Source organism: Hetaerina americana, unplaced genomic scaffold (assembly GCF_022747635.1).
Source record: "Hetaerina americana unplaced genomic scaffold, ioHetAmer1.1.p SCAF_11, whole genome shotgun sequence".
In the NCBI taxonomy this organism is placed as follows: domain Eukaryota; kingdom Metazoa; phylum Arthropoda; class Insecta; order Odonata; family Calopterygidae; genus Hetaerina; species Hetaerina americana.
In genome coordinates this window covers 30,626,127-30,770,305 of record NW_027286181.1, presented here as the reverse complement: position 1 = coordinate 30,770,305, position 144,179 = coordinate 30,626,127, and the positions used below count along the sequence as shown (strand labels likewise).

General features: G+C 37.5%; 5 protein-coding genes across 6 annotated transcripts; 4 read left to right on the top strand and 1 right to left on the bottom strand.

The window, feature by feature from the left end:
• The first annotated feature begins 52,557 nt into the window (after positions 1–52,557).
• LOC139701114 (phosphatidylcholine:ceramide cholinephosphotransferase 2-like) lies at positions 52,558–70,666 on the top strand. Its single transcript, XM_071599690.1, has 6 exons — positions 52,558–52,924; positions 56,639–57,231; positions 61,731–61,941; positions 62,842–63,116; positions 65,887–66,062; positions 68,615–70,666. The coding sequence occupies exons 1-6, from the start codon at positions 52,869–52,871 to the stop codon at positions 68,768–68,770; spliced, it is 1,467 nt and encodes a 488-aa protein (XP_071455791.1). The 5' UTR covers positions 52,558–52,868; the 3' UTR covers positions 68,771–70,666.
• Positions 70,667–80,901: 10,235 nt separating this feature from the next.
• Sec24CD (Secretory 24CD) lies at positions 80,902–107,895 on the top strand. Of its 2 annotated transcripts, none has more exons than XM_071599551.1 (17): positions 80,902–81,001; positions 81,348–81,753; positions 85,106–85,290; positions 88,702–89,814; positions 92,437–92,616; positions 93,931–94,126; positions 96,185–96,300; positions 97,166–97,369; positions 98,320–98,526; positions 100,322–100,448; positions 100,663–100,823; positions 100,999–101,178; positions 102,597–102,798; positions 102,907–103,101; positions 103,964–104,161; positions 104,672–104,865; positions 105,620–107,895. In XM_071599551.1, exons 2-17 carry the CDS (start codon positions 81,363–81,365, stop codon positions 105,758–105,760), a joined length of 3,990 nt encoding a protein of 1,329 aa, XP_071455652.1. In that variant the 5' UTR covers positions 80,902–81,001; positions 81,348–81,362; the 3' UTR covers positions 105,761–107,895. The 2 variants fall into 2 exon arrangements, with proteins under 2 accessions (XP_071455652.1, XP_071455653.1); XM_071599552.1 differs by having other exon boundaries at positions 80,926–80,988.
• A 6,739-nt stretch (positions 107,896–114,634) lies between these two features.
• Positions 114,635–117,589, top strand: akirin. The gene is made up of 4 exons (XM_071599549.1): positions 114,635–115,030; positions 115,178–115,413; positions 115,772–115,934; positions 116,044–117,589. Exons 1-4 carry the CDS (start codon positions 114,859–114,861, stop codon positions 116,052–116,054), a joined length of 582 nt encoding a protein of 193 aa, XP_071455650.1. The 5' UTR covers positions 114,635–114,858; the 3' UTR covers positions 116,055–117,589.
• Positions 117,590–121,874: 4,285 nt separating this feature from the next.
• On the top strand, positions 121,875–130,885 carry LOC139700995 (transcription activator GAGA-like). The gene is made up of 4 exons (XM_071599548.1): positions 121,875–122,117; positions 122,202–122,387; positions 122,675–123,218; positions 129,306–130,885. Exons 1-4 carry the CDS (start codon positions 121,935–121,937, stop codon positions 129,494–129,496), a joined length of 1,104 nt encoding a protein of 367 aa, XP_071455649.1. The 5' UTR covers positions 121,875–121,934; the 3' UTR covers positions 129,497–130,885.
• Positions 130,886–133,691: 2,806 nt separating this feature from the next.
• On the bottom strand, positions 133,692–142,689 carry LOC139701113 (dnaJ homolog subfamily B member 13-like). Its single transcript, XM_071599689.1, has 8 exons — positions 142,622–142,689; positions 142,281–142,521; positions 139,591–139,769; positions 136,602–136,753; positions 136,276–136,344; positions 136,017–136,116; positions 135,756–135,796; positions 133,692–134,017 (listed from the first exon to the last, which is right to left on the bottom strand). Exons 1-8 carry the CDS (start codon positions 142,687–142,689, stop codon positions 133,692–133,694), a joined length of 1,176 nt encoding a protein of 391 aa, XP_071455790.1.
• Between the last annotated feature and the right edge of the window lie 1,490 nt (positions 142,690–144,179).

The following is a 144,179-nucleotide window of genomic DNA, read 5'->3' as shown; positions in this document are numbered from 1 at the left end:
TATATATATATATATATATATATATATGCGTATATATGTAAATGTATATATATATATATGTATATATATGTGTGTGTATGTATATATATATAAATATGTGTATATATATATATATATATATATATATATATATATATATATATATATGCATATATATATATATGTATATATATCCCTAACATGAAATACTTATTATGTATATTGCCCTTTTCCTATTAAATTTTGTTTTCATTTTGTGTCACCTTTTTCCAGCTTTTTCCCGAGGGTGTACATACACATCTCTCTTTACAAAAGTATATATATTAAGTGGAGAGGACCAGAAAAAGAATAATGGAACTTTCTTAGGGTGTTGGGGAGACTCTTATACCATAAATCAAACTCGCCTCCAAATCTTCAACCCCCTCCCCTCCGTGTCAAATCAACCCCAGCTCTCATCCACGGCCGGATCATGCCCACTTGCCTCCACCCTGCGACGTACGATCTCTCGATTTTCTTGGCGTGGCAACATGATAAAATACATTTTTCAGGGGGGTTGGAGAGGAATGGGGGGGGGGTGGAGCAATGTCTTCCCTGCCTTCCGGTCGTTTTCCCAAACCCCCTCCCACCTCTTCCTCGTGCGGAAATTTCTGCGAGAGCGCGGGTCGCGAATTTTCTTCGGCGTCGTCGGGAGTAATTGGTCCATTTCCCATCTTTTGCCCCCGTTCGCCGGATGGTCTTGGGGGTCGGTGGGGAGATGGGAGGGACGGAGAGAAGGTAGGGGATTCGGCGGCGCCTGAATGGTACATGATATTTTTCTCTCGCCTCTGCCGAAGCGAGAAAGGAGCGCTTTCTCACCGTCATTCCGCTTTCCAAGAAGATTTCCTCCTCCCCGACTCGGAAAATTCTTCTCCTGCTCCTTTCCAGCCTCGTGATAAATTGGAGGAAGCATATATTCCGAATGTACTCGGTAGCGAATCTTTACCTTCCCCCCCCCCCCACTCTCCTCCTTATTTCGTGGTCCATATCTCTTCGGACGTGAGGCATTGCTTGGAAACTCATATATTCTTCAAGTAATTCTCAAATATGTAGGACATTGGCATGGATTCTTTCCGCATTCCATGCTTCGCGTTTTTCTCTTTTTTTTCTTTTCCACGTAAATCCTTTTACGATAAGCGGTCAAGATTAAGAATGTTTGGTACCTAGCGCTCGCATAGCCACTGTAGTCTTATCTAAACTTCCCTTCGGCCTTGGCCGGCAAAGAATTAATCATTCTTTCCATGGTATTGTAGCCGAAAGATGTAACTTTGACCTGGGGGATGGGATTTTTATTCCAATCCTGTGGTAATCATGACCTTCGAGGAAAGCTACTCTTCAGGGAGACGATCGAAAAGGTCGTTTTTCAACACTCCTTTGATGTAAAAACTGACGTGAAAAGATTTGCTCCACTAATATCCTTCCCACTTCGTGTCCATTTATCTTTGCTGCCGACACACAGTAGTACCGAGTAAGCTTAGTCATTGCCCACATCTAAATCTAAAAGCACCCCTGCAGACCACCGCTAGGGTTTCTCCGTGTCCCACACCTGGTATTCGTGATTCGTTTTGAATATTACCTAGATAGGAAACAGTAACAAGAGCTAATCGGTGAAAATCTTACTTCTCGGAAATTTGAAAGTGAAAATAGAACAGCAATTTCCACGGTAATATTTTTTACTTCACAACCAAGAATTCATTAGGAATCATGGATATATCGTACAATCACCTGGAGTGTGTTTCCTCAAAGGGAGTAATGACAGTCATGTGGAATGAAATATAATTTTGGAAATGACCGTTGTTTATCTCTTTTAGCCTTTCATAATTGATAAGAAATGTCGAATGAGTTTAGAGGGTACGGAATAAAAATGATGGAAGTAAGCATGGCAAAAATTTTTTTCATGCTCTATATTTTTAAGGCTCGAACAGTACGTCAAAATTAGCAATTTATGGCCACAATGAAATAATAGTTATACTTAATGAAAACTACAAACATGACCACTTAGCCTAAAACACTATCTCCTCCAGTGCGTATTCCATGGCAACTATTTCGGTGCCTTATCGTTGGCGCTAAAAAAAAGGGATTCAATGTTAATTCTGGAAAACAAAATGAACCATTCTGCGAGTGCTTTCTGATATCTGAAGGAAAACAAATGAAACGAACTTAGCGAGTTCGTTTCCGGAATGTCTTCCTCTCCATTTTCTGCCGAACGAGACTGACTGGAATGGGGGTATTCTTTTGTTCTCTTCGCCGATCAACATACAAGGTTTGACGAATCCGGCATTTAAGTGTGAGGGATATGAACGACAGAGTTGCAGCAGAATGTTTGAAATGAGAAACAAGTCTTAATTATCTCTCGAGTTCCCCACTGATTTAAATTCCGGCGACCTTGATTCACACGGCAAGACTTGACTCGTCATGCATGATGAATGGAATTGCTAATTTGTTTTTGCGCACTCAAACATGGGGGGGGGGGGGTGATGTATAATTCATTCCTCAAAATCATGTTACATCTCGCGAAAGGAAGGTCGCGCACTTAAATACTATTACTGGGGTTAAAAAAGATATTATTTCATCGCAAAACCCGTTCCTTACAATGCTGATTCGGTTTTTCAGGAACGATAAATGTGCGCAGCCGTTACGTCCGTCAAATATTATCGTGTGCAACAGCTTAAGACCCTCACTTCGTAACGAATAACTTCATCCTAACGGAGGAAGTAGGAGGGGTAGTTTTTCTGTTGGTTAGTTTCTTAATTGGACCATGACATTCCCTATTTGCTCGAATAATACCCACAGTTCAATTAATCTTTCGAATAGAGGCCAGTCCCGTATTCAAATATAGAGGATAATGGGCACAACCTTCCGCTCAATCGGAGGAGAAGACAGCTTGGCATACCTCGTATAAAAATATGCCGAAAATATTCCATCTACTTCTTACAAGTATCCCCCAAAGGCTCCTCTCTTCGAAGAACTTCATTTTCTACTCGATTTAACCATACTAATATCATCATTTTTCCGGAGCACCACACTCCCATCGCTTCTATGCTTCTCTCCCCCACTATTCTAATCATCTATATCTCGCAGCCGTATAATATTGAATTCCTTGTAGGAGAGTTAAGATAAATATCTATATAACATAAATAAAAAGAAAGATAAATAGAAGAAAGATACCCTGCATTATGCTTGCAGATGATATTGTGATCTTGGCAGAATCAGTCAAAGATAATTAATGGCATACTACAAACCCTGTCCAAAACTTTTGAAAAAATGGAAACTGAAAATAAATGTCAAGAAAAGTAAAGCTATGATAGTTTCTAGACACAGAACAGAACACCCTGTAAATTTGTCGATGGGTGAATCGATGATAAACCAAGTAGAAGAGTTCTGCTACCTTGGGAGTGTAATTACTACGACCGATGAACTGCTGCAGTGAAAAAGGTAGCCTTGGCGAAGAAGGCATATGAAAATAAAAATAATCTTTTGGGTAACAAACAAATGAAATTATAAAATCCTTTTCAAAATCGTTTATTTGGATTGAATTATTTTATGGTTGTGAAACTTGGACATTGGAAAAGAGGGAAAATGGTTGATTGGAAGCAATGGAAATGTGGATTTGGAGAAGAATAATAAGAACAAGATGGACGGGCAAGAAAAGCAGCATTGAGAGAAATTAAAGAGGAAAGGATTCTAATTAAAAAAGATAAAGAAAAGGAAAATTAAATTGGTGGGGCATGTTCTCAGATATAACAAATTCCTGAAAAATGTAATACAGGGGAAAATAATAGGAAAAAAAGGAAGAGGTAAGCCAAGAAAGAAATTTATAGATGATGTAAAAAGTCCTATGGGAGTAACAACCTAAAATGAACTGAAAAGAACACAATGGAGAGAGGTCAATGGTGGCAACGACAAGGCCCTGCCTTTAGGAGATGATGATTAGAGTAAAAATGAAACAAAGATGATGAGGTTTCATATAGAGGAAGGTTAACTTAAACGTTAACATAGTAGGGCAAAAACTACAGCAGGTGAATCAGTTTACCTAATATGGCAGTGTTTTGAACCAAGATAGTCAAAGTAGTGGAGACATAAGAAGAAGAATTCCGTTGGGCGAAGAATACAGGTATTTCGTAAGGAAAATAGGGTTGATGACGGAAACGTTGTGTGAGGATGTTGCGAAGAGATTTTTCTTAAAAAAATGATACAGAGCATGGTTTTCTATGGCGTGGAAGAATGGTCATTGAAGCAAGGTGACAGACGTAAATTATAGACTTAAAATGTGAGTATGGAGAATGATGAAAGAGAAAATTGACGGAAAGAAAAGCAACGAGGAAGCACAAGGCATCGTGAGATAGGAGAGGGGATTTTTGGGAGAAATCCAAAGTAGGCAGGAAAGATGGAAGGGAGCAGGTGAATAGACGTTTATTATGCTAATGTTAGTACTATTGGCTGTCATTTAATTTTTTGTAATAAAAATATTCTCGCTTTTTTTCTGCTGGCTGTCTTTCGAAAATTATAAATTCACATAAAAATGCTGATAACATTCTGATTGGCGAGGGAATTTTGAAGGCGTCATCGTGTGAACGTTAGGCACGTGAAGAAGTGGTATGAAAAGGGTTGGCATGTTGGACGGAATGAAGGGAGGAAAGAAGAATGCAGCATTGAAAAGAGGCTTGTTGTAGTGTCGGATGTCAGGTTGTGTTTGTCGTCATCATTTGATTTTTTTCTAAGAAAAACATTCTCCCCACCTTCCAATCTTCTGGCTTTCTTCCGAAAATTATAAATTCACATAAAAATATTTCTAGTCATAATATTTACTTCAACTGACGGGAGGCTTGTAAGGGACCTGATAAGCGAATGAGGTTTGTGCGAATATCTGATTTAGGGAAGAATAGAAGAAAAAAGGAAAAGAAGGAGGTCTGGAATAAAATTTATGAATGGAACAAAGCAATTACGTCTCTACGTGAATGTAAAGACACAACAGAGAACCCTTTACGGTGAGAATATACGTACTAACATCAACCATACGTACTGAGGAGATAAAAGAAGAAGGTACCGAGGTAAGAGACATGGGAATCATTCGGATAAAGCGACTACTGAACAGTGTACCCGAGATCCCGAGTTGTAATCCTTTTGAGAACAAAGCTTTCCCAGCTTCACCCGAGCCATGTGATCTTCTGGGAGCAGAACTAGGCTCGTTATTAAAATACTAGGAGACTTAGTATTCCAATGGGTAGAACACTCTCACTGAGCATGGGACCCGGATTAAATTCTTGATGATGGAGCTGGGTAGCTTCAGCTATGCCTGGGCTGTGCGAAGTGTCCTTGGGAAACTGCAAGTGACACTGCGAAAGGAACTGACCCTCATGCTCTGACCTTCATATGCATTAGGACTAAGTTCGGGACGGTTCTACCCTTATCGAACAAGTCAAATTTTGGGTGATTACTGAGTTTGGTGGGTAGGTACACCATTATAGTTTATCAAATACGGCTCTCCAATAAGCTGGAACTTAAACTGACCATATATTTTTTCAAACAATAATCATGGGGTATGCGTTTTCTGCATGAAATTCCCACAGCCTAGTGATCTAGTAAGTGCCTAGTTCAATGAGCAGAGTGCTGGATTACTTTGTTCGATTCCGGGTGATGTCTCTGGGCAATCTCAGCTTAACCCAAGCTGTGAGATTTATCGACTACCAGGTTTTCCTCGAAAACACAGAAAGGAATTGCCCCCTTCACCCTGATGTGTGAATTTCACACGCCGTATTCACGCGCCTCATGGGCTAAGAATTAGGTAAGATCTACCCTGACCTATCAAATCAAGCGTGCTGTGATCGGTTCTTTAAGTAATTAATGTTTACCACAGGTATTTTTGAAAATAAACGCAGAGTTTGCACATTTATAATTTAACAGCTATGACTGTGGTTTTGTCATGGTGTAGCATTAACAACCACTACTAACATGAGCCTCTCTAAGACGCTTTTAGTGTGGAAACGCTTTAATTGAACTGCTAATGGATTTGGTTTACATGGAAATAATTATCTTTATGCAACTGCACACCATAGCATGCACTTGTGACATATGGAAACCGTTTCGTTTACTAATGTCTACTTTGGAAGAGTGATAATAAATAACGGGATCATAAATATTTTCTCAACTTAATTTCAGTGTAAATTCAGAGTGTTGAATCCATGAAATTGTACGCTTATTAATATTCAAGGGTGAATACGCGATCCGGAACGTTAAGTAGGGGACTATAATGTGATTTCAGGTCTCCCTAATTTATGTAAATAATTTAACGGTCACCTCATCAGTTGAAGGTGACTTTTACTTGCTAGGCGATGCGTTAATGGTATTTTAATTAATCTTTTTAAAGAAGAAGACATGCATGAAAGATTGATTATGTGTATACAGTTCATTAGGTGAGGCTACAGTGAATCACAACTTCTAAAATATGCTTGGATTACATAAAAGGCACTATTCACTTCCCAAAGACACACATATTCACAATAAGCGCCACCTACCACACACTCTTGCGGTGCTTTGCAGGATACCATGTATTATTCTCATGCAAGTGCTGATTTTTTTCCGAAAAATCAACCAGAATTCTGAACATTTTTTAAACTCTGAAATTTAATTCTTAATTTTGTTCATTTATCTCTCATACAACTTAATGATAGATATTTTTGTAGTTTTAATGCACAAATCTAATCGAAGATGCATATACTATGCATGATATAAATGTGAACTTGGAAGAAACTGATGAAAAACAGCTAGAGAGAAAGACAAAGGGATGACAAATTTTTACAAGAAGTGAAAGAAAATAGATCATTGTTAAGAACAATACGACAAAGAAGGGAAAAACTGATTGCACATGTACTCAGGCATATTCGATACCTAAAAAACATATTTGAAGGAAATTTTGAAAGATATTAATCGTGAGGACGTCCCAGAGCTGCTTTCTTCAAGAACATGGAGCATAAGACGGACTTGGCAACATATGCTAGCCCGAAAGAAACATTAATGAATAGAGAGGCGTGGTTATGCGAAAAGATACTACCACAAGGGTTTGATGATGGTGATATTTCAAAATAAATAGAGAACATGGATGAAGGAAATATTGCGAGGTAGTGGTGTACCGAAGGACGTGATAGGCGGAAGAGCATTGGATTATTGAAGTAGAAGAAGGGAGAGTGAGTGGACTTTTGGACAGCAGGGAGGCAGGCAGATGTTACTCAGATATGAAGGAATGAATATATGGCAAACAAGAGGAAGTTCTCGCGTTACGAAGAAGATAATAATCGTCAGGGACTGGCGGAAAACCTACATTTAAATGGGTTGAATGAATGACTGCCACAAGAATCTAAATGGGGGGAAAAAAGAGACCCAATGTCTTGGCTTCTCGCGGAGGGTAACTTCCTCACGAGATACGGTGGTCACGATATTTCGGGGTGCCGCTGCGTCACCAAGTTCGAAGCCACATCCGTCTAAGAAACACTTAGAATCTCGCCTCGAAATGAACTTTGTCAGCATTCTCGAGTAATCTTTGTCGAGTCATCTTCGTCTCCATCACGATCGCCTATGGATGCATGCTTTTTGACATGAGAAGTCCTTGAAGTATTGTATACCACTCCACCGATCCCGCACAACAGCGACGCCTAAAGCCTCGGAGGAAAGGTGGGAGAGGTCTGGCGCGAGCTCATGTTCTTTTTCAACGGGAGGAAGGGCTATTAATTACCACACCACCCTCCCCATTCCCGCTTTAAATTAATCGAATCAGACACCGTGTCGCGGGGAATGGCCACGCGGCGAACAGGTGTACTTACGTCGAGCCATCGATTTACTCGGGGATACCTTCCGTCGAAATGCCGCTTAGAAGAGGAACCGCAGGCACTGAAATTAATGGCAAATTAAGCGACTGCGGAGATGACACATACGTGAGGAAAAAAATGTTTAACACATGCGCTATTAGTGGTAGGACCGTTGAAGCAGTGGCGGGAACGGAAGTGTCCACTTCTTTTCTTCTCGAAAGGGGGCAGATGCATCGTCCTGCCTTCTTGAATTAATACCCTTGATGTGTCCCCTCGTCTTCCAAAGAGCATTTCCGCCGCACCAGAGTCTTTTAGAGCTGCAAGGATATTTATTCCATGTATTATAATACGAGATACTGCGAGTCAGTGTGAAGCTATAGACGGGAATAGAAGGGAAAATGTTGGGAGAGCGAGGTAGGAATTTCGGCATTTTGGATGGAATTAAGGGAGTCGAAAAGTGTACACAGCTAAATAATGAGTTATATTTAAATTTAGAATGGGGTTAAAGGATATTTTAGGTCATTTTAGTAAGGTATTTGAAGTATCGCAGGATATAGACTGAGGGTTCATCAAAAAACTTCATGTCCCCCAACCCTGACGTGTGAATTTCACACGCACTTGGGCTTAGTATTGCGTGAGCTATACCCTCACCTATTGGATCAACCTTCGGGTTGATTACTGTAGTTTTAGACGTAATCCTGGATACATAGGTGACTGTTGAGAAAGAGAGGTACTTCATGATGCCGTAACGCGGTGAAATGACTCGTACTTAAAGTTTCTATGGAAATGTAGGTACTATTTAATATGTGTTTTACCACTCATGGATATTCAAAACATTCACGAAGTTAGTTTCGAAGCATTTGAGTTTAATGATATTCCACATTTAAAATAAGTCTTGCCTGTTTGAGTATTTCTTCTTATTTGTTCATTTTCCGGGAAGCAGTCATAAATTCATTCGGGGTATCCATAATATTATTACCAGTTCAATACCACACTAATCAGCGCGACGCGCCAACTTGATCCCTGTGGTTTAATCGTCATCGTTGCTAGAGATGTGGCGGAGTCTTAATCAAGAGTACTTTAAAAGTTAGAGCAGATACCGTCGGAGGAAAGTTAGTCCCATTAACGTGTATGGGGGAACGAAGTTGGAAATATCACGGACTAGCGTAGGCGCTTCTGACGACTCCAAACTATCTATGTTCTTATCTGCACGCTATGCATATTTCCTTAGTATCATTACGCTTCAACCTAACGTGAATTCTTTTTTGAATGTACTCTGCACACAATGCCTCTCACCCTGGAGACAAGAGAGTGGGTCTCTCGGGTCGCGCTGACTGCGAGAATTCAAACGTAAATTCGTAGTAGTTGTGTGGCAGAGGGCGATATGAAATCGTGCACGTTAACTCGAAACCTGAACGATAACGCGGAGGTAGCGATAGTGCGTGACGGTTGGAGTTAATTTTTTGATGAAAAATGAATGCGGGTGCTCTTACCTTAGATTAGTCAAGTCGAAAACTTACGCAACGTACCCATTTATGGACAAAATTAAAAGGTGTCTCAAAAAACCTAGAAATGAAAATGAAACTCCTATCTTTTCCGTCGCTAATGCAATCCGGCTCTCTAGTTTGTGCCTATGAGAACTATTCATTCTAATGAGAAGTAACCCTGGGTCATGTACGATCGTATTCTCATCTTTTTCCATGGTTATTCCTCCATCTATGGATACCTTAAGACGGTCTCTGAAAGTATTGCACATACTATATTCATGAATATGTAAAATTTTAAATGAAAAATAAGAATACCATGTACGCTGCATCATTTCGTTCTTTAGTTCATCTTAGTTTCTGCCCCTGTCATGCCGTATATATTTTCCATATTCCTAGTCTCACTCTTCCACGATTATCTAGTGTTCTTCCTTCAACGTCAGTATTCAATATCCTCTTGTTTAACTAATGACCGATCTTCACCCACTTTTCCTGTCTTCGAATAAATTTATTTAATATTTTCCTCTTCTTCCCCCAAATACCATCAAACATTTCATCCTTTTTTCTTCATCTCTATCCTAACCCATTTATGTCGGGTAATTTTTAGAAGCCAACATCAACAAGTTTTGGTAAAATCGAGTCATAGAAAGGTCTCTTTAAATCCATTATATTTCAGCTTGAAAGATAGTTGTCGCCGAGGTTTTAATGAATGCCATTACTGTGATACGAAATTAATAAAATATAGACTGCGTTTCACAGAAAATACATTTGTTACACAAATATTTTCGCTACGCTGTATGATGCTGTTTGCATGCTAAATTATAGTGAGAACAGTTGAATGACAAATATATTTCCCGTGGATCTCAAGGTCTATATTGTGTTATTTTCCTATTATTATATTTAAGCCTTTATCTCTCCCCCATATCACCCAAGTCTCTCTCTCTCTCTCGTCTTCCGTCTGGAGCATTATTTAATATGGTCGGTTTTAAAATAATAGTTAATAATGTGTTGTGGTTATAAGTTATTTGTAAGCTCTGAGCTTTAAGCTAGCGTGATAAAATGAAATGGTTAATGTTGTTTTTTTGCTGTTGGTCCGCTCATAAATTGTAGGTTTTGGGTGGTTTTTTAGTGCACTTGCATATATCATTGTGACACCTAATCGTTGCAACTCCGTATTTTAGAATAAAAAGCAGCTTTAGCAGATGACCTAAACGTAAAAAAACGCCGGTGCGACACTTGGTAATTACAATTAAACTTAAAAAAAGTATGCAGTGATGAATTTTCGGAAAAAGAACAATTCTCTTTCGAACGCCTGTTGTATCAGGATCATCGAAGTGGAATGTGTAGATTCGATTAAATACAAGGCGCTTAATCTAAGTTTGTACCAAGGCGTTACTCTCACTCATGACCTCTCCTGGGTGAAACACAAACGGGGAATTTGTGGACAAGCTAATAAGAATTAGGATTTATCAGAAGAGTGTTGGGTAAACGTGATGAAAAGGTCAAAGAATCTTTCGCAGGCTAGGCCTCATTTAGAATATGCTGCTGAATATGCATGCTTAGAATATGCATGGGGTTCTCATGAAGTTGGATTGATTGCGGAATTGGACCGCGCGCAGCGTAGAGGGAGGGGATGGATTTGTAAAACGTTGTTATGATAAACTGAGTAGCGTATCCAAAATATGAGAGAAGCTAGGGTGGGAATCCCTCAGCCCCATCGTACTACGGTAGGCGAGATAATGTCAAAATTATAGAGATTAAGGGTAAGACATAGATTTAAAATGTTATTTTTTCCACGAACGATAAGGAATCAGAATAACGTAATCGTATCGCGGTAGGGGTAAAAATATACGGATAAAAATCAGTCGCGTGTATTCACCCCCTGCCACACACCTTAGCGATGGCTTGTAGGGTGCTATAAATACTGATACTAAAAAAATATTAACATTTTTCGGCGCAGAATAAAAATCTGTTGTATCATACCAATTCCTTTTACATCCCCTCATAACTTTGTACAGCATTATTCCGTCTAAAACTACTGTTTTCTTTTCCCCCATTATTCGACTTTGGCGTAATCCATCGTATGTTGGTGGATTATTTGGAAGATCCCCGAAAGCAATAACGCATGTCTGTGGAACTGCTTTGCGCATCATAAACACCTCTCGTAATTTAAAAACAATCCCAGAAATCAGCTCGAAGATTGGTGTGAAAGGCAAGCGTAGAACTTTCGTAATAGGTACTATGATCGAGGGCGTGTGAAATTCACACATCAGGGTTGGAGGGGGGGGGGGCAGTTACTTTCCCTGTGCCGGCTATGGTTTCCCAGGAAGATCTGGAACTCAATAAATCACGCAGCTTGGGTGGAGCTGAGGGTGCCCAGAGGCGTCCCCGAGAATCGTACCTCGGCTCACCGGTCAGTAGCTCTGCGCACTACTCACTGGACTGCCACATCCCTCTTCGTCATATATCACTTCATTATTCATTTCCTAAAGCTTTATTTTTCGCTTTCTGCGCTCAAATATGCCAGTTGTTTTCCTCTATCTTTCCCGCTTGTCTAACATTATCCCACTGTCACTACTTTGATGTAGTAGTGCGGTGCCAGTGTTGCGTGAGAATACTCCTCCGATTTTACTCCCCAATCACAATTGCAACAGTAGACTCAATTCCAATGAATTTATTTATTATTGATTGCTTAGTAACTTGCAAATCACTTGTAGGGTGTTTAGCAGGGGGTGATTACACACCATACTACTCTTGACACAAAATACTTTTCCCCTGTTAGCGCGGTCGGATACAGTTATTCTGATCCCTTATCGTTCGTAGGCTAAATGACATCTTAAATCTATCAGTTCTATACTTAATTTCTCTACTGTTATTGACATGATCTCGTTTACCGTGGTACGATGGGGCTACTAATGCATTTTCAACATCACCGCTAAAAAGACATCCTTTCCAAATAATGCAAGACTCTGTGGATTAACTTTCGCTCCGTGAGTTATTCCCTGCCTAGCTCGTCTAACAATTTTGATAGGCTGCTTAGTTTAAAATTAGAACGTTTTATAAATATAGCTCATCTACAATCATCATAACACTTCTTTAATAATACAATGATACGTGATAATTCCAGCAATCGCAGTTACAATGGGTTTTCGTGGCGCAGTTTCAATCATCCCGTCACGTTAACAACAAGCTTTAACTTTTTAGTGTAATTTTGGTGTACTTCTAGTGAAATTTCGACGAATCGAGTGTAAGTCGAAGGTTCTTGGTGTCCTCTCCTGCCGAATGTTGTTCTCTCACTCTCTCTTGTACCCATTGTGTTTGCTTTCGTACCTTATTCATATTTTCAGGTCCCAAAATAGCTTCATGATTAAACTACTGCCCTCGAATTAACCTAATTATTCTTTTAAGATATTCTACCTATTTTAAGGTAGGTTCTTAACGACTATTTTCTTAAGATTAAGTATCACGAGATTTTAATTATCTTTTCCGTTTTTTTGACTTGTTCTTAATTTCTTCGTAAATGATGCCTGCTTTCAAGTTGTCTAGAAAGTCTACTCTCTTCCATTCTTTACCCCATTCACCCAACGTTCTTCCGTTTGTAATGGTCTCCGAAATGTCACTAATTTTCAGGATTTCCTCCATCCACTTCCTCTGCCTTTTTTGGAAGTCCCCGAGCAATTTCCTCTCTTCCCCCACCCAATTTAAAACCTCAGTCTTTGTCTTCCTCTCTATCCAACTTATCAAAAAATAGCGAAAACTGAAGTCAACGCTAATTGACTGATGAATTGCTATGGATGGATTGGTCAAATTTTTCCGAATCAGGTGACTTTTGCGAGTTTACTTCGACCACGTTAGATGATTTACCATTTCGTCTCTTGTAATTTTCGCATCGGAGACATAATTAGCGACATATATACCATCTGAATACAATTTAATCGTTATTCATCATGGAACCCCTGACCCGGTGGAAGACCCGAGAAAACTTCATTGAATTGAATACCAATTTAGGGGTATTTGATGTCGTGCTTTTAAACTTTTGGCCACAACGACGTGCTCCAATTACTATAAATTTCTATAGAACAACATTTTGTGAAGTTTCTTATCCGTGGATGAATTGTTAAACACGAATTAGACATTTCGTGTAATCTGATGATTTCATAGGGTTATTTCCTTCACATTACATCGACCATATGTTTTGTAATTTTCCCATTCGGATACCTAATTAGCGACACAGGTAACAAGCAGGTACGAAATTATTTGCTTATGTAACTTCGTTTTTACAATTTTGCCCAACTTTTTGTGAGAACATTTTCCTACTATACGCCGTAACGCGTGGCGCGCGCGCACTCTCTCACCGTTCTCCCGCCCCCTCAGGTCTAGGGAAATGGGTTAGAATCCAGGGGTAGTAGGGACACGGGATGCCGTCTGCTGCTTCTGGGTTGGTTGTGCATATGGCGGAATCGAGCGAGATAAAAAGGAGAAAATGAAAGTGCGAGCCGTGTGAAGCAGAGGGATAAGGACAGATTATAAAAGAAGCGAAGACAATGGGAATCGCGAATGCATTGTCTTTTGGGTAGGAAGAATGCGAGAAAATGAGGATGACGTTTTTGGTATCCCATTCCCTGGCTTTTGGAGCGGGGAGAAACATTCTCGGCCGAGTGAGCCAAACTGCTTGGAGCGCCTATCAACAGACGAGGCCTGGAAATGGAAGAGGGAAAGAAAATAATAGGACGCATCCATTGTAGCAGCAACCTGACTTGTCATGCAGTCATCTGTCGGATTTCTTATCCCACTTCGGGCCGAATCGGAAATTCCCATTGCCCTGCGAGTTTTTCCTCATTTTGAGTGATGCATTTTGGAGGAAACCGTTGCGCGAGCATTGGTTTGCCGTTGTATTGCCTTATTCTTTTTCCTTTAGCCCTGCAGGAATGGAAACATGTGCAATGAGTTGTTAGGCTTCGATTGGAAAAAATACTGGAACTCTCACGAAGTGTTTAATGATCCCGAAGTTGTCGCATTTCTTTGAGGTCATTGGGAGTGGACAGAAGCCAAAAAAAGAAAATTTGCGATTCTATAAAAATGTAGTCAGTGTGAATAGAGAATACTAGCTAAATGCAGGAAAAACGTGCAAAGTTCGATGGATTCGTGCTTTTTGAAATGTGTACATATAGGAAAAAGTATTTCCTAATCTCTTCAATTAAAACTGTGTATATACGTAACTTTATGTGACGAAACTCATTCTTTACAAATGGATTGCCTTCTGCATTAATCCATAAAAATAATTATTATTATTGTCCTCAGGCAAACAATATATATTTTTGAGAAGCCAAAAAAGGAGAAAAACACATCTGTACAATGGATTTTAAAAGATAAGCTTTTACCGATTCCGCTGAAAAACTTGATTTTTCACCAAATCCAACTCAATTATAATTGCCATTTACGATGCTTCTATACCCAAAGAGTAAATTGACGAATCGCGATGATGCATTAATTATTTTTTTGTTTTTAAAAGTTCCCTTTACCTAGACTCTTATGTGTTACAAATCTCTGATGCATGTCCATTGCGGCTATTATGTTGGCCCGATTATTATTATTGATAATGATATACTGGTTAAGGTAGAATTTGGATTAACAAACAAATTAACCTCTGCTTAATTTCCAAAGCCTTACATAATACACGACACAACGTGACGACCCACACTACGATAAACCCTTCTTCGATTCTTCATACTTCCTTCCTTCATTCATTCTCGTATCCAGCTTGACTATGCTTCTTCTGCCTCTGACTCGCTTTCCTCACATTCTCCCCTCTATTACATTCTTCAACGTTTAATTGCCAATCGAAATTCTCCTATCTATTTTTCTTGACACCTTTGGATATCCTATATCTTTCCCCACCATGCCTATTGCTTCTTCGTTTGTTTTCCTTTATGTTCATTTTACCTTTTACATCCTCCACACCCACGCCGCAAAAGCTAGCTACCTTTATCTTCTATCTTACCTTATCACATTTCCCAAACGACTGTGTTTCCGAGCCGTTCAAAACCACGCTCCATATCGATTTTTTCGCTAATATTTTTTTGCATTTGTACCCATGGTGTTTGTCATCAATTCGCTTCTCTGGAGTTGATCCAAAAATCATTTTTTTACATGCGTGCTTAAGAGCATGGTCCTTGCAGTATTTTGTACCATCCTGCTTTGCTTAAGCGCACGTGTATCAAATACGCGACCAAAATTTCCTTCGTCCAGAGCTTTTTTTTTGGCGAAACGCCACCGTATCTACGACAGTAGGGCGCTCCGCGTTGCTCCACTTCCTCGCGGGAGGTCTCTAAAGGAGCTAATTATTTTTATTACGATGACAGAATCGTTTGCCTTGATCCAGTTAGTACGATTTTCTTAAGTAAATCGCCACATAAAGTGCTTCTAAATTCCCCTGCATTTTCAGAACATGGCCAGTATCACGTTCATCACACGACATGCTCTCGTCGTGTTCATTTTCCATTTCTCGCCCAAGTTCTTCAACCCGGTAAATGACTTCACAACTGCTCAAAACCTTGCTAATGTTGTCCTCGTCCACTTGAATGTTGAATGAGGGCCCTGATAAGGGTCGTATTCATTACAAACTTGTGTCATCATTTCCTTTCCCCCCTAATGAACTCCCTGTGATAAACGCAGATAAAATTGCTGGGCGTCGAAGTTAATTGGGACTTTGTACCAGCATCCTTCATTTTTTTTACTGACTCCTGATTGATGTCATCGCTTTTTCGCTTGACATGAATTATGTAATCGTGACTCAAGACTTTTCGTGGAAAAAGATATTTATCGAGCGAAGTCCAGTTTGCATTGAATACATGACGGGCATCAAAACATCTATGACATCAACATGCACCAATGACATTTGTTTTCGTCGACAGCTATTCATATCTTTTGTACTCATACGTGAATAGTACTTTTAGGGCCGAAAATTGCGTCCCGAAACATCGCGGTCCGAAGGTAATGGAGTCCATGATTTCTCCCCCCTCTCATCTGGATTTTCGTACGTCCCACAAGTATCAGATATTCTCTTATTTTATTTTTATGAATCAGCGATTTAATCCCACCAAGAATACGTGCTAAACGGAAATGATATCCCTTTAAAATAAGGGGGGTTAAGATAGGAAGTAATGATTAATTAGGAAGCCTCATTTAACTTCATTCCCCTCCTAGATATCAAAATGACGGAGCTGAAATCGCAGGAGTACGTTCTGCTATGAATTGTTATCAGTTCGATTAAAATTTTACATTGATAAATATGTTAATATAAATTAGGAATTATATGTAAATTCACTGCGATATCCCAATCATAACCGTGAATTATTGCGAGCATTATAAGTATTAAAAACCCGAAAATATTTCGTAAAATTCGACGAAACTTTTTCCAAGTCATGGAGTGGTCTCTTCAAGACAATGCACCAGTAATGTGGTTACAGTATAGTTGATTGAATTAGCTCTCAATCAATAGAAACAGTATGCGTGAGACTCAACGTACGATAGTCACTCGAGATGTTCACCGAGGCAAATGCTTTTGATACAATAATCAAGTATAAAGACCTGTGAAGTCGATTTGGACCTTAGCATGATACTTCAAACTATATATTACTATACATTTTACAGCGCACCTCTTCAATTTCCTCATTGTGACTGGGCTACATCCTGATCATCCCAAGCATCATAATAACCAAGGATTAAGTGTTATAAATCCAGGATTTAGAGCCTAGGCTGGTTCATTTCTACTCATAAAACTCCCAGTAACGGATTCAAGTTTTCATCTATCAAAAAAAAAGATAATGTTGGTTGCAAGACACTTGAGGAAAACATACAATTCATAATTATAGCAACCAGTTTATGGTTATGGTCACTGACAGTACTGTATCTCAGTCTGTGTATCTTAATCTGAATTCAAGCATATAGTTTAGATGCCGAAATGAAGCATGATAATTTAAAAAGCTTCTTATGTACGAAATCGACGTCGATTTTTACTCTATATGTATCTATATAACCTATATAATTGCTTAATTACTTATACGTATTATCATACTTAAACGTGAGAAAAAATAAGTTTTCAATGTCCTTCCTGTCTCTCTCATGTAAGTTATTGTATATGAGACAATATATATGAGACGTAAAACGTAATCGAAGGGTACTAAATGACCGTTACTTTCTCAGCAATACCTCTAATATATATATAAATATATATATATATATATATGTATATATATACATATACATATATATATACATATACATATATATATATATATATATATATGTATATATATACATATATATATATAAATAATATCTTCATGAGAAAGACATGTGTCCGTTAAAAATGGTTTGGTGGGTTAGACTCCCATATCAGAGCTAAATACAACGAAATATTAGAAAATTTGGCTAAATTCCAAGTCCTTAACATGGTTTGCACGAATTTCAACCTTTTACGGGGTGATATTCTTTGTAAAGGGTATTAAAATGTCAATGAATCCGGTGGATGTCGCTCACTGCGCGCTGAGCACAAAATTCACCAATTAACCCGATAGCCCACCTCGGGATGGATATGAAAATTTTGCAATGAATAAATGAATTTTGCATGAAGAGTCACCTGATGAAGTCAATAACTTTCATTCATAATGGAATTTGTTGACTCCATTAGGTGACTCTTCATGCAAGCTGGTACCTTATGAGGAGCCATGGATTCAAATTGCGCAGCGGGAGCGCGATCTAAATCACCCATTCCGCAGTTTCGTTCATATCTCAAGGGACTTCGGTATCTGGGTTCTAGAGCACTAGTTCCCCCGGGGAGAACAGCGCCATCGCCCTAAGCCCTAGGGAAGTTTCCGTATCTGCATGGCGCATCCAAATGACACCATCATCGCGCATCCTCTGAGATAATACGAACTAAATTCCAACCCGCTCGCTCATAAGAAACAATCGTCAGATTTCTCGTTAATATTCCTTTCATTCATTCAAGACGTTCTGCTTATTATAGGTAGGTCTTGGATGTTCCCTGAGGGCTATTATATTCTACATATGGCTTGTACTTTCTTTTTCTTTGCCCTAGATAAAATATTTCTTCATTTATCCGTGTCTTTTACCTACCTTCATGCTGTCTAAAAAAACATACCCAATCACCCAACATTCTCCCATCTATAGTATAACGCTCCTTTAACATCCCTCTACCTTACCCACCCACACTTTCTGCCTCTTGGGGATTTCCCTCGGTAGTATCCTCTCTTCGCCCACCCCATTTAAAACTTCGTCATTGGCCTTTCTCCCTCTTCAGGCTATATTCTCTTTTCTCCGCCACACGCACCTCGTAAAGTGTACGTTGTCATTCTCCAACCCTTGCGTAATTGTTATTTATTTTATTAGAAGCTCATTTTTCCATGCATATTGAAGTATTTCTCACTTAAATATCTAAGTTCATGCAGGGTAATTTAATTTTTGTTTAATTTAGTTAGTTCGTGAAGTTATTTCCATTATTTGAATAATTTTGCTTGAGCAGAATAATTAAATTTTTAATACGATTTGCTTTCAAGTTTCAAGGTATCGGAATGTTCCCTGGCAGAATACTTTGAACCAGGAATTTAAACATTTTATTTGTTCTTAATAAAATATCCCTATAGACGAAATGTTTTCAAAATGTCGACGCTATGACTCCATTACTGTCGAGGACGCGACTGTATGGGTCCCTTTTACCCACTGGAAATACCGGCTTGTCTGTGACCGAGGTTATTGGGTTCGGTGTCCTTTGAACTGCCACGCACACAAACGAACGCACATTTTTCGCATCCATAAAACCATCACCGTATGCGTCACTCAATTGAGGATGAATTTTGATGGGTACTATCCCACGCAAGTGGAGAAATCGGATAATTGCACGCTCTTCTTGTACACTAAACGACTCCATTTTAAGGGTTGAAAGCATTCCTCACTCTAGCGACAGCTATACGAACCACGGGCGAAATACGGTGCAGCCGTCAATTTATTGTTTTTTGAAGAATGTCTGCGTATTTTAAGCATAGCCATCTTTATATCTACTACCATGCCCGAGTAAAAAAATTGAAATACCTTTGAACTTGAAGGCACCATTTATATGCTCATGAGGAAAAATAATTGTATGACAAAGGGACTTCAACTCGGCCGATATCCTTTATCAACTCTCATTCCCAGCGTAGAGTTTCCGGGAAAATTATTTTTACATCCGGAAGTTGTAATCTGAGCAGATTTACTTCACTTCCTCTGCACACTACGTCTCAGTTTCGCGAGCGAACTTAGGCAGTGGGAGATGTGGCGGGGGGGGGCCCTTCCGGAAACCGCTAAGCATTTTATCTTTTTTCATTAATTGCGTTAATACGTCGGTGCAAGTGTCCCAGACGCGAAGCCTGGTCGGTTACTAGGATACGACGTCGAGTGAAACTACTTCCTCGCGTTGTCTTTTGACTCCCTGGTGTCATTTCTTCCGCATTATTCTATAACGTCTCAGCTGGGGGTTATGGTGATGCCATCATTTGCATAATTTTGATGAGGAACCATAAAAATTATCTTGCAGCAAAGTGATTGCGCACTCGTTTCACACGAACATTCAATGAAAACCACTGAAAAATGTCTAATTAAAACGCCAACCCATATAGTTAGTGGCATTTACTTGCAAAGTAATTTTATGTGGAATAGCAAAGTTTTTTTCTCTACCCTCATCAAGTAAAAGCCTGGTTTATTTCATTCAGTTTATTCTAACTTGTTAAATGTATGTTTTTCAACGATACCTAACGACTATTTGCTCCTACATATCATGAGGACCGAATTTTGTTTACCCAGCATAATTCCTTTCGTCATTCCTTCGAAATTCTGCCTGCATTTGTGCCGGTTAAAAATACCTTGTAAGCTCAAACAGAAATAAACAGCTAAAAACGAAATTAGTCAGTCGGGCAACATGAAATACACGGATATGTTCGGATGAACCGCAAAGACAAATTGATACTATTAGATCCAATTAGTGTCCTTTTGCGGGGACTACAGTTTTATAGTTTTTTGCAAATATAGAGAACAATGTATGTGTGTGTGTGTGAGTCAATGAAGGGGCAAGCCACCATATCTATGATTCTCTGGCCATTATCTCAGAAAATACGTTGATGTGTGGCTCGCTGAAAATCTTACAAAGATTGAGTCAGACAAAAATTCTGGACAATTCTGTCGTGTCTGCCTCTCCACTGTCATTTATTTGTGTGATGGCCTAAAAATCATATTATGTTCAGTTAAAGGGTGTATGGTGGCTACAAAGCTTGTTAAGATCGAATAATTAACAGAGCTACTCTCCGTTAAAAAAATATGAAAATTCGTTCCCAAGTTTTTCAAATTTCCAAGAAAAAAGTATTTCCAATACACGACTGTTAATCCATCGGATTATTTTTTCCGTGCGCTATATTTTCCCCTGCTTTGAGGAGACCGAAAAAATAAATTTAATTGAAAACTATGTTCATTTGTACCATTTCCACCACCAGGTCATGCTATTTCCTATTTGCGGAACTCCATTGCAAGGGGGTCGAAGTAATTTCTCCTTACAATCTCGCTTATTAAAAAAATATGGTACATAATTAATGTTAAAAAAGTGAAAACTTCCTGCTCATCGTTTGGTATAATTTTTTTGTCTTCAAATGAAATAATTTTTCGTAAAGTTTATTTGATTTATTAATTATTTCACGCGATATATTTCAGCGCGATGTTTTCATCACCCTTGTGGAAATGTAGGGTGTTCAGTCGCGGACTAAATATTGTCGCTCCTGATAATAGCTTCGGAACTGCTCGTCGAAGAGCATTTAGACCTACATCAACGCAGGTCCTTGTTTGGTCACCGCCCATCCTATTGAAAAATCTAATTCAGGCAAGAGATTACATCCCTGTGAAAGATCTCAATAAATTTCTCCGTAAAACTCCCTTGGATTCAAAACATGTAGTTTCGTGTCACCATACGCTCGTTGCGAATCACCTCTCGATTCATGCAGATGAAGTGACACGCATAAAGATCTCCTTGAAGAATCCGCGCTCTAGTCCAAAGTGGCACTGTTTTATGCACCTTAACCTGGAACTTGGGGTATTTCGAGGAGTTAGCATTGAATGCATGCACGTACATGTTGCGTTGGGAACTGTATACATACTGGGAAGCCTGTAGATGAGTTTTCCTTAGGGTCACAATTCCCTCTCTTGGTATTCCAATTATCAATGTGCATTTGTTACCGTTTGAATTGAGTGTAATATTTCGATACAATTTCGAATTGGTAATTATCAACAGATTTTTCGAACCCATTACACTTCAATTAACTATTTTATTTGATCGGATATGAGCATTTCAAAGGGAAAAAACTTGATATAATTAATCATTCCAGGAAAGTTTTATTTTAACGTCATTCATTGGATAAAATCGAGGTTGGAGATGTTTGAAATGTGTGTTGTAGGAAAAGTAACTGATTTTCCGGGTACAAATTACCTCTGGAGTGTTTTTTATTTCATTAATCTTGAATTTCATGAAAATAAAATTGATATTTTAGTTCCCTTCGCCGAAGATTTAATGTGACTTTTGTCATTCGATGTTTCATCATTTTTACTCTCATTCGCATTTACTTTCGGCTCTTTCAGAGCGCCTAGTTTGATTTAGCCTCCACCATCAATAGCAACGTTTGTCTTGTTATCTACTCGTACTTCCACTGTAATTAGTATTATTTATCTACTCAATTGAATACACATAAGTTTTTCACCAAATGTCGTCCTGATTCTTCTCAAGAGGATGAAAATACAATTTACGAATAGCTTTTATCATATTATGCTTTATTTTGATGTCTGGTGGCATATACTATTGATGCGTGATGATAAATTAATAGGTATGACTAAATTTATTTTTATTTTCCTGGTCAATTAAAAAAATAAAATCTGGTATTTGTTAAAATCGCTGCATTCATAGTGAGATCACCAATTTATTCCTATCCAAATCTTTATCTTCCTTCTCCAATAGGAATAACTTTTGAATTCTGATTATCTATTAAGATAATCGGAATTAAAGAATCTCAGGCCCAAAATATATGCGTATGGTAACTTCTCATTTTTGATAGCTTGCTATTATTATGGGTTGAGAATTACTGAAATACCATCAATTTGTATTCACGTCAAATTTAAGTTCGTAAAATCACCATCCCAACGTCGATGGCTCATCCATCTGCGTGACATTACTCAAAAGCAAAGGGAAGAAACTCAATTCTTTGACAAATTATCCTCAATAATTCGATTCATTATCAATGTTTGAAATAATTTCAATGTTTCATCACGTATGAGCCAGGATGTATCAATTCTAACATCAGTTTTGATCGCGAATGACGCTTTTGACTTTCACATCACGCTCTTTCATCTCATAGTTTACGTTCCCTTGTAAATACATTTTGGTCTTGACCCTCGCCTTCCCCGTTCGCCCTTTTTCGTGAGGAAACGCGATATTGTTGACATTGCCTTCTGTTATAACTCTCACCCTCTTCCAAATCGTGCTCAAACTTCCGAATTCCTCATCGTCTCTGCACGTTTTTTTCCTCATTTTAGCCTTGCAATATTAGGCTGGTGGGTTTCTTTACCCTTCCCAGACAATAGAAGTTCCTTTTTTCTGCCATTACGATGACGACCATGTGTTGCGTGAATAGGAAACCGCCCTTCGCAATATCCTCCCCAAAGCGGTTCTTCAAACTACGCAAGGTACATAAAGCTAAAAGGGAATGAAGCTTTATTTTTGGTTGAGCTGAGCTCTTCTTTATTCATTTTAATTTCAACTCTCTCCTTGCCAAAAACAAAGATCATGACATTCGTTTACAATGTGATTTTCAAGGCACCAAATGGGTTCAATATGTTCCATTTCGGATTATGTAATACTTTCAACACCATCGCCACGTAGCATATTATTTTTGTTAGTTCAAAAAAAGTCTGTTTTAGCGTAAATTTCCGTATATTGGTAAAACACATGGCTCAGTGAATTCGTTTACAATTGCAGTTTCAAGGCTTTCAATGGGTCGAATTTTTTTTTCGAATTACGCATTATGTAATTTATTTCAAAACCGCCACGACGCTATATATTATTTTGTAACTCAAACAAGAACAATAAATATAAACTGATTTTCATGATCGAATCACGCAAAAGTTCGAGAGCTGCGACTTTTTCAAATGCATGTCCGTGGAATTTTTTGATAAGTGGGGACAAGAGTTTTTTTATGGATCTCAGACGGAGGATATCATGGCGCATCTTAACGACCCTCAGGTTGGTTGTATAAGTGAAGACAGAGGTCACCTCGAGGTGAACCCTTCGGCACATCGTGTGCGTGAAATTCCATTCACAAAACACTGGGCAGGGAGGTCATTTCCTTTCCACGCGCCGACGTTTCATAGAAAGATCTTTCTCGTGAAAAATATCACATAAATTCTGGATTACACTGGGAGTCTACAGAGGCTTCACTCGTCTCTGAACCCGTGTTCCCACGGTTGACAGGCGTAATCTCCACCCGCTTGGCCACCACTAAGGTCGAACGGTAAATTCTCCCGAGGAAAACCCATCACATGACAGCACAGCATCCCCACCCGGCCAAGGGTGGAATTCGAGCCGGCGACCTTCAGGGTAGCCGTCGGATGTGCCACCCACAGTACATACGAGTGCTAACCGACTCGGCAATGCTTGATGTCAGGCTCGGGAAATGTTACGGGCAGTTAATCCATATGCGATATCGTGAATTGCCTATGCCAATCTAATCCATCGTGGGATGATTAGAAGTACGAAGTAAGAGCTTACGATATTTTTTTGCATTATCAGCGTAACGAATGGAGTCACAAGCAAGCAAAAGTAACCAAATTCTCGAGAAATAGGATAGGTGAGTTTAATATTAAAGTAGGAGGGAATAAACTTGAGCAGGTACAGGCGTTTACGTATTTGGGGAGTATATTAGAGGATAGCAGGTATTTTAATTGAGAAGAATTGCGTTACCGAGAGGGGCGTCCGCAAGTGAAAGAGGATTGCAGTGAGTAAAGACGTAAAGAAAAGATTATTAAGACTTGAATATGGAGCGTAGTGCTTTATGAATATGAGACGAGGCTTTAGTGCAAGAGAATGAGCGTAGGTTGAAGGTTTTCGAGATGCGAGTGTGGAGAAGAATGGAGAAAATAAGTTGAGCAGAGACAAAAACAAACGCTAATGTTTTTAATAGGGTGGGCGTAGAGAGTAGTTACTCGGGGAAATACGGAGTAGGCTGAGAAATTAGATAGAAGAAATATTAAAAGGTATTGTAATGCTGAGGACAGTGATGGTGAAGGAAGGAAGAACGTTGGGTAAGCGGGGTCGAGGAAGGACGAAGTTCAGCTTTTTAGACGGAGTTAGACGTCACGACGAAATGGAGTAAGAAGAAGGAAATTCCAACGGTATTTAGAAATAAATGGTCTCTAGGGACTGTCGAAAACCTACCTTCGAAAAAAGTATAAAACCATGATTGATTGAACTCAATGAATGTGACGGATTTAAATGAATTATGCTAGCAAAGGTGGCGGATGGAAGAAAATATTGAAAGATTAACTTTCCCTTCGTAAACTAAATTCATGTATGTATGTTCAAAATGTATTCGTGACATCTAGATGGGCTTACTTGCACTCAGTTTGGCACCGACAACCACGTTAAAAAATAACCAATAAAAATATATTATTTTATTTAGTATTTTAATAGGTATTTCCACTCAGTCTCATATAAGTCATCCTTTGAAAGAGCATCGGTTTTTATTTTTCAGGTAAACGGTAATTTTATCTCCCCTTGGTCATGAATCGCCTGATAGGGCATTCATTTCTCTCTAAAATGTTGATCAAATGTATTTGTACATTGCCAGTAGAATCAAAGATCCAATCAGTTTTATGCTCAATGTCGACAAAGATTTTATTTTACGAATAAAATTATTCTTATGGCCATTTCCCTATCTATTTCTTAACTGTCCTAAATCTTCGATTCTGTTATTCTAGGAAAATTGAACTAATAAGATAGAATACTCTGTCAACACCCTGCTTAAGCACATTTAAATCTAAGTGGGATCACAAAATTGGAAATATACTAAAGCGAATTCGATGTAAATCAGTATTTGAGCCCCTCTTTTCGCACGAAGTTTGTTAATTGCATGTATTCTTATTAATTTACATTAGTCATGTTTTGTCACGCTTTATGATCGTGGTTTTCCACGCCTAACACGACTTGTTATTGCCTATCCTGCTCGATATATCCTGACTTGACTGTCTTTTGTGATAAGTTTATCATGTTCTTTTCGCAGTTTTCTTCTGATTGCGCCATTTCCCCGAGAGAAGCGTTTCTTTTCATAATTTCTTTCGTTCATTTCAGAATTCTTCGATGATCACACGTTTTCAATTCATACACTTTTTTCTTTACGTGTTACTCGCCACTTCTTGCACCCATAGGAAAGTCAACCGCAAATGCGCATTTTGATGGATTGTTTGTTCTCTAAGGCCGGCTTCTGTTGAGCCCTGCTTTAGAGGGAAGCCTGTGTGCGATCCCGCTCTTTGTTACCTCTCCACCATCAAAGATCGTCGTGTTTTTCACGTGACAAAATTCTTCCGCTTGACTAGATATATACGATCCTTATAAAATACTGTTCCTCTACTTAATTATCTTTTTTTCTTCTGTAAATATCAATTTCATTCCTTATTTGAATAATCGTGAAAGTACTTTAAATGTCACAAGCCATTAAATGTCTTCAGTTTTGAATCAATATATTCTTGTAAAACAAGTATGCGGATAGTTAGGATTTCATTTTTCTCGGCTGTTTACTGCTTCAATGATCAAGATTCCGTGACGTACAAAACCACGTTCCATATCAAAGTTTTGACGAGCCTTTTCTAAACAACCTTACTCAACGTCCCTGTCATCAATGTCCTTAGCTACTAACGGATGTGAGCAAAACAATGAAAGTGATTCATTTAAAATGACCGTAGTAATTTGTTCTATATGTGTAAATTCAACGTAATTTATCCAACGTGTATTTTAATTTAACTAGTATGCACTACCAACGGCAATAAGACATGCATGCGACGTAGTACAGGGTTCGTCCGGAAAATAAGTGTACTGAGCTCAGGAAAAAAAAATTATTACACTTTTACATATCTTAAGCTAATATTCCTCAAAATAGGACCCTTGTGAGTCGATACACTTGTTCCAGCGGCGTTCCCATTCCTGGAACGCTCCCGCGAAGGCATCATCGGGAACCTCTCGAAGACTCGTCGTCGACCTCTTCTCTGCCCTCCACGAACATCTTGTGCCACCGAAAGATCATGTTTCTGGACATGGCTGACTCCCCGTAAGCCTGGTTAATCATACCGACAGTTTCGGTAGACGATTTACCAAGCTTTACCGCAAATTTGATGGAATAACGCTGCTCCAAAAACTTCGGCATCGCGTTCCGTGACGTGGGTCGAAGCGTGGAGGTTCGCGTTAACAGAGCTCCTCACTACACCACAGCTCAGAGCCGACTGCCTTTTTCAGCGTCGCTTGCCAACATACCCCCCTCCAATCGCAGCCCGTCAGAGCGGTGCTGGGCGCGCCTGGAGCGGCGCGCCCAGCCCAGGAGTCAGTACACTTATTTTCCGGACGAACCCTGTAGATACGTACACCAAATACATAAGTTGAAAAGGAAATTATTATCCCTTTTTGCCGCTTCAATTGCTGGTGACAACATTTTCCAAGCTAACAAAATGTTTTGTTTAAGTTTTAATCTTTCCTTTCCTTGTTTTTTATTTGTTTTTACCTTCATTTTTCTTTCCTTCGATTGTGAACCATATTTTATTTTAACTAGTTTGATTAGAGGAAATGATTTTTCAATTCAAATCGATATTTGTTTCCAGCCGTGAAAATGATGGATGTAATATTGAACCATGTATTTAGTCTTAAGCAAAATTCTTGCACTTACACAAGTGAGTCCTTCCTTAGTTTTATATTGATAACCTCTCTTACTGTTTTATAAAATTTTTCTTATTCCATGGAATGACCTTCTCAGCTATCAAAATAAGACAGTTCAGTTGCTCTTGTATGACCTTTTTTCCTCTAAATCTCCCAAAAAAGAGTTCAAAGGCGACCAATTTTTTTCTCGAGTCAAAAATAAAACATCTTCGTCATCGCTCTAAGTTGGTTACGGAATGGGTTTGAATTTCTATGAACGCCATACGCAAGAGTTTATTTCCATCTAGCGTCGAGATTTCTAGAAACGTAACAGGAAAGAGGCTATCGCCTGTGCAAAAAAAAGGATGGAGGAAAAAACTGATGCCTAGTGGGTTTTCACTTGCGTCCTTATAAATGCGTGGGACTTTATGTTTAGGCTAGCTCTCCTAAGAGGAAATATGCACGGTTATATTTCAAAGTTGGCACGTATGAATGAAATCTTTCGCCACCTCTGGCTTGTTGTATCCTATTCTAAGTGCATGGTACCCAGCAAGCCTCCAACAGGGGCATGGGGGTGATAACACGACATACATCCAACGTTAAAAAATTAGTATTTATTTACGATATACTTCTGCATATTCATTCAAATAAGGAAGATTAAGATAACTGCATGTACATGCACTATGGTATTCAAGTGAAATACACTTCCCCACGCATACGAAAGGAGTTTTAAGTAAAAAGAAGGGCAATAACTGAAGCTATTAGATAAAGGCAACACACAAGGCTACCTTTTTACAGATCCAGCTGCTGTACGTTACACGCGAGTAGGTTCTAATTCGACAATCAACTCAATTTCATGGCGACTTCATATACTAGCAGAACATTCTAAATGAGACCCTACTAGCGAAACCTTAAAAATAAATGTCTCTCGTGACGAAAATATGTCGTTTCCTTCAAGGAAATTTAACCAAACCAAACTGCTGACAACTGGGCTGTAAAATTATTATAGGTGATTATTAACTTTAAATGGAGTGAATTTTTCAGTAAACTTCTCTTCTATTTGTATCAGGACAATCTTATCCATTGATTAGGTCCTTCATTGCACAATTTTTTAGCAATATAATTGTTTTTATCCCTTGTTTATATAACCATGTTCGTGCTTGATATTTGGGTAATAGTTTTTCCAAGTACGACATGGTTTAGTAGTAAAACTAATGGAGAAGGATAATTTGTAGAGTTATATTTATCTCTGCTCGCTAGCATAATAAGCTCAAATTATAGCTAAACAATAATCAATTGTAATAATAACTTATATTTATATCATTTGTATGCCCCTCTATTACGGCAATTAAAATAATTTATTCACCTCCGCAAATCTTGCTATTACTTTCACAAAGTTCAAACCGAGTAGACTTCGTTCAATCTTTTAATGATTTTAATACTTTATTTATGACTTTAATACTTAAATATTTGTTCGAGAACAAATGGTCTCAACTATTTAACCAACATTTCGATTTAGCTAGTTGTATTTATTTCATCGGTGATTCAATTTTTTAGGAAATTGGTTCAGGCGTGACTTGGTCGAACTGTTTCATGATTTAAAATAACTCAAAACACGTTACTAAATACACATTAAAAATTATTACTTGACCATCGCCATACTTTCCCCAAAAATAAAATTGCAAGCAACCACCTTCTCTCACCTCACATCTCGCTACACACCTCCCAGGGATTGCGATAATAGGATGTACGTAAATATGGGATGTTAATACGCAAGAAAAAGACTATGAGTATGATAATGGGTGATAAAGGTGAAAGGATCTGCATCACATTGGACGTTGAAGCGATGAAACAAGTAGGGAGCTTCAGATATTTGGGAAGTATCATCGCTGAAGACAAGTCCTGTTCCGATGAAATCAAATAAAGAAAAGTTACGGCAAAAGAGGGGTTCCATAATTAGAAGAAACTACTGTGTGGACCTTTGAAAGAGGAGCTGATAAAGAAATTGACGAAATGCAACATCTGGAGTGTGATGTTGCACGGAGCAGATACGTGGATTTTGAGGAAAGATAAAGCCAGAAGAACAGAGGCTTTCAAAATGTGGCTTCGGGGGAGAATGGAAAGAATTAGATGGGAATATAGAGTGAAGAATGAGGAGGTGCTAGAAAGAATTGGAAAAGAGAGACCACTAGTAGAGAAAATCAAGAAGAAAAATATGAATTGGTTAAGATATTGTTTGAGGAATGAGTGTTTGCCGGAGACTCTGCTAGATGATAGAAGGGGAAAGAGGACGAGAGGGGAAAGGAAATATGGTGTTGGGCATAGTTAAGATCAGAAGAGAGTATGAAGAAACCAAGGGACTGGCTCAGGACAAACAGACACGGAGGTCAAATAGTATGGCAAAACCTGCCACGCGCGCAGAGCAACCCAAGGTGATGATGGCACAATTCATTGTAATTGCAGATAATCTGCGGTAAAATCAGTTTTATTAAACTTGGTTGTTTTCTTAAGTACAAGTTGGAACAAAGTAAACATATACGCCCGAGACAGGATTCGAACCAGCGACCAGTTGGGTTGCCGGGTCGTCGACATTTCCTCCGTGAAAACCGCAAGGTTCGACCATTAGCAAAGACGGCGTAGTGAATCACTCATCTATTTTTCACTCGATTCCGTACGCCCTTCCCCCCCCCCTCCCTTCCCCGTCCGTCCGTCGAAAGTTAACCGAGGTCAGAGTATTCAAAGAGGCAGTGCGACTGGAAATCGAAGCGGAGAAGCGTGACTTTCTTCCCTCTGGATGCGCTTTTTTTTTAGTCTTACAGTCTCGTCTTCTCATCGCCGTCTCACCGGAGCGCCCACATCTACCACCTATCCCTAGTCTCTTACGATGATGCAACGTGAGATTCTCTCTTGTGAAAACTTTCCCGCCGAGTTCCCTTCCACTCCCGACTCCAAGTCGCGGTGATAGCGTCTTTCTTATCGTGGCGTTTTTGCTCATGAGCTCATTAAATTGAAGGTGTCCGACTTCTCTTAATTACCCCGGATGGATCCCTTTTGCGAAGGAAACCAAGTGCATGTACACATGAAGTTCACTAATTGGTAAGCCCTTCAAACACTTGTTAATTGCCTTTCGCGAGCCGATGGCATTCGCCCCACACCTCGACAATTCATAATGTCGAGCTAAATTGAAATGAGAAGAACCGGAATGACAGACTGGGTGAGATAGGATAATCAAAAAGTAAACACCCCACCATTTTTATCCAGCCTAATGAAGGGCACGTGCGAAACTCTTTTATTGTGGAATTACGCTCAATTGTCTTCGAGGAAGGAAGCGTCCAGACATCACCCAATCATGTTTTCCACATGTTTCACTGGAATAATAATCATAGTGCCTTCTCGTAGAGTTACCAGAGAAAACTGTTTGGAAAAGTGCCATGCCATTCGCTCTCTTATTACATTTCCACGAACTAATCCCATCGACATTTGGTTTTGCAGTCCACCTCATTCTTTACCGGAATCTATTATGGCAGAACTAATAAATGGTTCAGCAGAAATCGCGGTTAAAAATTGTGTTGTGAGAGAAATATCTAGCTAAGGAGTTGTTTAAACTTTTTAGTGGAATTCAACAAAATTATTCTTCAAGTATTCTGTTATTATATATTATTTTTACGCAAATTTTACGCTGAAATGTTTGTCAAAGTGCTACGTTTGTCTCAGATTCTGATGTAGCCAAATGTGAACATACTCATATCTCTCCGTCTGCATTGCTAAACATTGTTTTAAAAAAGGTCGCAGTTAAAACAATAGTTTTCATGGTTTACAACTTAGGAATAAAACTTGACTCGACTCAATATGAGATACTAGAAAAATACTCGTATTTCCTCGGAGAATAATTTTTTGTGCATTTGAAAACCTACATGTGCTCTACAAAGAGACAATGGGTTGCTATTATTGACCCAGAAAATAATTCTCCCAGCGTTTGTCTGAAATAATATCGCTAAATAAATACGAATAACAGTTGAAAAATATAAAAAGGACTGCAACAGCTACCAGTGGTTCATTCCGTAGCCAAATTTTAGACAATACGTAGTTGACAAATTGTCATACGATTATTATGCTATTTCCCTCACTTAATGGTGTTTTTTATGGCTCCAGAAAGGGCCATAAATACGAGATAAGAAGAGTCTTTAGCAGGAAATGAATTAAAGATAAAAAAGGATATTCTTTATTTGATAAGGGGTATTAGAGTGTAGGCGACCTGTCATGTAATGCCATTGAATATTATTATGCGTTATCACTTGTCTTTCGCTTAAGTTATAGAGTTTGCATCATAGTTGAGTGACATCAAAATGAATTCTTGCCGCATTGTCGAATTTCCTGTATTAGTAATGGAAAGCTCTGACGTCGAGGTTCCTTTCTGATTTTCTCTCGTCACAGAAAAGCCATAATGTTGTAATAAAAGTCTTTGGCATCAATTTAATGCCTTAGCTATGATGTATACTATCTGCAGATAATCTGTCACGGCGCATTTAAACACATTGTGTTAATATGGGAATGCTCAGGCCCTTAACACACAAAGACCAGATGTAATAATGTCTCGTTAAACTGAAGGTTAACTTCCAAACTCCGATTATCAGGATCAAAACTCAGTTTTATAACCTTTATCTAAGTTCAAAACCAACCATTAAACAGCTTAAGCTGAAAGAAGATGTTACTACGGTTACAATGTTTATATTCACCAATGAGTAATTTTATTTGTTTCAAAAATCGCATTTGTTGGTAATATCTAAGTAAAATTAACATTCACAATGACTAATAATATGAAAAATCACAGAAGTAATGTAACTCCCTTGAAGAAACTTTTAGGGAAGTTCTTATTAATTTAATTTATGTATATGCTTTGTACGGTGCCGAAACTCAGTCTACGAATCAAGAGGATATGCGTAGATTGGAGGTTTTTGAGATGCGGGTGTGAAGAAGGATGGAAACGGTGAAATGGACAAAACGTAATACAAAGGAGGAAGTGCTAGGTATGGTGGGAAATAAGAAATTATTACAATGAAGGCAGTAGAGATGGATGCAAAGCATTCTGATTGGCGATGTGATTTTGAATACTGTTATATAGAAGGGAGAACGTAAGGCAAACGAGGAAGGGGGAGGATTAGAATAGGCATGCTCTACGGAATGAAGGAAGGAAGGAAGTGCACGGGATCTAAGAAGGGGTAGTTGTAGTGTGGGGTCAGGTTGTGTCTTGAGCGAGGCTAAAAAAGTAGTGGTGTTAATTTTGTCTCCATCCGAAATCTACCTAAATTGGTTCACTACCAAATAATAATATGTGTTCACTTGCACCATTTTCGAGTATTGTTTCACATATTCAATGTCTGCTCAGTGATTTCATAAAACTTAAATAGAAGTCATTAGAAGTCATGTCAGATTATATGAATTAAGTTTCTACACGAAAGCAAGTCTACAGCTTTTGATTGAAATAATAAATGAAAACCTATTACCTATGCGTTCCTCTGCATAGGGTTTATTGGCCTTAGGGATATGGCTGATCAAAGAAAACAATGGTCACGTTTGCGTCACCAGGCCGCGTAAGAGTTGTTACTCAAACCTTGCGTCACGCAGTCATCGATCACGCACAATCTGCCCTCATCACTTCGGCGGCGTTATACTGGTAATAGAATTAATGGCTTCCCATCATTAACCCCTTCACCCATTCTTTTATTAGTCTGATATCACAGTGACTACCATTTGTAATAATTACTCAACTTCCTGTTGTTATTAATACTATTCAGCTGATTGATACGATTAGCTGTGAGTATAAGATTTCTTTTCGTGAGCAGGGACGAGTTAATTTGTCGGAGAAGGACATTGTCTATCGCAACCGTCGCTGAAATGTTTCGCGATAAAAGGGTAAGTGTAAAAACACTTCGATGAGTGCTATCTTTGCCGGTATAACTTGGCTCGTGAATCATCAATTGGAATGCTCAATTTGGAAGAAATCTGAATCTTCATTGGGGCCATACCTTAAATCGGAGAAATAATGGCAATAGATTTCCCGCACCACTCATGATAACTAATAGTACCCGCTTTTATATATTTCAGACATCCGAGGTTATGTATGCATTTATTCGCGGCTGCGAATAATTTATTTTTATTTTTTTAGTCTTCTTTTCTTGCTAATATCTTCTTTTCAATAATGAGCAAAGAATAGCCTTTTTTCACTGGATATTTATTTAATCAACGACCGGTTAAAACCAATACCTGGCGGAAAAGTGCTATTATTTGTTGATTATTATGTTCGAATTCCACCACATCACTCCCAAAACTGCGCAATTTGCTCTCCTTTGTAAGTTGCAGCTGAAATTTACGGGCTGCCATGCTCATTTGTGCCTACACCATGCTCAGTTATTGCTTCAAAAACTGCGGGAAACGGAATCATTCGCTGATGAGAATCGAAATGCAGAAATTTTACAGCGTAAAAAAAATAAGTCACCTTGTCCGGGAATCGAACCCGGATCATCTTCATGTTCCAGCCGAGTGCTTTAAACAATTAAGTTACTCAACCATCCTTTTACGCTGCAATTTTCTATTGGCGTTATTTAAAGTTTCAAGATGTCATGACGAATTACCATGTATTGAATGCCACAAGTAATAGTAGACATATGCACATTGCTCCACAGTCCATACGAGGTTGAAGCCAACGTTCAAACATGAAGGTGTTCTCGTCAGAATAATTCAAAGAACTGCGGTCTTCTTTATCCTTTGAAATCCCGTATAAATTCGTAGTTCATTACGACACGGTAGATTAATAGATTAAAGCATTCTTCTGAAAATCGATGGGATCTGGTCCGATTCCCTGTCGAAGTAAATGATTTTTACGCCGTGTAATTCATGCATTTCATTTGTTAATGGTCAATGAAGACTCACGTTTAAAACATTAATTTTTGAAGTTTTGAAAATTAACTTTCCAATCTGGTTTATGCATCAATGACTTTTGATTGCTTTCATAGTGATTCTGACATCATGCAGCCTTCATAATGGTCGAGGGTTATCAATCATGGGATCTTTAGAAAGCCCCCCCTTAAGATATTCTATTCTTTGTCAGTCTCTCAGTATCTTACCTTTCATGTTTCCTTCCTTTAATTTCTTCTACATCTAGTTACTCTTAATTCATTCTTTACATGTCTTCGAGGCATTCCCTTCCATCATTTCTCCCACAGAGGATTCATTAAAGCCTTGTTCCTCAGAATATGTCCACTCAAGAGTTAATATTCTCCTTGCTGTACCCTTCCATAGAATTACATCTTCACCGTCTCGTAAGAGGACTTTTAATTCATCACTTGCGTCTCATAATTTTAATTTTCTCCATTCTCCTCCCACCCCTTTCATTTTCATCGATTTTATGTAATTGCGGGAGCATTATTATTATAAGCAGTGGTCTACCTGCTTTAGGTAGGTTCTTGATGGACCTCTGGTCTTACACATTTTACTTTACTCGTAAGCCGAAACGAAAATGACGCATAAAATCCTTAAACACCACACTATATACAGCTCATCCTTTAGCTCTGCATATTTCCTACTGCTTCCCTTAATTTCATCCAAAAATCCCTATTCTCTATCAGCGTTTTTCCTTCTATAACCGTCTTCGGCATTTCAGTGCCTCTTAGTATCTGCTGCATTCACTTGTCCTGCTTTCTTCAAATTCCTCCCAATAACCATCTCTCTTCACCCATTATGTCTATAACTTAATCGTTCGTTTTCCTTTCCGTCCATTTTATTGTTTCCATTATTCCCCCCGCCCACATATCAAACACCTCCATTTTGCTTTTATCCTCCTGTTAAAAAGACCGCGGGTAGAATTATTTCCAACGGTACACATTTCCTCAGAATTAATCGATCCCGCCTCATATACATAACGCGTCGATGGATATGGATGACTCACGCGAAAGGCATTCTCGCATTTCTATATACGGTCGCTCGTGTGTTCCCTTAGCAGCCAAGGACCCCGCGATGTCACGACGGCCTCCGCTAAGGCCTGTTACTCAATTATCCACCTAAATTCTCTTAATATTCCATGGGTGATGCCACGGAGGGAGAAAATGTTCCGTGGTGGTGAGAACGTGCACCGTGGATCCCAACGGGTTGACGTCATGGGCAGTTATTGTCGGCGGCCGTCACAACATTTTGTTTTCTCTGGACCTGTCCCAAGCGATTTCACGTGCATCGGTTGTTACACCCCGCGGCAAAGGCATCCGTACATCTCAACCCGTAATTAGCTCTTGAATAAAAGAGGGAGGGCTCGCCCAGACTGATCGCTTCATCTCGCGCGCTACAATATCCTGCTCCTAAAGATAATCAGCGTTGGAGATTTAACACGTGTTGTTTGTTACTCGGGGCGAATATGCAAGTATTGTTGTTCCGTTCGTCCTATATTCAACTCTATCTCGGTCTTGTATCTCCTCCGAAAGTTTTAATGGACGTTTTTGGTCATTTGGATCTTAAATTTTGATTTTTTTTTAAATTTCGATCGGACCTCGCTGTGACAAGAAAACGTATATGTTTCGTGTACGTCTTTGCTTGTTTCTTCATAGTTTCAAAAGAGTATCATTGTTCACAAGGTTACCATCGCGATGTTGGCCATGAGAACAATGAATGTTTCAATTGATGAGTCAGGTTAATGGTTTAATGCTGTTTGTTTCGAGTATCTCCTGGCGCAATAATCTACATTACGACTAAACGGGTAAAGGTAATAGCATTGTCTTTTCCTGAGATGAATTTTATTTCTTTAATTTTTAAAATAATTGACGCGCCCAGGCAAACGAACGCCAAAGACCTCCTCCGTGTCCTCTCCGCGGTGTACCCAAGAGTTGGCATGAGGTGTTCTGTCCATTTAATTCGTCAGAGCATTCTTCATGTGTCAAGTATGGCCGTCAGTTGGTACTCGATGGTAATCCGATTCAAACAAAAGCATAAGGTTGCACCCTTATATTCTTTCTCAGAGAAATTAATAATAATAACTTTTCCACTATTGGCAATACATGAATTCCATAGTTTCCACAAAAAAAGATCAAGCACATACAAATATGGGCAAATAAATAATGCAAGTTTACATTAAAGGTGTAACACACATAAACATAGTTTAACATCAGTAAAAATACCATGGTTAATCACCTTGCTGACAAATACTTATCAAGAGTGTAATAAGGATTTTTTAAGAGATGGAATTTATTATCGATAATATGTGTTTGACTCGTTTTAGGATGAGGGGTATGTTTATTATAAAAGACTACCCTTGTTTAGTACGGACTTCTGCCTGAAAGAGTGATTTCATTCCTTCCTTGGTGTATGTTACTTGTATTCCTGGCCGTTTAGAGCTAATAGCTAGGGATAGGTTTTAGCAAATATAGCTGCCTCTAGTGAGATAATCCGGGGAGGTGTTCGGATTTTGTGTTTGAGAAGGCATGTCTTGCAGTAGGTACGATTATCAATACCTGCAATAGTTCTAATAGTCCTTTTATGTAATTTGAGGCGCATTTTACTGTCTAGTATTATATCCTACCTAATATGGGAAAAGAAGTAGGCATAGTAAACAATTAATAGTATATTGGTTGATACCATTCGTTACATATAGTATTCTTCAAGAGGTGGGAATGTAGTTTTTGTGACTAGGTAATCAATGTGACTGGACTAGTCTAGGGTTTCAGAAATGGTTAAGGCTAAAAAAAACATTTTCTTTGCTATTTAGAACACGAGAACATTTTAATTTAAGGATTGGGTGCTCGATATTATTCTGATAATGGTGAAAATGAGTAAATTCTGCTTTAGTTTGGTCAAGTTGAAGTTGGTTTATTGTTATTGCATTCTTCCATGGCTTGTTTAAGTTTTATGTGAACCCTTGTGATTACTCATTACGCCCGTCTAGAAGGACCAGGGCATTTATATTGAAATTTGAAATCATTCGCAAATGGAATTAAGATTTCTGACACTCATTATAGTCTCGGCTATTGATATACGTAGACTCGTCGTAAAATCTACGCACTTATCGGGGTTGTTGGTGTATTTTTCATCCCGAATACTTCTACGTTTATGCCCCCGCTTTCTCTTCTTCTTCTTACTTCAAACTTTCCATCAATCGTTAGCTAACAACTGAATAATCATCATTCAGCCGTATTCTTAGCTGCACGTTTCAATCGAGAACGACAAGCTACTCACTGCTGATGGGAATCTGTCGGCAGTTTGAGAGTGCTGAAATTAACTTCCTGTGTAAGAGAAAATTTCCTTCAAAAAGGATCCTTGGGAATTTGTAATCCACCATTATGCTTGATGACTGGCACATTTTTTCGCGTCATACAGTCTTCATTTGCTCCATATACAAAGCGGAATTGCACTGGAGACGTTTTTTTACCATCTTAGTCATATTTCCTGAATCGTCTGGATCCTCTTGCAATCAGGGCTCCTTTTCATCATGCTAGGTAAGCTTGGATCTTATGATCCCTCTCGTGTTCTCTGTCTTCGGATGAAAAGGTTGGCGTAATAGTCTCGAGCAATCATAGTTTAAACTCAGCTTAAATCCAGTGCAGGGTGACCAAAAGTCGGGGAAAAGGTAGGAATTATTGAAATATTTTCAAAATTTTTGAAAAAAATGGGGAGAATGTCTGATTTTTGAAAAAATGGGAAGTTTGATATACGAACCAGGTGATACGGGAATAGGGAACTACCGATGAGAATGATGTTCTTATTTGCTGTGAGATCCGTTCATGCTTTAATCAAGTCATCGTGCGTTCAGGCCCTGACGGCAACTGTAACTTTTCTCGGATCGACGTCAGTGATATTATCGGCAAGCTGAGGGGTGATCTACGAAAAATTATTTTTCGTAATCAGAGTCCAAATTTTGGACGCATGCGTGGAGGAAATTGTAAAAATGTGGAAAAAATTGAAAATCATTGTGATAGGTATGGGATTGGAATCAATGCAAACAAAACACAAAAGTTTTGTGGTTTTCGGTAAACCCTGCATTTCGTCCAATGAAACCTTGTGCAACGAGGCTTTTTCTGGAATACGAGATATGGCGATAAAGTTCACGGACTAATACTCTAAAAATTATTTTTTCAAGCAATGTAATTGCACATGGTACTCTTCGAAGTACTCCCCATGGTCTGTGCTGCAGTTCTTCATTCGCTTCTTCCAGCCATTGAAGCACATCGAAGCACTCTTACCCCTGGCAGCGCCTCTGTCGTTGACTCGAATGGCTTCCTGGGTCTGAAATGGTGCCCTTTCAGTTTACCATTTTTAGAAATATAAAAAAAAACCCAGAGAACCAACTTCGGGGAGTGGAGGGTAGGGGATGTTCAAGGACCGCTTTGGTTCTATTGACCGAAAACTACTTGACAGTGATGGCTGTGTGAGAGGGTGCGTTATTGTGTTGAAGCACCCATGACTGACCCTGCCTCAAACCGGGTCTCTTTCGACGAATTCCTTCACACAGACCTTCCACGTATTATCTGTTGACCTTGGCGACATCTCTGATCGTGAAGATGATGACTGTTTGAGTCAATAGCTTGTTCAATTTTCTGCAGAGAAACATCACTTCGTACAGTTGAGGGCCGACCCAAACGCTCATTAAGGTGCTCCCCTCTCTGAACATCGCCACACACTTGCAGAACGAACTTCTTTCCTCAAGACCGTCTCTGTAAACATGGTTCATAATTTCCAGAAAAATCCGAGATCGTTTTCTCGCTTTCGCAAGGAGTTTCATTACAACATGCTGATCTCGAAAATCACGATTAATTTCTACAGTTACCGTAGCAAAACAAACGTTCACCAAAACAGATCTGCACTCAGCACGATATTGTCGATGGAACTGGAAACTATTGCATGACTGGGTTAAATGTCAACAATAGCGGTGACACAGCTGCCAACCTCCCAGTATTGCCGTTATGCTTACAATGACCAGAATCCGCAAAACGTTATTGTCATACCTCGTCTTTTCAGCCTTCTTTCCCTTCTTTTCACCACCCCCCCCCCTCTTTTTTGCGAGTCGAATCAATGGGTCACGATTCGACGAGGTGCGCGGATTCTTTTCCCCACCCGGCCTTCGCAAAGAAAAAGGCGGGAGCATCCTGCGCAGATGTTTCCCTCCGAATGCGTGTTTCGTTCGACCCGGGGAATCCGTTTTGGCGGGAGAGAAGTTTCAGCCGAGGGAGGGGAGGCAGAAGGGTGTCGAGGGCGATGCGACGGGTGTAACAGGGACGAAATTATTACGTCACCAATGTAAATGGCCAATATTTATGTAGAAAATTCAATTAAAAGGTAGAAATGAGATGATAATCCGCTTTAGTTGACCCACATTTACGTGGCTGGTATTTTGGTATCCATGGAAGCGTTCAAATGAGAATTGGAAATGGTTGTTAGAAAATCCACTTGATTACATAACAGCATTTTAAGGCATACCTCTGATGAAGTCATTTATATCCAAAGAATGGAAAGGCATATTGGGAACCTCTTGATGCACAGAGAAAGTAGGCAAGTCATAAAACTTTGAGAAAGGCACAGGACACCTGAGTATGCTTATGGCACCGATGAAATTATTAATTAAATTATACCGGTTGATCACCGGTGTAAAATAAAGATAGATGGACCCCTAAGCTGGCAGATTCGATTGCTCGTTCTTGCCTCGTTTTAATTCGCATGTGTGCAAATATACTAGTATATTCATATTTAGTATAAACTCATATTTGTGCATGAATGGCTGATGCCCTTTCACCTCCCGCCACACGCCCTTTCGGTGGCTCGCGGGGTGACTCTGTATAAAAGTGTATATGTTGTAAGTGCATATTTTGAATATACATTCAAAGAAGTCTTCGCAATGGGAAAAGTCATTTGATAACTTGGTGTATAAAAATTAAACATCGTTTTGTACATTGAGAAAAGATTTCGAAAAATCTGATTTCATATCTTTTGTATAGCCTAGTAGCGTATCCAAAGTTCTGGAGGGTTTTTTCTTTATTTTTTAACCGGTCCGTCTGTTCTGCCGATTTCATCGGGAAGGGGGGAGGTGGTGGTGTCTCATAATAAGTCCCTGTGTGTCAGAAGCAAACTTGATGTCCTCGCCGCGATGCCTAGTTGCCTTTCTAACAGCCTTAGACCGTCGTGCCTTCCTCGTGAATGGTGGAGCTTCCGGCCTATTTCCTCTAATAACCTCATGGCAATTACTTCCTGTGACAATTTGTGACATATCCAACGGATATTCAGTGGATTTTATCTGGTTCCGTGACTAAATCTTTAACCGACACGCCTCAAATTGATGTCACATTTAGAGAGCACATGCAGCCTTCCGATGACTAACCCGAAGGTTAGTTTTGATAGATGTGAGAAGAGTTCACCTCGAGCTCTAAGCCCTTCGGCTTGGTAAATTTACACATTCAAGGTAGGGTGGCAATCTCCTCCCTGCAAACCATCCTGCGACTTCCTACGAGGTTCTGATATCCATAAAAATTCATCGATTGGATTTCAGATGGGATTTTTCCGAAAGGGTCGCTCGTGATTTGAAAACGAGGAGCCCTGACTCCCAAATAGTCTGCATATAGGCAAGCACTCTAGCTCAGCTCAGCTCAGCTATTGAGAAAGAAAATTTATTTCTTAAATATTAATTTATTTATAATATATTAATTTATTTTTTTGGTAAATTTTAAAAACCACTGGATAGAGCAGTGGATGTAGAATTGATTTAATTTTTAATCTGGTCTGATATGATTATTCCATTGACTGTGAATTGTAAATTACAATTACGATGTTAACAAATACAAACATGAAATACTTGTACGTAAACCTTCCCACCTGATCTAGTTTTTATCCTCAACTTTTGAAGTTTAACCTAGCCTTTCTCTTTCTCGAAAGCCTCGCTTTCGAGAAAGCGGAAGTTGGCTTTGGATATCAGCCCATACCTATCGTACTGTTTTTCTAATGAGCTGCGCGATGATTCTAACCCTTTGGCTGATTGGCTAAACCACAAGTTAAGGCGTGACCATCCGATAAAGGTAATATGAAATATAGCAGAAAAGAAGAAAACTCAGACATACTGCTCATCCTTTGAAGTTATGTAAACGATAGACTGAATACGATCAAGTACAATGAGACAACGATGCACTTTCGTTGGACACATATTTGTGAAATACTTAAGACGATCAATGGCGGGGACGGTGAATGAGGATGCTAAGAGTTGATTACTCCCTTTGGATGCATCCTCTCGGATATCCCTCCGGTGGGTGGAGGGGTGAGTCGTGCTGGATTATGCGGTGCTGAATCCCGCAAACCACTCTCCTGACCCTCGTCCCGTTCGAGCATACCTATTCGTCACCTCCGTTCCCTTTACCTCGCACTCTCTCTCTCGACGGGCGCCCGCCCGGACGACACTGCCACCCGCGCCGGAAGCGTCCACCCCAGACCCGGCTCCGCGGCGTCGGGGGTGGGTGACGTCCGCCCTCCCTCGGGATGCCACTCTTCTCCCAGGAATGCGGAATATGCGTTTCAAAATCGGCACGTGGCACTTCACCGTACCTCGGTGCTTCCCTCGAAATGAAGGAGATGGGATGGCACACGAGATCGATTCGCGAATGACAGCGTCGCACGGACGTCGCGTGGTGGATTTCAAACAAAAAGATTCCACACGAACGTGGATTTGCTCTTTTATTTTTTTAATCCAACATGATTGGTCGTACGGGACCTTTTTGAACATACTCGTGACGCCGAAGAAGGGGGGTAGGGGTTATTACTTTCCGCCGTGTCGTATCGACAGATTAAATCACTCGGATGAAATGAGAGGAGTGGCTGAAACCCATTGTTCGTTAACTTTGTTGTATTCCTTTAAGAGTTATTATTGTTGTATTGCAAACTGCTGTTTGGAAACCCGGGTCGTGATTATTTTACTGATGCATCATTGTAGTTTTGTAAAAGTTTGCAGTAATAATAATAAAACTACACTCCACCAATGGCAGAGTTTAATGACCTTCCTACCACAATCGAACAAATCGTCACCACAACAAAAAAAAATCAAGAACCCCAAAAGCTACAGTATGCCTGTATATACCGAAGAGCCAAGTTGCGATCTGATATTCCTATTACGAAAGCACATTCATACGATTGGCATAACAAAGGCAAAGACACGCTCCCATTGCTGCTCGTGAGGTATAACGTTGACGGCGTAAATGTATACTCTTGCGGGTGATGGCAGAAACGGAAATGAGAATATTACGGGCACTGTAAATATGGGAGGAAGAGGATGAAAATGAAATTTGCCCAATGGAATGGGCGTAAAAAAACAGAGCTAATGAGATAAAATGGATTTTTAAATTGAAACGCTAGTTTTTCGGCGAAGGCGGTTGTGGAATCTAAGTTTGGACGTAGGGAACTAAACAGGAAAGCGACGATTTAAGTTCAAGAATTGGAATGGGATGATAAAAGGGAAAAACGAATGTATGAAGAGGTTAGCAGTATGGAGAGGCGAATGGAGAGATTTGATTCATTAAACTGATGTTTAATTAATGGTTGACGATAAGCGAATAGGTTTACACATTACTGCGGTGAAAACGAAAACGTATCGAGGTAAATTCAATATTTTTCCTGAATTTTCTACTCGACCGCGAAAATGTGCGTATATTCACTTCACAATTTTTAAATGAGATCATATGACGGATGGATTTGATTGAAAACAGCCATTGCCAGGAAATATCGCTAGATGATGACAAAGTGTCGGTTTATACCTGTGACACCCGACTTTCAGCTGGTCAAAAATTAACTAAATTAGCTAAATATTTTATCTTTCTAGTATAGTATTCATTGGGAAGGCCATCAGTGGCTGAGGTAATTTACGCCGTTGTGCATAAGCGGGTAATTTGACCGGACCAAATTACCCTAGTGACTGGGCTCTAGATCCAAACGAACTCGTTGCTTCTACGTGACGTTTTTCCAGTGCTCTTCAATGGTGTTAAGCTGTATTAAACAACATCAAAAGGTAAAAGACGAAGAGTATGTGGGGCCACTTTATCTTTCCTTTGCTAGTGAAGACAGGGATGGAAGTACGAGCTGCGATGAAGACAGGATGAGTGCGAGATGAATATATTAAGCCTAGAAGAATAATATTAGGAGAACTACATTTACCCATATTCGTCCAAATACTAGGGTTCTTAATGTTCGACCTACACCAATTATAATAAAGCTAAGAAGATTTACATTCATCCACTCTCATCCTCAATAATGAAAGAGAAACTACAATTTTTAACCTGAGAGATTAAGCTAGAATTTTTATTCATTTGGTTAATTTTTGTTTTTTTTTAATTGAAATAATTTTCATTTGAACCTTTTTTTGTTCAAATACTTATTTTCTTCTATACTACCGCTAAGTCGCACGATATTCTGATTATGTATGTATTTGTATGTATTTTATTCATATTTTCACTTTGTTTTGCTTGATTTCTTTAATCTGGCTTAAATAATTTGGTCGTTTAATATATACATGTATATGGCGACCGACGTACAGGTTACTGCTCTTCCTCTATACCTGTAACTGCTCTTCGTCCACGTGGTGCCCAGGTGGGGTTCGATATTCCACCAAAAATCCTGCAACCACAAGGTTTCGAATCCAGACCATCTGCACTCTTGTCAGCGGGACAATTTGATTCCCTAAACTGATAAAATATGATGTACTGTTCTCCGTATAATGCCCCTTTCCCCTTCGGCAGATGGTTTCAATTGGTTTCGTATTGTACCATCTGATAGACTTGATTCTGAATATTCTAAGATTCCATTTTTATTATGATGAATATCCAACACATTTTCATTCGTTAAGATCTATGAATGATTCTCTCTTAAGCCGACTAAAAAGAAAATAGAAAAAATACAAGATGGGTCCCATCCCATCCCCGAATAGCGAGCCTTTCAGAGGGTTCTGCTGAGGAGGGTAGATAATGGGCCTTCGACGAGATGATTGGAATCTTTTAGAGGAGGAAATAAAAGATCACCCCTGTCGATGAAAACCCTATAATGAGGGTAGAAATTTATATTTACCGGACCGTTGATAGTTACCCAGCCACATGCATTCAGCTTTTCAAGTGTCCGACACGAAGCACGGCTCTCCGGAAAAATTGCGGTTGCACCCAATGTCGCCGCTCGGACGTGGTGGAATGGTTAACAATTCCGTGCCAATTTCCAATTTGCATCGATCCATTGCCACTTTCGGATCGAAGTAATCAGAGATTTCTGCCAACTATCGAAATGAGGGAGATGCGGCCCAATCAAATGGGAAATCTGCGGAATCGCACGTTTGAGGTCGCCGGCGGATTCGCGTTCGCGATAAAAGTTTCGGCGTACCCGCTGTTTATTCCGACTGTTCCAGTCCCATTACGGCAAGTCCCCCCACCCCCAAAGGTAACCGGATGTTTGGATGGAACTTCTGAGGCACCGATGTTCGCGTAGTAGGTATGAGCACAGGAATTCCATAAAATGACCCCACGACGACTCTCAGCTATGCGTGAATCGGGGAGAGTCAAGGAGACTGGAAACTGGTTTGATGCTTTGGTGGGATGTCTACCTTCCCTCGGGAAAAAATAAACGGAAAAATATATGCGTTCCTAGTTTTCGGCGCGTGGAATTCCTCGTTTTTTCGGTCGCAATCGCAAGCTCTGTTTTTCAAAGTAATTGTGTCGACATTTATCCTAAAATTTGTCAGTTAATCGTACTAAATTACATCTTTTACAAGTAAGTACAATCAAAAATGTTGGGATTCTCATAAGATATCTCAATTTTACCAGCAGCAAAGTATTTATTTTGTTATTTCTGTAAATATGAAATGGTCAGAGCGGTTTGAGGTACCTAAATAGAAAAAAGACGTAAGTTAATAAAATTGAATGCTGTTTATCTCCGATCATCATGATGATGGCGGCCGTGCCGTCGAAACGTCAAAACTACATGCGTGAGTGTCCTTTCTTTGTGTTTCTGTGTTCAAATATCTTAATCAATGTTTTAATATATTTCTGCGTCGCCGATGAGCGTTCTGTTTCGAAGATATAAAATTAAAAAAATTAAAAAAAATATCTTAAAGGGAATAGAACCATAGACTTTTAGGTTTTCAATCCAATGCCTTATTTCCCCTACCAACGTATCTATGTAACGCAGAAGTACACACATGCCTTGAAAGTTAATTTTAAGCGACTCACTTCTGCTTAAGGGGGGGGGGGCAACTAGGTCTGCGGGAGTGCAGAGAAAACGATGGCTTTCTTCCTCATTCTTTTCGGTAGTTTCGTATTTCTTCCATCTGTATCATGTCTTGTCTGAGAAAATGCGATTGGGTGGGAGGAAATCTCTCCGCGCTCACCGCACTGACCACACTCATTCTTTTTTTTATTTTAGTCGTAATTAGACTTTTCCACTCCGGCCTCTAGGTGCTTCGACTCTTGGGTAATACCTCTTAGACGTCCGGTGTAAATTGGGTGGGTCAGCAAAGCAAATATAGCGCAGGGAGGCAGGCTGTCTCAACTCGGAGTGTCCCTCTTGTTATAGCCCTCATTCGATTTTCATGCGTCTGCTGGTCAAGAGGGTCGGATACTATTAATAATACACTTCCGCCTTCGGTCTATTTCGAACTTTTCCTGTTCGCGGAAAGAAATGGGGGTTAGCATCGGCGTGTAGATTCTCCTTGTATCTATCCTTTCCGGTCTCCGAATATTTTATGAATATGATGGAAGGTTGCCGGGCGTAATTTGTGCTCTCGGGGGTCTTTTAAAAGGGCACCAACCAACGACGTGTATCAGATAGGGACGTTTCCTCCACTCAGAGGTGCGTAAAAATTTAACTGTTGCTATTTATGATAGGCAGAGGCAGGAAATAAATACACGATGTTCACATGCAGAGGAGTAATATTGATTTCTGCTCCGAAAGATTTCGTCTCTAACGAATGATTTTCACCGTTTTAATATATCATCTTCCCATTGGCTTGGCTACGTCTTCCAGAGGAATTACTTTGCTTTAGTAAGGACACATTCGTAATGCTCTGCAAGTATGTGGGACCGTGGTGCTTTCGGAATGGAGATCGTTGGAGATGAAGTTGAGTCATGAATCGGAAAAAGTTCAGAGAAAATCTGCCACATTGGTTAAAATTACTACGAGAAGAGAGTAAGCATGACAGGTATGTTGGAGGAATTAAGTCGGGAGAACCTCGTTTCGGGAAGGGACAAGGCAAGACAGGTACTTTCAGACAGGACGCCTCAACTTTTTTGCGAAACGAAGGAATTAATATGGTAACAAAATACTATATATCGCTACATTCGACCTCCGAAAGGAAAATAGGAAAGATAGGAGAGTGTCATCAGCATATTGAAGTATTCATTCTTCCTGCACACGTTACGCAACCGTAACGAAATCGAACCCAACCGTCCCAACACATTTATTTAAAGTTTTAACTTTCAATAATTTAGTCAATCATTCCAAGATGCATGTAGGCATGTTTGTGTACGAGAGTGTTTGTACATGAGCTAATATACATGTATAAAATAATTGTATTCAAATGCATGTGTCGAATATTAGCTTTGCATGTATGGCTGGTGCCTCGCCCCCTTGTAGGGTATTGTGTAGATGTACTTACCTGGAAAATTGCAAGTTAATGTCTTATCCAGGTTCACTCGTCATCGTAACTCGAACATAACTTACGCAATACGTAACTACGTAGTTGAATGGAATTCATTGAGTCGAGGTGTAGCTTCGTGGAAACGATGGTCATCCATAAAGGATAATGCATTTTGTTGTTTTGAAATATTTAATTACAATGGAATAATTCATTTCGCTATTTTACCGCAATTTCGTATGCTTGTGGGCAGGATTGTGCCATCGTCATGTGTCTAAAAATGTTATGAGTTGATTTTCGTTTCTACGTATCTCGCACCCTTGTTTAGCTAATGAATCGTAAAACATTAATTAATAAGCGAATTCCTACTGTAAGATACCCAAGAAAACTATGAGTTTGTTTTATGTGATATTTAAATAACCATTCAATGCCAAGCACTTGATCTTTCATTTGATGTTGCGAACGTTTTTTGGTGTGCGTTGGGTGCTTAAATCTACGCCATGTACGTATTGCAAGTTACCTCATAAGCGTATGGCACGGGCAATCGGGCACGAAATAATTATTGTCTATGATTTATAAGATATTATAAACACGTTTAATGAAGTGCTGACATAACGAGTGGAAGATAGCCACAAAGTTATTCGATTAGATTTCTTAGAATGTTAACCCTGTTTTAGTTGTGATCTTGGATAATATGAGCGAGTCTGTATTTGCAAAAATCTATTTCTCTCGATTTATTCCGGCGGTCAAATCTGCAGGCATAGTGTTGGATCTCGTGGTACTACCTTCGGCGCCAAAAGTAAACTCGACTGTCCTATCATGATTGGACGTCAGTCATAAAGGTTTAGATGCAAAATTTCATATGCATCTCATATCAAGTAATGACTTCATGTCTGCTTATTTATTCACTTTGACATATATCACTACTTTTTCCGAATATTTAATCCAGAGACTTCCTCTGTTGTCATTGGGTCGCATTCCCTGCCTTTCACTGTTTCCTCGGGGGGGAGAGTGTTTTGTGTTGCATGTTCATGTGGTGGTGGAGTTTCGCATTCTTTCTTGTTGTGTCCTGGCTTGCGTGTTGTTGGATTGCTTTAGTGCTGCGTCCTGGGGTGCAGTTGTTTGTTTGTTTAAGGTATATGTGTTTGCATGAATGTTGGATGAAGGGTTTTTACATGAGTGTGTGCGCTGCTGTGGGTGTAGTTTTTATATTGTTGTTTTTGAATGTGGTATTGTTCCTTTTTATGGGTGGTGACCTAAAACCCCCCGCCACACGCCCTTGCGGCGGCTTGCGGGGAATTATGTAGATGTAGATGTTGTTCTTCCCGTTCATTTTTTCCCGGACGACTGTCTTCAACAGGCATTTGTGTCTGAAAGTGTTCCTGATATCTTATTCTCTTTGTAATTTTCATTATCATTCCTTCTGCTTCTGCTCTTCACAAGTCTTCTTCAACAGTCATTTCGTCGGTTCTTGTAGTCTACATCAATATTTTGCTTGGCCATTTTCCCCAATATTTCCAATTTTCCCTTAACACCTTCAATTTTCTTATAGTCCTTATACCAACGAGAAACATATCCTGATACATGTATTAAATAAGTTCTTCCAGACTTGGATTACCATCTCTAGGTCTCTTTTCTTTATGTAGAATATAGCGCTGTTAAGGATCCACACAACGCCCCTTGACCCACCGCAATACAAGCAGAAGGAATACGTTATTAGTTTATGCATTCAAATGAAAATGTGTTGGCTCGTAGAAAAAAACACTCTTGTACATACTCACACATGCCTATATACATAATACAATAAGTGTTGGTTGTGACTAGTCGATTATATTTTAGTATTTTAGCGAAGTATTTTTAAGAATACATAAGGACTATAAAGTCTCGCGAATTCTTAATGGTGTCGATGTCGTTGAAACTGACTCGCCATTTAATAAAAACTATCAAGATAGGACTCAAATAAAAGGGTTAAAATTTTCTGGGAAAATTCTTAATTTCGCATTTTGAAGTAAAATACAGGCTTCGCTAAGTAACTCTCACGGAAAAGAACGTATTTAGGCCCCAGTTGCAATCGGATAGAATGCGAACTCCCATCTTTGAAATTCATGAAATTTTATTTCACGCATTAGCCGTCTGAGCATAAGAGAGGAATAGCATTATTGAAATCTACCGTTATTGATTCACTGCCGTTCATTTCAATTTTGCAGGCATCGTAAGAATGTGTTCGGAACAATTCTCGGATTTAAATTCGAGAGGCCCAAGTCGATGGAGTCGGGCCAATTTCCGTATTCCTTTGTGCATTCTCGGGCCATATATCTCGAGGAAATATTGGAGTTGGGTCCAGTGCCATAATCAGGTCGGAGGGGAATGGCTCGTGCACCCGTGAAGTGTGATTTTTAGAGGGTCCCCGACGTGCAACGCGAGTGTTCGCTTGAGCGGAGACCCATTCACGCCGAGCGCTAAATGCTTCCCCAAAGAAAATGAACGCGCGAGATAAAACGCTTTGAGGAAGGAAAAGAGTTGCTTCGTGCTATTATGACGTTTTCAAAAGCTTCCTTTTAACTTCTTAACGCGCACATCCCGAGTAGCGTATTCATTCGCCCAGGGCGTATTCTTTTATTACGTAGCTATCTTAATACGATTCGGCAAAATAATTTCAGTTCTCTGGTAGGGGATTTAATATCAAACACTTGGTGCTTTGCTAAAAGAAAATGAGAAAAACTCGGCAGATCAATAATCGGATACATTTCGACTGGAAGTGAGCGGCTGACGAAACGGATTGAAGTCTTTACGCAACGAAGGCACCTTTTGGGCGAACGTTTTTTATTGCATTGGCGCAACAGCATAAAGCAGCGAAACAATTCAGAGACACTTCATACATGCAAAAAAACTCCGTTTATTTTTTAGTATTAATGTTCTTCTAACGTTTAAGGCATACATTTAACCGTATTTAGGAATAACTGCCGATGCAAAAAATACGTACATGTATGCTGCCTGATAGCTCGATTCGGGCATCGGAGACGCGAGGGGTCACGCCTAAGACAAACCACCGAGCGCCTTGTGTGTGTGTATATATATATATATATATATATATATATATATATATATATATATATATATATATATATATATATATATATATGTATATAGCCAGTTTGAAACATTACATAATTAATGAATAATGAAACAGGTTTGATGCAAGGATAGCATACGGGATAGTCATTGAGGTCAGAAGAAAGTAGTAGTTTTGAGGGGAGGCGACCGACAGCTAAGGTCATTTGCGCCATAGGGGATGGACAGGAAAGGATGAAGGGTGGAGAGAAACCCGGCGTCGGCATTAGCCTACTCTTTACGAAAGGCGTCAAGGGGTCCGCAGTTTAACGTCCCATCCGACGGACGGCGTACTCACTCAAAGTGCCCTCCACAAAGCACCTCAAGTAGGGATCGAGATACCTCTGAAAATTATTCAACACCGCCGGGATTTGAACCCAGGTCAGAAGAAAGCTAAAGCGCTTCAGAGGCACTGTTTTAAATTTCATAAAGATTATATCTACGTCTACACAATTCCCCGCAAGGTCGTGTGGCAGGAGCTGTTAGTGAACTGCCCATACATGGGCGAATATGAGTTCATGCATGCGTATCTATGTATATTTGCTCAGAAACACAAACACTCTCACAAACACGTACATACATTCCAAAATACATCGCGCAAAAATTGGTGCGTTTCACTGAAACACTAAATATTTGTGTATGTGTAAACATATCCGGGTGCTTGGGTTCGATTTTGTTATAATTTCGTATTGGAAAGAAAGAGTGCTTGAATCTGTTGGTGTCGGGGGTGTCTATTTCTTCAATTTTATTTCAATGGCCCTATCTACCAATGTAATGTTGGTGCCATAGTGACTCCCTCTATGTCTTAAGGAAATTCAGATGTCCTCTACCCTTCTAAAAGCCTAAGACTTGCCTCCTCTCTGTGTGAATCAAGATGCTCTCAACTCAATTCCTCTAACATGCCCGTCATGATTATTCTCTTCACGTGGCAAATTTTAGCCAATTAACTTTCGTATTGTAAAGCAGTATTGTTTTTTTCATAATGATTTCAGTGTTTGGATCCTCTTTTATTTTTTATCCTGTAATCTTATTTATTATTGCTGGGACAATGTGCGGATCATTTTATTTGGTGTCAATATTGCAGTTGAGGATAAGATAATGATGGTTCAAGTTTCGACGAATGTGGGAGTAGGATATTACCTCCGAATTCAATCAAAAGGAGATGATGAATAGGAGGGCATTGACCCAAACTCTTAAAATGCAATCGCTACCTTTTTGGCGTGGATTCAAAGTATGTTAGGAATGCTGCTCCACATCGGGTAATGTTTTTTTCCCTCTTTCTCTCTCTCCCTCCCTCCTTGGTACGAAAATGATCAACGTGAAGCATCATAACAGCAGCCCTTCGCGTCTGTTTACTTTAACAGCCACGCTTGGGGGAAAAAAATTTGCGCTCCGGCCAGAAGTTCTCCAGACACGCGAAGGATGAATTCTCCTTCCCTTTTTTTCGCCCGAATCTCACATCCATGGTGCTGGTGTACCCGAGGAAGGTCCCCGTCGTTTTAGACTGCCCGCGAGCGCGCCCTTAGAAAGAGTACCAACTCACCAAGATCTCGTCGCCGGCATCGGCACTTGAGGAATGCATCATACTCACACGAGCGATCTTATGACTCACTGACGACTCGATGGATCTTAACATAGGAAGCATGGACCCTTCTCCATCCGAACCCTCCCCCCATGCATTTCTTCCGTCTTTACATGGCCCCATCCCCGCACATCCTCCTTCCCATTCATTGAATTCTCGAGACGAAGTGGGGGTCCCGGACCCGGGGAAGCGGCGGAGGGGGTAGGGAGGGCAAGCGAAGGAAGGGAGCCAAATAGAAGAAGTGTGGAGGAGAGACGGGGGCGGGGGGGGAGGTCGTGGAGGGAGGAGGAGGTTTTTAAGGAGAATTTGTGCGAGAGGAGAAAGCGAGGTGAGGTGACGTCACCTACTCAGTCGAGGTCACCAGTTTTCCTTCCTGGCACCTCACCGGAGAAAATGGAAGAGATCACCCGACGCCGCTGCTCACACCATCGGGTTTTCCAGGTGCGTGTGTTCTAAGGGGACGCTGGAACCAGCCCGACCGGGTTTTGCCTTCGAGCCACCCCTCCCTCCGTCCCATCCCCCACACCCCCAAACCCTTCCTTTTTCCACCCTCCCCCTCCGTTTTATAACCTTGGCCTCCCTCGCCGGAAGGGGGCGTTGGTGCTGGTGTACCCGAGGAGGGGTGCGAGCGTACCCTCCCGCCACCGACAATCGGAACGTCCCCCGCTCGCTGAGAGAGAGGGAGGGAAGCAGGCGGAGAGAGAGCCTGGCGGTAGCGTAGTCGCAGGCGAGTCGGACCCCCAAGGAGTGACTCCGCTCCTTTGCAAAGCCCGCTTTCGAAGGTGGAGGGGGGCCTAGTGGCAGGAGCCTCCCCTCTCGCCCTCCTCCATAACACAACTCTCTTCCCCCTTCTCCCGAACCTTTTCGGGAGGAGGGGAATTGCCTCCTCCTCCTCCCCTCTCCCATCTGCCGATTCCCCCCTCCCACTTCCAACCTCTCCCTCCTCACTTCCCGCTCTGCCAGCGCTGGCCGTCGTTTTAACCCAGGGCGTCCTTACAAGCGCTCGGGAAAGCGCCGTAGACTGTCACGTTGGAAGCTTGAACCCCGCCGCTTCGGTCACGGGCTCCCTCCCGTTCGTGTGTCGAGTGTATTTGTGTGCATTCCTGCGTGCGTCTGAGGATAGTGAGGTTTTTCGTTCGTGTGATGTGTTCCTGGGATTACGGTGTGGCGATGGCGTGAAGTTGGTGAGGGGTGATCATGAGGTGGGCCGATGGGGATGGATTCAAAATTGTGTTGCGCCGCAGTGGACTTTACGGTTTGAAATAATTTTCGAGCCAAAATGAAAATTCCGACTGCTTCCGTCACTATTGCGGCCCTCCCAACTCTCGTCCGAAGGTAAAACTTATCGGTAATTAGTGCCTATGTGACTTGAATAATGTCTAGTGGAATGCGCAAGGTGATTCAGAGGGGGTAGGAAGAAACGTTTTACTGGGATTATGTTCTAGCGGAGGTTGCACCGCAACTGAGCTGTTTTACACTATGCGCTCGGTGACCTCCATGTCGTGGTTATTCTTCTTTGACGCGTCCGTTCTAATTTCACTGCAATGTTTTCGATGATTTTTTACAACCTCGATGGTGACTGACAGTATTATTTATATGAGAAATGTTCAGTAAAATGTGACATCGTTGAAGCACGAATTCAATAGGAGTTTGATTATGACAAGTGTTAACAATGCGCAGATTGTTGAATATTTACCCGAAGCGCACATTATTGTCAAAAGGCCAATCCGAGGATTTTTCCTTGTTTTTGTTTGTGATGAGCATGTGGCATCGGAGGATATTTCGTCATTTTATTTTACCGTTGGGCTGTTTTCTCTCCTGAGTTATCATTTAATGTCGAACACCGCGGAGCCAGTGCCTGGGAATGATGAAGTGACGTGTTGATTTATTTTGGCACCTTTACTCGAGATCCAGGACAATAATTTAAACAGTGTTTACTCACGCATATCGTCGCTCACTTTGCGCCTCACGGAAATTTTGCGAAGTGAATGTTATCCGCTCGTTCTACTTTTTGAGCTTCCTATTTTGCATGTAAATTAGTGATAAGTCAATCGTGATTTATAAAGTGCATGCACTCGAAATGCAATTATATTTGGGACTTGACAGATTTTGTCGTTTTTTATACGATTCTCGAGTTTATGAACCCACCTAGTAACTTAGTTCATCTTATGAATTGTTTTATCGTGTACGGTGGGAACTTTACTTGTCACGGCCATTTAACGGAATTTTAATGGTGTGTCTATTAATCCACAAGAGTTAAAGTGAATGTTAATGTCGAAATTGAACGTTGGGCATAACTTCGAGACATGTCTCATGATTAGGCTCATTGAATGAATGTCTAAGAAAGCGCAATTTTCTTTTCTTGACCACGTCGTCAACCTCAGCTTAAATCATTTCATGCTCTCAATGAAAATGTTTTTGCAGTCAACTGTTGGACAACATCCCTCTTTAAGTTGGCTTTATATTCAGTTCCTTTCCTTAAAAAAGAAGATTTTTGCCACTAGGAAATTGCAAAAACGATATGAATAGTTTTTTTTCTTTGGGATTACGGTATGACTTAAAATCGGGTCATCTTATTTTTATACGAGCTCTCATCTAAATTCCTCGAATCTGTTATTTCACTGGTTTTGGGCCTTGAGAAATCGTTTTGGTAGAGTGAAAACCTCTTTTATATAAGGAAAACAATGGCGAAGCGTAGATGTCAACGTCCAGTGTTAGTAGCCGGGAAATTTGGCCCTTGTTAGGTCGCCTCCGGCTACTTTTTTCAATTTTTTATTGTTTCGTGGAAGTGATTTTCTTTATCATTTATTTGGCGATTATTCTTTTCAGAGCGGAACACAGTAAAGGAGAAAGAAAAATAAGCATTTATAAGGTGTTAGGAATGCTGTTTCGTTGTACATTTATTCTCGGTTTGTTTAAATGAGATGCAGAACCATTTGCTGAATGTCTGTTCGGCTATACCGGTGTATAAATATACTAATTTATTTTTAAATAACGAGCCTTCCTTCCTAAAAAATATTTTTGTTCGACTTTCGCGTCGCTCTGACTTTCATCAATGGCAAATTTTCCCCCTCGCTCCATTTTTACTCGTGTTCGACTTGTCTTTCCTCCTCATGCCCAATTAACCCTTTTAACCATATCTACAAGAGATGGAATAAAATAAATCTGATAGTATTAGTCATTCAATATCAAAGCACCTTCGTGACCCACTTGACCAAAACAGAAATCTGTGAATACATGTTAATTTCACGTGATTAGGTTGATTAGTTCCCTTATGCTGTCCTTGTAAAAGAAATCCTTCTGAATGCTGTAAATGACCAATAAAGTTGCCGTTGTTCAAATGTATTCTTAACAGTTAGGACCATGCTTTAGGTATTGTGTTAAAGAAACAGCTTGTTCATAAATTATAAACACAGTATAACTGCTCTCATCCAAAGTATTTGATGTCCTAATTTTCCTTCTTGCCCTATTTTGTTACATTTCCAAGGAAATAACTTTTGGTGATATATCTGAGTCCGTAGGTAGACTAAAAGGTAGTAAATACAGCCTGAAAGTGAGCCATATTTTGAAAAGGTTGAGGACGTTACTGCACCAGTTTTAGGAGATTGAAATGGCTCTTCATGGGCTTGTTTAATGGCTTAACGTGTCGAGGGACCGTGGCTCATTTTTGTTGGAACGTGATTTTGGAGAGTAAGTACTGCACTGTACCGAGCTGTGATTTTTGTTGGAAGAGGCGTTTTCAGTACCCGCAGATGCAATTACTTCGATTGCATCTTCATAAAATCCTACAAGACGAGCGCGGGTCATGGATTGCTTATGGACCTGGCCTATATTGTGTAAATATGAAGTGTTCGTAATAGTTCATTTTATTTTCATCGCGTGTTGCACGAGGTAAGAAAAATTATTAAAAATTTCAGGGATGAAATATTTCTTTTATATAATTATAACAGAGATTTCGCTATACATATGCGTTTTTTACAATTTGGTTTGGATATCGTAATTTAAATTACCTGCCATGCAGATTGGCTGCGCCACGCATCTCGTAAATCGTCGGCTCCGTCTCCTCTCCTTAGCTCCTGCGCCAAGGGTCTCATCCTTAGCTTCTTCATACGTCCCCTTCAAGGTAATCACCAATCTGAGGTGTCCGGGCTGTTATCGAATTGTCAACCCCCTCCCGAGATCCCGGCCGATATGACGGCACGTGTGAGGGCCAAGACGTGGTGTCGGGAGACTTGGCATATGTAAATGACAGGGATTGCTACCCAGGAGAAGAAAACAGGCCATTATGTTATTTTCCTCTTCCTAAGGAGAGAGCCCCTGTTACAATTACGCGTAACCTTGCGCATAAGGCCTGGGCCCCTGAAGTGCAAGGCAGGTCAAAAAGACCGCCTACTCATCATCTAAAATTCCTCTGCACCGATTCTTAGGGGACGAATCTTAGGTAACAATTCAAGAGCAGCAGAGTAAGGCTTGTCAGATGGACCTCTTGGACTGGCCCCTTGTTATCGAGTTAATCATGCTCTGGTGCCTTTCATTAGAGTAGACTAATGCGGAATAGTTTAAAAACTACTTTTGGTTTATGAACACTATTTATGATGCGTCTATACATTTCCCAGTGGTATGTATGGAAGAGCTTGAGGTGGTTAGACGTGATGATGTCAAAACTGATAACTTGTGGTCAATAAATCGTGTGGAATCACAATGGGCGATTCGGCAGATTCAAGTACGCCTTCTACTTCGCTGCTGCTTTCATTGCATAAGCATAACAAAAATCAGTCGTAACTGCTCAAACATTCAACAAGCAAAATTTTAAGCTTGACTCGAACTCGATTATTAAGTGCATGCATTATATACTTGTGTTTATTCATGTATGTGCAAATTTATATGTATACGTTCATATTTATCATTCAGGTTCTCAAATTTACTCCGTAACACGCCCTTGCGCGGGCGGCTTAAGGGTGTTTTATTTAGATATAATTGTTAATCTGTAATAAAAAAAATATACGTTGCCGCAATTTTGAATCGTTGTCCTCGTCCTTTGTCTCGCAGGATGGTGCTAGATCCAAAGAGCAGTCACGGTGATTACGGGAGCTTCCAGAGCACGGACCGGCCGAGCCACGCCAACGGCCACCTCCTGCATCACTTCTTACGCTCGCCCTCGACGTCTCCCACTTCGCACCCGCCGGCCCCGCGGAGGGACCGCGGCTCCCCCGTCTCCCCCGCCGTCCCCGGGGACGAGGATGGGCATCCCCTGGGGGGCCACGCCGGCGCCGAGGAGGCCGAGGGGGAGCTCATCGCGGGCGGCGCCGGGATCGCGCACCCGATGACCCAGGACGTCTACCAGCGGGAGCCTCTGCTCGGCAGGCCCCCCAAGGGAGGAGGTGTCGGCGGCGGGGGCGGGGAGTACCACCATCACCACCACCACGGCTGGGAGCTGAGCGAGGGCCCGTCGGAGCAGGTGTACTACCAGCAGAAGGACTCTGATGCGCTGGGCGGGCTCGGTGGTGGCGGTTGCGCGGGGACGGGGATCGGGGGGGGCGCTGGGGGGAGCTGTAATTCGAACGGTGTCGTGCGGATCGACGTGCCGGCGCCGCTTCGGGAGGAACCGAGGTTCCCCAAGGAGAAGTGGAAAACGTTCATCGGTGAGTGTATGTGGGGTTAGTGCGTCTAGTGTTTTCACGCGGGGCCTCGTACAGTGTCGTTAATGTGATTTATGTATGTATACATATAGTAGGTCGCTGTAGTCCAAGGGTTAGAGCGTTGGACTACCGACCGGAGGGTATACCACATGTACACACATATACATATGTGTATATAAATATATACATGCATACACACGTACATATATAAATATAAACCTATATAAGCATGGTGATTTTTTGGGTACCAGGTTTTTCTGGGAGGTCATAGCCAGCACAGGGGAAGGAACTGGCCTGTGTGAATTTCACATGCCGTTGGGATTAGTACTGGGTGAACTCTACCATCACCCACCAAACTGACGTTAGGGTTGATTACTGTATTTATGCATATAGATATATATTCCAGAAGAAATCAAATCTATCAAAAATGCTTGGAAGAAGAAAGTAAGTGTTATGATTACTTCAGGAAGTGTTAAGACACTCAGGTGAAATTATTGATTCCCCTTAATGTGCACTGTTGGTGGCTTTGTATAGTGCGAGCATTACATTGGAAGACCTCTCACACAATTAACAGATTCGATCGCCTTGATGAAAGAAGCGCAATGAGCTCCCAAACTTATACTTAAATTCTTGTTTCTACTTTCAAAAGTTGACCACAACAACACCCAAGTTAAATTATGTTCTTGAAAGAAAGACCATAATGACCTGGCTTCTCCTTGTCCCTATGAGTACTTTATTAAGCAGTGCTATCACTCCTTAGTAGAAAAAAGTGTGTGAAAAGACAACTTTAATTTAAAGTAAATATTCATTTATTAATTCTTGTGCTGCTGTCCGGGCCCCAATGCTGTGTTACAAAATATTGTTTCACAAGATGCCTGCGAGTCTTGAGTAGTATTGTGTGACATTTTGGTGGTCAGAGTTTTTGTTTTATTACCTGTATAATGAAGACAAGATATTTATTTACATTAGTTATTGTATATTTATGGTTAAATACTGTTTGTAACAGCAAATCATTTGGATTAATTTTAGAAAATGCCATTCATATTATATAGCAGTTTTATCATTCAGTTTGACCTTTTTGGATACTATCAAACAAAGGCCACTAATCAATGGGTAATCAGCCTTTTCAAGGTCTGTTTTGGACAGTTCTTGGTAATTATTCCATATTGCCTGGCTTTCTTCTTGTATGTCTTATATTATCTACTTCTTCATACTTTCATGTCTTCAAAAAAAAGCTCTTCCCTCCTTTCCTCTTCCTCACTTTCATAACATTCTGCTATAATTACAAGATTAAATACTCTATTACCTCTCAGTATCCATCATCCACTTTTTTACCCTCCTGACAATCAGGATGGTGTGGGGTCTAATGTACCGGCTCCCCTCCCAGAGGCCCAGGTCCAAATCCTGGGGACAGAATCTTTTGCTGTGGTATCCCAATCCCTACTTGAGGTGCTTTGTGAAGAGCACTTTTAATAAGTACAGCATCCATTAGATGGGATGTTAAAATGTGAACCACGTGGTACCTTTCATTAAGAGTTGGTTAATGCTGATGCCAGGTTCCTCTCCACCCTTCCTCCTTTCCCACCTAGCCCTAATGGCGCAAATAGCCTCAGCTGTTAGTTGCCTCCCCTGAAGCTACTACTGCGTCTGCCTCCTACAGAATTCACTCACAGCAACTTCCTTTCTTCTCCCACCATGTATGAAGTTTCATCAATTGTCTTCTTCTCTGTCCAACTTATGTTATCCATACCCATATCTCAAGCATTTCCAATGTATGCACATCCTCTACCCAGAGACCTGGTTTCAGATGCATTCATCATTTCACACCATATTAGTCTTTATTAATCATTCACAGAAGCCTTTACTTGACATGAGAGTCATCTATTCCAATTTTACTTTGAAACAAGTGCTACCTAAATAATCGTCTGCTGCCTTGTATTGCTCCTGTCCAGCATTCAATAATAATTGCAAATCCTTGTCTGGCCAACTATTGATTGATCATCTGTAGATAAAACTGACTTGAATCACCCTGTCACCTACTTTAATATCCAGCTCAAGCCCTTTTCATGCCACCTTTAAAATTTCTTATGCATATAAGTTTAAAAACACTGGTGATAATGGACAATCCTTTGTTCATCTCCAACCTAAATTCTCCCTCTTATTCTTTACCTGTCTCACCTGATTCTTATGCTAACTGGTTTCAAATAGGTCACTGATTTTTCATGTTATCAATTTGAAATTTTCTTAAGATAATAACACGTCACATATTATCTCTGAAATACTTTTGACTTATGGGACATATAACTGATATTTAAAAAATTATTTTTCAAGAGTAATAAAGAAACAACTTCTTGCCTCAGGTCAGTGATCATGGTTAGACTTGATGAATGTGAGAATATAAGAATTTCAAATATGCTCCATAGTACTTCAGTATTGATAGTATATTGAAATGTATAAATTTTCTAATCTGCTAGTTGATATTTAAATGTAAGTAATAATTAACTCATCTAGTTAGTAGGGGTTAAACCCTGTGACACATTACTTTATTGATTCAGAAAGAAAGATCCATGTCATTTTTCTTCTCATATAAGCCTTCCAAAAATATTCCCTCCTTAGATGAAACTTATTATCAGCCATATCATTGCACCTTAATTCAATGAAATCAACAATAGTTTCAGAAACTTGAAGGAAGCAATATTAACCCTTCAGAATGCCAAGCTATTATCTTGGACCTATGTTAAAATTGATCAAATATTTTTACTGATTGTGTGGATATTGCAGTAGTTTAAAAAAAAGTATGCATCAAATAAATGTGAAGTTGCATATTTAAGAAATTAGGATTAGTTTTATTTAATGCTGTTTCATCTTTGGCATATATTATTTGATAATTGCATAAAAATACTAGATATTGGAAAAAAAATGGGACGTGATATATAATAAACAAATTGAAAGTTCCAGGGGAGCAGTAGCACTCCTGGCACTTTTCTCAATAGTTAAGAGAGTGCTCTCAGACTCTTTAAGGTTCAATGATAACAGTATTAGAATACAATTGGCAGTTTAGTTAACATTTATTTCTGAATCGGTAAGAGGCTCTGAGATTGATGCTTTGAAGTACATATTTGAACTAATTTCAGTATGAATCTAATCTTTGGGGTAATAAATGTTCCCATGGTCCACTATAAACTAATGTAAAGACTAATTTGATATCCCTCCCACACTTTTAGTAACCATCTTCCATCCCTTAGGGCACCCCCTAACATAACTTTCTAAGCTAACAACTGGCTGTTCTCTCTGTCATTATTATTTTATTTGTTTTTATTTATTTATTTTGCATTAGTCTGAAAACAGTACTTCAACTTCTGTGAAAAATAACATAAGCCAGTCTAAAGTATCAGTCCTGTCTCTCTTGTATCAGCCATCATTTTTTTGTTTATAATATGGCCTGATGAAAATAATGTTTTGTGGATTTTCTCTTATCTGTATACAGGTTCATCAAAGTCTAAATAATAACACTCCATAACCATATTTGTATTAATGTACATGTTTTTCAATTCATCCTATCTTGATTCAATCAGTAAAATTTTCAGATGAAAATTAATTGAACACCAGTAGTAATTAGGTATGCAGACTTCTAATGTCAAAGTCACAGGTTCACTTCTCCGTTTTAGAAAAGTGATTCTGTGGTACTAATTCTGATTCTATCTTTGTCTTGTGGATATTACTTTCATGTAGAGGTACATCTGATAGATTCAACGTTGAAGTATGAATACTTTGAAAAATTTCTTGTCAGTTAGCCTTGCATCATATTTATCTCCACCCATTCTCTGTTTTTCGAAATCATACGTACCCCATATAATCCATCTATTCATAGTTCTACTCCCATTTTTCTACTTTTGAACCCTTGTTTTGATGCCTCATCCATTAAGAATAATTTTGAGTTGTGTTTCTTATCAGCTTATCAAAAAAATACGAATAAAAAATTGAAATCCCTTTAACTCAACATTCAGAATGGTATTAGGAGGCATTCATTCATTGTCATGTGACGTTTCTGAATGATTACAACTACATAATTTGTTCCATAAAATTTAAAGAACCTGTCATGATATATCCTCTTTCATTTCAATTATGATTATAATTTATCTTTTTTAAAATAAGGTAAAAAGCTTTGAGAACAGACATTTTGTCATCCAACAAGAGGGTTTGTCATTAGCTTTGTTATAGCCCGCCTCAAAGTTCTTGAATTACCCTATGTATCGTAGAGAGGTGGTTGTTGATTAAAGTACTCATTTATCTCTAATTTCCCTTTTAGCGGGAATTAACTGTTGATATTAATTTTATTTCAGTTTTCATATCCATGTGAATGGGGTTGTTGCTATTAAATTTAAAACTGAAGTAAAGATTTATTCTATTCACCATATTTATATTATAAATACTGCTAATGTGATTTGTTTATCGAGACATTTTACTGGTATTTTTAACATTTTTTTCCATTCCCTTTGCAGCGTTCCTGTTTCTAGTGGTTAACTTTATTCTTACTACGGCTTCACTGGCAGTCGTCCACGAACGAGTGCCTGACAGGGATAAATATGGCCCTCTTCCTGATGTCGTCCTCGACCACGTCTCAGCCGTTGACTGGGGTTTAACAGTATCTGAAGTCCTTATTGTGATCTGCACTAACACAGCGCTGCTTGTACTTGTATTTCATAGACACAGGTATGCATCATTGATATCTCCTATTAAATCTTAAAATATTCAATACAGTGCATATGACATCTCCTCAATGCAATACATATGGAATGAGAATAGATGTAAATATATTACAGGTTATGTGGTTTTCCAGAAAGAGAAAGGCTAAGCTAATCATTAAAATAGTGGGGCAAAAACTAGAGCAGAAAGAACGGTTTACATAGTTTGGAAGTGTTTTGGACCAATATGGTCACAGTAGTAGGGACATAAGAAGAGGAATTGCATTAGGCAAAGAAGCATTCTCAAGGAGAGAATTGACAATGGGGATGTTGAGTAGGGATGATAAAAAAAGGCTCATCAAAATTTTGGTATTTTGAAATGTGGCTGTGGAGAAGTGGAGAGGAAGGAAAGCAAACAAGGAAGTGCTAAGTATGGTGGGTTAGGAGAGGGGATTGTTGAAAGAAATTGTAAGGAGAAAGGAAAAATGGATGCAAAGCATATTGGCTGGCAGTGGGATGCTGAAGACTGTGACAGAGGAGAGAAAGCTGGGCAAATGAAGAAGGGGCAGGAATAGAGTTGGGATACTGGGCAGAATAAAGGGAGGAAGAAAGGAATTGAAGAGGGGCTAATTGTAGTATAGGATGTTGGGTTGTGTTTAGTTGGAAGATACAAGAGAATAGTTTGATAGCTTGTGTCCATCCAAAACCTGCCATAACCGGTAGATTACCTATAGCAATAACAGTGATGACAGAGCTTGTGAATCAGATGTAAGAATGTTATAATCTCAAGTGTTTGTCCATTCATCCATATGTTTGAAAAACTCAACTTTAAGAAACAGGGTTTGAGAAAGTAATTTACTGTTTTGGGAACATATTTTTTCGCCATGTGATGGTATGGCTTGAGCTAATGAATGTTCTATCTTTTCAGGTTTATTGTAATGAGACGCCTTTTCCTCCTCCTCGGCATTCTGTACCTGATGCGGTCCATCACTATGTATGTGACCGTGCTGCCTGTTGCAAGTCAAACTTATTACTGCTCGCCAAAAGCAAATGAAACCTCCCCCTTCCTTGTTGCGCGGCGGGTTCTTCAGCTTCTCTCTGGTTTTGGGCTGTCCATCAATGGTCAGCACACCTTCTGTGGGGACTATATATATAGTGGCCACACAGTGATCCTTGTCATGAGCTATCTTATAATTCGAGAATGTGAGTAGAATCTCTTTTTTTTATTATTTTGATTCAGTGATTTATAAATGCATTGTGTGCTCATTTTTTATTATGTAAGGTAACTCAGTAGTCATATCACTGGCTGAGTTTCCTGACTATCTGTATTTAATGGGTAAAACTACGTGACTAATGTATAGAAAGACCCTAGTATCTTAAAATACCAGGCCAGTTAAAAAAAAAGATGAGACTGTTTGTTTAAATACTTGATTATATTAGTTTCCCTTTAATCATGCTTATTGCCTTCAAAATGCATCCCTTGGCTGCCAATACAACATGCCCAACATTTTTCCCGGCTTTTGAATGCCCCCAGGAACTGTTCTTTTGTGATAGCATTTAAGTGCTGGCTGGGGGGTCATGGGTGTTCTGTTTTTGGCCAAAAACTCAGTAGTAATCAATGATGTGTAAGCTGGTACATTATTGCGATGAAAGTAACAAGACTTGTTTGCCTGCATTTGTGGTCTTTTCCACAACATGGCCTGTCTTAACTTTCTCATAAACTCTATAGAGTGCTGACCATTCCCTGTTTGTTCTTTGGGTACATATTCATAATGAATAATCCCCTCCTAATTGAAGAAAACAATCACATCACCTTCATGTTTGTTTGTGATATCCTAGCTTTTTTGGGTTGTGGAGAAGATGGCCCCTTCCATTTCCCTTCCCCCAACACCATGCCCAACTCATAGATTCATTGCTGAATGCCTCTTGAATCATTCCTTAAGTTTCAGCTGCACTTTTCCTGAGATTGAAACAAAATTCAATGCACATACACAACACTGTCATTCTCACTGACACATGAATTTGTGCTGCAAGCGTTTGCAAGCTCAGACAAGAATCGCTGTTTTGTGGAAACAAGTCAAGATAGGACCATGGGCAAGGCATTGTTTTACATACCACAGACACCACAAACAAGGCAACACTTCACTGGTTGTGATCCATTTTGCAGTTCATGGAGGGAAAGACCAGTCTCATCTTTTTTCGAGAGGACCTTGTTCTTATATTCTCCAGGAAGTCAAAAACAATGAAAAAGTGTTTTGTGTATGACCTAAAGGTGGTCTAATAGGTTAAGACTAGCTTTAATCTATTGGATGATTGTAGAGAACATCTTTAGATTACACCTTGCTGGGGTAATGGATTAGAATCTTGTGTTGGTGGGATGAAAAGGGAAGATTTTTACTCCTGCTGAGAGTATGAATGGTTATGTTCTTCCTTATTTATAGTTTCTATTTTTGTCTAATACCATTTTAGGTTCATTGATTGTGGCAATTTAAGGTAATAAAGGACCTTTGAAATTAAAATTAAAAGACATTCTAATTCGCTGAATAAATGAAACTTGGTATTTTTTCACACAGAAAAAATTTACCATGTGAACCAGTGGAATTATAATAAAGTTTTTTGTGTGAAAAAATACCAAGTTTATTTATTCAGTATTCATGAATTTTTACAAAGTAGTGACTCAAACCATGGAATTCATGGCATTATATTTTATTGCATTTTTATTTTTGCCAAAAATGCAACTAACTGGCTTAACCTTATTGAGGCATATTCTGGCAATTGTAATGCTTAAAATCCCAGTGCATATGAAGCAAGAATAGGAGTGGGTGGATTGTAATGAGTATGGAAAGAAGGAAGGATGACGAAAGAGGTTTTTGGACTGAGCGATTGCTTTTTGGGTGGGAAAAGCAGAGTTCAAGGTCTGCCAACAGACTTGAGGAAAAGGTGGAGGGTAGAAAAGGGAAAGAAAACCAAGCTTTAGGAAACAGGATGAATGCAAAACTGGGTAGATTTTTAGGAGGGTCAGCATGCCTATCTGTCAATGATGTAAGGGTGTTGATTTATCTCTTCCATTCACATATGACTTCAATTTGAAAATAAGTCTGGAATACCTTTCTGTAGAGTTTAAGTACTCGCATTGTTTTATTTTCATTCTACATTACCTCTGAAGAAGATGGTTACGTTTTTATCATAATGAAGATGATGTACCTTGATACCTAATCATCGGCAATTAGGTCAGAGGATAGTGGCAGCCTTAGTATTGGCCAAACAGTATTAGATTGGCTAAATCCCACTCAGATTTCACCTAAATGTGAGAGTCAAGTACCGTACTTGGTGGCATATAAGATGCTCCAGCAAAAAAGATGCGCCTTTATTTCAGCCGGGCACACAAAAGAAAAAAAATTTAACAGTATGTGCAAAAGCACAACACCCCACCAACTTAAGTTATAATTCTATGTTAGCTCCACCCTGTTTTGTTATGGTCAGTTGTGATAAATCATGACCAAGTTCATTTAATATCTCATTCACTCCTCTTTCATAATTGCAGAAGTGAGCAGCATGATATTCACGTCACATAATAGTGATGAGCTAAATAATAAAATTCCCAATCACAACATTCTCCAATTAAATAATAATTATTGCGTATAAATAAATAATATAGTCAAAATAGGTACTACCGACTATTTGAAGTGATAATAATATTGTGTTGAAAGTTTAACCACAGAGTTCGAACCTTCAAAAAAATTCACTAATAATTTTTTAACCATAATTTTGGAAAAAAAGGTTTGTTTTATATGCTGTCAAATAAAGTACAAAAATTTAGTTTCTGTGTCAGGGGGACAACAAGTATTTTTCATTGATATCTTCCATTGGAACAATTGGTGTAATTGTTTTTGGTGAATTGATAACTTTTTAAAATGTATTAGTTCAGATAACGTTAATACCTGATTTTATTCAATTTCAATTTTTGTTTCAGACACTCCCAAGCGGTGCTACCTTGTTCACTGGACAGCATGCCTTTCTGCTCTGACTGGTGTTATAATGGTGCTCATAGCACGTGGACACTATACTGTGGATGTTTTAATAGCTTACTACATTACCACTCGTCTATTTTGGATTTACCATACGATAGCCAACAATACCTCTTTGAAGGTAGGTTTTTCACTTCCTTTCTGCATCTTTCAGTATTACTTTGTGGAATAGATCCATCATGTAATACTATCATAATAATGTTTCACATATTATTTATTGGTCCTGACTGAAGTTTCAATTAATGTACCATTGTCAAGGGTATGAAGGAGTTAACTTCATTAATGGTATGAAATTGTTGAATCTGTGGTGAGGACCAATTCTATTACTAGTTGCTTTTACATTTTATTTGTAATGGATAAAAGGATGTTCTTTAGTCTTTTGTGTTTCCACATGAAATAATCCATCCATGTGTGTAAGCCCATTACTTCTTAGTCTCAATGGCATCATACGTACCTGCAGATGTGAAAGTATAATATGTGTAGGTATGGCCATCCTGAGGTTTTAAGTGCTTTAAGTGGATATAAAGCCCTTTTCCTTTTGAATTTTGTAGCATTTCATATGAGTATGGTGTAGTCTGTGGGCATGTGATTTTGCAGATGCTTGGAACAAATGCGCTTTGATTTGCCGAGGCATATCTAAAAATTGAATTCAAACAAACCAACTGATGCACTTTAAAAGATAAATCTCTGAGAAATAATTCAAAACGATCAAATTTTGCAGTAGCTGTTTGCAATGTATGTAGAAGCATCTGCTCAGCTGTCAGCATAAATCATAATATACAGGGTCCGTTCAATAAGTATCGGGACTGGTTCCAAAAATGAAAATTTATTGCAGTTATCATTACAATTACTTAATAATGTTCAAAATACATTCCTCCAGCATTGATACACTTAGCTTGGCGCATCTGCCACTCGTCAAAAGCCCAATGGAAGTCTGATTCCGGAATACTGTTAAGAGCCTTTGTCGTTGCCGCTTGAACCACCTCAATGGGGTCGAACCGATATCCTTTGAGCTCCTTTTGAGCTATCCTTGGAGGGAATAATGTTGTTGAGAAAATCTTCATCTACCTGGATGCAGTCCAAAATTTCTTGCAAAATTTCCACCCACGACAGTTTTTGTTCCTCACTCAAGACTTTCGGCACCAGCTTCACGCACACTTTCCTCATTGCAAGATCCTCTGTTACAATGGTGTGGACGGTTCCAACTGAAAGGCTGGTCTCCTCACTGATAAGGGTGATAGTTAAATGCCTGTCAGAGTCCATAACTTTTTTCACTTTGGCCACCTGAGCATCGGTTCAAGCAGTTGTCAGGCATCCGACGCGGTGCTCATCTTCGACGAGCTCCCGGCAATCCTTAAACATTTTGTGCCCCTCAAAAACTCTGGTGCGGCTTAAGGCATCATCCTCATAAGCCTGTTTAATGAGTTCAAGGGTCTCCGATACAGATTTCCCAAGTTTAATGCAAAACTTCACAGCGTAGCGTTGTTTCCTCGGTGCACTCAATGCTGGCGCAATGGCACCACAAACAATCACGTCACAAAAATCCACCTCCTGTCTCAACGCATGCCCAGAGGCGACTGAACTAAAGTGTGCCTGAGTGGTAGGGGACCCCTCTACCGAGGTGACTGGTCGGACCCCCATCCACCACTCCGTTTAGGCTACAGCAAACCAGTCCCGATACTTATTGAACGGATCATGTATGTTTGTAAACAATTTGTTAACTTGAGGAGGAATATGATGGTTTGATTTTGGCTCCCCATAAATGAATTGAAATCTTAGTTCTGAGTTAAATATGTGTTGCCTTCTGTGTGTGAAAAAAAATTTTCAAAAACTTGATCTAAAAAATTTCCAGAATAGTGTATCCAAATGGGACCTAGCCTGTGTTACTTTATGTATTTTGCCCTATTTGTACAGAAAATGAAAGTCTTTATTCTATATCATTTTTACCATGATGCATCCCTGAACAAATAAATTGATGTTCTGACTTATATATTAGTAAGATTCATACCTGTTCTTAACTCAACAAACAGACATGTCTGTGTGCCTAATTACCTGGCTTTGTGCAAATTCCATTAAAAACAATGCGTTCATACTATGATAGAAGAGTGGTAGTATAAAAATAAACAATGCCAGGATCATTGGCAGGGTTGAGTTGAAGCACAGTTAGTCACAGTCAGTTCGTATCTTGAAAACCAATAGGTGGGCTGGTGACCGAGGGGTGATAGGAGAGTTGGAGGATTACAGTTAAGGGTTGAGAGGGAATGGGAGGGAGAGTGTACATTCATGTTTTCAGGGTCAGTTGGGCTGAGAGTAATGAGGGTGTTGGGTAAATGCTATTGCCATACATAAGTGTTATGGTGAAACATGATGTGCCCCTAAAAATTGTGAAAAATTTCATTCTCCCTTGTTATCTTATGAATGTATGCAATGTATCGAAAGCGAAGTCTGTGACGATGAAGTATAACAATTTTACTATTGAAAATGGTTGCCAGCTTGGTGAGGATATAGAGTTACCATAAGCAATCATGTAAAAACACTTGAACATGGTAAAGATATGTTTGAAGTGGAAATTATGAAATTGATTAATGACTCTTAAAAACTGTTAAATGAATGTGGATAAGGTTATTTCGATTGGTGGGTATATTGAAAAGATTTATTTTTCTTCTCTTGCAGCAAAGTGGACCAAATAACTTCCTTAGTCGTGTATGGTGGTATCCAATGTTCCGATACTTTGAGGGTAATGTAGGAGGCCCTGTTCCACGGCAATATGAGTGGCCTTTGCCGTGGCCTCGCAGATTCCTTGCCAAACATCCCAACAGGGATAGTTAACGACTGTAGAGTGCTGATGTGCCTTGAATGACTTAAAAAAAAAGAAGTGCACATTAAGAGGTACCGGAGCATTTTTAGGCATCAAGAAAAATGGAAGTTGCTACCAAAGATGAGCCGGCGTTGTTGCCTGAAAACTTAAAAAGTGATTGACAGTGCCATTTTGCTGTAATATGTTACTGTTATGAAATTGCTACAACGTAGCAATGACATTTATGTGGCTAAAATCATTTTAGTTCACCAGTTTTCCAACAGTGTTACTTGTGCGAGAAACATATTTAGACATTATTATTGTTTTCTATGCGCTGAATTGGTCAATGTGCTAAATGTGATTTTATACACAAGGAAAGATCTGCACATACGTAATTATATTAGATCAAAATTTTGTTAAATTGCCAGTCATGTAGGTGGCTGTGGAAGTATTTCTAAAATAGAATCTTGTAAAACATATTTTCGGTGTGGTATTTTAGTAATGTGTATGTTTGTGTGATATGAGTGTGCCTTCGTGTGATCTTGTGTTGATATGTTGCCTTAATTGACATGATCACGTCTCTTCCTCATAAGTAATTCATTGCTGTCATTCTATCTTTCAGAGTTGTTCATTTTATATACACATATATAGGTGTGTGAGAGAAATCGATGAATCTCAATAATTAAATTTATGGGAATTAGAAATTGTATTAAAGCAACAAGATGATATCTACTGAAGAACAATCTGTTTGTTTGGTTTAAAAATGTACTCATTAAAACCATTTGAGATTGAAAAAGTGCTTATGGCTGTGCTGAGTGTTTTCCAAATTGGTTTGGATCTGTGCACTTGGGTTGCTTTACATGTATCTTGTTAATATTTGTGTGTAAAAATGTAAATGTAGAGGAGAAAGAAGTAGAGAATTTATCTCATATCTGGTGGACCAAGTTTTGGCCAACTTGTTAGGACATGCCCCAACCTCATTCTTAACCTCCGAAGATTACGCATGTTGTGCACTGAATTATTTACATTTCCTAGTAGTAATTCATGCTGATTCTGATAAGGTTTGATTACCTGATTATTTTATGGTTGTTGATTTATATGTTGAATATTCCTATTGACTACAATATTAATGCTATTTATCTATCACCATTGAATTTAATGAAATTATTTTAAATGAACTGTTGGCAGCTTGTTTTGACTTTTTATCTTTTTATTCATGCCATTTATCAATCATTAATTGCAATTAATTTGTTCTGTTGTATCATTGTGAGAATCTTTATCAATCATGTTAGATAATAGTCGTCAACTTTACAATTGGGCTTATGAATATCAGGCAGTCATATTGTTTGATAGACATGATCATACACATCATAGAAATTTTTTTTTTAACTGAAATCATGAGGTGTGCCTTGTTATAGTGTTTTTATTGTTAATAGGTAAATATTTTTGCCAACTCATTTCTAGTGTTCCAAAACATCTGTCAGAGGATTGTTGACATTCAAATTTGAAGAACTGCCATTAAAATAATATTTTTATGGTAAACTTTAGAGAAAGACATGATGCTGTAGAGTATCTTTACAACAATTAAAATAATGTATTTTTATAAAATTAAATTCCTCATTATTTGGTAAAGTCATTAGTAAGAACTACCTAAACTAGAAACATGTATTTCTTTGTTTCATTTCCTGTTGGGGAGTTAACATACCATTAGAATGTTGAGCATGTTTCATGATTCATTAGTTATATCATTCAATTTAAGTGCCCTGGAGATGTGAAATTTATTCATTAATATGTTATTCCCTGGTCAAAGTCAACATTTTGCTGTGTCGTGCATTCCATCATTTTGTACATGATTTTGTAAATCTATGGATCAATATCTATAGTAATTGTTTTGTTCATTTATTTACATAAAAACAAAAAATTCTGTACACCTGTTTATTTTTCATAACAAACCCTATTTTGTGACCAGTATTTATGAAAATGCATCAAGGGTAAGTGGTAGTAGTTTATTTTTACTCTCATAAAAGTCATGACCACTACTCATTAGAAAATATAAAAGGATTGGATTATTTTTCAATAATAATTATCTTGCTCTCCAGCCAATTCTGGCGATCTTTGTGACCCTGGGTTCAAATATTGTCACTCCTGGCTGGTCACTAAGTTTGGAGTTGTTCTTAAATTATGCAAAGGTTTCAGGGAGCAAGTGAATGCACCATTTTGATACATTTCCTAATGGTAATGTAAGGGAAGGGTTTGGCAGAAATCTTGCATAAGATCAATCAGTATTGTATTATTTCAACAATTATTTATTGGGAATAATCATCCTTGATCTCTGTGGGAGTGCTGGAAATTATTTTAGCACAGGCGGTGCTAGGAAATACTAATAAAGCACACATAAAGCGTTTGAATGAACAGCAGATTTATTCTGAGTGCTGTGGATAACAGACCAAGGTCAACACGGAAAGATATATGCCATGGGCGCAACGTGCACAAGAGGGATGAACGCTCGGCGGGGGTTGAGGCGTGACTGCTTCCGCATGGGTCAAAATGCCTCCTCGTAGGTCGAGCCTAGGGATGACACCTCGCTGTACACCCCTGACTCGCACAAACAAATGAACCGCCACAATATCCAAAGAACAAATTGTTCAAATGCAATAATGAAGCTGTCACTTCATTACTATTTAAGCATTTATTGCCCAATTAAAATAGTTGCAAAATGTGTTTCACCTCACTTCATCTATTCTGACCCCTGAAATTTTTAAAATTCATTTATGGCAGTATAAAGGTGCATTGCCAGGAATTAATTAGTGGAGCCCCTACTGATTTAATAGGCAGTAAAGCAAAGTATAACATGTAAAATTCTGCACCCATTTTGTGATATCACAACCAGTTTCACCTGTTATGGCAAATTTGGGCACACACTATTATTTCAAACCACAAGGCATATACGCCTCAGTACAGGTCCAACCGCCATTGCTATAGTAACTATACAAGGACCTGAAATGACCTAAACCAGCCATTTGTCAGAACAAACAGTACTACTTATGGTCCCAAAGCAATGGACTTAAGGTTATTCAATGAACTTCCCCATTTAATCAAATATGAAACAAAAGTACCTGTTTACAAGAAAAAGCTCTTTACAAGAAAAAAATTATTCTGTTTATGAATTTCTGGAATTATCAGTACTCATCAATTCCCACTTATCCAAATAATATGTAAATATAATATTATATTGGTATGCAAATGTATATATTAATAGTATTTTTTCTAAAATTGCAAAGTTTATATCTGAGGTGCCCTATATTTGTGTATGCATGAATATACACCAAATCTCTGGACAGATAAATGCATTATTATAAGAAGATATTCAATGTAGAATAGCATCTCATTAACTATAGAGAAACTGAATGGTAGCCAAGGAAAATTTCAATTGTCCTTTGTGCTATATAGTGTCCATTTCATTCTCCCATGGAAATAGTGTGAGGAGGTAGGGTGATTCATGGGGATGCATTTTGACCAAATACCCCTGTTCCCAGCCTGGATGGTGATGACATTTGATGCCCATCATTCTCTCACTTTGGGGGCAGTACATTAGGCAATGTCTACTTGGAGATCTCCCTCCTCTTTGAGAACACCCAACCCCCCAACAGACAGAGATGTTCTGACAGCCATTAAACTCAGTGGCAAAGATATTTGAATTTTAGTATTGAAGCAACAGGATTATATGATTTTTGTTTTTCATTTCCCATTCATATGAGAATTGAACAAGTTAAAGTTCCTATGTGCTCTGAGCTGATGAATTGACCTCATGGATACCATGATTGATAAAATAAAAAATGGAAAACTTTTGGAGCATGCTTTAATGCAGCATAATTAATGTATAAATATAAATATGTCAATATATAATGTGTGTGTATATATATTATTATTATTATTATTACTTTTTATTTGCCCAGAGATCACAATACAAAAATACCAGGTGGGTGAAGTATGTACATGATATAAGGCACGTCAATGAGGAGCAAAGACACAGGCTCAGTTAAGATACATAAAAGAATAGATGCTCATAGTTACATAAGTGTTTGGTACAAACCCATGAACATCGGCTGTAACATGCACATACAATATCAAATTCAGAAAAATCATTGATCACAAACATGAATCAGACCATTACCATTGCTAGAAACTAAAAGTATGAACTTACTGGTCAGGAATATTGTTGAGATATTCATCAACCGAGTAAAACATATTGCGTTGTAGATATCTTTTTAGTTTATGCCTGAATATGGCAGTTCCCTGTGTATCCTTGATACTTTTGGGTAGTTTGTTATATAATCTGATGCCCATTTCATTGGGTCCTAATTTCAATGCTTTAGTTCTTATATTCCCATAATGGAAGTCATTCCTGCCTCTGGTGTAATGATGATGATAGGCAGAGTTAAGAGAATAGTTGCCGATGTTATTTTTTATATATAGAATTAAAAACATAATGTAGATGCATGGGAGAGGTAGCAAATTTAATTCATGGAAAATAGGCCTTGATGGAGCATTGTAAGGTTTCCTGGCGATGATTCTAATAGCTTTCTTTTGCATTTTAAAGATGGTTTGAGAAATAGCAGCTGATCCCCATAATATTATACTGTAGGTTATATTTGAGTAAATTTCCCCATAGTACAAATTGAGTAGTACAGTTTTACTTGTAGTTTCATACAGGTGTCTTAATAAGTAGCAAGTTGAACTGAGCTTGTGTTGGAGGGCTTTTACATGAGTATCCCAAGAAATATTTGCACATAGAGAAATACCTAGAAATTTGCATTCTGTCACACGCTCAATTGATAGGTCATTGATTTTTACCAGCAGATCATCTGATATGTTCTTATTGTGTGTAAAGTTTACTATTTTACTTTTATTTACATTTAAGTCTAGAAGGTTGTCTGTACACCACTTGTTTATAGCAAGTGTGACAGACTTAGCTTTTTCCACAAGGCTGGGATATGTTTGTGTTGATATTATTATATTAGTGTCGTCAGCGTACAACACTGGTATTATTCCATCATTATTTGGTAAGCAGTTAGGTAGGTCATTGATGTAAATCAGAAAGAGGAGTGGCCCAAGGGTTGAGCCTTGTGGAACACCTTTGTTAACTTGGTATGCTTCAGATGAATATTTTGACCCATCAACTGATAACACTACTTTTTGAGTGCGATTATGAATAAAGGACTTCAACCAGTTTAAAGGACTTCCTCTAATTCCTATTCTATTGAGTTTAATTAGTAGTCTATTGTGGTTTACATTATCAAAAGCCTTTGACAAGTCAAAAAACATTCCAAGAGTTTTGCGTTTAGCATCTAATGAATTAAGTATGCTGTCGATTGCCTGACATATGGCAGTTGTGGTAGACCTTTCCGATCTAAATCCATGCTGAGAATTAGAAAGTAGGAAGTTTTTTTCGAGATAAGATGCTATTTGCATATACATGGCTTTTTCGAATATTTTAGCAAATGTATTTTGGACGGCTATTGGTCTGTAGTTATTCAAATCATTTACACAGCCATGGTTTTTATAAATGGGCACTACTTTTGATTCTTTTAATTGGGATGGGAAAATCCCTTGTATCAAAGATTCATTAATTAAAAATAAAAGGGGTGCTTTTATGGCTTCAAAACAATGATGAACAACTTTACCAGGAATTTCATCTGGGCCAGTACTGGATTTGTTTCTGAGTGAGGAGACAATAGTTTTTAGATTGGTTTCAGAACAGGGCTTGGCAAACATTGACGATGGTGCATTTGCTAAAAGCACATTGGCTGGAGAAGTAGTTAGGCAAGGAGCTGATACGTAGTATTTGTTAAATTTATTAGCTAGAGATGAATAGCTAATGGCAGTGTTATTTTCAGGGTTACAAAGTTTTGGGAGAGTGAGTTGTGGATTTTTCTTACCTCTACAGTCATTAATTATTTCCCATGCAGTTTTGGACTTGTTATTGGAATTAAGTAACTTATTATCATTATAGGTTCTTTTCGTGGTAGAAATCAGTTTACGGTAATACTTTTGAAATTCCTTATAGAGTAACCTTTGTTCATGATTGTTTGAACTTTTACTGGAGATAGCAAGTTTTTTAAGGATAGTTGAGTAATAACGGATCTCATCAGTTAGCCATGGCTTACATTTAGTTCTATGAAATATTTTATGATGTGTTACTGGGAAACACATTTCAAAATTGTGTTTGAAAATTGAATAAAAGTAATTGAAACCTTCGTCTACTGACTTAAGGTCATAGACATTGTCCCAGTTTTGGGACTGAAGAAGGAGCAGAAAATGCTGCATATTTCCATGAGTGAGAGACCGCCTTGGGTAAGTTTTATCATTTGGACTATCCATTGGTTGGTTAGTATCGATACTTATTTTCACCATGCAATGGTCTGTTATACCTAGGTCGCAAACAGTTGTGACTACTTTTTCATGGTTAAAGTTGGTCACAGCGTAATCAATTAGGGTGGCAGATGTGGGAGTGACTCTGGTAGGATTATTGTCAAAACATTCCATGCCATAAGTTTTGAACAGATTCAACAATTCTGATCTGTGAGGGGAGTCAACTAAGAGATTACAGTTGAGATCGCCGTTCAGCACGAGTATTCTGTTGCTTGCATATAAGGAGCAAATGAGTTGGTCCAGTTTTTTAATGAATGAATGAAAATCACCAGTTGGTGATCTATAGATGGAGATGAGCACAAGCAATCCCACTGGAGTTTCATGGAAACACACTGCACATTCAAAGGTTTTTTCTTCCTTCACAGGCACGTGAACTGAGTTAATAGTCCCCTTTATTCTGCTATGCACGAAAATGGCCACACCTCCATGTGTCCGATACAAGTGATAAACCAAGCCTTTTGCAAAGAGGTTGAGATGGTGCATCACAAGGAGTATTGCTCATAATTCATATAATCCTCTATTAGATTTAGAAGATTATGCCCACATGGGGAGAGGATACTAAAAGTAACATGAGAATAAAATTATTGAAATAAATCAGGCTGGCCTTATTATACTTGGTTTTAGGAAGTTAAGAAGGCATTTATTTAGAAGACTGAAGACATTCATTGAAAACCTGTGCTACTTCAGCTGCTCTTTTTGTCGAACTCTCCCCTGAGGAGGCTGAGACAATAATATTTGTATCATCAACATATTTTCTTACATGCATACCACACAACACATAAGTGATTTTATAGAAATAATCCAGGCTAAAGTAGGGTTGGTTTTTGATGACCTCTGTGACTACACTGAAGAGCTCCTAAGCCCCGACTAATATGATGCAAAATATCCTTAAACCCAATGCTACATATTGAAACAGCTTGTTCATTATCACAACATGCATTCTACCTTTCTGAATTCTCTCTAAAATTCCGTTTTTCCTCCCTTTACCTTGCTTTCCAAGCATTCTACCCTCAATCACTATCTTCAGCATCCCGTTGCCTCTCAGTAGTCCTGGCATCCAGTTGTCCATTCTTATTTGAAATAGTTCCAACACCCTCTTCCCCTACAATGCCTACAGATTCATTTATGGCATTTGTTTCCATCCATTCAATTTTTCCCACTCTTCTCCACACTGGCTGCTCAAAGACCTTCAATCTACACTCATCTTCCTGCCTCAATTACCAAGTTTCTGACCTATAAAAAACTTTGCTTCATATTTAAATTGTCATTGATATTTTCTTCACATCTTTACCTAGATGCCTGTCATTAACTCTCTATTCTTTATTAATTATTCCTTACAAATGCATTCCTTTTAATGGCTCAAGTACATTTCCCATGCTCCTCCAAAGCACGGCCAAAAAGGTGAACTGTTCCTCCTGTTTTGGCTTGTCCCTAAACTATAATATTTATCTTAGCCTTCCAATTTTTTGAGAATCTCATTATATTCATTTTCTTATCATTAGTTCTCATATCATATCTATCACACTGATTCTTCAATGTGCTCAGTCATGATTTTGAACTGTAGCTGACTGGCTAACTATGCTTGATCAGCTGTAAACCTCACAAAATTGAAGGATTCCTCACCTACTTTCAACCCAGCCCTTCCCATGCCTTGTTACCATTTATTTTTCATTTATAGTGAAAATAACAGGTGATAGTGGACATCCTTGTCTTACTCCTCTGCCTAGCATTACCCATCTCAATTCTCAATATATCTGTGCATTTGCTGTCTCAGACATGTACAGGTGCCAGATAAGTTTTCTCATCTCTCCAGTCTACTTGTATCTCCTGAGAAACACATTAACTGTACCCAGTTTGCTCTATCAAATTCCTTCTCAAAATCAAACAAGGCAATCAAATACATCCTGGTCATTCTCCATGCCCCCTATCCAATGATCACCACAATATTACTATGAAGTCATGGGTACTTGAAGGATCTCAGGTTTTCCCGGCGTATGGTATTCAAGAAGTTCTCTCTGAAGAAGTTCTTCACCCTGAAGACGATTGCAGAGTCAGCCTTCGAAACGTCGGTGTACTGCAACCTGACCCAGTGGGAAACCGGAGAAAACTTCTTGAAAATCATGGGTACTTATTCTCTTTCTAAACCTGAACTAATTATTTCCTGGGAACTAATTTGATCTCTTTTTCTAGTCTTTTGTTGATGATCCTCTGGTGTTGATGCTTTTTCTGCATATGGAATCAAACTAGTTTTCATATACTGCTGATTTTCCCTTTTTGAGATTGATATTGATACTAATCCAGTAAAGTCTGCTGTCCAAATTCCTTCTCAAAAGAGCTAAAAGTGAGCCCACAAAAACTCTTCCTTTGTTGCCAGGACTCATCTTCATAATTGTGTCCATGATAAAGTCATTGGATTAATACATGAGGTGATTTCTTGTTGCCATCTTCAAGGGTGTTTTTAACATACTACCTTGATCAAAAAGTTCCCGGAATAACCACCGTGTGGCGCTCCCATCGTTCCGATTTGAGTTCTGTTTTTTTTGTTAAATTGGTACATCTGTTGTTGATATTCCCTTTAAATCGTAGTGTCATAACTTGACATTTGCAAAAGTTACGTAGCCAAGAGTACATCTATCTCTGTGTGTGTTGGCGATTTTTTACAATTGCAGAAATGGATTTAAATTTGCAACAACGAACTTGTATTAAATTTTGCGTAAAAAACGGATTTAGTGGCGCACGGACGTTGGAAATGTTGGAAAAGTATTTCGGCAACGATTCTCTAAAAAAAACGGTCGTTTACCAGTGGCACGAGCGGTTCAGAAGTGGTCGTGAGTCAATCGAAGATGATGAACGCAGTGGCAGACCATCGACATCGAAAGTCGGTGAAAAAATTGATAAAGTAAAAGAAATGTTGGTCAATAACCGCAAATTAACCATCAGAGAAATAGCGGAGGACTTGAACATTGCCTATGGATCCGCCCAAGACATTGTGGTTAATGATTTGGGTTTCCGTCGTGTAGCAGCAAAGTTGGTTCCAAAAGACCTCAATTTCATGCAAAAAAGAGACCGTGTTGACGTCGCAAAAGACATGATTTGCGAGGCTGAATCCGATCCCACATTCATCAAAAGGATCATTACTGGAGACGAGACGTGGGTTTATGAGTACGACACGCAATCCAGACATCAGGCAAGTGAATGGCGTTCACCAAATGAGCCGAGACCAAAAAAACCACGTCGTTTTCAGTCAAAAAAGAAGGCAATGCTGACGGTTTTCATGGATTACAACGGTGTAGTGCATCATGAATTTTTGCCAGAAGGCCAGACAGTAAACAAAGAGTATTATTTGGGCGTTATGAGACGTTTGCGTGAAGCAATTCGCCGAAAGAGACCAGAAATGTGGGCAGAAAACTCGTGGATTTTGCACCATGATAACGCACCGTCGCACAGTGCTATCATTATTCGTAATTTTTTGACGAAAAATGCAACAAATACCATCCAACAGCCACCGAATTCACCTGATTTGGCTCCCTGTGACTTCTTTCTGTTCAATCGAGTTAAAAAACCATTACGGGGAACGCGTTTTAGCAGCCGAGAGGAAGTAATGGAAAAATCGCAGGAAGCACTGATGGACATACCGAAAACCGACCGTAACTTTTGCAAATGTCAAGTTATGACACTAAGATTTAAAGGGAATATCAACAACAGATGTACCAATTTAACAAAAAAAACAGAACTCAAATCGGAACGATGGGAGCGCCACACGGTGGTTATTCCGGGAACTTTTTGATCAAGGTAGTAATGCCAATACTGAAATGATTGTCCCACTGGGGTCACATGGATTTGCAGCACCCTCATTGAGGAACAGATGCTCTGTGGACTACCTTTTACTAAGCCTCCTTCCCTTCATTTTAAGCCTCTGGCATGGGTGAACATACAAGGAGTAATTATCATTGCTCCCACGAGTATAGCTCTATGAGTCATGAGAACTTCCACCACACCAAGAGTGTAGTCCTTGGCAAGTCACTATGCACATATTGCTCCGATAGTCCTCACTATTTTTCCATCTCATCTTACACAGTCCAGTATTTCAATATTTCATCTCCGTTCCCAGCTAAATGTCTCCTAACTCCTCTATCCTCAATGGCATCCTTATATTTTAACCCCTATTCTTACATTTTCCCTCCTTTGTCTTCTTTTCAACCCTGTCCATTCATCTGTTCAAGGGTTTCCAACAGTGATAACTATGGAAGCCTTGCTGCTCCCACTGCATGCACAACACCTACTTCATTTGGCTGTATCCCATAGTTGACAAGGTTTTTTTTATTGGATTTGTGTCCGCTACAATTTTGAGGGAAAAATGGGGAGTGCATTTCATCAGGTTCCTAACCTCCAACCTCTCTGGTATGGGTTACTCAACAAGGACTAATTATAATTACCCCCATCAGAGCAGGACAATGGGAATATGCAAGCCTTTCTACTTAGACAAGGTCACAGATCAAGGAGAGGTTGGGTGATATTCCACAGAAAGTAAATATGAGTGTGGAGCATTACAAAAATTGAGTGAAAGTAATGTCACTTAAGTCATTCAGTTACATGAATTGGACAATACCAGTAGTGGGCACCATGTTAGTGGAACTGTTGTATCTCGGTCACCTCATCATGTAAAGTTAATTGGAGTACACAGTTCATAACCACTACTCAAATACTTCTTGACTATGAGTGGATACTATGAGTTTATTCATGATATTGCATTTTTTGTATCTAACTATAACTTGCAGCTCACTGTATGGAACATTTTCCACATAATAACCCAAGTTATTTTGTTTCAAATTGGGAAGCAATCCAATAAAATTTAAGAATTCCCTTTAGTCATTCCTATGATCATCTCACTTGTTTAAAAATTGATAATTGGAAAATGTCCATACCCATTACAAATGTAAGTCCATTCAGATTTTAGGTATGGTACTTATTTAATGAAATTGAAACTCCTAAGGCTTGCTGATAATTTTCACAATTACAGGCCACAACTTCAAGATATTACTCGAAAGTAGTAATTCCTCAGCACCTAGTTCTATCTTAATTCCTAGTATCAAAAGAAGTATTCCGAATTCCTAGATTGTGGAAAAATATTGGAAATATTTTTGCCTGTCATATTTTTAAAGTATTTACCTATTGCCTACCAAATTACAATAAAGGGTAGAAATCCACTCATGAATATGTCATCCTATGACACACCTACGAAGAAAATGTTGGATGTCTCTTGGGTACAGTAATCAATGTTGATGGCTAAACTACATTAGATCAATTGAAACCTGTCGTGGATATTGCATCGATAATAATTATCACAATGAGTGGATACGGAAGTAAATTTCCTTTTTTCATCTAAGTTGTGTGACAAAAAGTTTGGGAGCGATATTTATTTTCATTATTTTCAATAAATTGCATATATACTCCAAATATTTCACTATACAATGAAGTAAAGCAAGTTTATTTATTTCTATATTATTCCGATTTCTGACATTTTCTACGCGAAGAACAATAAACAGGAATAATCATCTGAAAATAATTTAAAATAATATTATCCATTTTGAAAAAAATATGAAAAACAATGTATGCCTCTTAAAATCGATTCATGACTCAAGAATATATGCCATTATGACAGTCCTTATGGTTTAATCTTGGCGCTCTTTTAGATTAAGTTCGCGGTTGACGTGGCCCGTGTTGCGCATGCCCAGATCGACCTTACGTGGCACAGCTGGGTCAGAGTATGAAGTTAGAGAAAATGTTACAGTAATTTGTGCCGTTGTTAAATGTATTTGTAAGTCCTAACAGTACGTACCTATGGTTTAAATACAAATGCTACTTAAATCATTCTATGCTGTTGTCATTACTGCCTGATCTTACCTAGTTATTTGTTATATATGCATTGCTTCACTATCATACAAACCGAATTACTTGGTATTACTGACAATTGGTGTTGTTGTTTTTGTTTGTTTGAATGTTAAACATTTGTAGAATTTAATTATGGTGAAGTGTAAATTTCTGTTGTTAACCTCGGGAAGCGTCAGCAATTTGCAGTTGGCACTGTTGCTTAAACAATTAATGCTTCGTGTCACGTCGGTATTGACGTATTTTGGGTGAATTACGTTAAACAGTGCATTTCTGTTATATTTTCAGAGTTCACGTGACATTATGAATCCACAATATATGCCAGTTCAACCTCAGTATGGAGTACCCGATCAAGGCTACAATGCATCAAATAGTTATGGGCAACAAAATCCTCAGTCATTTCCTTCACCACATGGAGGATTAATGCCGCAAAATTATCCACCAAATTACAACAACGATGGAGTTTCCAACGAAAGACATCTAGGCATGCCTCCTATGGATAATGCAAATCAGAGTCAGGGTATGCCGGCGCCTTCAGGAGTGGGACCGACACCGAATGCTCAATTTCAGCGATTTCCTCCTCCAGGAGCTCCTGCAATGCCTAGCCAAGTCTCAGCGGGCTCAATGGGCCCAGAAAAGTCTACGCAATTAAGTGGTGGATCTATAACTAATGGACCCGTTCCAAATGTCAGAGGTAAGAATTGAAAAGCAATGAAGAGAATTTTTATCATCAGGTGCTTTATTAGTTTTTCCCAAAGCACCAGTTTTGCTCCAATGACTATTTTATAGTTACAGCATTTACATGGGTTAGTATTTCTATTCTAAGAGTGATTTGTATTTCTGCTAAATGGTGTCACTTTTAAGATGATTGGAATTTGTGTGTTGTCAAAACGCTAGAACCTTGGTTATACTTTTTATTCTTCACCAGTTTCTGTGTAAACACCTTTTGCGTACCCTTCAGCATCTTAAATAAGTAAATATACTATCAAAATGATGTAAAATATATGACCTATATGAGTGAAAACTTCATATATGTTGTGGCTGCATCAACTGGAACAGGAATATTATGCTTTGAAATGATTTTTTATTTATTTGCTAGCTTTTATGGATGAATTTAGGCATCGTCTAAAAAAACCCAAGAATGATTTGGAGTAAACACTCGTTTGTTGGTACTAAGTTAAACTAAAATTTGTCATGATTAGTTTTTTGCAAAGTTTTCATCGAAAAATGAAACCTAAAATTTATTTAATTCCTCTAAAGTGATGATTAAGTCCTCGGTATGGCTCAGCTCGTCATTAATTAAAGTTTTAATGTTTCAGCTCAAACAACTGGAAAATTTACACTGTAATACATTGTGACATTTTTATTTGATGTGGTATTTATAGGCCTTAGTTTTCTTACAATATTCGCGTTTTCATTAATGTTGAGCAGTATTTTAGGCATATCTCCTTTCGCAAATTGCTAGTGTGTGTTTAGCTGTTTCGATATCAGATATATGCAAATAGTTTGGCCATCCAAGTTAAGCTTAAGGAAGCATTATATTCGTGTTCCTCAATTTGTAAATCTATCCATGATGCCTTTCATTTACCTGCTAATGAGAAACTGCACTATGTACTAATTTTTACTTAAGTGCTATCATAAATTGAAGTTGCATTAGAGACATGCACTTGGGTGAGTAAATATTGTTATTATTATTATTGCACCTGCAGCAATTCATGCTCTCTTATATCCTGCTCAGTATGGGAAAGAGTTTGGGGAGACCTTAAATTTTCCTAAAAAAGCAAATGATTTGTGGAAGGTTGTGTAAAATCAATACTGCTTACAACATTACTGTTAATGAAGCATTAGCAGAGCTCAATATTTGAGTTTGCAGGAAGTAGTCTTTCTTGGCTCATTGCAAGTGCTCAATAGTATGGTCCTTTTAAACTCTTAGTTGCCTTTATAAGTATGATTTAAGCCTATTTAAATAAGCAAATGATTTAAAGTGATAGCTACCTCTGAATTTTGCCTTAAGTAAAAAAAATAAAAAGGAATACTATAAAAAGAATGACCAAGTGATGCTTATGTGGTATATGATCTGATTGGTTAATAACAGTTTTTATTTTGTCAAATTTTTTCCCCTCCAATGGAGACCATTAAAGGAAACCAATTTTGTTATGTAGAATATTTTATTTGCCTCATCAGTTCAATAGATAACTTGTGAGAAATTCATAATCCTTAAGAGAAGTGATTCCTGAGATCTCCATTGTAGTGGAGCATCAGAGGGTTGCTTAGTTGCTCAGGACCAAGAGAATGGATATACCTTAATGCTTGGAAAATATGTGAAAATTTCATTACAGCCAAAAGCATCTTTGAAACCCGTTTCTGTGTGCAATGTTCAATTCAATTTTGCAGAACATAAGACTGCAATATCAAGAGTAAATGGCACTTCTCATGTATATTAATTATAATTTCCTGAAATTTTATGTTGGTAGATTTTTTGCAGGCAGTGATATTGCTGAACCCAGTCTGATCTGAATATAGTTCCTATAATTTCTGTTTTACTGACTTATGATTATCCAACGAAATAGTCATTTGGCAATCAGTGAGATTTTGTTTGTGTATGGTTAATATGTCCTCCGAAATGTAGGAAAAAAAGTATCAGTGTAACATTGATTTTGCATTAGTGGGTGCCTTTATAATTTGTCCATGGTGTTATAATGTTACACTACCTGCTAATGAAATTACTGACTACTTATCTGTAGTTTCAGTGATTGTGAGAAAAGTTTGCCTCATATTTAAGAAGAAATAACTCAAGTTTTTAATCATATTGTTTGTGGAAATACGATATATTTATTCAGTATCACTACCAAATATCTATAGGAACTACTGCCAGTTGGCCTGCTCGTTCCCTGTAACTAGGTTGCCACATCAGCTATTTTATAATTATGCCATAGTTTCCTGAGGATAAGTTTTTTCACCATTCATTTTTTTCCACGCATTTCACAAAACAAAAGGTTTTGCATGCATGCACTTAGATTTTTTGTACTATTAAAATTAAGGATGACTTCTTGTTTGCTATTAAAAACAGTTACATCAAATGCTGTATTTCATTTACTCGTATTCTAAGAGTATAAATCACTTCTACTTTCATAAAGAGAAATATTATTTCTCAATTTGTTCAATAATATTTAATTATTAAGTATATTGAAGTGGCTAGATGATGATGTGGCCACATCGGTTTAGCTATCATAAGCAAAATTGTAAAATTAGATTTCTAATCTTCGATAGGTATATTGCAGTTTTTAATAATTTCTGTGTGTTCTTGGGAGGGGTGATTTTGTTGTCTTGATGGCCTCGTATGACGTGTGCTTTTTAAACGAGTAACAGAAATTTTCTCCAGAAATTGTATTTTTCCTATAATGTAAAGTATATTAAAAAATGCACTCGTATTGAATTAATGATAATATTTATTGGTTCCTGAAAGATATGTACGGAACACATCACATTGACTTCAAATATTGCAGACAAACACAATTCATCAATATGTAGGTCATGTTGGAAAAAATTTCCAAATAACATAATCCGCTCTCCTTGGTATATGAGCGGAGATTTTTATGGTCTCATTATGTTTTTGCATTAACTCCATTAAGGAATTCAAGTAACGAATATGTTAAGTATTGATGTGAAAGTGGTTTCATTGTTTCATACTGTCGTACTCCAACAATAAAGCCATTTCTTAATTGGCATTGGTAGTTCTAAATAAGTTACTGTTTAGGTGGCAGTTTTCAGGAGGCCAAAAGGAAGAGAAATGAATCAGGAGAAAAGTTAACCATTTATGCAAGTTGTTGGAAGTTTGTAGTGCATGGTAGAATGATAATTTTATGAAAAAAATACCCATTTATTGATTCTAAAATACATTTTATAATTGGAACGGTAATGATCTGGCATTGAAAATTTGCTTTTTGAATAATGTATGACACTGTCAAATGTTGTTTGATAGCCACAATTTCTGATTTGCTTTACTCTTCTATGCTGGGGTGTGATATTTATATAAATTTTTCCAGGACCACCAGGGCCAACTTCAGGAAGTATGGTCAATTCAGGGGAGGCAGCATCACCGGGTGCCTTTTCCATTCCACCATCAGGAAACCAATCAACCTTAAATCAAGGGCCATTGCCTACTGATCATCTGTCTTCACAGATGTCTGGAATGTCTCTACAGAACTCAAGGCAACCAGGGCCTGGCATGGTAATATAACTTTTATATGGTTTCCCTACTGAATACTTGTTTGGGGGAAGAAGTCTTAAACATCTTTGTCATTTTGGTCGGCATGAAATGGTGTGATAATGTTGATGACTATGGATTGCTCATCAGTTGCTGACTTTATACGCTAAGATAACATTTTTAAGGTGCTTAATTTTATGGCCCAAATTTGAAAGCCATGCTAATCCCTGTCCTGAATCAAAATTTAGGGGAAGAATGTATTAGAACCTCTCATTCATTCAAACTCGGCAATATTGATTAATCAAGAGTTAATCAGTGAATGGGAATGACAATTATCACATTAGTGAATCATAAGTGGTCCCCACACATTCATATTTCTTGTTCTAAACTATTGTGGCTTTATATTCAGTGGTGTATTAGATAGAAGCCTCCCTATGTGTCTATTAGGGAAATTATTGCTTTTGTAATCATTTTGTTGATCTAGAAATTCTTTTTAACCACCCTTGATGAAAATAGGACAAAGTCAAAATTTTAGTCAATCTATTTTTGTACTTTCCTACCCCATATATCTGCAGAAAAATCTTCGGTATTGTCAGGTGCAAAATTCATGCTAATTAATACCTGGAGTAAATTGCCTTAAATTATTGTGCATAATGCATAAAATCAAAATTAGTCAACTCAATTATCTGTGCTAATAGATGCATTAATGATGCTTGGTTAATTGAAAAAACATGGTTGATCAGAATATGCAGAAAATATGGCTATGATATACACAGATAGGTGTGTACAGAAACTCCTATTTCAATCTTTGTGATAAAATCTCATTTGTTTAGCAATGGAAAGTGCATTTTTTTCATTTCTCAGACACATTTATTATGGTGGAATTTTAGTTGTACAAGAAAACGGAGCTGTCATAAAATGAACAGCAGAGAATATCTTCCTAAATGGCTGAACCAATCATGTAGCCAGGGAAAAACAGATGGCTGGTGAAGGATGAATAAAGGAAAAGGATTGCTGATACAGATTCATATTCATCATATGATATTGATTAAAATAATTCAGTGTATGAGGGTTGTCTGAACAGTTTCCCACCTCAGCATGAATATGGTAGAACTCTTCTACAAAAATTGTGGATTGTGTTTGCCCATGAATTGAAAGTCACTCATCAAAATTACAACCATTTTGGACTCTTAGTTGTTTGACGGTCATTTGAGTGAGTCGTTGCGAGGACTTTTGTGAAGTAAGAAAAAATTGAGTATTGAGTTGTCTTTAAATATTTGTTTTCGAAAGGCAATACATCTACACAAATGAAATATGATTTGGATGGGGTATATGTTAGGAGAATCTTTTGCCTCAATGGTATTTAGGGCAGCTGAATTTAAAGGTGGCCATACCAGCTTGCCAGGTGATGAGCATTCGGGATGGTCAAAAACTGGGATAACCAATGATAATATTGAAAATGTTAAACAAATGGTACTGGATCACCATCAAATGAAAGTTAGAGAGATAACCGAGGCTATTGGCAAATGGAAAGAACATTTTTGTAATATAATGACTGGAAAATTGGACATGCATCAGCTATCGGTGTGAATGGCGTCATGTTTGCTCACTTTGAGCCAAAAACACATTCAAATGAACATTTCAAAAGGGCCGTTGGTGCAGTTTAAGTTAGGCAAGTACATTTTTTTGCATCCATTCATAACTGTAGATGAAAGTTGGATCCGCGGCTACACTTTTGAGATGAAAGAACAGTCAAAACGGACTGAAAAGGGTGAACCTGCCCTGTAAAAGGCAAAGATGGTTCCATTGGCCGTGAGGGTAATTGCGACTGTTTCTGGAATAGTCATGGAATTGTGTGGATCTATTATCTTGAGAAAATATACCAATATCGGGAGAGTATTACACATTATTATTTACAAGCTGGAGGCAGGTATTGCAAAAAAATGATCACATTCGAAGAAGAAGGAAGTACTTTTCCTTCAGGACATTTCAGCAGGTGCTGCTTACACTTTGGCTGTCATCATGGCTTAAATTCATGAATTGCACTTCAAGTTGATTGACCATGTATGGTATCAACCAGATCTGGCATTAAGCGACTTTTTCTGTTCCTTGCCCTTAAAGTTTCACTTGGAGGACAGAGGTTTTCATAGGATGAGGAGGCTATTGCATACATGAATGCCTATTTTAAGAGCATGGTTGGAAAAAGTGTGTCGACTTATAAGGAAACTATGTGAAAAATAAATTTGAAGAATCAATGTCTGATTTATTTGTTAGGTCAAACTTTTCAGACTACTCTCTTAGATAGTTGATGACCTATTTGTTGCATAGTAAAGTAAAGTTATATATTTGCTTGCCTTAACGGAGAATATAAAATTCTCGGGGCTAAAGAATGCAAGGGAAACGATATTAGGATAGTACAGATAGCAGAAAATTTTTTAAATTAAAGCATCAAATACCATTGTTAACTTTTGATTTAGTGACAATAAAAACTTTTAAGGAAGCCTAGGTAATTCAACCTTATAGTTATCAAAAGTATATTGATGTTAGAAATAATTTAGTTATTTATACAACTGTAATTTTATTAAACTTTTGAAGTACTAGGGAGAGAATAGCATGGATAATCTGTGCACACATAGTCAAGGGTTTACTGTATTTACCAATTTGAAAAACAGTCACACCGCTTTGGACTTTAATCCCAGACCAAGCATAATTATGAGTTCAATATTCAAGAATCTCACTGCTGCTATCTGCCATTGATGTACAGTAGCCTTTTGTCTATGGTTAAATGTCCTTTCAGAGGTTTAGAAATCCCAGCCACTACGCCACTTGATGATGATGACCTCTGATCTCCATAGACCTAAAAAATTGAGGTCATTGGCCTCCCCTTATCCCAAAAATTAAGTGCAGATAGCCTCTATTTATAACTTCACACACAACACTGTTCTTACCTAATTAAAATCTAATCAGTGCTTTCCAAATAATATTTTCAGCCTAATTAGGCATGGTCTTAGATAATAGGTGTTATACTTAAATTAATAATTGAATTAATAACTTTAGAAAAACTAGTTTCTCTCATGCCTGAATAAAATCAGTAAGGCATAAATGGTTTTTTTTCTACAATAATTTTGTACTAGCACCTGTCAGATTATTTAAAAAGTTGCTTACAGGATCACTTTTAACTTTTTTATTTGCTTTTTTTATTCCTGTGGTGCTATATTGGTCATGTCTTTATTGCCGCAAACTGAGAAATCGCAGCCTGCACCGGGAAAGGAACTGGGTCCCTTAAATACTTTTCTTTGTACATTTAACATAATTTGAGGCCTTAGTGCTGTGTGAGCTCTGCCCTCCCCTAACAATTCAGGTTGATTACTTGTTTTTTGGATTATCTTATAGTGTGTTTTTCTTTGATGTAATTTATTTTAACCTATATTTCAGGGCTATCAACCTGGCTCTGCTCCTCCCATGAAATCACCAGCATACAGTTCTTCGCAGCCTCCTAAACCTCCCACACCTTTTCAGAATGTTCCAGGGCCTAACGCCCCTCCCGCAGCGGGATCATTTCAGGGACCACCCCAAACATCAATGCAAGGATCGGCACCAGGTCCACATGCTCCTCCTCACCAAGGCCTAACGCCTGGTGCTCCCCCCGTGTCAATGCATGGCCCCCAGCCAGGCACCATGCAGGGGCCCCCTCAAACTGCCATGCCTGGCCCTACTCCAGGCACAATGCCGGGCCCACAGGGGTCCATGAAGGCCCCCAACCAGGGGCCAAATGCCCCCATGGGGCCCATGGCAGGCCCCCCACAAGGTTCAATGCAGGGACCACCCCCAGGGTCAATGCAAGGGCCTCCCCAGGGTCCTATGCAGGGTCAACAGGGGACAATGCCTGGGCCTCCACCAGGACAGATGCCCCCATCTTCTCAAGCTTCAATGCAGGGCCATCCTCCAAGATCCATGCAGGGCCTCCCACCAGGACCCATGCCAGGGTCAATGCAGGGCCATCCTCAGAGTTCAATGCCAGGGCCCCTCAAAAGTACTTTCCAGGGAACGTATTCACAAGCCCCATCCCAAGTGCCCATGCAGAACTCAGAAGCTCCCATAAATGGTGGATTCCAAATGCCCTCCAGTAACCTACGGCCAGACATGGGGTACCCAGGAGGTCCCCCAATGGGCCAGCCTCCGCCTCCATCCCTCGGGCAACAGGGTGGCCAGCAGATGGTGGGTCTCGGGGGATACGTCAATGGGATGTCGGGAGGGGGTGTTGGGCAGCCCCATCCCCAGCAAGGCTACCTCCAGGGTCGGCAGATGCAGCAACCGGGATCAATGCCCCCTCCCCCTCATATGGGCCACCAAATGTCCGGTCCCTATTCTGCACCACAGCAGATGCCCCAGCCTCAGCTTGGTCCCCAACAGCCAGGGATGCACTCTGGCGGTCAGATGCCCCCAATGCCCCATGGCTCAATGGGCATGCAGCCACGGCCCATGCACCCCGTGCAGCAGCCCCAGCAGCAGGCCAGGCGCCTGGATCCGGATCACATGCCAAGTCCAGTGAGTCACAATCAATGAATCCCACTCTGAACCCTTTTGCTGAGAATTCCAATATTTATGTATAATAATAATAATAATTTTTATTTGTCCAGAGACCATCATACAAAAAAAAATTGTACATAGTATAGGACACGTCAATATATAGAATAATACACAATGTAAATACATATGCCTATTCTAAGTTTCATGTTCCATGAAATTCCTAATAGAATAGAACAAATTCCTTTGAAGAAAAGCTCTCAGTTTTCTTTTAAATAGATAAATGTTTGTGCTGGATTTCAGGTCCTCGTTTACCTTATTAAACATAAGGAGACCCATAGATTTAGGGCCTAGTGCGGTGGTTCTAGTTCTTACGTAAGTTCGGTGCAGATCATTTTTAGACCTGGTCCCATAGTGGTGAATACCACAATTTGTGTCATACATTGAAAGGTTTACAAAGGTGTACACCAGTAATACATAGATATAAATACATGGCAAAGGTAGAATGTTCAATTTATGGAATAATGGACGACAAGGAGCATTATGCTCTGCTTTGACAATTAGCCGTATGGCTCGCTTTTGAATTTTAAATATTGTGTCTGCAAGCGGAGAAGAACCCCAGAAAAGGATACTATATACTATACAGGAGTAGATATTTGCATAATATATTGACATGAGGACATCCATTGTTACGGTAAACTTGATGCTTCTAATAAGGAAGCAAATGGTATTCATTTTTTTGCCCAGGTGACATATATGCTCCCACCAGGACAGCCGCCCGTCTAGAACTATTCCTAGGAATTTTGCATGGGGCGCTTGGGGAATTAGTTTTCCACTTGATTCAATTGCAAAAGTGGCCATGTTTTTGTTTTTATTAGCAAAGTAAAGTAGTTGGGACTTTTCCACATTTAAATTCAGCTGATTCCTGGTACACCATGAGTTCAGATGTTGAACGGTTTGTTTAGCATTGTTTGTTAAACTTTGGACTGTAGAGGCAGTGAGTATGATACTGGTATCGTCTGCAAATAGGAGTGGATCATCCCTTTCGTTGGTTCTTATATTCTCAGGTAAGTCATTAATGTAGAGGAGAAACAGGATAGGACCCAGAACTGAACCCTGTGGGGCACCTTGGCATACAACTTTACCAGGAGAGATGAATTTTTTTCCATCATTGAGCAAAACCACGTGCTGCTGATGGCCCTGAAGATATGAGACTAACCAGTCATGTGCATTGCCCCTAATGCCATATTTATGCATTTTTTGCAATAGTAAATTGTGATTTACAAAAGTCAACTTTGATATTGACCGTCACTTGACAGGAAAGTAGAGTGCGTTTGAGTGCTTGAGACTAGCATAGATCAATGCTGTATAGTATATCCAAGCTAGATAGTATGTAATTCATTCCAGATGATCCAATGAATTTTGCGTAGAGAAATTGAGGTTTCTGCTGAATATTGAAGCTTATTTAATGGCATAATATGATTACAGTGAGGCATCCACTTCTTATCTCTGATTCCATGTAATTTTTTATTGTTCAACACTTCCTTAATACTCATATTACTGGCAAACTACCCACCTACTGCAGCGAGACAGCAATTGCATTATTCTTTGAACGTTCATTGTTACCATGAATGAGATGGCTGGCTGGCTTGTGTTAGAGGTACCTTTTAGTTCTGATCAAGTAAAGTAATATTTTATCACTTTTGAAATGCAGACAAATAAAATCTCAAATATCAACTCAAATGATTACTAACCTTAAAAGTCATTGTGATTTTGTACTGATGGATTTGTAAGTCTAAGCGGAGTAGTAAAGAAGCAAACTTATACAAATTATTGAGTAAGAACTTTGTGTTTCAGTTGTAGTTAAAAAAGTAATTACTCCCCTGCCTTATGAGGTCTGCAGCACCTTCTGCAGTGAAAATTAGGTGTTACCCTGTGAAAAAATAGGCTACCATAAAATCGGAACCAGTAACTGAGATATTAAGCTTATCTGCTTTAGAAAAATAAAATTGTGAAAATCTGGAGGGAGAAAGAAGTACCAAAGGATAGGAATAATAATGTTGGAAGCAGGGACTAATGGAAACTTTTTTTTTCCTGAGTCCATCATCATGTGCGCTAGATTTTTGTCTCTCAAGTCCCGTTTTCAAGAACCTTTCATGTCCTACTTTTCTGCCTACACCCTACCTCAAAGAAAGAACTGAGGAGCCAACCTAGCAGAATAATAGTAGTAGCAGCAGCAATGGGTTAGCTTTACCCATCTCCACCTTCCCTACTGGCTATTCTCTCTGTAACCTGCTGATTGAATTTTAACAAGACTGAATAAACATCACCAGGAATACCAGGATTAATTTTTATGGAAAGATTGGGGAATAATTTAACCTTCAGCACTCATCTTCATTTCACTGGATTTACAAAACTTTTGGACATTCGTCCTTGTCTTAAAAGTGATAGGCAGGAACCTTAAACCATTACTTATCGATCATGCATATTACTATGCAGATAACTAAATCTCTCCTTAATTGCTTACCTTGGGAATTCCAGATGTGTAATATTAGTTGAATTTGATATGCAATGCTGTTTTGCATGTTCCTGCATTATGGAGAAATTCTCTCTTAATTAGTTACTCATTAATATTTCTTCCAGATACAAGTGATGCAAGAGGACCAACGTATCCACACTGGTATTTTCTACACCGATCAGAAGGGACAAGTCCCTCCACTAGTGACCACTAAGTTTGTGACCCAGGATCAGGGCAATGCGAGTCCCCGTTTCATTCGTGCAACTATGTACAGTGTCCCTGCAACAATGGACATAATGAAACAGGTAATATTTTTATGCTTTAAGTATTGCTTGACTATTTAATTTTTTTCCAAAAATTATTGCCCGAGAATAAATAGCTGACGAAACAATAGATTGGAACTTTTAATGATCTGGTATCTTCCTATGGACTTGATGAAGCTGTGGAATCTTAGATATGTAGGCTTTCAGAGCAATTTGTTGGTGCCAAGTGGCATTTGATGGTTGCTGTGTATGTAGTATCGCGTCTCAGATTTTCATTTAAGCATCTTCAGGATGATAGTAATTGTTTCTGCCTGTTTTCCTATCTTGTATACTCCTTTCAGTCTTTTCTCTTTGTCTGCTCATTAGCTTGAATGGCTGGTTTTCTTGTTTATTTTTTTGTCCAAACCAGGGCATAATAATATAATATTGGCAAGTGGCAAGTGGTTGCCACTTGCCAGAGCATGAAAATGCCCCCTTCACATGAGGGGGAGGGTTATGTTGCATTCAAACGTTGTCAGCAGTGGTAAAGTAGACCCTAATGAGGACAAAAACATATACGCAGCAAAAATCATTAGAGTTAGTGGTGAGAAAGAGGAAAATAAAAAAATCACTTGAAATAGGAAATGAGCAATAAAAAAATATGATGCTCCTAAAGAAGCTCTTTACCACTTTAGATAAATGTTGAACCATCTATTGCTCCCCATGCAACAACACTTGGAAACCTTCTTTTGAACTTTCGAATCACAAATGATTAAAATGAAACAATTGGTTGTATTTTGATGAATCTAAGATCCAAGAAATATGGTCTTTTTTTTACACCCTGGGGCCCCTAATAATCTTGTGGCTTAAGTAGACATCCATACTCAAATATATAGGGCAATGACTAAAATTTCACTTTTTAATACTGTTTTCCTCAGATTGAGGAATTCTTCCAAGATCCATGAGCATTTTTTTCTCAGATTATAAAATCTCTCTTTCCTGTGTTTTTCCTTTCCAGAATTTTTGCAAGAGGATTCCATAGGTTGTCAAGTTGTGGATTAACTGTTAAAAATCAAGATGGGTTGCACAGTTTTTTATAATAAAAAAACCCTTTTGAGTGTGCGGGCTGTATATGCACAATGAAATTAGTATCTTGCAATTGGCATTAGAAAGCATTTTATGCAATAAATCATGGTGAAAAATCGTTATTTATTGTTGTGAATATATTGTCCTTCCCAAAATGTATAACTTGCCTCAATTATAATTTTTGTGGATGGCTCACCTGTCTTTTAATTTTTTTGATTGAAAATAAATGAGATTTTTAGTTTCCTCACTTATTCTTTATTCATACATGTTTGTTTTTCTTTTGCCATGTAGACTGCAGTACCTTTTGGTCTGGTAATCAGTCCACTGGCGCGCCAAGCTGAAGAAGAGCCACCACCTCCAGTGGTTGACATGGGAGACCTTGGCCCTGTGCGTTGTATTAGATGCAAAGCATACATGTGCCCTTACATGCAATTTATGGATGGTGGTCGTCGTTTCCACTGTAACTTTTGCAAAGCCACTACTGAAGGTGAGGAAAATCACTTGATTAACTTCATGGCATAATCTGCAAGTTAATCCTAATTGTATGAAACGTTAATCAATCTAAATTATTGAAATCCTGCGCTAAAAATGTTTACATCTCTCTCAAACTACCTGTTTCAATATTTATTTTTACTGTTATAATTGAGTAATGCATACGTTTGCCATATTTTTTATTTTTGATTTTAATCAAATGTGCCAAAGTAATAAATTCTATAAGTAAAGCTTAGTTGTGCAGTCATGGAGAGGCATTTGTGTTCAATTTATATGCATTAATGAAGAACTCCAAATGAACAATTTAACCATAACTTTCATGGAGTGCCTTACGTGTAAATGCACCTTTGGAAAAAAAGGTCTCCAAGCAGACAAACTTTAAAAACTGAATTGGTATTCCGCTTGAATACAGTGTGCAGAACCGTAGACAAAGTACCATATAGAGGATATTATCATAGCTTATGCTCTATTGGTATATTTTATTACTTACTTTCATAAATGTTAATTAAATACTTAATACTTATAGTTCAATCCTCCAATCAGAACATGTAGATCTTCTGTGGAGAATTGTTTCAGATCCTGCCATTAATTTAATTTCATTGTAGCTAGCGACTTGTTGACATTATGAAAATGACTAGTAATAAAAGGTACATTTACAAAAGTTAATTTCCGAGACAAATGTTATTCAATAAAGATTAAAGTTAATGTCTTTGCCAGGGGTTTTAACAGTTATCTTGTAGGTTTCTTCTGGTCTTTTGCTGCAGAACTGTTTATGGATGTTTATGATAAAAATCCAGTGAAGGGATATAACTATTTTCAATAATTTATGATCTTTTTTAATAATATGGTAGACACTGATCAGATATGTATAATAAACTAGCCCTGTGTATGAAAAGTGTAATAATAATTATGGAAAATAGTGATCAGGAGTATGACACTGGGTTGCCTGTCGTCTCTTTAACTTTTATCAGTTCCCTTGCATTTTTCATATGAGGCAGACAAACCTCAATTAAAAATAAATCCCTAAAAATATGTAAACATTATGTGAAGCACCGTACAGTATCTCAGCATATGATATCAAATGTAGGCTACCACGTTGCGTGAGTTATTCAACGATGGCAATGTTGTTGAATGGGTGACTAGTTATGCAATCAATGGAGAGCTATTTATGTGCGGGTCGCTAGATATCCAGGATATACGAAATTCAAGCTTGAATGTAATGATAACCTAGTTCAGGGAAAAATTAACAATATTGTTTACAAGGATGTATTGCTACAAAATGTTTTGTTTAAAAAAAGTAAATCGTGAATTTCACCTTACTTCTGTCTTGTAATACTCGATGAGAAAAGATATTTGTATTTACCCTACAATTTGGTATGCACACTTAAGATTTGGATGAATTTTTATTCATTCTTGTACGGAAAACCATTGCTTCTTATTGAGCTGGTGGCTGAATTTGCAAAAAAATGTGTACATAGTCTTTAAAATCTCAGGTAAACTAGTTCTCAATTGTTTGCAATGAAACTGAAGCATAAAACAAGAGAAATTATTAAAATCCATTACCTCAAGCCCCATGTGACTTCTTCCTGTTTGCCATTGTGAATAAACACCTCCATGGCAAGTGTTTTTCATCATTAGGAGAAAGCATAGGCGAACTGAACATGCTTAAGATTGCAATCATTGGCCACTAGCGAAATACTGTTGTTCAGTCAATGAAACTTGTACCACATATGTATTGCACACAAAGCTAATAGTATAACAATAAAAATAAAGTTGCGCTATACATAATGCAAATAAAAATGTATGATTACTCTTCATGGAACAGTCCTTATGCTATTGGTACATTATATGTCCTTCGCATAGTGATACATAAAATGCAAAGAATGCTTCTTTCCATCCATTTCTTGTATATTTCATTTTATTGAGGCAATCTTTTAAATAGCATGCTTTTACTATATCCCTCTTGGAGAGTTGTCTGCCATAGGCAGATTCTGTCTCTCACAGTTTTCATTGTGTGTACGAATTAAGTTTAATTATCATACTTTCTTAACAGTGCCACCAGAGTATTTCCAGCATCTGGACCATACAGGGGTGAGAGTGGATAGGTTTGAAAGGCCGGAGCTCATTTTAGGAGCTTATGAATTTGTGGCCACAAAGGATTACTGCAGAGTAAGAATCTAATCTTGTTTTGTCATTTTATATTTTTTCATTTTTTATCACTCTATTAAGAACTCTACATTGAAGGATTTCAAACAGTATTCTATTTTTAATGAAATTTTTTAAGCTTTAAATATGCCAGTCATGAAATAATTTGACTTCATAGGAAGACAAAAGTTGTTATTGAAGTTTATAATGTTTTTTAAACCATCCAATAATCTTCTGCTATATTATATTATCAATAGCACAAAATAAACCAGATTTTCATAGTTACAATATCCATGGCTCAAATACCATGTTGATGAATAAAACAATTTTTTCTTGATATATATATATTTATACATTTAAAAATCTTTGATGGTACTAGTCTTATGACTGCTGCAAAATATGTAATTCATGAAAGCAAACTGCAGACTGTTGAGAACTATTGTTCTGCCTATATACCATATGACATTTTAATGATTTGAAAATAATATAATTTAAATATATGTTCCACACATCCCAACTTCATTGTTAAATATTTATTTATGTATATGATATGCTTAGCTTTAGTAGTATTAGTGATAGCAGATAGAAATGGTCTCGTCTATTGAGATAATTATAAATTCAGATGATTCATCTCTTTCATTAGGAGCTTAGCTTTTCCAGGACTTTGTTATATTTTCTAAAACATGTGGTGGATGTTATTTATTTGCAAAAAATGTACTGATAGCATTTTCCCCAAATTTATTTAACTTTTAAAAATTGTTGAAAAGCATTTCATTATTCTCTGGAAGTGTCCAAAGTTTGTGAAAATACCTTGATGATATTTTATTCCTTTGGTTTTAGCTGAGGACTTTTTCATTTTAAAAACTAATGCTTTATTTTTCTTTTTCAGAATAATGTTTTTCCGCAACCACCTGCCTTCATTTTTCTCATTGATGTTTCTTATAATAACATAAAATCTGGCATGGTTCAGCTTCTTTGCCAGGAAATGAGAGGAATTCTTAAACTATTGCCAAAAGAGTATGGTTGTGAGAAATCAGCAATGAAAGTTGGTTTCATTACGTACAACAACACTGTTCACTTTTATAATATTAAGGTAGGCATGGATATTTATTTTACATTATTATCATTGAAAAATAAAAATAAAGAAAATATAGTATGATATTATTAATTAATCATATTTACATACCACATGTATATTCATTTGTTCTTACAATTTCAATGGCTTCGTTTGTGGCTGTTGTGTAAAACATAGTTTTCATGTGTTTACAATGAAAATACTACAATATTTAAGTATGATGTATTCCATATGTATTGCATTATCAAGTATGCAAGGAACAAGATAAAATGTTTATGTTTTTACACCCGGCATACAAACTTGACTCCTACAATATCTGTGTTTAATGATGTGCTGTTAAATTCTAGGCTTTATGACTTTGCCATGTAATAGAGGTCTGTTGTACAGCAAATGCAGTCATTTTAAAAGCCAAGAAAATTGGAAACATATAAATAAACTCAGTTTTTCATAGAAAACAGAGTACTTGGAACATAAATTTCACTCTTATCTTTTTTATTGGCCCTCAATTTTATCATATTTGCCCCTGATTTCACAAGGCTGTTTCTTCCTAAATCAATCAACTCCATTTATAAAAGCTATCATGTACTTAGTCACCAGTTTTGGTCCTTGAGTCTCAATTAGTGAGGCTAATGCTATAAAATATAATTTATAATTAATGTGCATAGTTAGCAGTGAACATAATGTTGACTTATTTTAATTTGCTCATATTTTATTGTCATAATTTTGTGAATATTCTCAACTGTGAAAAAAATGATGATGCCCGCGCAAAGAAACCAATAGAACTATAAAATGTGGAAACAGAATTTTTGTTTTGATTGTCAATTTAAGGGTAGCCTATTTGTAGTGGTAAATGAATTGAAGTGCTTCTGGATATCATTAACTCTCCAGACTAGCACCATTACTGCGACCAAGTTGTCATATTGATGTTGTTATGCATGATGCTAATAGTAAATCTTTGAATGTTGCAGTCAATATTGGCCCAACCACAAATGATGGTTGTCGGTGATGTGCAAGATATGTTTATGCCTCTTTTGGATGGATTTTTGTGTGACCCAGAAGAATCAGCTCATGTGATTGATAGCCTTATGGAACAAATTCCAGCAATGTTCTCAGAGACAAGAGAGACTGAAACAGTTCTAGCACCTGCTATCCAGGCTGGTTTGGAAGCATTGAAGGTATGAAGTTGTTATGAAGATAATGTTATAGTTTCTCAGTATATAGGCCATATGCACGAAGATCTCAAGATTATAGATGCACCATTTTCTATTTATTTTATATTTATTCAACATAAAATAATCTAATTTTCATAATCTTAGAGGTTTCAATTTGAATCGCTTCGAGGACTTTTTGGCTATTCCTAGTGCTGTGACTCTTTCACATAATTTATAGTGAAAGATCAATCGGATTCATTGTCATATTTTGATAAACTAAATACTCACTGCAGCAAGTGCTTCCTTCCTCAATTGATGCAGCAAAAATATTTTTCCAGAACTTTAAAGGTTAATTTTCCTATTTTAAGGATTAAGGCTAGTATTTTAAGTGTGTACATATCAAATGGCATTGAGATATAACTGGTTAAATACCAGGAACTATAAGAATGTGATGCGGTTTACTTACTTTTATTATTTTTATTTTAGTTATTTATTTATATTTATTATTATTACTTTTTATTATTTTGTTTATTTTGAATTATAAGGGCTGTCCAGAAAGTAACCTTCATTTCAGCCTAGAGTAGTGGTGGATAGGGCTAGAGCCATCATCTTGGTGTCAAAACGTCCCTACACTCAGTACGCCTCCTGCTGTGGTGGTGTGCAGACTGTGGTTCTTCTTCTTTGCTCACTGCAAACTTTAAAAATTTGGGCTGCAATAGAAAATTCTGCGAGTAGTAAAGTTGATTAAGTTTTCACTGGCAATATCCAAAAGCCAATTGAAATTCATAAGCAACTTTATGAAGTGTACGGAGATGGAATAATGAGTAAAGGTGGAGTGAGGCAGTAATGCATTCAGTTTAAAATTGGCCAAACCAATGTTCACTATGAGAACCACAGTGGTTGGCCTTGCCTCGTGATAGATGAAATGATGGTGAAAATCAATGAAAAAATTCGTGAAAATCACTGTGTTTTGATTAAGTTTCAGTTTTACCAAATTTCATGAAGTCTCCTTTCCTCAAAGCCTATGACAAAGATGGTAATGCACTTAGATTGTGTCGTAACTGGGAATGACGCATGGGTAAAGCATGTCAATTGTGAGACAAAAAGGTAGTCGATGGAATGGGGACACAAGTTCTCCTTGGAAACCAAGAAAATCTTTGCAAACATTGTCAGCCAGAAAGATTATGGCAACTGGTTTTTGGGACTCTTGAGGGTTAATTTACTTGAACGTGGCTTTATTGAAATATATTGAAAAAACTAAGGCGGGCAATACAAAATTAGCCTGGGGGAAACTGAGCTCAAAAGTTTCATTTTTTCATGACAAAGCACGTCTACACAAGGCTAATCGCACCCGAGAGCTCTTGGATGGATTTGGTTTGGAGGTATTTGATCACCTGCCGTATGGTCCAGATCTGGCTCAGAGGAATTGCTAACCCTTCCCAGCAATGAAAGCATGGCTTGTAACACAGTGCTTTGACAGTGATGCGGAATTGCATGCTTTTGTAAACAAATGGTTAAAATGTAAGGCGGCATGTCTCTTCAGAGATATAAGTAAAAAGCTTGTGTATACTTCTGATAAATGCTTCAATTTCAACGGTGACTATTTTAAAAATTATTTTAAGATTTTTCCCTTAAAATGCATATATTTAGACAGTTTTGTTATTAGGTTCTTGTTTTATTCCAAAAGGTAAGTTACTTTCTGGACAGCCATCGTACAATTTCTTTGGTCCCTTGAATTTTTTAATATTGCGGCTTAACTGTAATATAATATTAAGACAAGTCAGTATTTTAATTAATTGTTCTTTTTTTTGTTTTTCAGGCTGCTGAATGCAATGGAAAGTTACTTGTTTTCCATTCATCTCTGCCGATAGCAGAGGCTCCTGGTAAATTAAAGAACAGAGATGACAGGAAAGTATTAGGGACAGATAAGGAGAAGTCCGTGCTAGGTAAGCCATTATTTTTTCCATTATTCCATCACTAGTGAGGCTATTTTTTTAATGCCAGAGACATTAATTGAATATTTAAAGAAATCACTTACTAAATTATTAGAAATAGAAGGGCAAAGAGATTTTACTATACAATGCAGCATGTTTTGTAGCATATGTTATAAAGCACTTTCAATGTTCATAACATGCGGGTGAAATTTCTTGATAATTTTAGGTCCTCAGACAAATTATTACAATAATCTTGGGCAAGATTGTGTAATGGCTGGCTGCAGTGTGGATCTATTTGTTTTCAACAATTCATACATTGATTTAGCTACTATTGGTCAAGTGAGTAGGCTTACTGGTGGAGAGGTCTTCAAGTACACATATTTCCAGGTAATAAATTATTTGATGAATTAAAATTTATCATGGGTAATTGCAGGAATTTTACGTTTTTAAATTACTGCATACACTGTAAACTTAGAGTATGTTGATAATAGCTGGTAGTGTTGTATGTTTAATGGTTTTTTTTTAGGTGTTTATTAGTGTACATTATTCATTTTTATTCTAGGCTAATTTGGATGGGGAAAGGCTCATAGCTGACATAAAACGAGATGTTGAGAGGACAGTAGCTTTCGACACAGTGATGAGAGTTCGCACCTCCACTGGAGTGAGGGCAACAGATTTCTATGGACACTTTTTTATGGCCAACACAACAGATATGGAAATTGCCAGCATTGATTGTGATAAGGTAAGCATTAACAGAGTAACGAGTGAGTGGTGGAATTACATAGACCTATAATTAAAAATGAATAGCATTGTTTAAAATGTTTGTTTTATTGAGTGGATCATTTCTAAAGGTCAGTTAGGGTTATCATTATATAGATTTTCCTTCTCCATTTTCAACTTATTTTATATCAATATCATCTCTAGTGGCCTTTGGGCATGGCAGCTAATTGCTATTTTTGGCAAGGAAAATCTAGGTAATGCAACGTCTCTGAGCTCATAGCCTTCACTATTGCTAACATATTTTAAAATTAAGGAATAAATTCATATTTGAATAATACTAATAGTTTAGCAAGTGATCGGAAGGAAACAGTGCATAGTGGCTAAAGTTGGCAGTGATCAATATATTAAAGTGCTTTTCAGATAAATGGTACAAACAGTGAAGGTGTAATCCCTTATTACTTACCTTAATTAATCCAAATTTGTTTTTTATTTGTGTTCATTTCTATTCCATAATGTAATTGAATATTTTGCAAAAGATATCAGAGCTGAATACAATTCTATAGGGTTGCCACCCTCTGCAGGTGAAGAAATTTTTCATCACAAACAGCTGGCATATTGTTTTATTTCAATTTTTCATTCCATTGTTGAAACTACATTTTTATCAACATATGATATTGCTCAGAGCATAGATATCTCATGGAATTCCCTGCATAGCTTCAACTTTCTGCACAATCAGTTGGAAGAACTTCAGAGGTTTGATTAAATCAGTTGGGCATGCCTATGATTGAGTCCAAATGGTCATGTGATTTTTAAAATTTTAATGTAGCTACTTTTATTTACCCAGTCATTTGACCCAGCCCATTTCTATGTCATTCCAGTGTAAATCGTGAAATAAATATTATTTTAATTTGAGTATAGAGTGGATAAAAATGATAGCCATTTGTCACTTTTGAGTTATAAATTCCAAGTTAATTAAAAAAACTGTAGTACTGGTAACTAGATTATTTCTGTCACTTTTTCATTTCCTTAGAAACCCTACTGTCACTGATGTTTTATTTATGAACAACTTCTGTCAACAATCATGGGTTTGCAAATGCATAATATCAGTAGCAACTTGGGGTTTCGTGAAAAGGAGTATCATTTTCTATTGCAATCGAAATGATTCAGGGTTCAATGTTTTATTGACCTAAGGCTACCAATAGAATCAAGGGTAAGTAAAAAAATATGTGCAGCAATTAACATTTTTATTATTACAGAAGTTTACATTTCTTTTGAACTTTAGATTGAGATTTGGATTTTTTTTCTGGGTTGGATTAACCCAAATGGTTTGCATTCAGTATGAGCATTGTTTTTTTTAAATAATGGGATGCTATCCAAGGGATTACCAATTATGATATGTCTTCATTCCAAAAAGTAATTGGCATGAATCTTCCTTTTAAGGGTGTTGCCGTGGAAATTAAACATGATGATAAGTTGACAGAAGAGGATGGCGTATATGTCCAAGTGGCTCTCCTGTACACATCGTGTGGTGGGCAGCGTCGACTGCGAATTTTGAATTTGTCGTTCAAAATCTGCACCCAGATGGCTGACCTTTACCGAAGCTGTGACTTAGACACCATGATAAACTTTTTCTCCAAGCAAAGTGAGTCTATTTGATACTATTTCAACCTTGTGTATCATATAGTGTTGAAGATTAAGTCAATCAAAATGAATAAATTTAATTATTTACCCCATGAAACATTCTCCCCAGGTGTCTTCAAACTTCTTGAGAGTGCTCCAAAGACAATTAAGGATGGATTGGTGGCACGGTGTGCTCAAATATTAGCTTGTTATCGTAAGAATTGTGCCACGCCATCATCATCTGGTCAACTAATACTGCCTGAATGCATGAAACTTCTCCCCCTCTATGCCAATTGTCTGATCAAGAGTGATGCATTGTCCGGAGGTAAGTCCCAATCACAAGCTTTAAGCTCCATTCGCTCTGGCAAATTTTTCCGTCAATTATATTCAAGGAATTTTGTGTAATAAATATGAATATAACTGATGCCGTGACAGTGGCCACATTTGACTTGAATTTACTCTGACAGTTCCTCAAAGTTCATATTCAAAACCCTGCTCTATAATTTCGTATGTATGCATAATGTTGTTGAACCAATCAGAACTCATTGTTTAGGCAACACATGTATTGATAGATAACTGTTTAAATGGCAATTATGATTTTTTTTGGTTCTTTTCAAATCCCTACTTGTATATATCTTCCATATTATGAATAATGGGACATGGTAGTGCAGGGGTAGAGCATATGACTACTGACCCTAGGGCCCATGTTCAATTCCTCCGCATGCCTCAGGGCACCTTGAGCTTCACCCGGGCTGTATCATTTCTTGGGTACTAGAACTTCCTGGGTAACCATAGATGGCACAGGGAAAGGATCCGGCCCCCTTACCCTGGTGTGTGAATTTCACACGCTGTTGGGCCTGGTATTGGATGAAATCTACCATATCCTATCAAACTGACCTTCGGATCTATAGCTGTGTTTATGGTTTTATAATGAATATTAAAGGATAATGCATTATTATTAACGTGTAATGAATTATGAAGAAATTGTTTATTTTTTTGGAAAGTGAAAATTATTGCCAAAATATCTCTTAACAATAAATTTGTAATTGCATTTGTGTCAAGAATTTCAAAATGCTTGGTGTAATGTAGATGTAATGTGATCGCACATTAGCTTTTTTCCCAATGACATTATGGTAGGAGTTCTGAGAGGACTGGCCAAAAATTAAATAAATCTTTTATGTTTCCAGGTTCCGATCTTACAATTGATGATCGGTCTTTTGTGATGCAAGCTGTCATGCTTATGGATGTTCCTTCATCTGTCGTTTACTTTTACCCACGCCTAATACCATTGCATGATCTTATTTCGGACCCTAATGGCTCTGAACTACCCCAACCCATGCGTTGTCTTGCAGAAAAAATGAGAGATGATGGTGTTTATGTACTAGGTAAGGTTTGATTTATTAAGTATTCCCAAAAATATGAGTTTATAAATATAATTTTAATTCAGTTGTAAATATGATTTTAATATAATGATCAATACCATTTTATATAATTATGTAGTTTTTTTAATTTTTGCAATGGTCCCTGTCAATTTTGGAAAAGGGATGTTATTTGTAGACTAATCTCTGATAAACCTTATTGATATTATATTGATTTCAAATCACTAAGTTGTATTTATTTATTTTAAGGATGGGTAATTACTGTACCTATACTGTAAATATTTTGCTGAAAAACAAGTTTTCCCTTTTTGTAAATAGTAATGCCATGTATCTTCTTAAAAATTGGAAAATGCCTAACTGGCAATATCTTCATACTCAAGAAAGACTTTTTATATTTTATGTATTTATAACCTTTATTATGTTTAACATCTTATCTGTGACCCATCCAAACAGATATTTTTCCTCTCTAGAAGAGCATGTACAAACTGATAACTGATTTGTAAAATTTATTCACAGAGAATGGAATCCACATGTTCTTATGGATTGGTCTTAATGTTGGTGTGCAGTGGGTTAGGGATGTCTTTGGGGCCCAGTCGGCAGCTCAAATAGACATTGACCGTACTTCCCTTCCTCAGTTAGACAACCCTCTTTCTCGACGCATTTCTACAGTCATAGAAGAAATCCGCAGCCAGCGCCATAGAAGGATGCGGGTATGATTTATTGGAATAGTCATATTTAATTTGTTGTACATAGTTGATAGTTTAAAACCCATACTTTTCTTTGTTGAATTTAATGATAAAAGTGAGTTTTCAGTCTCTTCAGTGTACTTTGGATGATTCTTCTTTTAAAAAAAAACATAATTCTCAAATGAAGCATTAATTGAGATTTTTAAAATTTGCTATCATATATGGAGGTAATGGCTGCTTCACGTTACACTGTCCTCTGAGAACATGTCATCAATTTAGAATGATCCATTCAGTCATCGGTTCAAAATTTCAATCTCGTATTTCGAATTAATTGCTGGTTGCAGTCAACTTTTGTTCAAATTAACTTGTTTTAAGTCTTGACTTTTGACTGAAAATCAATAGATTTGGCCATTATTTTGTTCAAATTCTTCACAACTAGGAGAATTAATGTTGTGTTCTTCATTTTCACTGGAATACTTTTTTTCATGACTCTGTTGCAGCATTGTCATGCCATCATCAGGTGTACAATGAAAGCCCTTTATCTCTAAAAGGCATTTTTAATGTTGGGACCAGGTTGTGGCTTATAAAAGAGTATCTTTGTGGGAAGGAATAATACAAAGTTAATATGTTTAATTGTCTGTACCTTATCATACCCTTCTAAGTTTTCAAAGCCAATTAACCCCTGACTATTTTGAGTTCTATGCATTTAAATTTTTATGAGTTTTGTTCCTATTTAAAGTTGACATTTTGAGAAAGATTTGTTAATTTGTTTTTTCAGCTCACCCTTGTAAGGCAGAGAGACAAGTTAGAAATAGTTTTTAAGCACTTCTTGGTGGAGGACCGAGGTAATGATGGATCACCGTCATATGTTGACTTCCTCTGCCACATGCACAAGGAGATACGTGAATTGCTCAGATAGGACACAGCCCCTTCTTCACTCCCTTGCATTCACCCCAAGCACACTATGGCTGACAAAGGGAGCTCTAAGGAATTGAATGCAAGGGACTCTCTGCCGCAAAAGTGGTGTCGTCGACAGAGGGCAAAGTACCTCTGCACGGCACCATCTGTGCGTGGTCCTGGTGCTCGTGGGAGAATGTGGTGGTGAACTTTTTTAGCAAATTTGGCGTGTTTTTTGCAGTCGTAATGAGAATGCCAACCGTGGAAGCATGAAAAAGGTGGGATAAGCGTGCCATTGCACGTTTGTCCCCTGTGTGTTGCGATTGATGTGTTCTTGGTTGTGATCGTTCCTGTATAACCTTTGCACCCATGCTCATTCCTGCAATTATTTCCTCCCCCCCACCCTCTGCAAAGCGGATGAGGAGTATATGTTTTGGTCATCAGGGATTTCAAAGGATTTATACTTTGTTATGTTCTGTTTCAAAACTTCCAAATGAGCAAAAGACCAGGAAAGTAAAACCTTGAAAGACTGGCTTCAGTTACATTGTTTAGTATAGCTGTTGTAAATAATATTTTGAGAAAATGAAGAGGACCATGTGTTATAATGTTTTCAGGATCGCAAATTGGAGTTGAATCTGTTTGTGACTATTGTATATATTACGCATATATTACATTGCTTTAAAAATTTTATTTGGAAAATGCATAGCCTTATAATTGAACATTCTTGTTTGCTTAAAGTTGTTTGTACCATAAAATACTTTAGATTTTATTTAGTGTGATGTTGACTGCAGTGATTATTACCCTTCTCCTTTTCTGGGAGGATTCTGGGTAGGGCCATTAAGGTGAGGGTTACAATTATGTGGAATAATTCCGACCAACTACATATTAATACTTGGTATTGCACTTTCCTCTGCCTGGGATAAAGGACTGTTGTCAATGTTGGATGTAATCAATTTTGAGGGTAAAGTGGTTTGGGCCTTTTATAAAATGAAATGTTATCAATGAGAAGGTATTATTGCTAAACAGTGATAATTGAAGAGATTGAATGGATGCCACTGGTTGGAGGTTCCAGGATAACTTTGTGAAAGAATGAATGGCAAGCAAGAATTCCTTTTATAAAAGTGGGCTCTTTTCCTGGATGAAAAATGTATCACATTCATGCATTTTTGTTAGTTTGAGTGTATGTATGTGATCACCTATTAATAGAAGTATATAAATTCCATTCTTTAAAGAGTCTTTTTAATTAAAGTGTCAATTTTTGGTGATTTTTTTCCCCTTCGAAAATTCTTTCCAAAGTTTAAAGCATCCAAAATCTGAAACATCAGTGTCTATATTTTTCATGCCTTGTTCTTCATTGATTTGTAACCCTTTGCACTACTCCTGTTAAATGTGTGCTCTACCCATTTTTATTTCATTTTCGATTTCAAAAACTTTATGAACAAAACAAAATTCAGAATGAAGTTTGCAATCTTTAAAGGGTCTATAAAATTTCTTAAAATGGAGCAACCCACAGTAATTATGTATTTTGGATTCCCCTAAAGATACTATTGGGGCTATCAAAGCCCTTGGAAAATTCATTTTGGTTTGGATTTGATTGTAGAGCAGAGCTGGATTATTGTAAACGTGGTTTTTTAAAAATTGAATCCTACTCATTAGGGGATGTGCAAAGGTAGCATTGTTTTGAAGAAATTTTCACTGATGAATTTATCACTAATTATTATTAATTGTGATACTTATGGGATGAAAAAGTTATTTACTATAGCAAATGCCTGTGAAATGCAAGTAAGATGATTTTTATGGGAAACATCCTTATGGAGGAGGAGCATATGAACCAAAGACCCCTTGCCAGGTGAATCCAGGGGCCACTTAAATGCCTAGGATTTTTTATTTCAAATTCTTTCAAGATTGATTAATGCTTTTAGATTTTGTATCTTCTTATTCCCTTGAAAAAAAATAACCTAAGATTGCTAGATAATTAGGAAGACTGAAGTGTGGCCTGAACATTCACCCAGAAAGCATGAAGTCAGTGGTTTGATCCTCAGACTTGCTGAAGTTTATTTGTTGGCAGCATCTTACTTGTGTGATGAATTATGTTCATAGTTCATAATTGAGATCATGTATGAGTGGTTTAATCCTAATATAATGTTTTTAAATTTATGTGCCACTACTAGAAGTTTTATTTATTATTCATCAAGGTGAAATTGCATGTTGTTTTGTTTTTTTAGTAAAGTCTGCATCGATAATTTCTTTCTATTCAATGGTTAAAAAATTTATTTTGCATAGTTTATCATATTATTCATATTTAGGTAATAAGATGATTCAATAAAATTATTTCAGAAGAAGTTTCTATGGGTAAAGTGTATTAGTATTCTCCTTGGTAGAGCGGAATGAAATCTAAATGGTATGGTACTTAGAGGAGTGAATGGGAATTTGAGTTCAGACATAACTTACAAGAAAGAGCAATGGGAATGAAAAAGCATGTGGCTTTAGAATTGGTTGCATGGTACGTATTTCTAAAGTGGGAATTTGTGTCTAGGTCTATGTAGACTTATTAGCATCTTAGATAGCTCTTCCACGGCAATTTCAATTGTCACCAATTATTATTATTATTACTTTTTATTTGCCCAGAGATCACAATACAAAAATACCAGGTGGATGGTGTATGTACATGATACAAGGCACATCAAAGAGGAGCAAAGACACGGGCTCAGTTAAGATACATAAAAGAAATGATGCTCATAGTTACATAAATGTTTGGTACAAACCCATGAACTTGGCTGTAACATGCACATGCAATATCAAATTCAGAAAAATCATTGATCATCAACATGAATCAGACCATGACCATTGCTAGAAACTAGAAGTATGAACTTACTGGTCAGGAATATTGTTGAGATATTTGTCAACCGAGTAGAACATATTGCGCTGTAGATATCTTTTTAATTTATGCCTGAATGCAGCAGTTCCCTTTGTATCCTTGATACTTTTGGGTAGTTTGTTATATAATCTGATGCCCATTTCATTGGGTCCTAATTTCAATGCTTCAGTTCTTATATTCCCATAATGGAAGTCGTTCCTGCCTCTGGTGTAATGATGATGATAGGCAGAGTTAAGAGAATAGTTGCCGATGTTATTTTTTATATATAGAATTAAAAACATAATGTAGATGCATGGGAGTGGTAGCAAATTTAATTCACGGAAAATAGGCCTTGATGGAGCATTGTGAGGTTTCCTGGTGATGATTCTAACAGCTTTCTTTTGCATTTTAAAGATGGTTTGAGAAATAGCAGCTGATCCCCATAATATTATACTGTAGGTTATATTTGAATAAATTTCCACCTTGTACAAATTGGGTAGTACAGTTTTACTTGTAGTTTCATACAGGTGTCTTAATAAGTAGCAAGTTGAACTGAGCTTGTGTTGAAGGGCTTTTACATGAGTATCCCAAGAAATATTTGTACTTAGAGAAATACCTAGAAATTTGCATTCTGTCACGCGCTCAATTGATAGGTCATTGATTTTTACCAGCAGATCATCTGACACATTCTTATTGCGTGTAAAGTATACTATTTTACTTTTATTTACATTTAAGTCTAGAAGGTTGTCTGTACACCACTTGTTTATTGCAAGTGTGACAGACTTAGATTTTTCCACAAGGCTGGGATATGTTTGTGTTGATATTATTACATTAGTGTCGTCAATAGTGTTGTATGAGTAGTTAATTCTGTCTTTTTCTTCAAACTATTTGAAAAATGGGCACAAATCAAATTTGATTTTCTTCACTGATGGCTTGCCAGCAACGTCAGTCAAGAGTTAATGATAACACATCTAAGATATTCTAATTCCAATTTACATATCTTGTCCTAGTTTGGCATGAATAGGACTGACCTGGTGAGAGATTTGGGGTAGTACAAACTTGGGTATAAAAAGTATTCCTTCAGCAATCACTGTCTCTCAGTTTTCATTGTCTAGTATATTTCCTGGTCACATTTATGAATTCCATCTTACCGAATGAAACTTATTTGTGATCAGTAGGAAAATATGTCAAACTACAGAAGTAAATGATAGGTAAAGATAGTGTGTTTGGGTGATTTTTCGACTGTTAATTGACTCAGTTGAAATTTGTCCACTGTATTCTTTCCAAACCTTTATATCATAGAAGAAAAAATATTATATTGGCTATTTAGTTTTTATGGAATTTCAATATTTTTAAAAAATTAACCCTTATAACCATATGCCGCATAAAATATATTTAGTATTTCACTCTTAGCTTTCTACAGTGTTACTGATTTGAAATTGATTAATTCATATTGGTCAGATTTTCATTTAAAGTAGCATCATCACTGACTCAATTTTTCTTGAGAAATGCTTGTAAAACTTAATGTATTTTCAAATTCTAAATCAAAACAAGCAGGAACAGTAATGTTGCTAAGGGTAAATAAACCATATCCAGTGATTATGTTATATCAGATACTTGTGAAGATAAACCGTGATGGCCAATGAGAGGTATATTTTATGGCACCCGGTGTGGTTAGGGAAAAATGAAAAGAATGGGAATTGTGACTTCATTCCCTCCATCCATCCCTCTCTATGACTCGCTTCACCCATTTCCCATGTTTCTGAATTCTTTCTGCCTACTGTGATAACGTAGTGACCATTTACGTAGGCAAAAAAATTGCTTGACTTAAGTGAAATGCATCAAAATATCGCGTGAAGGAAAAAGTGCTTTTTTAGGTTACTTTGGAAATTGAATCCTCATCCTAAAAACCTTCAACGTCAATGCATGCAAAGGAATTGAAAATGTACCAAATATATATTGATTGACTGTATGAATTGAATTAAGTTTCCTTCTAATGTAAACCATCAATACAAAATCCTTGGATTAAGTTTAAGTCGAAGAATAAATGAGAAAACATTAGTCCAGGAATGTAAACTAAAGATCAATTATTAAAGGCATTTGCAAATTTGATAGATACAAGTAATTAGAAAATGTATAAAATGCCTCCCATGATTTTAGGTGGAAAAAACAGTATGCTCCAATGACCCTGGGGGTATACTGCCATGGGAAATGATCATTGCTATTACCAGATATGTCACAAGGGTGACGGCCAGACCTTTTGTATGGCTGTTACTGTGTTCCCGAGCATGGCAACTGCAAAGGCATTTGATCCCAGTTCGTTGCCCATTTATAGTGAAACTATAGAGGATAGTGCCAATGAATTACTTCAATTATTTCTCCTAGAAAATCATGGTAGACACATGTAATAATAAATCCTGGTAACTGAAGGACTTGACCTTCTAGGCAGGGCGTTTTGCCTAGCAGCTAGGCCTCTTGAATTGTCATCATATGAAATCCTTTCATTGCTGAATTAAAGGCAGTGACAGGAGTACTCAGAAGAAAGGTGCAACTGTTAGGATAGGACCATGGAATTTTAGAATGACATTAGGGTAGTAAATTTAAAAATCATTAAGAGAAATGAAGTTTAGATATGTTAGGATTGTGTGGTAGGAAGGGCAGACAGGTTTACTAGAACAATAGTCTTAGAGTGATTAGTTGCCATTACGAGAAGAGTAATATGATAAAGCAATTCTGAATAGAAAGCTGGGAAGAAAGATAGAGAATATAGAGCAGGCGAGAATTTTGATGGGTTTGTGTTTCCATGTATAATGTGATTACTTCACAAATCAACTTCGTGTAATTACTTTTTAAATTTGATGTGTCTTATACCGTGTATCTAGTCTTTGGTTAAACAAGATATTTATTTGCCCAAATTTGCACATGATTACAATTGGAAATAGGCATACTGACCAATCTAATGATAATCCATAAGTACACACCAACATTAGTCACCGGAATTAGTTTTGGTTTGTGTTATCAATCAGAAGAAATGATTGGGAACGTGCTCAGTAGGAAATGCATGATACTCGTGGGAGATAGAAATGAGATGATGGGAAGGAGGTAGGAGAATATAGTTAAGGGATTAAGGATTATGGCAAGAAAAAACTGAGTATTGTAGGACAAATTTTTTTTTTAATATTTTATTTTTTATTTATTTTTATATTTTATTGCAAGCCACCACTAAGGTGTTTGTCAGGGGGTGAATACACGTTAGAATAATTTTACCCAAACATGACCCTACCGCAGTCGAACGAAGTTATTTGATCCCCTATTATTCATGGCAAAAATGACATTTTAAATCTATCTGTTCTACACTTAATCTCTCTAATTTTATTAACATGATCTCTCCTACCATAGAATGATGGGGGGTAATAATATATTTTCAGTGTCACTGCTTAAGAGATGCCATTCCAATTTATGCAAGAGCTTCAATCTGCAATTTACCATTAAATACATATTTATATTTTTTATTACCCCCATTGTAATACAGTAGAAGAGATCATGTTAGTAAAATTAGAGATATTAAGTGTAGAAGATAGATTTAAAATGTAATTTTTTCCATGAATGATAGGGGATCATAATAGCTTTGCTTGACCACAGTAGGGCCATGCTCTGGTAAAATTATTCTGGTGTATATTTATTCCCTGTCACACACCCTGGCGGTGGCTTGCAGGGTATATATATAAATAAATATTGGTAAATTCATCACTCCATTACATTTCTACATCTATAATCACATAGTCTCCTACTCATTTCTCTATCCCCATTGCTTCCTATGTATGTTTTCCCTCAGAGCAAGATGTTTGTATAACTGTTCCAATGTTTCCATCCTATCCTCTCCTCACAGCCACATCATTTCAACTCAAAAATTTGGAAGGATCATACATATGGTGTCTGCGGTCTTATCTTTACTCAGGATAAAATGTATCACATTTTAAAATTTCCCCATGAACCCCTGAATGAATAAACCCCTCTTGCTCATACCCCCTTTCCCCTCCTTCCTACCCACAATTTTTTCCCATTCTTGATCTACTCCCGGCCTTTTTTAAAAAAACCTTATTACATTTTATTTTGCAGGTCTATATTGTTGTGGTACTAACATAGAGCAATTTGGACATTCATACCACTCACTGACATAGTGGTGACACAAAAACTTAAATTCTTATATATCCTTTGTATTGTGCTGTACAGTTTTTCTTGTCTGGATCACCTATGCCATCCATCTATTCAATATTACTTCGTGGGATTTTCCGCATATATATGCACAAACAAATGCATAAAACTGTTCATCAATAAGTCATTGGAAGTTCCCTCAGGACAATTATCAGAATTTACTGAATTAAAAAGCCATTTAAAGGCGAAAATTTTCATCCAAGATCAAGCTAATCACTAATTGCCGTGAGACCAATTTCCCAAGCTGTACTTGAAGAATTGTCATGATAATGCTTCCAGATTTAAGTTGCTACTGGTTGAAATATAAATCGGAAGTTAAAAAGAGCCTCCATTTTTCTAAAACCAGTTTTTTATGATCGCATAATTTTATGTAAGGAAGAAGTAGGAAAGTTGGTTCATTCAAAGGATAAAGATGATGAACCTCACTGCATTGTAATCATGATTGATAAAACAGGTTTGGCATTTCTCATTACAACACTACCTAGGAGACATTATTTTGAGATCTCAGCGTATCCAAAGTGCCAGATATTTCCAGAAAAATATATTTAATTAGCAATTAGTAAACTTTAACAATTCAAGGGCTTTCCCTATTACATAGTCGTCACAATGTCTGAATCCGCTCAGTTGATCACCCAACCTGAAGTCACTAAAGGGGGAAGGTTTTCATTGTTCTATTTTGACATCTGTCCTTACCCTTGTCTTCGCCAAGTAATCAAAATTCATCGTGTGCCAGTCCCTTAAGTTCAACCGTAGCTACAAGTCAGTTTTCATTGTCACTTTTGACTACTAAATCTCTCTGAAGCGCGAAATCACCATGACCACCATCATTAAATTGTGATCCTTTTCCATGACATCTACAAAGTCATTTTAACTACAGAACATTTGTCTCGCCTTCAACCGTTTTCTTTTTTGTTTCATTCATGACAGTGGAATCTTTCACATACATTTTCTCACTCTTCGACTTTAAGGCGACGCTCGTGAATCAGCAGTAACGAATTTCTCTAACCTAATCCTTGAATCGTGGAAAGGTTGGCTAGACGGAAATTCGGGCTTTATGCCGGTTATTGTTTAATTTCACCCCAACTAATGAATAATTTCAATTAAATTATTTCCTAAATATGTGCGCACATCAAGAGGAAAGGAAAATAAAAAGAAATAATTTGTATGGTTACGAGCCGAATAAATGAAACCACCATTCATGTCTTAACTCGAAGGACATGACTTGAAATTGCTAGTGTCACCATGATATACATGGTAAACCTCTAATTTCCTCCCTCCCCAATTTACTTTACATGACATTCTTGAAGAAGTCACCCAACTCAATTCTGCACATATGGTAACTGCAGCTGTTCACTTACGCGGCAAGCATGATACATTACATTTGGAATGCTATTGAAATGTTAAAAAAAACCGTTGGCGTATAAGTGTTAAATAACTGAGGATGACTATAAACAAAAGCTGGGATAGCTCTGCCTTAATAAAGCATTCTTAACTTTTTACAATATTCTCAACAAACTTTATTGCATGCAAAGAGAAATTATTAAAACAACAACAATCATTCTCAGGGTCACCAACACAACAAAATCTACGGATATTAACGAATGTCGGCGATGATTTTACCCCATTTCTTCTAAAAATTATCACTTTTTCCCGTTATAATTATTTTTGATCCTAATAAATAGAGTAATCGAGTTAAGCGTAGAAAATTAATGTGTTAACATTCCGGGAAACTTAAAAAAAATATTTTTTACTGCGCTACCTACCGACGAAAGTTCGAACTAGATGGGCATTTAAACCGTTTAAACTTCGACCATTCTTGTGTACGATACTATTGGTTTGGTAGCCATATTGATTTGGGGTGTAGTGCGGTGGCAGAATTCGCGGATGAAATCCGTAAACATCGGAATATTTTTGGATTTGGCAAGCAATTATTCAGCGCGAAAGTGATCCTTTAATTCTTTGACGCCTAATATTCCCTTCATATGTCAGTGATATTATCGTAGTCGACTCACTGTTCTCGTAACGGTAGCTTCGTTCAACCTGAACCAATGGCCTGTGCAACTCTGAAACGAACCTTGGATTTTGATCCAGTACACAATGGAAGGCCTAGTAAAAGAAGGAGATGTGTTCCTATGTGTGTTTCTCCTAAAACGCCTCCAACTAGGCAACATGAAATTAACCCTTCACCTTTCGGCCAAGTATCTCCCAAATTGACGCCAGGTAAGTAAATAAATTAGTTTATATTCATGTAATGTTGTGTTATTTCCGACACCGTGGGTGGAGTGCGAAAGCATATATTTTCAAAGTCAAAAGTTTTATTTGGAATTACATATTCGAAATACTGAAGGTGTAAAATTGATTTTGCAGAAAAAATGGCTGCAAATATCCGTGAAGAAATAAGACGCCTTCATCGGCGAAAGCAATTGCATTTTTATCCACAATCGGAAGGAACTAGCAGCGATTCTACATCATTATCACCCACACATCAAATTGAGGCTCCTAACCCAATGGAAGGTCTTTCTTGGTCACCGTCAACCAGCATATCAACTCTGTCGACTACGCCTTCCACTACGAAGGAGAAACCCTTGTTCACCTTTAGACAGGTTATTATTTACTATACTTTGTTTAAATATTGTGACGATTAGAGGTGTTCAGATTTTTGTGGAGAAGTTTTATGTCGGATTTCTCTCATGTTTTTGTTCTCATGAGAAAAATTATTACGCAGGAATCACTTTTCATTTAAAATAACCCTGCTTGAGTTATTCTATTTTCTCTTTGCCTGAATTCCCGTATTTTAAATCTTCAATTTAACATTAAGAATTTCAGCTGGTTATTTTAATTTTGTATTATTCAAATTATTATTAGTACCTACTTTTAAATTGTCAGGAAAACCGCTGATCCATAGCATGCATTAATGTAGTAATTAACATCTTATTAATGGCGGTTTCATTCACTCCTAAGGTTGGTCTGATATGCGAGAGAATGCTAATCGAACGAGAGAGCCACATCCGCGAGGAGTATGATCGTGTGCTGACACTTAAGTTGGCTGAGCAGTATGATGCTTTTGTGAAATTCACGTATGATCAACTCCAGAAGCGTTTTGAAACATCTGCGGCTCCTAGCTGTGAGTTTAATTTTATTGAAAATTTTAATGATATTAAGTGCTAAAAACTCATTTAAATGTCTTAGCTTATATGATTAATTCTCTAACTCTTGTATTTTTTTATTTTCAGACCTCTCTTAATTCTACGAACAATACTTCAAAACCAATAAGTTTTACTCGGATTTCTCTGTAGGTCATAATGCCTTGCCTGTGTGAGGAATCGACTATTTTGCCCGGGCATTGTTCAAATGCGATTTGTTTTGATTGACATGTTCTGACAGTAATTACTGTTAGGGAGCTTACCCTTCACCGGCGAATATGTGATGTTCATGTCAAAGACTTTATGGCTCCAGAGGTTGGGATTGGATCTATTAAATAGGCATCCCATTTTTTTCTCTTTGCAAATTGTACAGATGTGCTAAATCCGGTCAAAATTAGTTGCTTTTTTGCTTACGAAAATTCATTTTACCATTGTAATCAAGGAATATATAATGTATTCAACGACTGCTGGAGAAGTGTACTTTCCATGCCCCAATTGCGCCGTGTAAAATTACTGTTTACTCTTAAGGGTGTGATGGAGAGTTTATTTCGTGATATGTGAATGAAACCCTGTGACTGATATGTTTTCTTTCTTATTTTTGTATGGATGTTCTGATGACAAATTGAGTTCATTCTGCCAACAGTGAGTAATTTAAGCAACTGTAGTATTTTAGGTAGACTCACTCATTTCTGTTATTTCTTTTGTATTGAATAATTTAAGGTTGTATCTTAATCTCTATTTAAAGGACAAAATAAAATGTAATTAATGCAAGGATTAAGTTTATTTAAAAGCATACCTGAATGTAAAGCAGTTTCTCAGATAATGTTGGCCTGGTGTTGTGTGATCATTTAATAAATTTGAGTGTTCGCCGTGATATCCTTTTGTCATCCCAGCCACACAATGTAAAGACTGGAGAATTCGTGTGCATTTTTAGATTTTTAGACACTTTTGGTTGTGAACTTCTAACTCTGAATGGCTGTATAATAACGGCACAGGAGGTGGTGTGTTGGGGCTGCGTGCATGCTCCCATTTATTTAAGCCAACTGCAAGTCTTTTCTTTGACATAATTATTTTATACTGTTTTCGTATATGTGAAGATATAGGGTGCTTTCCACTCACGTGGTGCACTTCAGCGCAGACAAGGAAGTCCAAGATGTTTTCAAGTGTGCTTCAGAACACACTGGTGGAAAATGTGAATGAAACATACCTGTGTGCTAACATGCACTACACCTATTAGTGAATGGAAAGTAGTAGTTATCCAAATCCTAAAAAGCTTCAGTAAATTGTTCAACTTTTGATGCTTACATTTGGAAGTGTAATTATATAGGATTGCCCATTTCCAGCTTAAAAATTATGTACAGAAACAAATATTTGTGTGTACTCTTTTGGTGGAAAAATCTACATCTCACTTTGATATAACTTGCCTGTGAGGTGATTTTTTTTACGTATGCCAGTGAAAGGAACCAGTGGACCTCTGATTTTGTGGATTTCACATCAGTGATTGAGTAATTCATTGGCTTGTTAATGATTATAATTATGGTTGAAGTTATCAAGTGTAGTTTTTATTAGCTTACCATTTTAAATTGCTTTTTTTTGTGGCTAGAATAAATGAAGTACAGAGTGCTTTTTTAACATGTACATTTGTTTGTTGCCCCTGATTTCTCATGTTGGTGATTGTGTTGTGTAAGAATTTGAAATAGTTATGAGCGAAGCATTATGCTCTCTTAGCTTATATGATAATTTTTGTCGATAATATTTTGAAGGTGATGCTTGGCTGGGTCTTTGTGAGGAATTTCAAGAGGGGTGAAATTTTTAGTTATAATTTTAATATTCATGGTACCTTGGTAAAAAGTCTAGCCTGGATAGTGACTCATGTCATTCTAAAGGGAATTTTATGCAGATATGTATTTTTCTGTTTAACTAGCTTGTGGTGAAAATGACTGAAAAGGCCAACTGAGGTGGCGTAGTTAAATATCAGTTGGCCAATCACAGTATGGTCCTAGGTTAGCCAGTTCAATCCTATTCATGCATTAGGTGAGAGACATGGTATAGTCCTGGGCTACTGACCAGAGAGTCTGGTTTGGAATCCTAGTCAGCTTCACCCAAGTGGTATCATTTGCTGGGTAACAGTTATTCCTGGGATACCACAGTTGGCACGGGAGGGCATTCGTCCCTACCCTGATGTTAATTTCACACATGCAGTTTGGCCTAGTATTGGGTGAACCCTCAAACCGATCTTCTGGGTTAATAACTGTGGTTGATGGTATTGCTAAGGTGCCTTTAACTGCCAGAAGAATTGTTATAACCGAGCACTTGATAAAATATTGCATGGGAACTTGAAACCATCATTGAGTTCTGCGATTAGAAAAGTTTGCATTGTTTGTTGTAAGGGAGTGATGCATTTATGTAGGTATCAAGAAGAGAATTATCATATGGATGTTGACAAAATTATTAATGGTCGATTGTTAAATTAATGCTAGAAATTATTACTTGTTATGCTGTAATTTTTATCAAATTGCATAATAAGGGAAGGGATTGGACATGATTCTAAAAACTCACTAAATTTTCACCTGGAAGTGATGGAATTGAGGCCATTGGTTCACATTGTCTCTACAGAATATAGTTTAGTTACTAATTGTTAGTATCATTATTTGTGAATTTTAAGCTATTTCACTGCTGATGCTAAAGGAGGGAGTATTTTTAATGCTTCAGTATTTCAATCATAAGGTTGGCTTACTGCAGCTTTCCATTCTTCTTTATTGTGCTAATTCCCTCATCCCCAGATAGCTTCTCTATTTTTTACGTGCTTAATTTGTCTTATGTACTTTTGTCTTCCCCGTGGAAGCTTCCCTTCTATTATTATGGTGACTAATCCCTATCTTGCATTTACCCTCCCTGTAGTCCACACGGGAGGATTTTACTGAGAGGTATCCCATCATGTCTGGGCTGCATCTTCAGGGGAGAATAATGTGGTAGTTTCCCATTGCCTTCCACTTCATAGTATTGCAACCAATTTGTTGACTTTCACTCATACCCATGGCTGTGGCAGTTGATACCAGACCAATTATTGCACCAAATCTTAATTTAATTTTCATTTGCAATGGTAGCTTCTCCATGGAGCTTCATTCAATTATATTTGGTAAAATGTACATTGATAAAACATTATATCAACCTGAAGGTTGGTATGTGTAGGTGGACTTATTGTAACACGAAGCCCTAGATTGTGTGTGAAGTTTACACTGGGTAGGAGGGCCAGTTCCTTTCCCTGTGCAGCTTGTGGTTCCCCAGGAAGACCTTGTGCCTGAGAGATCACACAACTGAGGGGAATCGCCAAGAATCAAACCACCTGCTGATCAGAAGCTCATTGCATAGTCCACTGTAATATTACGCCCATAACATTTTAACCCCTTCAGTTTTGTCTTAATTCTTTCCAAGTGATACTCCAGGGTTGTTTTTTAAAATCATTTTGATGGAATTCTTTTAGAATAGAATATTCTAGCCAGTAGAGCAAGGCCTGGAACTTTTCTGGTTTTACTACCTTCAAGAGGTTAAAATGGAAGTAATAATGGAAAGGTTCTTAGAAGAAAAGTGCTGATGGATATGCATAAGCTGCCATAGATTTGGCTCCATGATAGCAAAGGTACTATAGTCAATGCCATAATAAAATGTTGCCAAGTCTAATGGATCTAACATTTGAATTGGACATTCATTATTAAAACTTACCGTCTGTGAGATGTTAAATGTTAGGGAACCACTGATGTAGTGTGCAATTCACCCAAAGCTTTGTTAAGGCTACCTTAATCAGATTTCAATATTTGCAATATCAAGGCGATTTGATGCTATTTGCTAATGGCATCGAGTAGATCACCACAGTTACCCTAGACATTGGATTGATCCACGAAGAGAGAACCGACACACTGTTACATATTGTGAGATTCATTCATCTGGGCACATGGGCCACTTCTATTCCTGTTAGGTCACAATCACGGCCTTAGGAGATCAGGTGGAGCACTAAGTCACCCAGACCCTCGTCAATAGCCAAATGCTGTTCCTCATCTGGTTCACTTACTTAAGAATTATGCTACCAGGTTCGGGTAGGTTGTTTATTGACTCAAGTACTCCACACTGCTGTACTTGAAAACCTTAGCTAGCATAACATGATATGTCTTTCAACCCCATACCATGAGTTACAATACCTCGTTCTTTAGCTCTGTGTTCTTAATACTGGCCTTAACTCCATCTAAAATAAACTCTTTTCCTCTCTCTACCTTGTCTTTCCCAATGTTCTTTCCTGTAATTTGTGACTGCCGAAACAAAGGGTGGAAAATATATTTAAATTTAAAACTTTATGGAGATCTAGAGCCCAAAATAGTGCGTTTAGACCAATTAGCAATATAATTTGTTGTAGAACCAGGATATGGCTTCCCATGTTGGATTAATTTTACCACAGCGATATTAAACAACAGAATTTAGTTGAATGATATGCATGAAACTGCTATTAATGCAGTAACATGATTTGCAATTTCTCCTTTCATATTGAGGTAGTAATTGGATAGAGGGTTGGTTTTCCGAATACAGAAGGGGTCCGAAGCGGGTAATGTTTGAGTCATGTCAATATCTAATTATGCTAATTTTTCCTGGCCATAGTGTCCTAGTAAAAGAGTATATTTTTTCCGAAAGATGATCTAAAAGAAAGAGCTGTTGGGGATTTTATGATTGGAACACCAGAACGGATGTAGCAGCAGTTCCATTATTTGAAGGAGAATGAAAACTCGTTTCATTGAACTCCGAATTTTGTGGCCAATTGTTTTTGTCTCTCATTTCTAAATCCACCCTTTCTCATTAAGTAATGTTCTCTGGGATAAAGAGCAAATTTGTGATTGGCGACCTATAATTGCACTTAATTTGAGGAACTACACGCGTAAATTAATTTTTTTCAATTCTGAAGGTTGCAATATTTGAATTATTCATTGCTAGAACTTAAAATTAACTCAATTACGTAGTAGATTGCCATCAGACAAATTTATCTAAATTCCAAATGTCTTACTGGTGGGCTAAGGATTGGAGCTTGGTTGAACATGTTCCCGGAGAAATATTGTGCAAAATTCCGTGATTCTCACAGACTCCAAGCCATCTTACAGTCTCAAATCCTTCCTACCGTCATTAGCATGATTTCGGACCGTTTTATTATTGCTCTTCATTTGATGGATAAACCATTCTACTTTATTAAATCATGGTCCATTTTCCAAATAATACTGCTGAACGAGTCTCATTTTACCCGAACACATAAGTACGGGTAATTCATCAAATTTCATCACTGAAAGATGACGATTTCAACGATGTGTATTCTCTACTGAAGACGCAGTTTGTCGTTGGAACTCGGTGATGATGCAAACTTAACAACCAGGTCCGACGCAATTAATATTAATTGCATGCGCTATAATGCCTACAATCATCGAATATGCGCAACTGGTTATATGTTGTTTATAACTGCATTTCGGAATAATAAACCTAATAATAGTAGAACTATTCATAAATCTGTGTAATCATGAATAATAATCTATTAATAGTCAAGTTATTCATTAAAAGGCATCCGGGTCCTTTCACTGATAATCCCACTCCTTAGCGTTCAAAATGTCTCATTTGAATGAAAAAATTCAATAACTCTAGGAAGAATGATTATGATTTAAACATCGTTTCTAATATTAAATTTTATTCAGCAAACCGGAGGACATTAATTACGAAGATCATTGAACTTAGTGACATTAATGGCAAAGTACAATCCGCATGGTATTTCAGCCTACTGGTGGCTGTTTTCAATCTCAGCGATATTCCTCAACCCCACCCCCTCCTGATTCCCCGTCAAAACAGTTGTTTTTTTCACTGATTTTCGTATCGCAGTTGTTTATCCGAACGTTTTGGCTTCGGGGGTATTGAATGAGTTTGTGCCATTTCAGCTCCTCGGAGGATTAACTGTCAAGATGACTAATGATCAATTTTGTCTGAGGTGGAATAATTTTCAAAGTAGCATTCTTACAAACTTGGAAAACTTGAAGTGCGACGAAGACCTTGTTGATGTAACTCTAACGTGTGAAGGAAAGAGCGTCAAAGCTCATAAACTTATACTGTCTGCTTGTAGCTCATATTTTAAAGCTGTTTTCAAAGTGAGTATCCTTTATTTGAATGAATGCGTAAATTTAAGTTTTGCACATGAAGTTTACTATGTTATGATACATATCTCATGGCAGGAGAATCCTTGTGCGCACCCGGTAGTTATTTTGAAAGGTGTCACATTCATTGATATTACTTCAGTGATTAGTTTTATGTACCAAGGAGAAGTGCATATTGCTCAAGACAAATTAGAGTCATTTCTTCGGACAGCTGAGCTTCTAGAAGTTCGAGGCCTTGCAGACGTACCAACACCAAACATCGCTGTAAGCTAACATTTATATTTAATATTTTCTGTAATCCATTAATGTAAAAATATTGTCCCTAATGGTTTCTCTTTGTTAGTTTTCCATCACTTGGTGAATTTACTAACGGAATAAGCCTATTTATTGCCCCTAAATACCAAATAAGCCTTAATTCTGTTGATCTCCCCATTCAGCAAATCCGTCCTTCATTAGGCTTACGGATTGCCTTTGCAATTTAGTTTCACAGTTAAGTTTGCATTGCTCTACACACTTTGTTAAGACTGTCAGTGTCTCATTTTTCCTCGTAGGACTTGAAATTGAGAGATCGTGAAAACAGAAATGCCACCTCAGAGCTCAGCGACCCATCCAAGTCATCTGAAAACTTGGCAGGATCCTCCTCACCACACCCCTCGCTGCCAGGTCAATATGAGAGCCAGGCTTCGCCGTCTGTCCCTTCGTCTTCCAAACCTCATTACTATGGACCTCCGCATCCTTTAAATCCCCCGACTTCTCCCGTGCCTTATCAGAATGATCCACAAACAGTTAAGAGTTGCGAGAGTGTGTTAGCGATTGACAGTGAAAGTGGTGAAGGGGAGGAGCTGGACATGTGGTCGAAAGATGGAAAGCCTTGGGAAATGGTTCCTAAGCAGGAGCCCCTTGAAGGAATGTGCAGTGATCCATCAAATTTGCCTGCCGGTGTTGGAAGTGAGGAGGGAACTCATCCCTTTGACTGGCACAATTTATCAGCTTCTGGTTCGGAGTCCTCTAATCAAAATATGGTCTCCCGTGAACCTGGATCTCATTTTCTTGAACACCTGAATGCAACAATGCCATTTGGTGCCGTTAATCAAGGTAATTGTATAATACGCACGCCATGAGAAAAATGTCATTTTACTGCGATAAATTGAGCATTGGTGCATTCATTGTCACACATAGGAGGCAATGTGGAAAGGAGCCTATCCATTCGGATGGAAAGGATCTATAAATGATAGGAATGTGAAGTTGGGCAGACTTTTCATTGACCTAGTGATATTTAATTTGGTACCCTTGTTATTTGTCACTCTTCAGGGGAAGTAGTGAGGAAATGGACCTTAGATTTCATTGAAAGGGAAATATAAGTAATCGGAAAAGGAGTTGGAGATTTTACTTTATCTTGTATTTAGATCCATGCTCCTTGTAGATTCACCTCTACCATATAGAATGATGAGATAAAGCCAGAAAAGAAGCAAATTCAGTATATTAAATGAAGAACACAATGTATTTTTCCACCGTTCTTTATGTTGGTACTACTAGTTTCAATTCTTAAGCGTCATCATCAGGTAAAATAAAGAAAATTCTATTCAAAATAAAGAACAGCGGAAAAATACATTTGTTCTTCGTTTAATGAACATGAACTTCCACAAAGTTGAGCCAAAAATAATCAAATACCAGTAAATGCAGTACTTATTCCTCAGTAAATTGGCCTTGAAGGCCATGTAAAGTGATGCCGTCAAATTAAAAACGCTATGGAGGAAGAAAATGTGAAACTTCCTCTCATTGCGTTATGATAATGGACAAAAATGTGGCAATGAGTCTGGGCAACAATAGGACTCAGTCCATTTAGACTGTAATGCCTGACAATGTTCTCAGGAAGGGTTCCTCATTTGCCTCACAAATTCCTTACACTGTTAATTTGACAGTAACATTAAGAAAGAAATATTGGAGCTACCATATAACTGTTAGAATAGGGACTAGGAATACAGGGATGATGACGTAGCAGGGATTATTAGAGTGATACTGGAGTAATTTTCACTGGAGTTGAAGAGAGTCAGCATGAGTAGCAGAAAAGGGTAGTACAAAAAGCTATAAATAAATTCTATAAACATAGAATGGGTGTGTTAGAATGCAAACGTACTAGACCTAACTTGATGAAACTTTTTCATGGTGACATGTAAAATAAAGGAACCGTACTGTTCTATGGAATAAAACTTCATCTGTGACTGATTTCTATATAGACTATCATTAATTGCAGATTGGAGGCTTTTGAGGGATGGTGTGGGGAAGAATTGAATAAGTGAAATGGGGAGAAAGAAAGACAAGTTGCAGGTGCAGTAGAGGAGGAGAGAAGGTTTTTGGGAAAAATTCAAATGCAGGTAAAGTAGATTCTTGGGATATTGAGTCACAATGAAGATTGTGATAGAGAGGAGAATGTTGGGAAAACAATGTACGTATAGGATGGAAAGAATTTGGCTTTTTGGACAAGGTGAAGGGAGTTGGAAAGTAAGGGAAGAATGTTTAATTGTAGTGTTGTGGTGTTCAGTAATTTTTGTGATAGATATGAAGTGCAGTAGTAGTTGGTCCCTGGATCAAACAAAAACCTACCTTGACCGGTATATTACTGCTAACAATCAATGCTGTATCAATAGTGGAAGTATTTGAAATGGCAGTGTTACTTGGTTGCGAATGTTTAAATGATCGCCAATTACATTTTCAGATAAAATTGATTTCAATTATTTTATCTACATGTATATTGCCTTATGGGGTATATCCTTTAAGATATTGAATACAATCTGAAGTTAGTATGGTATTCATCGCAGACCTTAAGAAGTTTTGCTTTTTAAATTTTAAATGATTCATAGAGAATTCAGGGCAGTGATATATTTTTATTATTACATTTTGTTTTGTTGCTCAGGACTAGTATACAGCTGTGTACAAATTATAATGGCCCTGAATGAGATCTACAGTAAAGGTTACATAATGAGACTACAATAACATAATGTCAAGCCCCTACTACTTATGAACTAAAATCCTATGAAGTCTTTCATACACTCGGTATATGTCAGTTTCACTGCGGCTGTGTTGTTGCTATTTATGCTTAGCTGATTTTAAAAGTACATGACATGATAAACTAACTTTTATTACAAAGTGGATGTGTATTTATTTTTTGATTGTTCTCCTTTCTAAAATCACTCAATTCTGCATTTCCAAATGAAGAATATGTACCAGTATTTTTGAGAAGGGGATGAGTTTCACAGAAACCAGATTGATGTGTACTTGGTTTCAAGTGTCATGTTGATATCCATGTAGTTTTACTTCATTTTTTATGAATACCTACAAATTATGTTTTCAAGTTACCATCTATTTCTTTGTCTTTTCATTTATTTGTGGTTTGGTTCATTTTTATAACCAAAAATGTCTTCATTCGATCTTTTGGTTGGTCGGCTGCCATTCAGTCTTTCATTTGATCTATGATGGTTCATGTGGAGAATGAATAAATGCATTGGGAAACATAGCCGACGTTATTAGTCATCGCAAATGGTGCACTAATAATATAATAGGTAAATTTTAGATGGTCACAGATAATTTTACACGTTGCTGGGACATTCAAAGCACTTTATTTCAACGTGAAGTCTTATGTCTTGCAGTATGCATTACTTCATTTCTTCCTGTTTTTTATCCCTCAACACATCTTCAATCAAATATTCCTATTCTCTTCCTCCCTGCTTACATTATTACTGGTAAACAAAGTCATTAGTAACAAGAATTCATAGGATATAAATGCCATTTGAAAAACCTGGTTTGTCAATATGAATGCACTTGAAGAATATGCTCTCATTAAAAGACATCTCCTCAGTAGAATTGTTATTCTATGGAGATTCTTGTTTTTATTTTCTTTATTTTCATGTCCTCCCTAGGATAATTGAGTTTTAATGAATCCAATGCCATAATGCACATAAATTAAGAGATAATTTTTCAAATTCAATAATGTGATACGTTCATGGCCACTTTTTAAGTATCAGTTGTACTGCCTTTTGTGATAATTGTATTATTTGGGGATTTACTATCTGGCATTATGTTACTTTCTGTGAGTGACATGAGAGAAAAAATTGAAGAAATTATGACTACGAAAAAAAAACTTAAATGAGTTGCCTACATTATGTGGTAATTTTCGGGAAATTTGTCTTCTTTGCGAGATAAATATCCCAAGATTGGAGCATAATGAAGCAAGTCATATGGGAAGCCTCCTTTCACATGTGCTTCCAGGTACATTGGTGGATGAGAGAGACGGGGAGGGTAGGGGGAATGAGGAGATAGATGCCGCAGCTCACCTTGGCACCAAGTTGCCCGTGGTAGGCGGAGACTACAAGAAACCACACAGGTGTCCCATCTGCCACCGGGTCTACTCCAACTACTTCAACATGAAGCAGCATAGCATTAACGTACATTATCCTGGGAAGGTGGACTGTGGGGTTTGCTCTCGAACGTTTAATAACAAACTGTACTTAAGGAAGCACATGATACGATGTCATGGTGCACCTCTTATACGTGAGGGTCATTCGGTTGTGATTGGCATTAAAAAATAAATGTTCAGGGGGCTCATAGTTGGTAGATATCATCGGACAAAGAGCTTGTGGAGTCAAAATCCCTTAATTTTGGTTACAGGCAGAGGTAATGTTAGTCCTTCTGATCTCTTCTGCCATGTAATAGTACTGGTAGGGTCTGACATTTGTTTAGATTATAAAAGCTGGTTAAAATGTGTTACATATACAATTTATGAGTTTGATATGCCAGTTGATAAAGCACTGGGTATACCGACTGGAGGGCCCAGGATCAATTCCGGGCTATGCCTCTGGACAGCTTCACGTAGGCTGTGTGATTTGATGAGTACTAATATTTCCTGGGAAACCAAAATGTGGCACTAGGAAAGGTATTGTGCCCCCCCCTTCCTACCTTGTTAATGTGTGAATTTCACATGCCATTGAACTTAGTATTAGGTAAGTTCTGCCATAACCTATGAAACCAACCTTCTGGTTGATTACTGTGGTTTTATATGTGTACATATTAGTTATTCTCTTCCTTCAAAAGGAATGAAATAACCTGAAATGGTGGCAGCTGTTACCCGAGTAGTTCAGTGTTTCATCTCATTCATTGAGTGGCCATGTCGTTAAAGTTGAAGAAAGTGTATGTGTACAGAATCTTATCATTCACGGAGAAATGCTCTTGATTCCCACACACTATTCCATAAAGTCATGTTGTAATAAGTAAAGTCGGATTTAACAGTGTTTAAGGATAATTGTCACCATTTTGTACCTCAGATCATATTTTAAGGTCTTGGTCCAATAACAGTAAACATTGTTTGAGCTATGACTATTTCTTTATTTGAGCATTAAATTTGTTAAAACAATATGTAGAGACGAACAGTTCCCTATCCTCAAATTGTAACATTCTAATGAATTGTAAAATTAAAAATATCAATTGAAGAATGTATGACTGGATAATTATTATTACTAATTGAAGACGTCAGTGCAAAAAGCAGTCAAAACCAAAGAGTTTAACACTGTGAATGCCTTGGAGCTTTAAAAGAACAAAATGCTATGCTAAAATACCATACATATGAGGGTTGCGATGAAAATGAGACTTGATGGCTTTTCACACCAACGTTTTCAATCATCCATAATAATTTATTGACGAAGGGGCAATGATTGGCTCTGTGATGACCAAGTGAGTTTGGCTACTGAACACTGGATCTCAATAAAAATCTGACTTTTGGCCCCTTTGCTTAACTTTGGAAATTTTGATAGCATATGGGAAAACTGCTTGTGGTGCAGGGAAAATGGTTGTTTCCCAAACTTCCCTGAATGCACGAATATCTCTCACTGTAGGACTAAGTGGAAGGTGAGGTATATCTGTCTGATTGAGGTCTAAATTTTGTTGGAAAACCATGTGTGAGCGATACAATGGTTGCCACTCAAATGATTGAAGATTGACGAAAGGTTGGTGAAACCAGGCTTCAGTTTTAATGTTCAAGTTGTCCCGAAGTATGCTGTGCAGCTTGTGGTAGTTAGTATTTGCCATTCCAAATGCCCTTGTGACTAAGAGTGATGAAAGTATTTCAGGAACTTTCTATTCAGCAGATGGGAAAGTGAGGTTACCTACTCGGAGGGCATAGAGTTGTTTTTGCCATTAAGGCCATACCATTATCGTTCCTATTGACTCTTCATTAGTCACATACATAGAATTTTCTCCTCCTACTTCTTTCATCTAAATCTACATCAATACCCTGCGAGCCACCCTAAAAGGTGTGTGGCAGGGGGTGCAGCACCAGGAGGAAAGGGTAAGGGATGAGAGGGTTTGGGTTTTTCAAATGGATGGGGAAAGGTGGGGGGAACCTGCAAAAAAAATATGTAAATATACTAGTATAACCATGCGCAGTCGCTACCTTGTAGGTTAATACTTATTATGTCGAGTCTTTCTTTCTTTTTGGTCACAAAGACATTTGAAACAAGGCATGACTGTGTGTAAAAATTTTGTCGTACAGTAGTGCATTGATAGACATCCATGTACGCACATAAAGCCCTATTTAAGTGACTTAAAATTAAGCCCGACTCCTTGAAAATTACTAGAGTTTCGGGAATGTGATTTGACTTAAATTTTCTACCAAACATTTCCACAAAGCTGTGAACTCATTGGCATACTTGTATAAATACACTGTTATACTTATGTGAGAAAAAATAAAGAAGCAATAGGCTGAATAATTATTAACAAGTTTGTGTGTGGTGATTTTTCTCCAACTTACCAAGTACTTAATCAGGCTGCTGGAGTCATTCCTCATGTGAATGGGGACATGTACTATGTTTTATTTCTTCTCAGGCTCAACAGTAGTGTTTAATAAGTGAGAGATATTATGAAAAAAATGATTTGAGTAATGTGTTATCATTTGCCATTGAAATGCCCAATTTTGCTCCACTATTTACTCAAAAGTAATCATTAGCATATTTGTGTTCTATTTTCAATTTAATGCTTTTATAATGTATGCCAGATTGTGGGTAGTTGAAAGTTTCCCTTTGGATTCAAATGCTTGGTTGCAAATGATTCCAAACTTTTATTATGTATGATTCAATGAACTCTTTGATAAGTTGTCTTTCCTACATTTCCTTTTACTCTCCCTATTTCTTACAGATCGAGCCACCTGTATTCCGTGTACTTTGTGTAACAAAATTATTTCAAACAAATCAAACCTTATTAAGCATATGAAGATTCGACACAGCTCTGGCTCAACGGCAGAAAAATGCCATCATTGTGGTAAAATCTTCAAAAATAAGTACAGTTTAAAATATCATTGTTATATGTATCACAGACAAATTCGTTAAAATTAATTTTTAACTGTATTTATTAATTATTTATGTGTGTAACATGAGTATGCTGAACATATTGTGCCGATGGCATGTACATTTTTATTAGGCTAGTATAAAAATGCTAACTGCTTACTTTTGGAAAATTGTTTTTCATATATTAAGTGGTTAGCAAAGCAGGAGAACATATATTCATATTTATTTGTCAGAATTTATAATGCAGAATGGGATATTTTGTATTTATAAGCACCCATAAATGACTAATAGAAACTTCTAAATTTAGAAATGGGTAAAATCTTTGTCATATGTTATCTTGGATTATTGTAATATTCAATAAGAAGTAGTGACTGATACTTCTACATCTCACACAGAAAGAAACCAAACTGTATTGGTATACGTTCCAATTTTTTAGTAAATTTCATCGCTAAGCGCTAAATTTATAACCATCAGAGGTCATTTTTTTCGGGTTAGTTGGTTTATTGTACTTCACTGACATAGTACTTGTGACTTTCCTTAAACCTTTGATCAACTCATCTTAATGATTTTTAATTCATGTAAGACTTTTTTAAGATCTTTGCCATAAATTCATCTCTCTTTTGGATAAATCTATATATTTTCAGCCCTGTGTCTTACTGTGTCCTAAAAGTTTTATTTTCTGTTGGTAGGAAATAGCTTTGTGCTATTAATTTCCCCTATTACACTCTTACTACCTGGTTTGACCTTTTTAAATGGCATCAATAGATATTATATTGAAATTTTAATGTTGAAAGTTACTTCTCTGTCTCTTGCCCTTCCTTCCATTTTAATTTGTTATAATAATACCTAAGTCATTCCTGGATTTCGTGAGCACGATTAATTCTTTCTATGCAAGTGTTAAAATATCTTGATCCATAAAAAACTGGTACAAAACTGTGGAAATAATCCAGTCATTTTTTTTATCAACTCAAAATAAACAAATTTTGCAGGAAAACCACAAGATAACATGGCAATAATATATTCTCTCTAGTCATAAGTTCACAGGTATGATTAAAGGGTTGAGGATTGGTCACTATCTTAAGGTTATTGGGATGTTGATTGAGTGTGATACAGGATAAGTAGACCTTAATGGTCGGAAATGTAGGAAAAATTTTGAGTGATAATTGCATGTTTTTGAGCATACTTCAATGGTAGCAGGATTCAAATCATAGAAATATTTGGTTATCTTTATTACCATTGGATGTATGAAGAGGGAAGTGTATGTTAAGGGGTGTCTTTTTGAGGGTGCATGTGAATGTTGAATATGTGCATATCTGGCTTCAACTTTTCAATGTTATGCTGGAAAAAAGTTATAATCATAATGATCATCTTGTAAGAGTTAATGGTGTGCAGAACATTGGAATGAATTTTGGCAAAGCATGGTGATTACAATAAGGAAATAAATAACTATATATATATATATATATATATATATATATATATATATATATATATATATATATATATTTTTATATGTGTTTGTATATACATTTATTTATGTATATACATATATATGTATGTATGCATATATATATATATATATATATATATATATATATATATATATATATATATATATATATTTATATATTTATATGTACATACATACTTATACACACACACACATATAATATAATATATTCAGCTGGTTTGCATCCTCATGACAATAGCTATGGTAAAGCTCTTAATGGAGTAATTTAGGTGCAACTTTTAAGCAGGATTTTTATACAATATCATCATAACTGTGCAGACCTGAGTTGTCAGTTTTTCTTGAGGAATGCCTTCCTTATTGTGCATCTGTTTTCAATTTTTATTTTTCAATTGTAGTAACTTATCTATTTTATAGTTTTTAGTGTACATAAATGTAATGTACACAGCCTAGTCATAAGTAATGTTACCATGGGAGGTGACTCATACCATTTAACATCAATTTTAATGCTGATGTTCAAGTCTTCCAATAGTGTTCTCTGGGTTATACTCTAGGAAACCCCATAATCCAATGGTGCATATATATCATTGATTCAACTAACTAATTAGTGCTGAATGTATATATCTCCCACATTTGATACCCTTGTCTTTCGGTATCAGTCATCAGGTGCCCTGGCACCTTTTATAATGCAAGGTAGAACTGTTTAAGGTATAATATATTCACTGTTGAAGTCTTAGAAGCAGCAGTCGAACTATCAAGGTCTTTCCATCTCAAGGAGAGGTGGAGTGATGCTCTTTTTATTGTCTCTTTGGCGATAAAATGCATTCAGACAAGTGAAATATGAGCACATGCAATACATTTTGAGCAGGCTATCACTGCTACTGACCAGGGCCAATCCAAAGTTTTTTCTGGTGCCTTTATGTGTCCAATCCAGGGCCACGTTTAGACATTTACATGCCCCTGACAAGCTTCTGCCTTGGCAACCCTTCTCCATGATCAGCTTGTTCATTTTCTTCTTTAATTTTGAAGCTTACTCCTTCAAGATGGTGCCGACCATGCCTCTAGTGCCCTTAACTTGAGTGCCCTCAATTTAGAGATGGTCCTGTACCATTATATGTAGACTATATCTCTATATATACCAAATAAAATCAAATTAGCATGCAAATCGTAGGCCAGATATACAGTACACTGTTTTTGTTACTCTTGTTTTGCTCTTAAAATCATCAATCAGCTGACTAATTTTGTGTGCTGCCTGGTTGAATAATTGAAAAAAGCAAAGGAGTAAATGTACTACTGCCTTTAATTTTTACTTTGTAAATATACTTTACTGTGTGTAATTTGTAACAGTTTGCTATCTACAAGTATGTTTAGACAGTGGAGGACCTCCCAAGAAGAAATTAAACATGCATCCCACCTGATCATACAGTTTTTTACTTGATTATTCTATGACGAATTCGGTATTTATGTTGAAAATGATTATGTCACTGAATGAATCAAATCATTTTGAATTAAATTTTCTCTGAACCTTGATTCTTTCAAGTGGAAAATTAAATTCATGTTTAAGTGATTTAAGTTCCTCACTATTGAAATTTTTATCTAGTGAAAAAATGTAGTGCAAGTTGGTATTGAACCAGCCAGTCGTATTTTATAAAACAAATGGAACCATATTGGTTTTGTGAACTTTGATAAAACTTTCATACAGATGGAGCCTCATACCGCATTCAGTTGTGGTTGCATGTGAGTGGACAAGAAAATAGATCAATACCATAGCTGTTCAGTTCACTAGAATTGTAAGCATACCTTCTTCCAGTAATATTTAACAAGGCAGTTTAGTTTTTAGATATTCTTGATTAAGGTATGTTTGTTTTCAACCTTATTTACAAAAGTCTTAAAGATGTAAAAGTTTGTCATCTCAACAATCTTCTTTTGTATGAAAATAAACAGCCATGTATTATTTACCATTTTTCATGTCAAATTTGAATTGTATAACATGTACTTGTCCAATGTAACTTATCAGTGAAATGAGCTCCAGATTTTTATATTTGCAATAAAATATATATCAGATTTCCTTGGCGTACTTGAGTTTTATTCTTTTCTATTATTTCTGCTTATTAGAACTGCAACTTTTGTTTTGAAAAAAAAACCTCATTTAATTAGAAAAGTCTATGTGTGTGTATGTATACACACACACACACATATTATATATATATATATATATATATATATATATATATATATACAGAAACATATATAAGGAAAAGGGATTGTGTTCGTCCTTTATACGTGTTCCTATCCCTTTTCCTTATATATGTTTCTGTATATATGAGTATTTATTCGCCGTTTGGCGGGATTTCGTGTTTGAATGTATATATATATATATATATATATATATATATATATATATATATGCAAATACATACATACACATATTTAGCCAACCACTTGTTTAATTCAGTTACCTTAGACTTGTCCATCTAACTACAATGTATATTGTTATTTTTACGTATATTTATTTATGTTGCATATTTTTTTAAGTGTTCAAGAATACTCTTTCAAACCAGTGAAAGAATTTTTATTTTTAGTTTAATCATTGAGTTACACATTTTTCAAGGATACATACCTGCAAAAGAGCATTAAATTTAGGAACGCTTCCATTTGATTTGCAGATGAAACAACAGCTCCATACATTTGAGTAATATTGGTCACAATTTCCAAATTCTTGCAATTTTTGCTGGAATGTGTCAATTGCTTTTATGTGAGAGCATTATTCTAGTCCTTGCGTGGTGCTTGTTCTTTCAGGGCCACCTTGTTCATTTTGGCCCCTAGAATGGAACGGTTGAGGTCTTCTGAGCCCAATCCAGTGTTAACCTCTTCTGCCAATGGAGAAAGGGCTTCTTGTATCATTAAACGGCTCTGTTTTGGCAAGGGCCAGATGGGGAACTTAATGTCGAATCGAATGCGTAAATCTCCCCTTTTATGGCTGCTTTCCCCCAAAATTGGAAGTCCTTCTCCTGGGATGACCATCTGGTAACAGGGCCTGATAAATGAACGAGAACTTGTAATTGTGACAGACTTTCTCCATCTGTGGCAGGTTTCTTCTCACACTTATCAAGGTAAATCAGTATTTCTTGAGTTGGAGTTTTAACATTATAGAATCACTATTTAAAACATTTTGAAACACATTAATATGAAAACAGCACTTTGACATTTACGTAAGATTTTTTAGCAATGATATAACAATATAAACAATTTACAAATACCCAAACCTTAGATGGAGAAGAACCCATCTAGGTGGGAATTGAGCCCAGGAATTGAATCAAATTGTGAAGGGACTACCTTGATAGCCGGTGTACCTTTGCCTATATCCTTTTGCTAGGAAATGTGTGCAGTGTACTGACACACCAGTGTTTTACTATAATAGATTTCCGGAGATTTGTTTTAATCTTGTGCTGATGAATAGAGTGAATTTTGTATGAGATCGTTATCATGAAACACTGCCTTTCTGATGCATCCTAGGCTTCCTTCATAGTCCTCTTTCTAAAGCCATCTCATTCATAATTCTATATTCCTCCCATCTGTTTAGCTAGGCCAAAACCTTTCTTCCTCTGCCAACTCAGTTCTCCACCTTCCTTCTCTACTCACTTCAATGCTGCCTATGGTATGCTTTCATGACTTTGAAAGTGGTCAACCCAGTTCTTTTTTTTCTTTTTTCCATATCTCTTCCTAAGATGTATGTAAAAGTTCTTTACTATGAGTTATAACCTTTGAAATGTGCTATAGGCAGAAACTGGTTGACTTGGAGTGGATTGCATACAGTACAGAAAGTCAGAAATAAATAGAGTACTTTGAGAACATTTTGTGATATTTTTCACCCATAAGGAATTTTTTTAATCAATTTTAAAGCAATGAAATATGAAAATGAGTCTAATTGGAACAGATCTATGGATAAGATTAAGAGAAGGATTGGGAGAAAAATAAATATCCATACCAATATATGCATGTGAGGAAGATTGATATAATAAGTTAGAAAAATGGAGGTTTAGAATCAATAGGTTTCAAGAAGCTTGTAATTGATCCCAATTAATAGTCATACCATTTCTCACACAAGAGTTTTGAATTGGTAAAGGTAATGTGAGGTATTTCATTAATGTAGCAGTCATTTGATAGTGATTACTGCCATTGTTTTTATACTATGTTCACCTTTTCATTCTATGTTACCTTTCCAAAATAATAATTATTTTCAATCATGCAAAAATGAGCACATTGTATTTTTATAATCCAATTCTGCTAAAATATTATGTAATTTTACTATCATTATATTTTCTATTGAAATAGCTATGTGCCACAGAATATTGTAGGCAATAAATTTGCCTCTTAATTTTGTTCATTTGATTTGTTTAAATTATTAGCAGCATCTGGTATGATAAAAGTTTTTTATATTATAAGTTGATATTAAATATACTTTAATTGGGGATTTCATCTGTTTATAACATTTATAAAAACCAACATTTTTTATGGTGTTTAAGTGTGTTTCCTCAGGAGACGTCAACTGGAACACTGGTGAAACTTAAGTACTTGTAAGTACACTACACATGGATAAATTTTGAATATAAGTGTATCCTCCAACATCATTTCATGGAAACCTTTACAAAAATGAGTTGATGTTATTCCCTCGAGGTAGGTATTATTGCAACTGACAAAGAAGTATTTTGAAAAGTAGGGCAGTGTTCTCATATTTAAATATTGGTAATTCAGAATAAAGCTGCGCTTAGGCAGTGTTGAACTGTGGATTGGTGGACAATAGTTAGAAGGCAATATGGAACTCAAGATTGCCATGAACAACTGGTTCAATTCTCAGGTGGCAAACTTTTATGCTAATGGGCCAAAGAAGCTAGTACAGCATTATGAATGGTGCTTAGAAGTGAATGGTGATTATGTAGAAGAGTGAAGTAAGTTTATAAGAAACTAAAACCTTTAATCAAAACTTTTTCTTACTAATATATTTTTTATGACCAAATAACCCTTACTTTGCAAGTGTGCCTGGTATTCGTAGTTACTATGAAATTGTACCATATTGATGATGAATGTTCTTACGTGACAATGTCGGTGATAGGAATCCGAAGAAGTTTTCCATCTAGTGTGTCAATGGTGGTCATAAACCCTGTCAGTGCTTGGCAAAGAGAAATGGATTTCACTGTGGAGAGGTATGCCAGTGGAGGTATCCATCCATTTTTAATGGTGGGCTCCTGTGAGTAGAAAATTTTTTCTTCACTCATATCTTGAATAAGAATGTGGTCGAGCTGATCCTTGTAGGTGGTAGTAATTGATGTATCGTGTTCCTTTTTGTCATCACTCTCTCGCTTTATCCCTTCCCTTTTGAATACGGGATGTGGAATATCTTCAGTGACAAATATAACATCAGCTGAAAAGAGCGACAAATTTAATATAATTAGGGATTGTTGATACATCTGGCATAGTATCCAGTATCTCATCTCAATCTTACATAAGCAGAGAATACATAAATACTAAGTCCCATAATTGTCCTTCTCATTATCACTTTTCACCTCGTTGAAAATCATTTTACATTTTATCACATTAGACAAATTCTACACAATCATAAGAAATTCTATCAGTTAATCCGATGGAGCAATTTATATCCCATCCTTTAATCCACTATACCAGGTATAATTGTTATTCCTTGGTTGCCTGCTTCAGGAAATCTGTACTTTATTTCAGGTTCAACACCAGGTGGGAATTTAATGGTGAGTAGATTTTGAGCTGATTTTGTCATTCTGTGGCATTCATCCGTGCTAGCTTCACATAGTTCTCTTCTGCAGATCAGAACCTGTAAATATTCCCACTCTGTAAAGTTAAATGGATTTTTATCCCTCGCGCTCCATGAAATTGCAATCATCATGATGTGATAAGAGTATGAAATGATTGGAAAGGATGGAGACATTTAAATTTGTATGTACTCTGGCTGTATATCAAAGCACTTTATTTATTTTAGAAATACTTATGTTTGCTGATGATTCAATGCATACTAGTCTGATGGCTAATGCAAATTTTGGTGAATTTTGAGCCTGGCTCATCTCCGAATTTACATGCCATCCAGCTTTGTCTAATCAATTTCCTTTGTGGACATTTTACTGTGTGAAGTGAAAAAAGCCAATAAATCAGTATTCTGTGATTCCACAATCATAAGAACCTATTTCCATGGTTTAAAGATAATTATAATAATATGCAATCATCCTCTCAAAGTATTAGCAATACAGATGTCATCAAAATAAAAAAAATGTATAATACTTGAGTTTGCACAGATTACACACAGTACAGAGCATCACAGATCTAACACATTATAACCGATAATAAACATTCTGGGGACCATTTACTCTTGTGTATCTGCCCCTACTGCGATATCATCTGCAAACTGGAACATGTTGATTTCTTTGCCATTCACCTTGACTCCTTTGATGCCCAATTCTTGTGCTTCCTTTATTGCCTCTTCTAGATATACATTGATTAGTGCTGGCAAGAGGTTGCATCCTTGTCGAATTCCTTTGTTTATTTTGGCTTCTATTTTCCTTCTGTGTTTCATTTGCATGGTTGTTACCTGATTCGTTTAGAGATGATGGATTATTCTTCTGCCGTTGTATTCAATTCCAAGCACTTCTAGTATCTTGAACATTTTGTTCCATTCAACATTGTCTAAGGCCTTCTCCAAGTCCTTGAATTCCACATATAATGGCTCGTTTACATGAGATTCCCATTAACTTGATCAATTCACTATTTGCTGGTTTATGATTCAGGCTACTTAGCGAGTGATCTGGTTTCTATATATTTAATACCAATCCATTTGGAGAAACCAACTCAAAGCCTGTTCATGGGCGATTCTTGATAATCTACCAAAATTTTTGGGTTCCTTATACATTCGTGTATAGGATGAATTTGATATTACAAGTAATATTAGATGGTGAACCATTAGTCATAGCAAGGAACACCTATGGGTAGTCATGATTCACAGGAAGGAAATTTGATCTATTGTTATTTGCATTCTCCATTTGTGTATGATTGGTCATATATGATTTCATCAATAAGAGTTACTTACCTTTAATGCCATAGTATTATAATTTTTTGCCAAACCTAACCTCTTTTTATGTATCTTTTGCTGTAGTTGGTCCAGGAGTTAACATAGTATTGTCCAGTAATTGTTTGACCAGTGGGAAGATAACCTGTCAGCAGAATCCCTTTTGCATCCCAGAAAGCTGAAGCCATCACCTTCCAGCCGACCGTTTTGCCTTCGCTTACTTTGGTGGTGCTTTATCAACATGTTTCCTCTACTGCTTTGTCTCTGGGGTATGTAGTGGACCCAAATTTCATCTGTGGTTACAAACAGGGGCAGAAAATCCTGTTGGTTGCTCTTGAAACTGGTCAAATGTTGTTTGCAAATTTCCATTCTGATACATTTGTGATCATTAGTCGAGTGTCGCTGCTCCCATCTAACATATAATTTTCTCATATCCAATTCCACTGTTAAAATGTGATATGTCTCTTCAGATGACATCCCTACAGTTTCAGCAATTTCTCGCACTTTCAATCTCAATCCTCCATGACCATTTTATGCACTTTTGCAATAATTTCTGGGATAGTGGCAAATTTTGGTCGACCACTGCATGGATTATCATCTAAGTTGTTTTGGCCAAACTAAAATTTGTGTGTCCACTTGGCAACAGTTGAATATGAATGAGCAGCGCCCCCGAGAGTATTCTGAAAGCCAGCCTGAATTTCCTTTGATTTCGTACCTTTCTTAACAAAGTATTTAATCACCAGTTAAATCTCAATATTTTCCATCTTCACTGATCACTACATGGGAACAACGAACAAGAGGCGTCCACACCACAGCTCTCTTCCCAGAGCACTAACGTGTTGTGTTTACTCGCAAAGGATTACCTGTTATTATGCAGGAAACTCGTTGCGCTGACATCTGTTGGTGATTGCAATAACTTTTTAACTACCCTCATAACTTAAAAACAGTTGCAGTTCATATGCTCCTTAATAAATGAATCTCCACTTGAAATTTTTAGGGGAACATATTTTTCCAAAGATCTGAAGGAGAACATTTCCAATGATGTGTCATATCGTGTGGAAAACAAATTTTGGACAATATGTGTGACAGTTTCTAATAAGTCACTTGGAAAACTGATCCCCAACCACAGAGTTCACATAATAGATCTGGTTTTGATGAAGTAAATGTATAAGGGTCAAGGAGAGAGGTGTGACATAATATTATGGGTGGTTGAAAATTTGTTACATTGTTGCAGGGAGGTCAAGAAAGACCTTAAAATATGTATGTAATGCATTGAATACATTCATATTTGAAATCATCATAAATATTAATTATACACCTATTTTCCTCAGATTTGCTATATTTCTTTTTAATTGAAATGGTTAACTGCAAAAGGACATTATCATGCTACCTTATTGCACAAGAAATCAATTGCAATGGAAAATTATCCTTGACCATCTTTAAGATAAATTTAATTGCATGTAATCCAATCTGCTCAATTATAAAAGTGAACAATGTTGTATGCTAGAGCAAAGTAAAAGATATTTAGAATCTAATGAATGGAAAGTATTATGTATTGCCTATTTCTATTGTAGCTGGTACTTCTTAATTGTTACCTGTTTAAAGCCTCCATAAAACACCTCTTCTAGCGTTAGTGGCAGAGGGTGAAATACATCAGGGTCTTTCTTCTTGACCCCAATATGCAACCCATCATTATAAAGTGGAAGAGGGTGATAAAGTACATCTAGGAGGTCTGCATACGGACTGATGGTTCCAAAGAACTCTCTAAAAATCAAGGTACATTTAAAACATTAGATGGTTTAGTAATTATGTGCAGGGTATGGTAGTGTAGTGGGTAGAGAGTTCGGATACTGACTGAAGGGCCTGGGTTAGATTCCAGGTGATGCCTTTGGGCATCCTAGCCTTTAGCTGTGTAATTTTTTGGGTTTCCATATCTTCCTGGGAAACCACAAGTGGCACAGGGAAAGAAACTGCCCCCCACCTCTACCTCAATGAGTGGATGTCACATGCTTATGGTGAGCTTTATCCTCACCTATCAAAACAACCTTCAGGTTGATTACTGTGATTAAATGATGTAGATATCGGAGTGAGATTGAAAGCCCTTGAGTTAGATTTCTAAAGCTAGCTTAAAAATTAGTCGTGGCAGAAAATGTGCAATTTATCTGCTGAGAAAATGACTTAGGTAATGGGGGAAAATTATTTAAGACTTCAATTTTTTCTCTTTTTAAAGCTATAATTGCAAAAAGGTGTAGTATCTGAGAGAAAGTAGCATTGGCCTTGACGATTATTTTCTTGAAATTTATGAAGAGGCTGTAATAGTATACGTTGGAGAAAACTATTTATGTGGCAACATAGCTAGATTTAAATGCGGCAAGTACTTGTATACCTCTCAAAGAGCTGATGCTCTGTGCAAGGTATCATGTCTATATACCTATGTGTACCCAAAGTGTGTGGTCTTGCCAAAATTAATGCTGAATGTTGTCATAAGTTGATGAGAGAATATTTATTGTAAGATAATATGTAATTACCACTTTTGTTACTCTTTCTTGTAAGTTCAAGTGCTCTCTTTACTAATCGTCTCAATATTTTTGAACAGTTTGTATCCAAGTGTTTGCGTTTCATACTTCTTAGAAGAAAAAGTGATATTTCCAAAAATTTAATAAAACTAAAGCCATGCAATTGTGTATAAATAAAATTATTTATTTAAGAGCCAGGTTTTGAGGTTGCTGCATCATCATTCTTCAATGATTTGGATGAATTCATAAGGTGGAACACTTAGGTTATGAAAATAATTTTTTTGTGGAAAATTGCATGCATTGCACTATCACCCGCATTACGAGAATTATTTCCTATCTATCAATACAGATTTTGTATCTTATTTTTGGAATTGCTCTTTAAGTATTTTTACCTGATTCTTGCATTGAACTTATCACCCTTGCCTACTTTAAACATTTTATTGAAAATAACTGTAAATCAATATTTGTTGTAAATACTTGTAATTGATTACAAATTTAGAAGAGTAACTGCAACTGAGCCCGGTTACTTTTTTGGTACTCTTCCCAACTCTTAATATAATTTGTGCAATAATGCATGGGGAACAGTATACAATGGTAGGAAATGTGATTCTTAACTGAGCACCTGCAAACCAAAATCTGGCAGAAACCAAACTGAAACCATTATCAATTGAGTATTAGTTGAAGTAAAGATAAACCTATGGATTTTTCATGCTAATGATGACTAAATTTTATTGTTATAACTAATCGTGTTTGATTCCCAATGCTTGCTGGTTGATTTTTAGACCTTTATTGTTGATTATAGCTATATTGTGAATTACTTTAAAAATTTTTCTGTTCTCTACATTTATCCATCATCCCTCATGAATGTATTGCAGATGATTGGTATTTTTATGTAATTAGAAATGTGAATGAGAAATAAACAATTTTTGGTTTGGTGAAGAAGTGAAAGATATTTAATTTTTCTCAAGTTTAAATTTTAGCATTGGTATGCATTCAGATGTGATTTTTGAAAATATAGGGCTGAATTCTATTCTCCCTTCTCTTCTTTACATAGGAGTAATCCTAGTTGCTAATAATTCCAGAGTAAATGGGTGGAATAATTGCATTGATAATCAATAATTTAAGATAAGTACTAAACACTTGAAGAATTGTACATTGAAATGAAATTTTAGAAAAAAATAATTAATTCAATGGGAAATATAAAAATAAAACCAACAGTCGAGTAAGATTTTGAATATCAGTGTTGCAAGATCAGCAGGTACTCAGTTTTGCTTTTTAGACTATTTCATTCATATGTAACAACAAAATTTTAAAAATTTGTTAAGTTTTCAGTGTTTATAATATTTGATCTTAGCTGTAAGTGCATAGGACTGATACTTTTTAAATGTGATTTTTTCAGATTTTTCTTATATTCAATCATCGAAATCCCTTCCTCATTAGTCTGTCGCGGTTTGCTCACTCATGCTTCGAAACCAAATTGATTTTATTTTTATATAATGAGGGCGATCACTTATAGGAATAATCAGATGAGAGTACCCATGCATTTAATTATAAACAATGCTGTTTTACAACGATATTGCGCGAGGAGGAAATACTTTAAAAAAATATCGTTCCATCGATTTTCGTTCTTAGTGGGGCTTAGTGAAGTTTTTGATGTTGCGACTATGGTTTTTCTGAAGATTAAAGAAGGCCATTATTTGTCACCAATCAAAGTGTTCGTCCCCGAGGAAAGTAGTTATTCGGCGGTCTTTGTACTTGCCGGTACGTTCGCATGGGATCTCCATGATAAACGTAAGGTTGGATGTATTTATTAGGACCAGGGACGCCAGCTTTGAGTCCTTCTTCCCCGTATTGGTCATAAACTGCGCGAAGAAATTTGTCTGTTAAAACTTCGTATGCCTCCGAAGCCAATGAAAATGTTACTATTTCTTCTTTACACTCTTTTTCTTTGTCGCGCCGCCTATCCGGGTGTAGCTTTAAAGCCAAACGTCGATACCTACGCATGAAATTTAATATTTTAATTCGTGCTTTAATAAAGACAAGTTGTTTACGCTTTTCAATCAAATTAAAATATATTTCATAGAGTAGAAACTGACTCCCGTTTTATCTCTGGTTCTGTTGCACACTTCTTTAAGTTGAGAACGCCATAGTAGTCGATTCCCATACCTTTATTTTATTTGCTACCAAATGCCTGTAAGTTGCAATGCGTCTATGCAGTTGACGTGAATTATGTTTATGTGCTTCTGTCGTTGCTATGCAACGGACGTTCAGTTAAATTTTCAAGTTAGCTAAACTTGACCCTCGAGGAGCTGGCCTACGACTAACTCTCCGCCGGTACAGACTGTATGTAGATATTTCAGTAATACTAACACACACACACATTGTTCCACAAAGTACACGACTGCATCTCCTTTACCAGCCCATTAATCTCCCTAAAATTGTCCGCGTACAATAAATAGTACTCCATCCATTCGCCTGCATACGCAAACCCCATTCTCGTGCCATACCCTGGGTCCACTGTTTGTGACGAGAGTTCAAACTCAATCAGAATTCTAAAAGTACCTGGCAATATCTCCTAAACTGCATAATTTATTCCTTGAAATTGAAACTGTAGACTAAGCATCATTTCATCTCTATTAACATTTGAACGAAATTCCTATGCTCATGGCCTAGTAAAGGATCTAGGGCCCACTACTCGCGACGAGAGTCGTCTTCTAAATAAGAATTCACAAATTGTACTAAAATTATAAACTTTGTAATTCCACACACTTTATTGGAAACACGACCCAGGTTTCGATGTGGAACGTCATCGTCATGTCAGACCTGATGACGAGTCCCCCCCTTTCCCACGACAGGTTGCATGTTGAATTAAAGATACTTCTTAATTGATATTGAAAATATCTGCAAGAATTGGAAAGTAGTAATGTTCTGCTTCTAGATTTTATTTCCGATCAACAGGAACCCGAGCCTTTAATCGTTCTCTTTTTATGTTCCGTTTATATCCTAATGAGTCAAACAAGTGAGTAATGTAGAGGCTTTGAAGTTCATTAGTGATACTGGAGTTATTTCAAAGGGATTTATTTACCTTTTCTTCCATTATTCATCCTTTTCGAGTATTAGCTTCAGTAGACGGTCATCAGATTAGATATGATATTCTCTAGAAAATTCTTAAATGCAGTCTGCTGATATTCCTTTCTTGTAAATCCAGTTAATGCGTCTCAATTCCATTTCCTAACCCCCCTACCTTGCCTTTTCTTTTTGAATCGGTCGCTGCACTTCATTACAACTAAATTGTGATGAGTCCGCATCCGCTCTCGGGAACCTGTGCAAATTGATCACGCTGTTCCTAAATCTTGTTCTAACCATGATATACGTAATCTAACTGGTATCTTTTAGAGTAACCTAACCTTTTCCATATAAACGAGCCCTTGTACTTGCTTGCCTCCTGGTACTTAGGTCTTTTGGGGTGTCTAAACTAAGTGTTGGTGATGACTAACCCTTGTCTCAGGCAGAGTTCAATTGCTTTCTTCCCGCGGTCATATCACCTACCTAAACCGTAATGGCCTAACTCATAACCATATTTTCCTTCGCCTACTGTTGCATCCTAATCCCCCATCAATATGCAATGCTTCCCTCCAGGAACATACGCGAATA

Coding starts and splice junctions, on each gene's coding strand:
- LOC139701114 (XM_071599690.1), top strand. CDS start 52,869: ATGAAAATTCCGACTGCTTCCGTCACTATTGCGGCCCTCCCAACTCTC. Junction 57,232..61,730: donor GAAGTGGAAAACGTTCATCG/GTGAGTGTATGT, acceptor TTCCCTTTGCAG/CGTTCCTGTTTCTAGTGGTT. Junction 66,063..68,614: donor CCAACAATACCTCTTTGAAG/GTAGGTTTTTCA, acceptor CTTCTCTTGCAG/CAAAGTGGACCAAATAACTT.
- Sec24CD (XM_071599551.1), top strand. CDS start 81,363: ATGAATCCACAATATATGCCAGTTCAACCTCAGTATGGAGTACCCGAT. Junction 100,824..100,998: donor TCAAGTACACATATTTCCAG/GTAATAAATTAT, acceptor TTTTTATTCTAG/GCTAATTTGGATGGGGAAAG. Junction 104,162..104,671: donor TGATGGTGTTTATGTACTAG/GTAAGGTTTGAT, acceptor ATTTATTCACAG/AGAATGGAATCCACATGTTC.
- akirin (XM_071599549.1), top strand. CDS start 114,859: ATGGCCTGTGCAACTCTGAAACGAACCTTGGATTTTGATCCAGTACAC. Junction 115,031..115,177: donor ATCTCCCAAATTGACGCCAG/GTAAGTAAATAA, acceptor TTGATTTTGCAG/AAAAAATGGCTGCAAATATC. Junction 115,414..115,771: donor CCTTGTTCACCTTTAGACAG/GTTATTATTTAC, acceptor TTCACTCCTAAG/GTTGGTCTGATATGCGAGAG.
- LOC139700995 (XM_071599548.1), top strand. CDS start 121,935: ATGACTAATGATCAATTTTGTCTGAGGTGGAATAATTTTCAAAGTAGC. Junction 122,118..122,201: donor ATTTTAAAGCTGTTTTCAAA/GTGAGTATCCTT, acceptor ATCTCATGGCAG/GAGAATCCTTGTGCGCACCC. Junction 123,219..129,305: donor ATTTGGTGCCGTTAATCAAG/GTAATTGTATAA, acceptor TATTTCTTACAG/ATCGAGCCACCTGTATTCCG.
- LOC139701113 (XM_071599689.1), bottom strand. CDS start 142,689: ATGGGAATCGACTACTATGGCGTTCTCAACTTAAAGAAGTGTGCAACA. Junction 142,522..142,621: donor GAACCAGAGATAAAACGGGA/GTCAGTTTCTAC, acceptor TTTCATGCGTAG/GTATCGACGTTTGGCTTTAA. Junction 135,797..136,016: donor CCTATCACCGACATTGTCAC/GTAAGAACATTC, acceptor TTGGCCCATTAG/CATAAAAGTTTGCCACCTGA.